We start from the raw sequence: 144179 nt of genomic DNA, 5'->3' as shown, positions 1-144179 counted from the left end.
CACGCAGCTGCTAAGCACCGCCGACATGTTTGTTTGCTGTTCATATGTCTGTCGCTGTCGAATGAGCCCAGCAGAAACCACAGCAGAAACCATGAACTGAGGTTCTTAAATGAAACCGTCGTGTGTCGTTCGTTTAGACTAAATACAACCCTCATGGCAGTTGTGTGTGGTTTCTGCATTTATGTTACTGAGATACTGTGTGTGTGTGCGTTTGTCTGAAATCAGTCCAAGGTTTACTTAATATTCATGTCTTCCAAAAACTGACAGGAAAACTGATAGGAATACTATATTTTAACTTCTAAAACACATTAATGATATACGCAGTGCAGAAAGTGAATGTATGGATGGATACATTTTGTATTTCTCTATGATTTTCATGTAAGCCTTCGCTTTGCTTGCTTTAGTTGAAAGCCAAACATGGCCTTAATCACACCGTGTCATAAAAGTCATGTGACAGTTTCTGTGCAAGGGGAATGAAACTGAAACGATCAAGTCACTTGTAGCCCTGTTTCCCACCACATTACTGGGCATAGACGTAAATGAAACCATATGGAAAACCCGTTCATACTCCTCTGTGGTGCCTGGAGCAGAGCAGGACCACACTGTTTAGGAACCAGTAAAATATTTAGATTTAACAAAAAAGGAGTGGCTCAGCACTGAGGAATTTTTGCCGTTAACATTTTAAACTCAATGTTAACTCCGTTGCCTCTGGGATTCTCTCAATACACTCATCACCATTTGGATTTGTGGTGAGACTGTATTTCTCTTTCACTGAGCTTTTCTGAAACAGCAGATCTGGTCCAGTAAAAAGTCACCCGGCCACTTCAAGCCACCTTTGCTTCCCTGATGACGACCTTTCTTTGTGTTATTTTACATTAATACCTAGGCAGGGATGTTTGTCTAAAGTATGTTAAGTTTAAAGTAATCTATATTAGTATTATGAAGTGACAAATTCAGCTGCAGATGTGCCTTATAGCGTAAACCCTGATGTTCAGCGAACTTTTGCATTACAGGAAGTCATTAAATCACCAGTTGCTGATGGTCTAAAATATATCACATATATATCAGATCAACATGTGGAAACGTTTTCTACACTGTAACAGGATTACTTTCCATGATGATTTGTGTATGTTGTATCCAGACTTTATATGAACACCACATTTTAGCTATTATTGTGTCTTCGTAATGATTGCTCAATATCCTACCTAACTAGAGGTTTGAGTCTGAGTCACACCAGAAGGAAGTCATGTCCATTTCTTTTCTAAAATAATGAGGTTTTCCATTTGTTGATGTAAAAAAAAAACCCTACATCCATCTTATTTAAGGGTGGATAAGGTTAACACTGTAACTCAGCCTGTGTCCTACCCTGCTCTAACCTTTCATACCATACTACCATTAAACTTGTGCCATTAAACAAAAACAACCTTACCTGGTGATGAAAACCGGCTTGAACACCTAAACCCGGGAGGTCCTCGTCAGCAGGAGATTAAAACACACAACAGTAACGCTAAACGTATTCAGAGAATCACTAGTTTCAACTATTCAACTCCTTTTTCTCTCTATGTTTGCCTCTGCTCGAGCCCTTCCCTCAGAAATCCTGCCAGACCAGATTCAGCAGCTGCTACGTCATCACACACACAGGCTTTGCATGCCGTGTCTTGTCAATTGCGGGATACAGGGAGACTCCACTCCCTGCAAGCCATGTAACTTAACACCTGACAATGCATTCATAAATAGGTAAGGAAAAAGACTCCTATGCTTTGTTAAAGACATAGACTGGACATCCATTCGCAGCGCCCCAAATGCCTGTGGTGTCTTTCCATGGAGAAAGTCAGTCAGACGTAGAAACAGATACCACACCCTTTGGGTTATTACAGAGTAAGGAAAATGTGTTTCCTCAGTGAGCAATGTGTTTGCAACGCAGACAGACAAAGAGAACACAGCACATCAGTCGTAACAACTTTCAGCAACAATTTTAAGTCAAGGAAACTACATTGTGTTTGTGTTTTGAGTCACAAGGTAGACAAAACCATAAAAACACAAAATAGATTTGTATGACAGCTCACCTCTATTGTGGGAGGTGTCAATGTATTAGATCTATGTGAATGAAATAAATGAAGACAAAACCACAATATAAATAAGGTCCTTTGAAACTCTGTAAGAAACAGAAGCCTTACAGTGATGTTGATTTATTGTTTTAAATGTAGAAAATGCTGCCATGCCTGCAGGACAAGTATTAAGTTCTGAATCACCCAACAGACTGGAGCTACGTATTCCAATTTTTACCTGAAAGACCAACACGTAGAAATATTCACTACGAATTAGTAAAAGTCTTGGAATGAGATTATCATCTGCAAATACAGGATTCTCACTCATACATATAACAGACTGAAATCATTTGCTTAACACATTTGTCATACGATATACTGTATTTCTTTGAAGATACTTACACCTGACAGGATCATTCCACAGGTTCCTTGGTGAGTAAAAAGGGTGACTCAGTCACATACAAAGATGAGAAGAGGTTCATGATCATGAAATAGATCACACGACATGATAAAAGTTCATATGGATCCGGCTAAGAAGCATATTGTAAAACTGATGTTGTTAGTTACAGGTTTTAGACGTTGTCCCTTTCTGGAGTTGAGGTTACAATTAAAATTACATAACTGATACCAAATATCAACTGTGTGTGTGTGTGTGTGTGTGTGTGTGTGTGTGTGTGTGTGTGTGTGTGTGTGTGTGTGTGTGTGTGTGTGTGTGTGTGTGTGTGTGTGTGTTTGTGTGTGTGTGTGTGTGTGTGTGTGTGTGTCCGTGTGCGCGTGTGTGTGTGCGTGTGCGTGTGCGTGCACATCTTTTTGTTAATACTGGTAGAAGTGGACCTAATTTCTAACTTTTTGCAAGGAGCTTCACTAAAGAACTTTTATGTCCTGAGATATTAGAGAAGGTTACGGTTACATTATAACCCACATTTTTTTGCTTTCTAATTTGTTTGTTTGTCATTTTGTGCTAGGTGGAAGAGCTTATTATTCTCACGGTACACCTGGGTACAATGGTTCTACAGAACTTTTTCTGCAACAAAACAAGATCAGATCTTTCCCCCAACATTTCTGCAACAACAACAAGAAGAACATTAACAACAAAATAAGACCAGTCAAAATAAATATACTGCAATAAATCACGATGGTTCACAACTATGCACAGCAAATTCCAGATCTGGATGATGATGTGGACCTGAGAGATTAAACTATAAATTAGGAGATGCTGGTATCTTAGGTTTCAATATGGTAAAGGACAGAGCTACTGCACATACATAGCATTATTACAAATGTGCAACAGAGATAACGTAGATTTAAAATCATAAAATATCTTTTTTAAACATTTGTACAGATATTCTTGAACTGATCAAATGCAGATGTTCAAAAAATTATTACAAGTAACAGAAGTAGTTGTAAGGAATCAGATGGCATTATTTATTTGAACGAGGTGAACCTATGTAAAAAAATGTCATACATATATGTGAGGAAGTTTAAAATTTAACAGACTTCAACATAGTTGAATAGATACATGTTATTTAAATTGATCAGTTGACACTATTTTTGTTTTAAAAACAATGGCACTGGGGAATATTTCCTTTCTCTATGTGGGTTCTAGCTTTTTTTTTTCCTAATTAATTTATAAAGGAATTACCAAGTCAAACTGTCAAATAAATATATTGAAGTACCTCAATCGAGTATAGTTCTTATAATTTACATTCCACTTCTGAAAAGTATACACCAAAAGGCCCCATGGCTGAACCAGGGGCCTATGACGTCAGCAAGCACATTTTAAAATGCCATTTTATTTATACTATTGGGTTTCTCTACGTGGAATTACAGAAAATTAATTCACTTTTAAAACCTGCTGCAGCTGCATCCAGAGCTGCTTTGTGTGAACAGTGGGTGACGGCAATGACTTTATTATCAGCTATGACTTCATAAAATTATGCTGATAATTTGACTACTTACACCTTCAGTCACAAATGATAATTTAATAAGTTAATTAAATTAATTATTAGTTCTAATTAGAAGTTTGCATAACCATGACACTAATGGCTTAATGTTCCAGCAACACCACTGAAATGATCTAAACAATGCGCCATACAGTAAATAAATAAAATACAACTCATGTAAAATTAACCAACGTAGCCTGAGGCAGGGAGAGACTCCTCATTACAGTCGGACGTATTGTTTTGTGTAATAAAATCTCCAGCAGTACAAAGATACAGGAAACCATAGCGGAAGTAGATATATTTTATTTACAAAATAAAATATTTTTTTTTGTCACAGTACAAAAATAATATTTTCAATTTTATTTTGAAACACGAAATCCGGAAACGATAACCCTAAATGTGGCTGCCTAGATATTTTCCCTTCAACATGTTTTCATCGCAGCCTCTTTGTCACTAAGTGTCGGGATTTTTCGCGAAACTACCACGTTTTGTAAGTAGCTTGCGTCAGACTTTAATGCACTACTACTATACTATTGTCCGGCTAACACCCGGGGCTAATGCCGCCTCTGTTTCCGCGGCTCTGACTCGCTGTCATTTGGGTGTTATTGAAAACCGGCGAATGCTCTAGCCTGGAAGTGTTAGCTTGTTGTTCATTCTGGTACTTTGTTGTTGACCTGGTTTTACATGACATGGCTGCTGCCGGAATATCTCACGACACACGGCGTTTTAATTAGTCCAGTAAGGTAGTTATTAAATTACATTGAGTTAGTTATTAACAATTTTTGTCTTAAATAAGTTGCGTGTAAATATATACACAGTAATAAATGCGTCACCAGTTGGTTTATATGTAATTTCGTGCTAGCATGGTTTTGTAAACGTTGCTAACACTGTGTGTCACCGGTATCAAATCATCACTTAATTATCTGGATAATGAGACACAATGACGGGATACTGATAGCTGTTGGTCAGTAATGCCACCGACACAGTGAAGCTAACGGAGCTGGATGGACGCTCTTATCTCTTCATGCATCCCTAACCCGTTAGCCTCCTCCTAGCATTACAGCCACTCCTCCGCTAATCGATAGTTTCTCATTTCAGCAGCTTTAATGGAAGGAACCAGAAAACTCGAGCAGTGTTTGCCTCTGAATATGTTTTCTCTCTACGTAGCAGGTTAGCATCCAGCTAGCGGGCCGTTGTCAGCCAGGACCCAGAGAAGAAGCATCATCATCAATGGTGTGTTTACATCCCGGAGCCGTCACATTCTCCTGTGTGCGCTCAATGAACCATCTCCTCAGCTCTCGTCACAGTAAGTATTGATCAGAGTCAAAGCCGTATTGATCATTCACTCTACACAGTTTTATTTTTAAAACGCACGATTCACTAGCAGTCGCTTGTGTCTCTCTCAGGCTGCTCATGTATGGAGTTTGCGAGGCTCGGAGGGGAGTTCTGCCAAGCCCAGCACCTGCTGCTCATCGTGGACAAGTGAACAGGAGACACCCGCTAGGCGAACACACACACTGCCACCCACACACAGGTGGGTGATCCGAGCGCTGGTGCAGGGGGCTTTATTATATAAGGACACTGGATTATTAAAGGAAGATATATCGGATATATAAATATCTAAATATATCTAATACAATAGAATAGAATGCTTTTTATTGTCATCATACACAAGTGCACAGTGAAATCTATAGACAACAGGATGTTAGACTAAATGATCATATTATTGATAAAGTAAGAGTTGGTTTATAGGATACATTCAGAAAGTCTTGCATTATGTTGTTACGTTGAAAAATCAATGATTGTCTCTCATCAGTGATCATCTCTTCGTAGGTCCTCACTGCCATCCTGTGAACCCATATGAAGAGAAGCCGACCTTCAGCCTGTCAGCTTTTGAGAGTTCCCTCACAACTCTCCTCTTCTGATTTTTTTTCTTCTTTGACTGTGATTTGTACAGATCTTTGCTGAATGGGCTGATCAATCAATTTGAAAGAAAGGAAGAGCAGATCAATTGTCTGTCTTCATTTTTTTTTTTCTAACTGGATTTTGGAAGTCACTCCTCTGGTCTTTGTGAAGCCACTTTTCTGATTTTCATTCAGAATTTTTAAGAAAACCATTTTTGTTAATTCTTGCCAAGAAAAGTTAATTTAGTGACCTGTGTTTTTTTTAGCAAATTGTCAAAGTACATCTTTAAAAAAAAAAATTTTTTTTTTAAATTTAAACCCACAGAGTTGGTCTGTAACTGTCTGGTACACCATTATTTGAAGCACAGTAATTTTCAGAGTCTTTAAAGATCAAAGATTGAAGACCCCTTTATTAGTCCCCGTAGGGGTTATTATCCTGTTTAAGAAATTTCTGCATTACGGAGGAGTTCAAATTTCTGAGTCCAAAAATGAATCGACCGGCTCCAGTGGAGATTTCTTATGACTGTCTGAGATTCCTCATTACACACAACCCCACCAATGCACAGCTGGGGAGGTTTGTAGAGGTAGATCTCATTCCAACGGCTCATATATAACTTTTTTTCATTCTTTACCAGAAGAATCCTCAGTAAAAAGTGTTTGCGTTTTGTAGGACCTGAAGGCCTATGGTGTAAACACCCTGGTGAGAGTGTGTGCTGCTACGTATGACAAGACACCGGTGGAGCAAGAAGGCATTCAAGTTCTGGTAAGTTGCATGGATACACACAAAATGAAGCCACGTAATTTACTTGTAAACAAGGAAGCCTTTAAACATAATATGATGTTAAATACCATCATGCAATGCTGAGTAGTAAACAGAGATTGTAAACCATTCTGGAACCTTGTGAATCCACGACCTCAGGCAGTCTAAACATAGTCAGTAAAATGGAAATGATTTGAAGTTTTATTTTAAAATAAAAAAATGTTCAACAATTTTTTGAGATCAGATCTCTCATCCCTTCTAGGATTGGCCCTTTGATGATGGCTCCGCCCCCCCGGACCAAGTGGTTGATGATTGGCTGAGCCTGCTGCAGAAGAAGTTCAGAGAGGAGCCTGGCTGCTGTGTGGCTGTGCACTGTGTGGCTGGACTGGGACGGTTAGTGTGTGCACCTGTCAGGATTTAAATACAGTAATCCCTCATTTATATGTACTTCAAGATGCACGGTGTCACTACATCAGGGATTTTTAGTAGGTAGTCACCTGATACCTTGCGTGCATTCTATTGACAGTATTTAGAAGTGCGCTGCATTCCTAGGAGTGCGGTGCATTGTATTAAAGAAATGCTTTTCTTTAATACAAGTGCTTTAACCATCAATAAGTGTGGGAAAATGTAATACAGATAGAATGTGGTTTAATATCAGTATGGGGAGGGTTCATAACGTTTAAATTATGGCAAAAAATAAAATAAATAGTTTGTCGCTATATCGATTTCGTTTTTTGCGAGTGATCCTGCAACGCATTAACCGCGAGTAACGAGGGATCACTGTATGAAGCTTTATTTAATATCAATTGTTTGCCAAGAGAAATTAATGTCCATCCAAGCCAGTTGTTATGTTTTTCAGATGCTGAGCTACAGAAATGTGTTGTTCAAATATGGTGTTCATTGTCAGTTGACAGTGAATTAGTGTTGCGTAGCGTTGAGAGTGTGGCACCAGATTTTCAGAATGATTTATTATGAGCCACTACCATTGAGTTCATAAAGAGAATATCCTGGAGCACAACTTTACTGGAAATTTTCATGAGACTGTTGCTCACAGACAGGCGCTCTTGTGTGTGTGCAGGGGCCCGTACCTATATTTATGTGTGAAAATAGCATTACAAAGAGTGGATCAATAATTTCCCTATAGGGATGAATAAAGTATGTTTCGTTTTTTCTTCTTCAAAGAGATGTTTGTACATTGATTCTATTACATTTGACTGTGTTGTTTGTCCTCAGAGCTCCTGTGTTGGTGGCCCTGGCTCTAATTGAGTGTGGGATGGCGTATGAAGACGCTGTGCATTTCATAAGACTGTGAGTTCCAACTCAGTAATACCATCCTCTATTTTACATGATTGTACTAACAACTCCTCTGTCTTTTCATTAACTGTGTTCGCTATCATCCCTCTGAAACGCTCACACACCAATTTTTCTGTTTGTATTGTTTCTTCTTTTGACTTTGATGTCTCTTATCTAACAGGAAGCGTCGAGGAGCATTCAACTCCAAGCAGCTGCTGTACCTGGAAAACTACAAAGCTAAATTGTGTCTGCGCTCCAAAGATTCCAACGGACAGAGTTGCTGTATACAGTAGGCAACATTCTCATAGAAGATTGTGATCTTTTGATGTTAACCAGAAATTTGACCTGTTTGGGCAAAATTTCAAAAATGAAATCTTTTGAAAGCATTTAATGTCATTCAAAAATTTGATGAGCTCACATCAAGGTCCAGAACAACTTCAGACACAGATCAACCTTTTCAAATTGGAGTTGCTAAAGGTTTTGTTTCTGCTTCTTGGTCTGCAACCTCACTTTGATATGTAGCAAATCTAAAAAGGAAACCACACCATCCAGAATCAATGTGTTCTGTCAGCAAAAAAAATATAAAAAATCACTGTGATGTCAGAAGTGAAAAAATGTATCCCAGAAGCTTTTTCTGCCAGTGTTTTTGAGATAGAGCTACAATAATGTTCTTAACGTGAACAGACGTGATCTGAGTTTTAACTTCAGTGTCTTCAGACATTGATGGACATTTTGTGTCAAGACGTACATTTGATTCATTCTAATAAAGTTATACAGCTCAGTGTTTGTTTTAAACCACAATCTAACAAGTGCTGAATAAATAGTTGATTATTACTAGTATATGCTTTCAAGCTTGCTGGTGTTCATCAGCCCAAACAGTGGTTCAGCATAATCTGATCAGAAATCAATTTACTTCAGCCAGAACACGAGAAAACATGCTATATATAAGTAATTATATACAATGAAATTAAAAGCTTAAAATGACTTGAAAAAAATGCTCGTTTGATGAAATGTGTCATCCGCTTTAGTAAGAATCAACCTGACTGCCTGTTGTATAAAGTCTGTCGTAACGGCGCAATCTGCTTCTGTAGAACAAATCTGTGTTGGCTGTGAATGTTTGACGCCGCCCTTCATTTGTGTCACAGAGAAGAGAGTCGGCACAATAAAAGATCAGCCGGTGAATGTATTCATCAATGAACACTTTGCACTTTTGGTAGATTGTCCCGTTAAGTGTGTTGAGCATTAATAAAAACATCGGTATGACCTTAGTGAGTCACTGGCCCTCGATGCTCCAACTCCAATGTGTGATGGGATGGTTTAATATGACTGAATAGCACATCACAATATCGACATTATGCTATAAACAGTAGCAGCAGAAAGTGATGTTTCTCCAGGATTGAGGATAAATATTTATAACAAGCACAATCATAATTAATAAAGAATAGAATAATAAATGAATCCTTGGCTACTGCAGCTCCCACTGTGACAGTAGAGTTGGTGTCTTCAAAGCACCACCCTTAAACTTCAGGTGGTCGTTATTTTATCTTTGATTTCTTCTTCAAAAGTGTCTATTCGCAGTTGTTTAACAAAAAGAAATAAAGTATTGTGTTTTGAAGGTAAATAGCCTATGATACTAACTACACGCAGATAGATATACTTTATTTATCCTGAAGGAAACCCTGTGCAGTAGTACCTTGAGATACGAGTGTCGTTTGTTTGGTGACTGAGCTCATAAGTCAAACAACTCATGAGTCAAACAAGTCTTCCCCATTTAAAATAACTAAAATCATTTTAACCCATTCCAACTGTGTAAAAAAGCCTCAGACCCCCTAAATTATACAGAAAATCTTTTTTTATCAACCAATAGACATACATACTTACCTGTGCATCATTAATTATATATAATTTACTTATAAAATATAAAAAGAAACAACAGTCACAAGGACGCATGAATGAGGTCCAGTCTCAGCTGATGTTGTATCCAGCTAGCAGTAGTGTGCCGAGGCACCGCTCGTGTCTCTTATTTTCACTCGTATGTCAAACAAAAATATGGACAGAGTGACGGCTGTATCTCAGAAAACTCACGCCGAGCTGCTATTATCTCGATGTACTACTGTACCTCATCTGCTCTCATACATTCAAACATTTCACAAGACAACACAGCAGTGAGGGAGCAAAGAAATACCGATAAACAAATACACAAAAGACACAAGATAAACTACAAAGAACACACAGATACACAGCTGAAGACATGTAAATACACAAATAGACAAACACATAAGTGCACATATAAACACACAAATGTACATCTAAATAAATATAAGTACAAAAATGAGGAAACATAATTCTTAACAGACATAACCTAAATAAGCAAATATATAATAGGCGGAACTGTACATGGAGCCAATTCCACCACAACTATAGCAGAAGTCCATCTACATACTCATTTATGTCAATAACATTTTAACATGATTACTGGTAGAAGATTTCTTGGTTTTTGAACATTCACCATCCTGAAAAAAAATATTACAAATCATCTAAAGGAAGGGGAAAAAAACTTGGTAACATGCACAACGTTCAGAGCAGCACCTGGTGGGACGGCGGGGTAAGACATCCTAACAGTTTTGCTGTTATTACATTGGATTATATAATGATTTGGCATCGATGACGCTCCAGTTCAACCTGCTGATGGGACAATCTGCTAAATGTTTTCTGTATTCCTTTAACAAACCCTCATGGAACAACATGACTGCTGCTGAAACCTCAGCGCCCACATTTCCTGTCCGTCTCCAGCTCTGTACTCTCCTCGCTGTCTGCTCAGCTGCCGTGTTTGTGAGAACTTCTGCTCTTTGTGACATTCTTGATTTTTTGTATAGGTTTCATTTTATTTCCTGGTACCTTTTTATCTATTTTATGTATTGATTATGCTGTATTGCTGTGTGAAATGTCTGTCTGCTTGAAAAACAATATCCACCAATCTTCTCAGATAATTAAAATCTTAAGTGTTGGAACTGCTGCGTGCTGCAGAATGTGTTTGTAGTTTAATGTGTTTAACAGTCTGCTTCTACAGCAGGACGTAGTTACCAGACTGCATGCAGAGCTGCAGCTGGAACGCGGCACTCATCCGATGTTAGGCCGAACCCGTATGTGTGTAGCGTGTGTGTGTGTGTGTGTGTGTGTGTGTGTCTGACATTGCCTCTGGCTATGGTGGTGCTGGCTGAATGTGAGTGCCATGCTGGAGCAACACTGAGCTAATGGTTAATTCAGGGTTGATTGCTTTTATTGACTGACCTGACTGACATCACATACACACACACACACACACACACACACACACACACACACACACACACACACACACAAACCTTGAACAGAGGATGAAGACATGAAATGTTCGTGAACTGGGTTCGAGACAGGCTTGTCTTTGATGATGTGTTTGAGGAAAGAATAGTGTTTTATGTCATAGTCCTTCATTAAATTTTGATTTTATATGCATAGTTAGTGTTCCACTATTAAAATAGACAGCATGTAAGGAGTACATACAAACTGGAAAAAATGACATCACAGTTTTATGTAAGTAGCCTGCTATTACAAATCATATCACAAATCTGTCAAGCATATAACACCCACCCCACCAAATCTGATTTTTACAAGAAGTTAAGGAAGAAACTTCAAGATCAGCAGACGAGGATCCGTCTCCCATCCTGATGAGATGAGTGTGTGTGTGTGTGTGTGTGTGTGCAGCATATATGGAATTATGATGACAGCAGTAGTTGAAAAACACAGGTGTAGGGGCTGCATCCATAACCCATGAAGCTCTTCATGTGCATTAAGCAGATGTTCCAAAAGCATGTGCTGCAGGTTGATTGGCCGGTCCCAAATTGCCCGTAGGAGTGAGAGTGTGTGTGTGGTTGTGTGTCTTCGTGTGTGGCTCGGCGATGCACTGGCGTCGTGCCCAGAGTGTCCAGCTCCCCGTGACCCGCTACGACGGATACAGCGGTAGAAAGTGAATGAATGAAAATGAAGTATTCATTCTGCCCATCAGTCCTGTGCAGAGGTCAAGTTCACGCGTTCCCTGATTAATGTGGGTTGCTCCTGTGGCCAGTAGATGGCGCTGAACTCCTGTCGGACAGCAACAGTTTCTGAATATTTAGTGTCGTTAAAATTTATATTGAAAAATAATAGAAAAACACTGAATCATTTTTTTGAATTTACAACTCAAGACATTAAAGCAACAATAATTATTCCCCAATAAATATTGAAACATCACCAGAGTTACCACCGTAATGATCCGTACTATTATAGTTTGTATGACGTGATTTCAAATGATCAGTCACATGCAGACACATCAGAGACTACAGCGTCCTCCAGCAGAGGACAGTTCCATGATAATCTGATAAATATATGACAGCTGAACATCTCTAAGCTCCAGCTGTAAGCCACTCCACCCTGTGTGTGTGTGTGTGTGTGTGTGTGTGTGTGTGTGTGTGTGTGTGTATTAACTGTCCAAGAGAGGGAAATCACTGCTATCATTTTTCTGTCTTTCGTAAAACATTTTCCACTTCAGATAAATCTGCAGGAATGAACATGATAGTGTTTGACTCGCCAGTGTTGGATGGAACTGGATGTAAAAAGGAGAAACTCACCCAACAGGCCTGATTAGTTGCTACTCCATAAATAAAGAGGATAAATATGGACTTGAGAGAAAAAAAAATTATCACTTTTGTGCAATATTAACAATCGACTGTATATTGTGTTCCGTAATAACTTTTATTGATTATTTGATTACAGCATTAACGGTCCTCATCATGGAGAGGTACAACAACTAGATGTCATCCTGTGAGAAAGTTAGAGCTGCTCTGTCACTGTCAGGTGCCTGAAAATGTGGCAACGGGAACGAATGGGAATCCTCGTGAACACCTCTAGGTGCTGCTGCCTGGCTAGACGTGTGTTTAGGCCTCTACAAAAAGTACTGGACACACTTGTCATTAAGAGGGTCGAATCACTGTGAAACTACAGTAGTGAGTAAAGAAGACAAAGTTGTGCAGGTGTTGTGACACACACACACACACACACACACACACACACACACACACACACACGGTGTCTGTAAGCATGCAGGTAGTGAGAGGTAGAGCGGTGTGCTCCTTGATGGTGCGCCCCAATGAGCAGCTTATAGAGGGAACAGTGCCTTGCTCAAGGGCACCTCAGCAGAGCTCAGGAGGTGAACCGGCACCTCTCTACTGCCCTCATGGTAGCATTTTGTATTATATTTGGGGAAATATTTGCAATACGTCATGTATACTGTTTTTAATTGATTTATTTTTGCTAAACATTTAATTTTTGTTCATACACATAATTTACCATGAAGGAAAAATGAACCCGAGGTGGGCTAAGGCTTCCAGGTGTGACTTACTGTTACTCACTCAGCCGCTAGGGGGCGCACACAGTCCAGACACGATCTAACATCTATGGAAAATCTATGGTGATTGTTCCACCAACTCTTTTGCCACGTATTGTACCGAACTTGTGGGCAATTTCATCGCGGAGGAGGAAGAGGAGGAGACCGGGCAGGCAGGTGGGAGGGATGAGCGGGGCGGTGACCCACTTCACCCCGGAGGAGCGCCCGCTGGTGACCGACAGGAGGGAACGAGTGAAGCGGTGATTTAATGAACCACCAGCTGATGCGTCCAGGTTCGCTTCCCGGGCAGAGGAGAGGGGCTCAGTGCGCACCGGGGACAGGAAGGGAGAGGGAGGGATCGGGAGAGGACAGCGGAGCTACACATTTAGTTTGGTGCGCATCTGGATGTCTGTCTGGACGCAGAGAGGAGCGGGGATCAACCTGAAGTCAAAGAAGCGGTGAAAGAGGAGAGGAAGCGGAGGAAGCTGTTTCTAACGGAGCTGCAGGACAGACCAGCAGGAATGTTACCGGTGAGTTTTCACTGATGCTTGAAGAAAATGTGTCGTCCTATCGAAGAATCAGTCATATATTCTATATATATATAAATGATAAAAGGAACATATGACTTTACTGAAACAATTTCTGAAGAAATCCAATTAATCCAGTTATGAATTAATGCTTTTTTTTACTCGCTTTTAGACAAACTTTATTATATAGAAGCCAGTCGTTGTCTCTATAAAAGCTGTCAAGCGTAGACATTTAAAGAGGGCAGAACAGGATGTTGTGGGTTCAGCTTTCAAAATAAAAGCTCAATAGTGTAGTTTAAAAGTGTGACGCTACATCCACACGGAACGCGAACAGAAATATTGACGCTGCGCCATTACACTGAAAGTCAACGCAATGGCAGCGAATTCCATGGCGCGAGCCGAGAATTTTTAAGTGAAACTACAAATTTTGGCAGCGCCGTATCTCCCAGCCAATCAGCGTTGAGATTCCTGCTGACGTCATCAGGTAACCGAAGGGAACGCTGGTAGTAGCAGTCAGTGTGACAACACCCAGAGCGATGGGACAGGAAGCAGTTGTGTTACTTCCACGGCAGATACGAGGAATCAGGTTTGATAACGGTGTTAATAGTCAAAAGAAATATTTTATTTATATTTTATATATATTATACAATTTTCTTCAAATCAGAGGTGATTTATACCAGTAACAGTATTTTTTATAGCTGGTTTACAGGTGGTTCAAAAGTCTGATTCTTTCCATACTTCTGGCATATAATGGGGAGGACATAGTTTAGAGCCCTGGTCCATAAATATGTTTCTAAATATTTTCGTTGGGTTAAAACTATTCATTATTCTTTCGTGTAACATGACTGACACATCAAACATGGACAGAAATGGTGCCGAATGGTATTTGGGGATTTTTAGTATATCATTTTTTTGTTCTAAGGACAAAACAGTCAACTGTATGTGTGAGTGCAGTGTAATATTATTTGTCTTATTGGTCTTAGAATAAATTGTCTTATTCTCAAGAAGATAGGAGGTATTGTGTACCGTATGTCTTCAAATACTCATAGTATTTAACAAGAACCAATGCAGTCACAGACTGCACCATCCTGTGACATGGCAAACACAATCCTGAAGTCTGTTTTCCCCTGAATTCAGAATTTTACCCTGACCTATTTGCATAGGTCAAAGATCAAAACTAGCGCTCTGATCAACTGTCAGTGATCAAAGCAGTACCTTTCATCTTTTAATCTGCAATGGTTGCGAAGACATTTGGTGGACTAACTAACGGACGGACACACAAACGCTGACGATTACAATACATCACCGCTTTGAAGCGGGTTGTAACTAGAACCAAGGCAGTCACAGACTGCAACATCCATACGGCATAGGGTTTTAACATTCACTCACTATACTATGTTCATGAGTGAGGCTTTTATTTTGAAGGTTCGATCAGATGTCATGCTGTACATTTGGGCGTCTTGATTATAAGTACTGCAGTTACTTATACAGTATTTGTTTGAATAAAGACACAATGCTCAGTCTGAATCTCATTTATATGTATATTAACATAATTACATATGGAGTTGTCGAATGCTTCAAGAAGACTCATTAATGTACACCAAGATCTTGGTGAGTAGAAAGTGAGTGAATGTTGGAAATATACATTCTTAAATGTTTTCAGATTGTGTGGAGTAAAGCAGATGCTTTTATTATTTTAGCAGACTGTAAACATTTTATAATCATATTAGAGTTTTTACATGCAAAGCAAAAAGAGAAAGGCAATAGTATTCCTCTTTGCATTTTGCCACCTCTCTTTCTTCCCTTCCTGCTCTATCTGGGCCGGGCTGCTGTCAGCTGCAGACAATACACCGAAGATATAGAGCTGTGTTTACTGCAGAGAAGCACTGGGAGTCCCTCTGCCTTGGCATCTGACCCCATCCTGAATATTCTTCCAGGTTCAGAGCTTTTCTTTTTTTTTTTTTTCAAGCACAGGGAGCTTAAGCCTCCTCTTCGTCTTTGGAGTGTTCACAGCATTGGTAATTTTAAGACAACACCTCCTTTTTGCCTCAAGTTGATATCAACAAGTCGACTTAGTTATTCAGACTGCAGGGAACGCTCTCTTCTCTGAGTCACTTCACACTCTGTTCTTCTGACAGCTCTGTCCTGACCTCTCACTTGATTCAGCCCAAACACAGCTGGAGAGCTACTGGAAATGACTTCGGAATATTTGAGCATCCCTGGAATGATGTTAACACGGCTGCCACCACGTTTGTTTCTTGTGGTTGACAAAAATGTTTCTTTAAATAACATAATGATGCATTCAATCTATTATTCTCATGGTCAAATGGCCTCTTTTTCAGAGAGCAGTTTGAAATATCTTCACATCTATATCAACGCATTTCCAGGAACTCTTGTACAGACGTTCATGCTCTCCAGATGATGAGCTCTACTTCTAGGGCGATACAAATGTATCCTGAAATAACATGTAAATATTTGGCACGTATTGGTATTGATTTGACTGAAGATGAGTTCTTAAATGTATTCTTGAAGATCATGACCCACCCGGAGACACACTCAGCAGGAGGTCCTGCAGAACACGGTTCAGACGTGTTCAGACCGCTGCTCCCCGAGCCGTGAGCTCCTGTTTCTCCGGTCACATGCAGTTCCTATAGAGACTGGTGTGTGTGTGTGTGTGTGTGTGTGTGTGTGTGTGTGTGTTTGGGCGCCGGCACTGGGAGGTGGGGCATCTGTAACGCAAATCACTTTCAGCTGTCACGGTGCTCATGCACGCACGCACACACACACACACGCATGCACGCACGCACGCGCATAACACACACACACACGCACGCACGCACGCACACACACACACACACACACACATCAACAACTTGAACTTATATCTTCCTCTCTTTCAGTAACATTGTTGGTTGGTTTAGTCTCTAGAAGTAAAAACTCACACAGTCTTTAAATGTATTGCTGGCAGCAAAATTCCTCAACTCATTCCTCAACTGATCTTTGCAAACAGCTGATAAATAAAATATTTAATGTACAGTAGTTGAGCAATTTTGCTTCCAACTGTATTTGTTTTCCGTGTCAGGACATAGACTGATCCGATCTCTCTGTGGTCAGACGTACTGATACATAAAACACACCTTCCCCAGAAAGAGAGTAAAGTTCATTCCTGTGTTCATTCATTCTTTAGATTAAAGTTAAACCCGGGAGCTAACGTGTAATTGTAATGTAATACAGACTCATGCATGTCGTCTGTGTTCAGTGCAACTTTATATCTGAGCTTGTAAATCTCTCCAGCTTATTAGCAAGTGTTACTTGAAACAGCCTCTGAACAGACGGTGAAGCAGATCTATTTTCTCCTCAGTGTAATTTTTTCCTAATTTGTCTTCCCATGTGGTATTTAAAAAATAAACCCTTGGTTCATTATTAACAACCGACCAAATCTTTGTTTGAAATGTCACAGAAATGAAATTAGAATCACGTGGGCTTCCACCAGCTGCTCTTTAGTAATCCCTGATTTCATCTAAGACCGGACAGAGTTGAGAAGCAGCCCGGTAAGAGGAATCTATTTTAAGAACTACAGAACACAGAGGAAGAGTCAGGACAATAGCTTGGATCTAAGGGGGTAAAAAAAGTAAAATGTCTCTGCAGATATTACTACAGAGAAACGCAGGGAACACACTGAAACTCCTCTCACTCCCAAGAGGAGTCCCCATATGTTTGGAACAGCAGGTGTGAGCTCACCGCACCCCAGATCCCAACGCAGCCCGTCGTTTAAAAAATGATTTGCTAATGCAGTCAAAAAAACACACAAGACACACACACATCTACACAACCCACAGTCACATTCTGTAAATACCCCAAAAGTCCCAAAACAGGGTTTTTCTGTGACAGAATAAGTGCAGCACCCACATAATAGACTAGACCATCCTGTATCTGTCCTGTTCCTCTAGTTCCGTCTGTGGATTCGTCTTATCTTTCCTGTTCCATCAGCGTCTGAAGTTTAATCCATTGTCTTGTTTCTCACATCTGTCATTCTGATAAAACGGTGTGTGTTCCTGAGACGTTCCGTCTGTCCTCTGAGATGAGAACCTTAACACTGATGAATAAACAACGTTCACTGTGTTTAAGAACTACAGCTCCCATGAAACTATACAGGGTTACACAATAATACTTTGGTTTCATTCAGATCCATAAAATCACCAATATCTTATTGTTGTCATTTCTTTTAGAGTACTGTTTGGCTTTAATGCACTCACTAGTGCGAGGTGCAATGCATTCTGGTTATTGAAGGTTTTAATTAAATTTAGAGCAAAAGGGGCTAAGACAGCAATTTCCTCTGATTTTATAGCAAAGCTTTTAGTAATATCTGCTTCACTTTTTCAGTGTAAAAGCCTAGTGTTATGATAAGATCATTTTCCCAGCGGTGAAATTCTTGAGCAGGGTGAGCTGAGGCTTGCGTGTTTGTCTCGGAGGAGAAGTGTAATTTGAACAATAACATCAGATCCTCCCTTTTCTGAACAGGGAAACCCAGGATGGGCTGTTCGGAGACGCTTTGTTCCAACGCTTTCTCTGGACGCGCTTGTGATGATAGGAATGTTTAAAGAGGTTTCAGCGAGGTTTTAGAGTTCTGCTTTGACTCCGGTTCATGTTGAATGTCTCTTGCTGTGTATTTTCTCATCTCGTCTGCAGTGTGTGGAAGTTCAACACTGCTTCTCTCCTTCTAATTAAACTTAGAACTACTTCCTTGATATTAATCTAACAGTAAATTTCTACCTTATTATAAAATACTTGATGCATCTAGTTGAGTGATTCTGGATCAGGGTGTGTGTGTGTATCTGGGACAGGGTAATAAGTTTAACGTGAAGTCCAGGTGGCAGCTTGGAACGCATAGAGGATGCATTTTGTGTGTGACACTTAAGGAGAGAGAAGTGAAAACAGAAAACAAACATGATCCAACTGTTTGCTGGTGGTGTGGGGTTGAATTTACTTTTCAGTTGGTACTTTAAAGTGATGTGATTAGTTACACGTCTCCTGGTCCTCCTCTCATGTCCATCTTGTTTTCCCTGTGGCGTCTATTGATTTCCTGTCATTTCCAATAGATGCCCCGTGTGTGTGACTACGTGCTCCCAGCATGTGACCTTGTGTGAGACAGAAAGCTCTTCTGTTCGCGTAGCTCCGTGTCCTTTCTCTGTCGGCGCAGTCATGCTGCCGTCTATCAGTGTGGCCTCTGTAATCTCACCCCCTCTGGCGTTTCCACCGCTGCTTCTGGACAGCTTCACTCCACACCCAGTGACCCGACCAAGCCTGTAATATACACACAAAGATACACATGTATACAGCTAAGATTCAGGCTGTTGTTGGGTAAGAGAAACTCATGTTTACGGGTCTCGTCTGCACGACTGTTGGTCCATGTTTCAGGATTCCTCTCATTTTTAATGACAAATGATCTTCATCCACCACTAGTTAATAATTGGCAGTCAGATTATCTTACTGTGTGTCAGTATTGTGCCATTAATGATTTTCTAAGTGGTCGGTCTTGACTCCCCCACCCCCCCGACCTGTCCGGCTCCAGTCCTTCTGGACTCACAGCTAAAAAAAAAAAAAAATCTGGCATCTCTTTTAAACTTACAGGCTTAAAAGACATGTAAGTTGTCACATGCTCACAATAATCTGGAAGTTAGCGGTGTGATCCTTCACACCACTAACTGATACTGGTTTGATTTTAGCTTCACGTAACAGTTACTATTCTATGACAATACTGCTGCAAAGTATTGTTTCAACACAATAGATTTATGTTGTTGGGCTGGAGACACATCACAAGAAAGTTTCCATCAGTAAACTTTAAAACAGACTCAGTGGCTCCACTTGATGGTAGATGAAGCCTTTCATCAAGGTGAAATCTTCCCACTCAAATGATTATGAATGAATGAATTCATTCTATTAATAAAAACAGAAGCAGATCTGTCATATTTGAGGCAGACAGTTTGAGTGAACCCCATCAGATTTGCTATGATTACGATCAATGAATTTATCTTTTTTTAAAAATTTTTACATACTGTTATAATCCCCGAAGGGAAATTAAGAATGCACACTTTGGTATGTTAATCAGTCACACACATGCATGTCAAAGTCAAAGTCAAAGTCAGCTTTATTGTCAAATGTACCAGATATGCATGACATACAGCATAGATGAAATTGCAGTCCTCTCTGACCCACGGTAGACAGTACAACAGGCAGTACAACACAGGTAGTACAACAGGCAGTACAACACAGACAGTACAACAGGCAGAACAACACAGACAGTACAACAGGTAGTACAACACAGACAGTACAACAGGCAGGACAACACAGGCAGTGCAAGAAGCAGTACAACACATGCAGTACAACACAGACAGTACATCAGATAGTACAGCACGAAGTATAAGACGAAACACAAGGGATGGTTAACCTTTATTAACTTCATGTAACCTTTATTGAAGATCTTTCTACTTAAACCACACACAAGGGGGCCTGTAAGCAATGCAATGGGAGGTAGAGTGGTGGGCAGTCTCTTTGTGGAGCGCTCAAATGAGCAGCTTGCGAAGGAGAAAGCGCCTTGCTCAAGGGTGCCTCGGCAGTGCTCCGGGGGTGAGCTGACACCTCCCAATGTCAGCTCAACACTTTAGGTGGTTTTTGGGCAGGAGCGGGAACCACCGACCTTGGAGCATTGGATTTGCTCTACCGCTGAGCCACTGCCGCCCCAAAAATCACAATCACAGCACCAGGGTCTAGTCCCAGAAAAAGGCATGGAAACTGTCCTGATTCTTTCCAGATCTCCCATCACCCTCTCCTCCTCACCCTCTGTCCCGCTCCTCAAATTCACTGAAAGCTGACACCTCCACCCCCACCCCCACCCCCGATACCCACCGTCATATCTGTGTTCCCCACTCTTACAGGCTCACACACTCTGACCCGCACTCATTTCACACTGTCCTGTAAAGCTGTAACTCATTCACTGTCAATCACACACATGAACGCACACACTCGTTCGCACACTTCCGTGTGTGTTTGTGGTCGGATGTTTTACCGATGAAACGTTTCTTTGGACTGCTGTTGGAGCGACTGGTGTTTCTGTCCAAGAACCTAAAACTAAGTAAATGCAGGAAACCGACGAAGAAGAAACTGAGAAAGAAAACCAAGCTAGGGGTGAGTGAGACTCAGCTGCTTGATTTTATCCCATTTTTTTATGCTAACACAAGAGAATGTTCAGAGGGCACGCTGTTTGCTGCTGCAGGCTCCAGACCAGTAAAGTTGGTTGAGGTTCCAGCCCAGAAGATGCACTCCATCTACTATCCTGTCATCCAGCTACATTTAACACATTGGGTTTAAATGCCCCACAGCTGCCACTAAAACCACCCCTGATGTTTCTTGTAATGAAGGGAAGAGTCTCATTGTGGTGCCTCACTGACTTTCCCTTCCTTCCTGAAGCCCAAAATAGCCATAGCCGCGCCATGAAGCACCAGAGCCGGCTGACTGCTGTTCACTAGTAGAGCACACTGGTGATAGGTCTGTAGAGGACAGTCATGTTACGTTACAGCAACAGTTGTTCACAACAACAAACAAAATACAACCAAGAGACCCAAAAGGTTTGGTCTCATCCTGTTGACAGTTCAGCCAACTAACAATCTAACGGACACAAGTGGAAATATGTCCCCCTTGGTGGAGGTATTGGTGCAGATGTTTCTGTATGTTAAAGCAAAGACAGAAAGTCTCTGCCACATTGAAACTGGACACAAAGAGACTAGCTGGTAATGAGAGAGAAAGAAAAATACTACATACTAAAACAGCAATACCAGATTTGGTGTTTGGTCAGTCTGGCCTACTTTTGATCTACTGTATGTGTCCTGTTCTGTGAAGGGTTATAACCTGCTGTGGAGCAGCCACTGTGGATTCCTTTACCTTGTATGACATGTCGAGATGTCTGCTGTGACGAACGACGTGAAAACAGCAATCTGATGAAAGTTTTTGTCCGGGAAGTAAATCCTTTACCAATGATCATAGAGAAATCATGTTGCCTGCTCAGTCCCGGAGCCTATCATCAGTGTAAGGGGATACTAAGTAGATTGGACTTTAACTCCTAAACGACTGCTACCAGCTGGAAACAGTCATGAAGTAGTGTTGGTCCCACAAGAAGACTTCTTTGTCTACACAAAAGTAAAGTGCAAAGGGAAAGCTGCCACCGTGGAAACTACAAATGGTCTCAGGTCTTGGGTTTTGGGTCTTTGATTATTGCTGGAACCCGTCCCAGCTGGTTGAGAGGTGGGGTACACCCTGGTTATGCCGCCGGCTCATCATAGGGCCAAACAGAGGTCTTGAGTGTTTGTAAATTCGCTTCCCTTTAAACCAAGTATAATAAAACTCTGGTCAAATGTAGCATCAAAAATGAGCATTTCCATTGAAGTAAGGAAAAATGTGCACTGCTGTGTGTGTGTGTGTGAGTGTGATTGTGTTGACTGTTTTGAACAGTGTTTTGGGGGATGTTTGTTGATGAGTAAACTACTCTGAATGATTTGATGATATGAAATGCTTCTTCATCTGCGCCGGCAGCCCTTCGCTGTGAGAAATCAGAGCCTTTGTTTGGCCATGATTAGCTTACTTTAAATGGTTTATGGACAAGCAAAACCCCTTTGTGTGTATGTGTGTATGTGTGTGTGTGTGTGTGTGTGTGTGTGTGTGTGTGTGTGTGTGTGTGTGTGTGTGTGTGTGTGTGTATAATCCAAGCTTTAGAGAATGTGTCCCTGCTCAGTCTGTCTGCATGCAACCAGAGATTACTTCACATGATCTGCGACAGGTGTATAGTATACTGTGGATTAGTGTACAGTGTATATTTTGAGTGTGTGCCTGTCTGTGTGTGTGTGTGTGTGTGTGTGTGTGTGTGTGTGTGTGTGTGTGTGTGTGTGTGTGTGTGTGTGTGTGTGTGTGTGTGTGTGTGTGCGTTGGTTGGCCTGTGTGCTCCTATCCCAGATTACCCTAAATTTATCTTTCGACTGCCGCCTGACTGACGTGACATCACCAGTGACATCACGGGCTGTAACACAGGATGTCCTTTTCAGATTGCTGTTTAATCTTCTGGCTGCAGAATTTAGAGGATTTGATAACAAAATCATTTCAGAGGGATCATTACTACCTAGATTATGCTGTTAAATCATGTATTTATTTTATAGACATGCTAGACCAGAATAAGGTACAATTATACTAAAATCAGAAATAACTATTGCAAATAAAATTAAGTCAAAATAAACTAGACAATAAGGAGAAGAAAATGTATTGATGGATTGATGTATGGATGGATCATCACTCTGTGTTATAACCTAGATTTTTTGTAATCTGAAAGTGATTGCTATGATCAAGCAGGCTGTTTTTTGTTTGTTTGGGGGATGTGTTGTGAACATTAAGACATTTAATGACATTTAAAATGTTTGTTTCTATGGTTACAGGTGATCCTGACAGTTTACCTAAACGACACCCAGCAAATGCTAACTGAGGTCCCGATCACTCCGGCGACCCGAGTGATTGACGTGGTGGAATACTGCAAAGAAGCTGGCGAGGGGGAGTGTCACTTAGCTGAAGTGTGGAACGGACATGGTGAGTAGGATCAGTAAAACTAGACCTCACACAAAAATAATCAGGGCAGGAGAGACAAAGATTAAAAGTTTCCATCTTTGTAGATAAAGTACGTATCTGTTGTTAACGAATAGTTCTGTTTAGCTGCATGGTGTCCTTTATATCCCAGATAATACACACCTACAAAGCAGTTCCAGTAAGTGTTCACTCTTAAATTGAACGCATTGACAACTCAAAATCACAAATATTTATTTGTTATTTATAAAGGTCAAATGAGTCCAACTGCTTTGGGTTTCACTGTTTTTAGGATGTTTATGCTGTAACCTGTAAGAATGAGGCATAAACAGGTGTTGAGTAACCCTCACCACCAGGTGGTGACAGTAACAGACAGGCATCAAATAGTCTACACAGTCCCTCTAAACAACACAATCACAGTCCTTTATTTATAACATTTATAGGTTAATAATCAATCATCTGTTCTCACATTGATACCCGGCATTGACAAGGCAGCGATGATTTTTTTATGTATTATATTTAAAAAAATAAAATGTATTTTTTTCTAAGCTTAAAATAGATTAATTGTATGTATATGTATCGCATTAGTGAAAAGGTAATTTCTCCGTTGGGGACAATAAAGTTGAAGTTTCTTTCTTTCTTCTTCTACTTCTTGTTATCTTGACGTTCCTCTTTACAGTATTGAATATATTTTACATACTAAAATTACCCGCGTACTGTTTACTGTGCTTCTTATCGTACTTCTTTTTAATTTTTACATTCCATTTTTTTGTTAGTTTAAATTTCCCAACACTTTTTACTTTCAATTTTTACTTTCATCAAGTTAAACTTGGAGTCAAATTCCAGGTTTATAAGCACAAACTTGTCCAATAAACTGATTTCTGTTCTGAGTGTGTTCCTCAGGATAACCTGAGTGTGATTCTGGCCTCGACTGTGTGTGTTGTAACTCATCGTACACACAGTCAGACCTACATTGCCGGCCAGCTCACTGCGTTAAGTGCCTGCTTTACTATAGGCTATTGTAAACTTGAATAGACCCGTCCATCACAAGCAGCCACTGCAAGCCACTGTGTCCATTACGGCTTGGCCTCCATTCATTCAGCCACAGAACAACAGGGTGTGTTTGTGTAGCGTTGTGGTGTGACTGAGTGGTCAGAGGGGCTAAAAATGACCTTAGCACCACTCTGTTTGTTGGAGGGTGACATTTTAAAAGTAGCACATAATAAATGGAGTGTTGCTCTGTGATGAGAGGTCACGCCTCAAGGCCACAACCGGCCTCACAACGGCTGAGTGTGTCGGATCCATTGTCTGCATTTGTGTAATATCAGGTTGGTTTGATTTATTCTGCATGAGAATATTACTACCAAAATCTACAATACTTCACTTATCTTCTTATTTACTTATTTTCAGTTTTTCTTCACATGAATACACAAACATAGATACTCAGACATACTCATGATGCATAATTCACCTCTGTCATGTTGTTTATGAGCAGGTCTTCCATATTTGCACACTGTAATCATGCTTCACAGGACTTTTGGAGCAATGCACCAACCAGGCTTTTACATGCAATGTTAGATGACACTGATTTAAACCATGTTATGACCAAAGTGTTGCATCTGGATTTGCACATCTGCATTAGGGGGCTGCAAACGCCCTCAAAGGATTTTCACAATGGATTTTATACCGTGGTCTTTAGATTGGACAAATCGGAATTGATGTCACAAACTCAGCTTGGTATATTAAATGTCAACATGGTTTATTAAATTTATAAAAGTAGCAGGATCAACATTTTAATTGGTTTAAATGACAAAACCCTAATGTAAGAATGTCTCCACCCGTCCTCTAATGGCTAACGTTTCCTCTCCATGTGTCCCTCCTCAGAGCGAGTTCTCCCTCTAGAGTTATTGCTGTTGGATCTCCTCCAGCAGTGGGGGGCCCGGAGGCCGGAGGTCAGCTTCTACCTGAGACACTGCCCCTCCTGGACGCAAGGTAAAGCAAAACAAACATCCTGATTCATCTTAGGTCTCTTTATGTGAATTGTCTGATTTCTTTCTTAGAGTTTTCCTTAGAGATTGGGCCTCATTCTCCAGTACACACACACACACACACACATACACACACACAAACACACACACACAGTCAGACAGCCAGTGTTATGTTTAAGGTTTAGAGGTCAGGGACTCGGCCAGTAATTAGCCAGATAAGATGATTAGAGTTACGTAACACTGAGGGTAAACATGAAGGGGAGGGGGGGGGCAGAAAAATGACTGGTCTGCCGGTTGTGTAATATTTGTGCCCGACACACGCAGCAGCGGGGTGTCTGAAGCGTCCCTGTTCCTAGTGTGTGTGTGCGCCTGCAGGGACAGGACGCCCGCTGGTGCGTTCCCTGTTCTCCCACATCCATTAAACGCATCATTATCATTCATTAGAATCTCATTATCACATTTTCTCATAGTGTGACTCTATTCTGCTTTTTTTATCTCAACTTTTTTCAACCTCTAAGGTTCATTTTTCCTTTAGTTGTTTTAATTTTTGTTTTTTTTGTGATCCAGTGTCCATATCTAAACTTTTCCCTCAGTTTAATCTACAGACTTAAATTCTCTGCAGTTTTACGTGGAGGTGAAGAACTGCATTAACTGCTCTATTGACTGGAGGTGAAACTAGATTAGCCCAGACTGAGCCTGTCTGGTCTTAGTGGAATTAAAGCCAACGCGACTGTTCATACCATAGACTGGACACAGAGACACAGACAGAGCTGGTTAGAGAGAACATCAGTGTTTTTAATGTTTTTTATCTTTCATTAGAACATTTTTGATCTTCTTTTCACCGCACCGTATCGTCTACATTTCAGTGCTGCTATAGCATCAACAGCGTCTCCTTGCATCCTTAATAGGAATAAAAAAAACAAATATAAATAAGCTTACTGCTAACAGGGAAGCACAAGCAGAATCAGAAGAATGAAACTGATATGAAAACATGTAAAATCAGGACATAAGACTCAACTAACTCCCCACCTGACAACATCTCCTGCCTGTTTCTCTTTTTATTTCACATATTTATAATCAGATTTATATCTGTTCTTCCTTTATGTGCAGGAGGCCAACAGCCTCTGCAGCTGGGCTGGACCACAGAGGCAACAGAGAGCGGTAATGAAAGAGTAGGTGGACACACACACACACACACACACACACACACACACACACACACACACACACACACACACACACACACACACACACACACACCGGACCTGGGATGGGCTGAGGATGCACTGCAGGCTAAATCATGCAGCTATAATAAGCTCCATCTCAACATTATTCACTGTGCGCATTAAAATCTCACCTGCATTAGAAGCTGCATGTGAAGACGCTCCCATTATGCTTCAAATTGTGCTACATGACCGTGAATACCAACAGTTAGTAAATAGTTTGGGGGAATAATATCACTGAAGTTCTCTGCAGGAGTCAGATGAGAAGGTCAGAAAGAACAAGTTCACACAAGCTGTCTTCAGTACGGCTGAATTAAAGATATAACACGTTTATTACTGAGCTGCAGGTGCATGAATTTCATTGTTTACTTGTAGATAAAGCAAAGCTGTTTTATCATTTTATCATTTTTTCCACCCTATATTTGTAATTTGTAATTTTTTTGAGAACAGAAGGTTCATGTTGGAGAAACATATCCTCCGCTAGAAACTCATTCAGTCTGAATAGACATCATGTTTTGGGATATTTACTGTTTACCTACGGATGAGCTCATCAAATTTGTCCCAAGCAGAATGACAACACAAATGGAACGTTGTTTATTATATTTCTAATGACATACAGCCGAAAGTAAAATGGGGATTTAATGTTTGGCACCAATTTTAATGTTTGGGTTTTCTTGTTAGTTTGCTTTAAATTGTTGTCCACTGTACAAAATGACTTAGTCATTTGGTAAAAAGAGCACCTGACCTCATGTTAGCAGCATCTTATTTATCACTAACAGCTATTTTCATCCGTGTCGGTCGTTGTTTTTGAGCCCAGACGAGACGCTGGCTTTGTTCGCGCTGGTTTGGCCTCGGTTAGCCAGTCACCACCTCTGTGTGTGTGTCTGAATGTCCAAGTCTGTGTTGGTCAGTCTGCTGGCAAGTGTGTGTGTGTGTGTGTGTGTGTGTGTGTGTGTGTGTGTGTGTGTGTGTGTGTGTGTGTGTGTGTGTGTGTGTGTGTGTGTGTGTGTGCTGGTCAGTTAGTGAAGGCAGGATTAGCTTGGTCTCATGACATAACCAGGCTAAGAGGATTGTTAGTGGCCAAACGGCTCCTCCTCTCCTTTTCCCTCCTTCACCTCACGTCCTCCTTCCTTCACAGCCGTCTTCAGTCCTCGTCTCTCACGTTCTCTGGCTTTGGGGTTTGGGTTCGAGCGAAAACAGGGAATTTCAGACAAGAACGTGGGGGTGAGTTTAGGAAGAGTGTGTGTGAGTGTGTGTGTGTGTGTGTGTGTGTGTTTCATTGTTTCACCCACTTCACTCGTCTCATTACGTCAGTTTGTCATGTATTAGAAGAATCGAGAAAGATGTGACCGTAGAGGAGACTGAGATGTGTTTTAGGTCTGTATGTTGTGTGTAAGTCTGTTCATAAGGCAAGACACACACACACATGCACATACATACATGTGTGTGTCTGTGTGTGTGTGTGTGTGTGTATGTGTGTGTGTGTGTGTGTGTGTGTGTGCGGTTGACATCTTGTGAAATCTAAATGTGATGTTCCAGTTAGGTGTGGCTCTTTTGGCCATTTGTGTTTTGGCCTTGACTGCGATTTTTTTTTGTGTGTGTGCGTGTGTGTGTGTGTGTGTGTGTGTGTGTGTGTGTGTGTGTGTGTGTGTGTGTGTGTGTGTGTGTGTGTGTGCATTACTTAGGGATGTGGATATTTGACTGTAAGTCGGGGTGTGACTCTGGTCTCTATAATCATTTCTCATAGCCGTGACTCACAGATGACGTTTCTCTAACTGCTGCCCGTCTGCGACACAAAGACACAGAATGAGATCTTTATTCGTGTGCAGACATCTTCAATCTGTTGCTCATCACTCATTAATATCTGCAGCAAAGTTTTTAAATCCACATGTCAAACTGGATCTCCCTCACAGGAAACAAGATCGTATGAAGGTCTTTCTTTTATTAAATACAATTTATCAGCTGTTTGTAGTCACCAAACCAACAACATTTTGTGTTATTTAAAGGAAGACACATTTAATCGCTTCTTGTTTGATCTGCTTATTAACAGCTGCGTATTAATCTGTGGAAGGTTTTTGACTTGCAAGGTGTAAACCTCAGTGTCTGCTCAGATTATTCTCTATCAACCTGCTTAGATTTTAATGAGGCGCTGGAGGAAGAAGTTTGTGAGGAACAAAAGCTTGTTTCAGATGAGCCAGTTCAATGTGTGTTCATATGTTTCTAGTGAAAAGCAGATGTTGCAGAGGTTTAACAGACGGGCGGATCGATGTTTTGTTCAGTGCTTAGAGTTCAAGTCTGACGGCTCATAAACTTTATCGTGTTATTTTACAGTTTGTGCGTAATTTGTCTGTGTTTTGCACTCATGTAACACCATGTATGTGCTGATCCCTCTATGCTGTTAACCTCTGCTACCCATTCATTGTGTCCAGCACCTATTTCTGACTCTTGGTTAGCGATATTGTTACCAGTTGTTGCGTCACTTCCACGTGATGAGGAGAATCGCTTCGCTTCACCCCGACATCTAACCTGCAAAAAGAATAACCCCTTTACTGAACGCTCAGCCATCCGGCCCGTTATGGACGGCTCTCCTCTGTGATCTCGTCTCTTGGAATGAAGGAGACACCAGCTGCTGTCTTGTCAGGACTGACAGGAGGGATTTTATTTTTAGCTTCACAATGAATTATGAGGACATCTGATGGATAATCTGTTGGTTTGGCTGAGTGTGACGATCGAACCGGCGGTGTAGAAGCTTCCGTACTTCCGTGTGCTACACATTTTCCATTGTCCGTTATTATACTTCCACATTTGCGGGAAGAGAGGGAGATAGGAACTATTGGAATAAGATTAAAAATGTGACTCTGCGTGATCTCTCTTTGAAGAAGTGTGACGTTTCCTCCAGTAGTTTGTGTTTCATACGTTCGTATTTCTTCTGCTCTTGGCAATAAATCACAAGGATCTTCAAATTTCTTTTATCAGAACCTTCAAAACACTTTATTATTGCGAACCCAAAATGAAATTCGGGTAAAAATACAAAAGATATCAAGTTTCAATGCCCGCATTTTTACTTTAACTGCAATTTAGGTATATTTATTAAGCGTTATAACAGGGGACAAACAGCTCAGCATCTATAGATCACCAAGTGTCCACGGTGATGAAGTTTGTGTTTTGCTAAATCTGTAAAATCTTAAATACATGAATGAACATGCTGACCCCTTCAGCTGTGAGTGGAAGAAACGCTAGAGGATATATTCACAAGTCAGGTGTGTCACACACACACACACGCACGCACACACACACACACACACACACACACACACACACACACACACACACACACACACATGTCAGGGGTTGTGTTGATGGAGATTAAGATGAATATTTTTGCTGCCTGTAATCTTTAGAAATGCCTCTGTGGGTTATTTGACACGTCTGGTTTCAGGGGCATCAGCAGACTTCAGTCACCAGATGTGACGGATGTTCATTCCAGGAGGGTGGAGGGTTTTTTTTTAATATCTCCTATTTATGTATTTATACATCCACAATATGGAAAAAGAAAACATTACAGTAATGGTTTTTATGTTCCTCCAAAGTTAAAAAAAGAAGAACCCTAGTTGTAAAATACACGTCTATTTTACAGATTGACTGATATAACACACTGTAGACCTATAAAGTTGTGCTTCACCATTGCATTGACCTGCCTGCAGGTCAATGCATTAAATTGTGCTGCAGGAATTCGCTGCCTTGCCCGAGGGCGCTGTCAGGACACACGGATGTTGAGGGACAGGCTGTTTGTGGTGGGCTTCAAAGCTGAAACCTTCCAGCGACAGGATGCTCTTTGTAGCCAGCAGGCCACCCTGCTGTGTGAATGTTAGACATTGGAGCGGCTCTGATAACAGAGCCCCCTCCACCCCCACACCACACACACCCCCACCCCCCTCAGGCTGAGTGGGCCTGCAGGAATGTCTGAAGGCTGTTATTGTAGATCAGGAGAAATATTATTACTGAAGGCGTACAGCAGATTGGTAGGGATGGGATTCATTCGTGATCGGAACAACACGTCTTTGTGTGTGTGTGTGTGTGTGTGTGTGTGTGTGTGTGTGTGTGTGTGTGTGTGTGTGTGTGTGTGTGTGTGTGTGTGTGTGTGTGTGTGTGTGAGTGTGTGTGTGTGTGTGTGTGTGTGTGTGTGTGTGTGTGTGAACTCTGAGACCATACACAATGTTTTGCGGGCTGACATACTCAGGTCAAACAGCCCCATGTGCTTCAGATTATGACTGTTATAGCAACGTGTGTGAAGCTGCTAGAAAGACCAGTGAGCTGAGCGGAGCTGGATGTGGTCGATGTCAGCACAGGACACTTAGTTTTTATGGGTCTGTGGTAGAATTATGTCAGAAATGCCTTAAAATTGATCATAAACCTCTGACAGTCAAATTTAACTGTTAGTAAAAGCACTGAAGTGAAGCTAATATGCTGATGATGATGTTCTGCATGTGACTTCATCTTCATCCTAAATGGACCCAAATTTCACTAATTTCCCTGTGGGGATTAAAATCAGTATATATCAGAAAATAAAAAATAAAAAAAACACTGGATGAATGGCATCAGCCTTAATAATACGTCAATATAATTTTAAAATTGCAATATTGCCAAGTCAGTATCCGCCGCTGTAAACAAAGCGTTGTGGGGCTGCAGCGATGTCTTGGCCAGCAAATGGTGTGCAAACAGATCCCAGCAAAAACTACACGGTTATCATATTTATGATATTACAGTAAAAATTCTACGCAAAACTTACTATTGCTGTTGAAAAGATTCAGTTTATTTTCTCAAATTAGTGAACCATAAATCAGCCCCACTAAGATAGAGAATAGGAGTTGTCAATATATTGTTCAATCAGAGCCGTCAACATATCTCAGTTTAAAAAAAAAAAAAAAAGCACACATCCACATTTGGTCACGACTGTTTCTGCATCTGGGCAGCAGACTGTGCTTCTGGCTCCTGGCTCAGTCCTCTGGATCTTGGAAAGAGTCTGAATTGTGAGAACTGCTCTTAAAAATTATGTTCCGTGGCCGCTGGAAAAAAAAGACAATGTTCAGAACAGTTTTATTAGGCTTTAATGTCGTGCCAAATTCACCGTTACTGTATAGAAAAAAATGCCAGTCAAAGGATTCTCACTTTTAAATTTTTTTTTTTTAAATTTTATATACTGGTTTGATCCCCGAAGGGAAATTAAGAACGCACACTCTAGCTACTGATTACAAACGCATGCATACATATATATATTTGTGAGTACAGGCCCCTGTATCACACACACACACAAGGGGGCCTGTAGGCATGCAGGGGAGGTAGAGTGGCAGGCAGCTCCTTCTTGGTGCGCCTCAAATGAGCAATTTGTAAAGGGGACAGCACCTTGCTCAAGGGTGCCTCGGCAGTGCTCCAGGGATGAGCTGACACCTCCCACTGTCAGCTCACCTCCGGGTATTTTTGGGGGGGCGGGAGCGGGAATCGAACCGCCGATCTTAAATCATAGGACGACCCGCTCTACCGCCCGCTTTACCACTGAGCCACTGCCGCCCCACTTAAGCACAAGTTTTCGTTTAAGAGAAAATGGAAGCTTTGCAGGTTTCATCCATTGGAACTGAATAGAGCCCAGTTCTAATAGAACTAAGTGACATGAGGTTGGTCCGTCATCATTCCTCTGTCATTATAATCAGTATCACCTCCTATTCCTGGTGTTTTTTTTACAACATTGGACACTTTAAAGCAGGCTAGGGTTAGGATTAGAATAAAGCCTGATCACACTGACAATCTTTTTTTAAAATCTGCCCAATCAAGTAATTCCAGATTAATTGGGCAGAAAATTATAAAATCATTTGATCCGTTGTTTTGATGGTATGAGACACGTTTACCTGCTGTTGTGAAGTGTTTGTCATGAAGGACCTAAAAACGTGATCTCAGCCACAGGCTACTGGAATCTACTGAATATCAATGAAAACGTCCTCCATTATAATATCTCCACATCTGATTCTGCCGTATATAATAGGCTGTGATTAATCTGGATTAAACACAAATTCAAAATGCAATTTACTGGTAGCGTATTTGGTCAGGGTTAGAAAGATGATTTGTTTTGCATACAGCATGTGTAATACATTTAGATTGAATTATCTGACAACTACAGAAAAAAATGGAAAAAGAAGTAATGTCTCCTCCAAAGGCAGCTTAAACAGCATGTCTGTAAATGGTTTGAATGTTCATTGGGTTGGTTGGGACACATGGCTTGGTCCTCTGTTAGCATTGTTGCTAATGGCAACAAAGACACTATTTGAAGAGGTTACTTTTGTTTTCATTGGTGGAACAGGAGATTAACAACACATCTTATCTCGACATCTATCATGACAACTTCAAAATTTAGAGGAGCAGAAATGGATTCGACCTGGATGACTGAGAACCTACAGACACGTTAACATTATTTACTTATACACACACATCAACACACACACCAGGTGAAAAGCCCTACTGTTGATCTGATTGGCTTGGGTTAAATAAAAATTAACCCATAAAGGCTTCTGGAGTAATTTATGTACATAAATGTAAAACGGTAACAAACTATAAACACAGTTGAACCATTTCAGTTACTTTGACATGTTTTGACAACACACACACAAAACACACAGATAACTGAAATGCGTGTGTGTGTGTGTGTGTGGTTTTACATGCAGAAACGTGTTGCACAAAATCGCAGTACCATTAAAATGCCATCATCATCATCATCATCATCATCATCATCGCTGCCATTACCTTCCTTATAACACAGATCTGGAGACGGACGCACATGTTGATTGAGAGCAGCTATTTTCCCATCAGGCCATGGTGCAGCGATTTTCCCCTTCTGAGGGCAAGTGAGAGAAGAAAAGAGGGGGGTGTGAGAGAGGAAAAAAGACTCGCTGCAGCAAAAAACCAGCTGCAGAGGGATGACAAGTATTGAGGGAGAGATAGATGAAGGAATGCAGGAAGAGAAAGGGATGAGGGTTGGAACGAACAAGCAAAAAAAGATGGATGGAGGCAAAGAGATGTGTGAGAGAGGAAAAGAAGGAATCTGTGTAGAAAAGGATGGAGGTGATGATGCCTCGTGGATCATTTAATGGGTGTGTTTGATAACAGTAGTTGTTGAATGTAGTGTCACACGTCATATGAGAACGCACCAATGCAGAGAGAGTGTGTGTGTTTGAGAAAGAAGGGGTAGGGAGGACAAGCGAGAGAGAGAGAGAGAGAGAGAGAGAGTGAAAGAGAAAGGGGGAGAGAGTGCTGTAAATCACAGCACATCACGAGCCGGAGGAGAGGGAAAGTTGCGATAAGGATCGCTCTCGTTTCCTCCCTTCCAGCTTTTTACTCTTTCAAGCTTCTGGCGACGATTTTTTTTCCCAGCTCAAACCGTTAACGTCCACTTGTTTCTCTGAGGGACTCGGAGGATGGAGTGGAATGAGGTGGATTTGGTGCAGGAATTTACTGTTGAAGGACAATGCAGCAAAATTAAAGTGCGCTCCTGCAGGATCACATGGGACAGCCTGCAGGTAAATACGACACAGTGGGAGGCTGATAGAAACTGCATTCTAACAGCAGGACGGTGTGTACCGAGTGTTAGCAGCAGGAGCACCCGTGTTGTCATGAAGTGTCAGGTCAGCTGCTAACTTTTCACTGCGGTGCGTCCTGTAGTGGATTCTGTAGGATGCTTTTTATCATTAGAAGCAGACGAAGCAGCTCCTCAGTGGTCAGAAGTACAGTCAGCCACAGGACAGCAGCGTCACACCACCAGCACCACGTCCTGAGTGGGAACTGGTGGGTCCAGCCAATCAGCAACTTCAGCAGGATTGTCAAAGGTGTAAGGAATTAGGGCTGCAGTAATCAGTTACTTTTGTAATTGATTATTCTATTGATTATTTTAGAGATTAATCAGGTAATCGAATAATAACAAATATTGCTGGCTCAGCAATAGTAATATAAAGAGAAAATCAGACTGTCACAAATGAACAACAAATTATTTCCTTGTTATTTTAAATGAAAATTATAATAATAATAATTATTATTACTACATTAATTTCATTATTATTATATATATATATTTTTATTATTTGTATTTTTATTATCCGTCCATCCATTTTCTGCCGCTGTATCCGCCGCAGCGGGTCACTGGGAGCTGGAGCCTATCCCAGCTGGCATAGGAAGTGAGGCAGGGGACACTCCAAGCACAACGCCAGTGCACCGCGGTATTATTATTATTATTATTATTATTATTATTATTATTATTATTAATAAATACACATTTCATCAATAAACAAAACTCCTCTGTTGCATTAGAGTGTTACATTATAACTAGTTCTGAAGAAGTTTCAATTGGTTCATTTGCAAAGTAAATAAAAATATAAAACACAATTTTATTCCCTTTACAAAGAAGGTGGACAAACAATTTAAAGGGAGATTTAATAATCTGTGTGAGTGTCTGTAAGACTTTAAAGGGACATTTTTCCAATTATTTTATTTCCTTTGCTCGTTTTCTTTTTTTATGCTGACCTCAATTATTAGATTGAGTTTTTCATTACTGTTGTATCTATGCAAATGTCCTAGCTGTGGGGCTAAGAAAGGATTGTTTTGTCTTATTACTAGACTGAAAGAAATATACTGCTCTGAGTCTAGACATTATTAATGTACATTTATTAACTGTGTTTAAGGGAAGTCCTACACTTGCTGACCCTACTCACTGTAACACCCTATGTGTGTGTGTTTGTGTGTGTGTGTGTGTGTGTGTGTGTGTGTGTGTGTGTGTGTGTGTGTGTGTGTGTGTGTGTGTGTGTGTTTGTTTACCATTACTGGATTGAATGATTTATGTCTTGACCTCTTGGACAATGCCAACTTTTCTTCGACAAACATTCCACAGTAACATCCCATCAGGTCATCGTAGTTTGATCCGCATCCAAGTAACATTCCAGATTGGATAATCTGATGATGTTAGATTTATAGGACTCACTGAACATTTACTACAGTGAGGTAACAAATAATAAACATGCATTGAATGATGATAAAATTGTGGCTGAACTTTTGTTGCAGTCAGCGAAACTTAAATCCCATAAAGAAAAAAAACCCAAAACAAATTCTGTTGAAGCTGATTTACATTTTTGAAGGTTGTTTAAAGGTTTACTGATCTATTCATTAAAGGCCACATCACGGCTTCCATACATACTGACAGTATCAGATCTGCCTCTCCACATTAAGATGACAGAACTGGACCGGAGTGCATTAGCTGGAGATCAGTGTGTGTCTGCAGACCGAAAATGAGGATCCGCAGAACCACACGAGTCAGCAGTTTGCTAATGACATGTGTGTGTGACTGACTGGAAAACCAGTGCGAATGTGTCATCACATGACATTGCGTGTAATCTCATGTTTAGGATTATGTGTGTCTGCATTTGTGTTCACAAGAATTATGTAAGTCGGCCTGAAGGCTGAGATGCTGGTTATCGGTGTCATCAATCACTGATGCGGATATTGTAGCAGAGACTTAATGGTGCGAGACTTAAAGCTTCCCCTCCCTGAGTCGCTAAATGGATGGTGAGTTTAATTTATATCACGGATTTCATATCTAAGAATTGCTATAACCCTCGGGGCTCAGTTCAGGGTAATGGAGTTTGCTCAGCTCCTCCCTCAGTCACAGCAGTGAAGTCTCCTCTGAGACATGAACATAAAATATCACAAAGTTCAGCAAAAGCCTGACGTTCCTCCAGAAACATCTAAACCCAAAGGTTTGGAGACTTATGGAATTTAATGTTTGTGTTAATCTGGGTAAAGCCACTCTTTCAGCAGCCATTTGTAACACAAAACACTTAAAATTAATTATGTATTATGGGCTTTTACAGCTTGTATTCTCCCATCACCGACAGAAACAACAATCCCGGGTTCCTGTGGGTCTCATCTGATGCGTGTTCCCTCTCTGAGCCGTGTGTGTTTTGTCTCTACGTGCTTTATTTTAAACGCTGTACGCATCTCTCTGTTCTGTTCACACATAAAGAGGTGCGGAAATATTTCCACACCCTGCAGAATCACCATAATAATTAGTCTCTTAATGACTCACAAAGTGATATATACTGTTACTGTGGGCGGCAGCCATTAATCTTTGTCATTCTGCGCTGAAACAGTGAAGATAAAAGCTACTTGGTGTTTTTAAATGTCCTGTTTTCATACCAAACTACATTTTCACTGTTTAAGTAGAGCTGGAATGTGATAAATGAACACGACAAGCAGTAAGCTGTACCGGTAATGTTAGATCACTCCGTTTCTGCTGAGTCAAAGGCATCAGGTTCTGTGTTACAGATGTGTTTGACGCAGCGTTAGCGTGTCGTCGTCTCAGAACGACGTGCAGGAACAGTTTGAACGTTCAAACGTGAGCCGATGTTCTGTTTACGTGTGACTCATGTCCAGGAAACCTTTTGTTCACATTGTTTGACTGAAAATCATTCTACCAAAGCAGGTACAGTGTGTGTGTGTGTGTGTGTGTGTGTGTGTGTGTGTGTGTGTGTGTGTGTGTGTGTGTGTGTGTCCATGAATGAATATAAACAATAGCAGGATGTGGCTGGGCAGAAACCTTCCGCTGCTGTCTGATAAAGGCATGTTACCCCCCTCCAGCCCCCAGCGCTCCACCCCCCACCCCCCCAGTCCCAGAAGTGTTTTTTCTGAAGAACATCCTCACATGCAGACACACCGCTTCTCCCCTGATGATAAATTAAGTGTGGGACAAACGATCAGCAGGAGTACAGGTTCCCAGCCCGTGTCGACAACGGGTGTCGGTGTCCGGATAGGATTCTGTCTGCTCCCCCCTTGAACTGACGCTATGATTCTGTCACACACACCCCCCCCCCCCGCCAAGGTCACCAGCTGCTATTCTAATAACATTTCTGTCACACACTGAATGTTGGCTCTGACCCAGAGGGTGAGGAGAAATGTGTGCAGCCGAGCGTTTATCTCCTGACATCCAGTCCATAACGTCTCAGAGTCGTGGATGTGATGGAGAGACGCACACATGCTGCTGTCATACGTGTAACACTTCTCATTTATGTGTGTGTGTGTGTGTGTGTGTGTGTGTAGGTTCCCCGGGTGGAGCTCACCCTGTCTGAGCTCCAGGAAATGGCCACAAGACAACAACAACAAATAGAAGCTCAGCAACAGATGTTGATCGCCAAGGTAACGCTGCTTGTACCGCTTACGGATCGCCTCGCCACCGTGAGGTTTATCGACATCCGTCTGTCGGAGGCGTTTGTGTGTGAGCAGCAGGTCATGTGATCAGGGTCTGGGGGTGGGGGTGAGGACAGGAAGGAAAGAATATGTCAGTGGTTCAACTCCAGGTTTTTCACATTCCCACGTTAGGAAGTGACCTTTTTAGTTGACAGGAAATGAGGTCATCAGGGAGTCACAGCTGCTGGAAAGTTGAGTCAGAATTGTTTTTCATGAAAGAGTTCGGAATGGAAGTTAAACAAAACATGAAACTCTTCGATTTATTCTGATAAGAACGCTTTGAACGATTCACTAACGTCAACTTTGAGTTGACCCAGGCAAATTTTTAAAAACACCAACAATTTATTCTTCTGAAACGTCATGTTTATTTTCGCCTAATATAAAAGCAGCAGTTTTCTTGGTAATTGGCAGCTGCTGAGTGTTTCCCTCCAGTGTGTCGTGTCCTGAAGTGTGTGTCCCTTCAACATTAACATTAACTGTGGATTGATGACTTCCAGGAAAGGAAGAGACCTGCGATGTTCGCTTTAACTCCCACACTGTCCATGAGAAACAAGCTACTGTTATGTAACTTGTTATTGACGTGTGTGTGTGTGTGTGTGTGTGTGTGTGTGTGTGTGTGTGTGTGTGTGTGTGTGCGTGCGTGCGTGTGTGTGTGTGTGTGCGTGTGTGTGCATGTGTGTGTGTCTGTGTGTGTGGATAGAGACACAAAGGTCAGCTGTACCGTGTGCCAACACAATTCAGAGAGCTGTGTAAACTGCTTCATCAGCATCACACACACACACACACACCTACACACACACACACACACACACACACACACACACACACACACACACACACACACACACACACACACACACACACACACACACACACACACACACACCAGCCCTCTCCTCTCTGTCTTCCTTTCCATGTTATCAGCTTTACAACACGTTTAGAAAATTGCATGAAAAACACATGAAGTTGAACACATGAGTCCCCAGATTTATAATTCTAGCGATGAAACGCCACAGAGAGGGATCGGCAGGACGCTGCTGTCGCTCATAAGGAATGGATTTTTTTAGTCTTTAACGTAACTCCAGCTGCTGGGGGCTTATTAAAATATTGCAATTCTGTACATAAAAAAAATTCTGTACTGTACTCATGATCTATTCTGCCATCACTGCAGTGCTTTAAATGTCGCTGCTTCAGCACGAGGAAGGAATTTACTGCTTAGCAGGAATGTACAGTACTTTCCACACTATAAGGCGCACCTAAAAGGCTTTAATAATCAAAAACCGACAGTGTGACTTATCATCCAATGCGCCTTGTATATGAAAAAGGATTTAAAACAGGCCACTCGCTGAAGGTGCGCCTTATAATCCAATAGTACTTATAAACTAGTGCGCCTAATATATGGAAAAAAACATTGAGATAGGTTTTTGGCATGTAGTCCAAATGATGACTCGTGGCGTTTTTGATTTATTTAGCAGTTAATATCTAGAGAATTACATGTGCACTTTCAGTATTTGATAACTGGGAAGTCGATTAGACACAAAAAATGTTCAAATGGACGATTTATGTTCATGCATCAGCCTTATCAGTAGTTGACTGTGAAAATAATTTGTCATTGCCCTTACGTTGTCTAATCCAGTTATCGTTAAAAGATTAGCTATAAGTTTTTATAGGTAGTAAAAATATTCACAAAAAAAAAGTGTGTGATGAGATAAATCTGGACGCAGTCACTGAATTCACTTTTGCAACTAAAAATTATTTAAAATTTAGATGCATTCATTTGTTCGCATGTTTGTTTCTTCCATCCAGGAGCAGAGACTGAGGTATCTCCACCAGGGAGGAAGAGCTAACACAGCGCAGACCCAGGTGGGGTTGTGTTCCATCCCATAGGGGAGATCCAACACAGAGCTTAGCTTGTGGGTCAGCACACGCTAGACGTTCTGCTTCTGCTTTGTTTCAGTCTGAAACTGAGAAGCTGCAGCGTCTGAAGGAGCGGGTGGAGACTCAGGAAGCCAAGCTGAAGAAGATCCGAGCCATGAGGGGACAAGTCGACTACAGCAAACTGATCAACGGGAACCTCTGTAAGCCGGAACACACATGAGGACCAACATGACAAAAACCGCATTAACATTACATTAGTGAAGTTCTGCTACTGCATGAGTAAAGCCAGTGTGAACATGTGATTGAAAATACACCTAAAGGTGGGCGATTGATGCGACGTCACTGTTTTTGCGTCTCCAGCTGCAGAGATCGACCATGTCAGCAACCTGTTTCAGGAGAAGCAGGCGGAGCTGCAGTCGGCCGTGGTCAGAGTCGACCAGGTAACGCCGCCGGGAGACTGCGATGCTCAGGAGGAAGTCTACATTATATTAAATGACTTGTTAAATCCTCGTCAGCTGACCCAGCAGTTGGAGGATTTGCGGAAAGGACGTCTCCAGCTGCACTCCGCAGCGCCGGCTCAGGGGCTCCCCAACGGGTCTCCTGGACAGAAAGGATCCCCCCTGTCTGGACCGGCTGCCCTGGAGCTGAGGAAGCTCTACCAAGAGCTGCAGGTAGGGGGGGGGACACCAATTCACAGTCTGCTCATGTAAATCATGATAAAGGTTGAGTCAGAAGCAACTATCCAGTAACTATCTTCAACAAATGGAGATGTTGGAAGTAGTTTTCACGAATCGGAGCGTTGTTAAGGATTGTAATGTTGTGGGTCTCAGGCTCGTAACCGTCACAACCTGGAGCAGAGCAGCAAGCTGGCCCAGAACAAGGAGCTGCTGAACAAGAGGAACGCCCAGGTGACGGTGATGGATCAACGCATCGGGGACCTGAGAGAACGGCTGCATAAGAAGAGAACAGAAGTACACGGCTCTCAGCGTCAAGTCCTTTTTGCGCACGCAGCGTTTTTCCTTTTGTGGCTGGAGCGTGGCTTTTGTTCTGATTCTGTCCCTCTGCGTGCTTTTTTCAGCTGAGCCGTATGAATGGGGGAGGCCTGCCCCCCTCCCCTCAGACCTCTCCCCATCCCGGTGGTGGAGTTTCAGGTCGAGTCGCGGCCGTCTGCCCCTACATACAGGTTCCTGCAGAGGGACGGCAGGAGGCGGGGTTTCCCCTGCATGCCGACCCCCCACCCAAACCCACCCCACTCAGCCACACCCGCTCCCTCTCAGGTTAGTTTTACAGCCCCCACACATCACCTGCACTTCACAGTTCATAGCTGCTTTTTGATTGGACTCTAACTTTCTTGGTCTATTTCCTTTTTCCTGTCTGTTGGCTCTTTCTCCTTCCCTTTATCTGTTGTCGTTGTCGTTGTCGTTGTCGTTGTTGTTGTTATTGTTGTTGTTGTCGTCGTCGTTGCCTTAAATGTGTTGTGTTAATGTTACTGGTGGCTTTGTGATTATGGTTTGTGTCACGTGTTAATGTGGTGGTGGTCGCTCCGTTGTGATGCCGTCACGCTGATGTTGGTGTTGATGTTTTCGGTGACCGTCGCCGTCATGGCTGCCGTCTTGTTGTTGTCTTTAATTGTGGGTGTGTTACCATGCAGAAGAGGACAGGAGTGGCGTCAGGAAGCAACCCGGCCAATGGAAGGTGTCAGATTTAGACATCGTCCTGTCGGACCCCACGGAGGTGTGGGGGGGACGTCAGGCCTCTCAGGAGGGCGACAGTAACGAGTGTGAGTCCCTGGAAGGTGCTGCAGCTCCACTGCTGATAGATTAGCATCACCTTCTCCTTCACCGCCTCACCGGCACCCAAAGGTGTAGCGGATCTGTTAGCATGTCCAACATGCATGGACGTGTTTCAATGTGAAACGTGAAGAGGGCTTTCAAACAGAGAGCGCTGCGGAGCATTAGTGTCTAATTCTACAGAACAGATGTCCAGCAGAACGTAATTGAATCAGCTCAAGATAATGACCTCAGAATGTAAGGGTTGTATATATAAGGGTAGAGACACGACACCTGATAGCCAGCAGCTGCTCCGGGTTAGAAAACACCAGCATAAGAAAATAAACTGAGGGCGAAGCACCTTCTGCACTCAGACTCACATTCATTTATTCCTTTCTACCTGATGTGAGAAGGTCAAATGTAGGTAACAATAAGTCACGATGTTCGGATCAATAGAATGATACTCGTTTAAACTGCGTTTCTCATCTCTGGCTAAAAATAAATATTTTCTAATTCAGAAATGTGGCAAAAATGAGAGAATTTTGATTGTAACCAAAGACAAAATGAAGCAAAGGCACCAACGCAGAAAAAAAAAAATACAGACAAACCTCGGTTTCTGACCACAGTTCACTCCGTTCCAAGACACTTGAAAACTAACTTTTTTCAACATAATATGTTATTTCATAATGTCATTTATTTATCAAATTGTATAGGAAAGAAACATATCAAAGAAATGTAACAGAAAGAAGCAAACACGAGAAAGAAAGAAAGAAAAAGAAACATCAACGTAATCAGGCTAGCCTGAGGTACGAGTTAGCGTCGTCCTTTGGACAGAAGTTTACGGAACCGTAACTCGTACTATAGGTAATGGAACGCAAATTAAGTAAAAAATGATTGAATACACTAAACTAAAATAAAAAGCACATTACAGTTAAAGCATAAGAACAATAAATGTGAGAATTTTTGCCTTTGTGGTGGTGAGCAGTTGGCATACGTGAATGTTAGAGAGGGAGAGGAGGATGGATGGATGTTACTGCGTTTGTTTTGCGTTCGACTTCCAAATTTTGTTTTCGACTTCTAAGACAAAAAAATTCAGAATGTTTTTGGTCGAATTCCAATTTGTTCGATGTCTAAAGCGTTCGAAAACCAAGGTTTGCTCGTATCAACATACAGAAGATATATTGTCTCCTTATTTCCTTTACTGTGCCTTCCTTTACTTAAAACAATGTCTATGCTCTAATTCTATGCAATCTTTCACCAAAGAGGAGTGAAGAGTCAAACGATGGAGGAGGTTGTAAAAATGTCGCGACACACAATAAGCAACAGAGGCTGTGACGTCCTCAGCGGTCATCTGCTAGTCTTCATTACATTAAACACGTAGAGTCTTTCACTTGTACACTTCTCTCCTTCTTTGTCATGTCCACAGGTCATTTCAGTTCCTTCCTTGAAATATGGGTAAACATTTTCCAGTTATGATATTATTCTTGTTTTCTAATGGCTTCATGTTGGTCTGTAGGTTTTATCAGGTTACCAGAGGGGAAGTAGAGAAAATTCAGTTGAATCTGTGGGTAAATGTAAGGCATCTTGAACCAACGCTAAGACAAATCCCATTGTGTTGTTGAATGCCAAAGCAAATGCCACAGCTCTATTTATTGTCACAGCTGATGTAATGTGGAAAATAGCAAGTTATAAATCATGTCAACAGTCGCTGGGCAGGCAGACAGATGAATGAGAGGAAGTCTGGGCTTTGCTTACTTGTAGATACAGTGTGTGTGTGTGTGTGTGTGTGTGTGTGTGTGTGTGTGTGTATGTGTGTGTTGTTGCTGTCATCAGAGGTTAAAGCTACGCAACAAATGTTATTCCTGACTACCTAGATGAATGGTAGCGGAAAAGTAAAGCACTCCAGTAGTGTGAGAGAGGCGAAACATTTACACATGAAACAGATTGAGGGAATTTCTAATTAAAGTTATGTTTTACTGAAAGATTGCAAAAGCTATGATGTCTGAAAAAAAACCTGTTTTTGATTGTCCCATATGTTCTAACTTGTTTGAACCTGACACCACACTTAATGGAAATGTCCTGACTGAAAATCAGACATACGTTCTTGTTCTGGTAATGTTAATGTTGTTTACCAGTGGTCTGGATGCAGCTTGATATATAACAACACATTAAATATAGTATTGACTGAACTGGCTTGTATATTACACTGTAAGAATGATAACTTAAATATTCAGCTACAGTAAAAATCTGATGAGCACCGTTTACCACAGGATAAAAGAGGAAACAGGACGTAACAGCTGCCCTTTGTTGTGCCTGAAGGTAACGTAACTCCACATCTAATGGATCACATGAAAACAAAGTGTAACTTTAACAATTTGTGATTCATTTCTAAACCAGCAGTTTCCTGGAGTCCATTAGTAAGTTCTATAGGTGGTTGACAGATTATTTTACTTTACCTTCAGACAAAGCCCAGGGCCTAGTGACAGTCTTTATGCTAAGCTAAACTAAGCTAAACAGCCACTGGAAGTAGCTTTACAGCAAGCAAATAATTGTAAATATATTTCCAAAAATGTTGACCTCTTGTTTTTACTAAATTCAATTAATTTTTATTTTTTTTAATTCTTTTTATCATTAATAAATTGTGAAACACAGCAAACCATTCATTTGCGTTGGCGGCGTATTGTAAAGGTGAACTGTTGTGAACTGAACTCCTTTTTTCTGGATTGATTTCTAATCTGACCTCGCAGGTTGATGACCAAGTTTCCGCCTCACATTGAGCTGACTGTTTCAATCCTGTTGTGACTGTTTACTTCCTGAGGGCAGCAGCATGACTGACTGAATGACTGACTGACTGACTGACTGACTGACTGACTGACTGACTGACTGCAGGAATCCCAGATAAAGAAGTTAACTACTTCATGTCTGATTTGTGCCAAAAGCTGCAACTTGTTTGTACCACTACTAGTTAGAACCATGTGGTTCAAGGTGACTGCTTGAAAAAACTCCACAATTACGAAAAAACTCCACAATTACGGCATCGTCATTGTCGTAGAAATGGCTGAGCACCTACATATAGATTTTGTGACCTCACTAATCCATATAAATATGAGTTTTCATTTCATCATTACTGGTTATGGAGGTGAGAAGTGCACGGCACCTGGATTAGTCAGTAAGATCGCGATTAGAGATAACTCTGCAGCTCCACTATTTACAGGACGATAAACATGTGTTTGTGGAGGAGAGGACGCTGTCATCACTAACAGGAGTGTGTGGAGTCAATGTGAACTTATTCATCACCCTTGTTTCCATGGGGTATTTACAAAAACAATTCAAAGCCATACTTGTCAGGTCAGATTACAAATAATTTTCCGTGTCATGTAGTGTTTAATAATGGATAATATTCTACTTTCGACCACAGGCTGATCATGTGTTTGGTCTGAGCTGAGCTGATGTTGTTCTGCTGTGGAGTAGAGTACACTGATGAGCTATTTGTACCTCTGGCCGGACTTGATGTGAATAATTGGTAGTAAATATTCAGCTGACTATTTATCATCCAGATCTCTGAAGAGAACAAACGGTATTTATCTTCATCCCAACGTCTGTCCGACTGTGAAGCTTCTTTCCTTCTTTATCATCCATGCTGGTTTTTCACACCTTCTCCCTTGTCTTCGTTGGCTTTGCTACTTCCTTTTTAATAAATGTATTTCCTGACGTAACCCCCATCCTGCCTCTCTCTCCGTTTAGCTAATGAAGCGCCGTGGCCTAGCATCAGTAAGAGTGTCCCAGACTGGAAGACCAGCGGTCCAGAGCAGGTAGTGTGCTTTTTTATTATGAATGGAACAACTTAATTTAATTGGATTTTTTTTTAAATTAAGTTAAATTGTTCCATATATAATAATATTCATAAATGTTTATTTATGTATAAAAAATATATATAATAAATATATTAAATATATTCATAATTATATATATATAATATATAATTATATAATATATATTATATATATATTATATAATTATAAATATATATATAATTATTAATGGAACAATTAAAGTAGTCATTTTCATTCTTTCATGAATATTTATTTCTTCTAAATGATATCTCAGTATTCTTCATTTTTCTAAAGACCCCTTTCTAACCATTCACAGTTTAACTAAATGTTCTGTCTTGGTTTAGAATTTATTTTTATTTTTCTCTTATTTCATCGTCTCTCCTGCGCCCAGCACCCGTCTGGTTATGGAACTTACCCCAGTGCCACCCACCAGGCAGCGGGGCATCACTGTGCCACCAGCTCCCTGCCCCGTTCTGCCCCCGGCACGCTGGGCTGGCCCCGATCCAGTGCTGCAAATGCCACCTCATCCTCTTCTTCATCATCTTCCTCCTCACAGCAAATACAGCTACGAATCTCTGTCCCTCCAAATTCAAATCAAGGTAATCAGAAGTGTTGCTCAACATGTGCTTGAAGGTTTTGGAGCTTGTTTGACCTCTGACCTTTCCTGTTGTCCTTGGTGGTTGTTCAGCGTTTGATCAGAGATGTGGGTACAGCCTTGGAAAAAACAATTAACTCCATATTGTCCCCACTATGTCCAAACCGTTAGGCCCTACTGCCTCCTCCTCCCAACCCTCTCCCTTGTCCCCCCAAACAGAGCGAACAGACCCCCCACCTGCAGTGGCAGTTCGTCCATACGTCCCAGACCACCCCTCCAGGCCCCAGTCCCCCAGGAAGGGCCCCGCCACCATGAACAGCAGCTCCATCTACAGCATGTACCTCCAGCATCCGCAGGCCAAAGGCTACGGATCTCTGAGCAACAGAGCTGCTGTCAAAGCAGGTGTTTAAAGATCACATTAAGACGATTGTTTAGAGACACGACAACAAAAGATCAGTCTAAGCTGTATCTGTTCTGTTTCCTTCCTCTTCTTAGTCTACGGCAAACCCATCCTCCCTACCTCCTCCGCCTCTCCATCCCCTGTCCCGTTTCTCCAGGGAGGAGGAGGAGGAGGAGGAGGGATGAAAGCGGAGGATGTTACGGATAAAGATGGAGGGAAAGGAGAGAGTGACGCCAGTGACGGCCGAAGCCTTCCTCCGCCGAGCGTAGACAACATCCCTCGTCCCCTCAGTCCCACTAAGCTCACTCCGGTTGGTGGGTACCACAGAAACATCGATAATGTACAGTACTTTCCGCACTGTAAGGCGCACCTAATAGCCTTTAATTTTCTCAAAACCTGACAGTATGTCTTATAATCCAGTGCGCCTTATATAGGAATGTTATTATTATTATTATTATTATTATTATTATTATTGTTATTATTGTTATTATTGTTGTTGTTGTTATTATTGCTATTATTATTATTATTATTATTATTATTATTATTTAATGGGCCATTCATTGAAGGTGCGTCTTATAGTCCAGTGCGCCTTATAGTGCGGAAAATACAGTACACATTTCAGATTCACGTCTGCTGCACATGTGGTAACCACGGCTACGTGACGATCTCCCTCCACAGCCCATTCCCAGCTACGATACCAAAGTGACAACGATCTGGAGGTTCTTCGCCGACGCCTTAGCAACGCTCCAAGACCGCTGAAGAAACGAAGCTCCATCACAGAACCAGAGGGCCCACAGGGGCCAAACATCCAAAAACTACTGTACCAGAGGTCTGTGCTGCTGGACAGTGTACCTTAAACCCGTTTTTTTGCTTGGATCTAATCTATAATGGAAACTAAATAATGAGTTTGAGCTGCAGCGGCTTTGTTAAAAGTGATTTCTGTTGTGGTTGTGCAGGTTCAACACGTTAGCGGGAGGCATGGAGGGGAGCCCAGGTGAGCGCCGTCGAACGATGATACGGCTCGCTTCGTGACTCACGTGTCTGTTAAGGTTTTTGGTGACATTCCAATCTGCTGATTCACTCTTCATTTCAGGAAATACCTTCTACCAACCCGACTGCATTCTGGGGGACATGGACAACATCCATCCAGCAAACGGGAACGTAGAACCTGGTGACAAGAACGTCAGTATGGCACCCCCGGTTGGTGAAGGTCAAAACCTGAACTCAGGCTCCCGCCGCTTGTCCCCTCCGTCTGTTGCCATGGAAACACCCAAAGAATTGACGGCAAAAGCAGAAATGACCAAACACGTGCCTCCTTCACCTCAACCCAGTCCAACCCCTTCGCTCGATCGCCCCGAGGACCAAAACAATAACAACCACAGAGGATATAGTCCCGCCCACAAACCCGTAGGCCACGCCTCCCCCTCTCCATCACCTCCCGCCCCACCTTCACTACCAAAGGTGGGTAGAGTCTCTAAAATGTTGATGTCAACTAAAATTGCTCTCCATAAAATAAATTCATATCAAACAGCACTTTGCAGCTCCTGTTCTGCACCGACATCACTTCCTGTTTTCCTCCCTCTGGGCTGCAGGAGAAGCGAACCAACCTGAAGAAGCCGTCGTCAGAGCGAACGGGTCACGGCCTGAGAGTCAAGTTCAACCCTCTGGCTCTGCTGCTGGACGCATCCCTGGAGGGAGAATTCGATCTGGTGCAGAGGATCATTTATGAGGTGAATAACACAAACCTGTGTTGTTCGAGGACATACCTGTCTGGATTTCAGACCAAATCTCAACAAGGTTTACTTTTAGAGCTTGACTGAACGATCAGCAGTGGGAGAATCTCACCAGAGAATCTCAGGTTGAGCCTTTAATTTTTTGAGTCCGTGTCGACACCACCTGACGCCGATTTGTTTCATTTCTGCAGTTTTGCGCTTTTAGAAAAATTTCTCTTCTGAGTGAAAAGAAAACTCATTATCTTATGCAACAGAAGAACGTTTGCCAACAAGTGCCGCACGCCCTCTCACAGATTGTCTCGACGGAGCTTGCCAGTACGTGGAAGATTTCAAAGCTTTCTAATGCCTGCATGACAAAAAAAGCCTTCTAAGAATCATGTCTCCGATCCTCAGCAGCTCTGTCACGGGAGATGTGGAAGCGCTGACATCATATATCACAGTGTTTTACAGCAGCTCAGAGCTCCTCAGACAAACACAGCCCCCCCCCCTGCCCCCTCAATCTATAACTCACATCTTTTACATGGCTGCTGGACAGAAACACACACTGACTCTCCAGACTGAGGGTTGTAGCTGCTGCTGTCAAGGAAACATTCAGATGCAGCGTAACATCATAACCCGAAGCAATCCGTTCAGAAAGATGCTGCACTATCCTGAGTTTCACTGTGAATTAAGACTCTTCAGCTTTGCTGTCCACCTAAATTAATGATGTGATGCATATAAGAGTAATTTGATACTCTTTAATGAATTAATATCTGTACGTGTATCTTCTCCTTGTTCCTGTATTTAAGGTGGAAAATCCCAGTATGCCTAACGACGAAGGCATAACTCCTCTTCACAATGCCGTCTGTGCCGGCCATCACCATATTGTTAAGTTCCTGCTGGACTTTGGAGTGAACGTGAACGCGGCCGACAGTGATGGATGGTCAGTACCTGCTCCCAGTCACTCCGTCATGCAGTCGACTAACAGCAGAGCAGCTGCTGGATCACCAGAGGCTGTTTGGGAAATAAATCTGCCCCGAGGCGGCGATGCTGCAGCTCAGCTCGGAGGCAACAATGACAATAAGATAATTGTGTTTCCAAACTCAGTGGCTCAGCAGTATTGAAGGATGAGATTACCAAGTCTAATCAGGGGGGGGGGTTGATTCAATTTACTTGTGTTTGGTTAATGTCAGCCCATTTTTGACAACGTTATCGATTTGATTTTTTTAATAAAAGTTTTACATTACTGGGATATCTTCATCCTTCTGTAACAGAGGTGAATGAACCTTATTTAATAGGTTTAAAGTATTGCATTTATTTCCATTCCCAGGACTCCTCTGCACTGCGCCGCTTCATGCAACAGCGTCCATCTCTGTAAAATGCTGGTGGAGTCTGGGGCTGCCATTTTTGCCACCACAATTAGCGATGTGGAAACAGCGGCAGACAAATGTGAAGAAATGGAGGAAGGGTACACGCAGTGTTCTCAGTTCCTCTACGGTAGGTAGATACAGATTTAAAGTCTCCTCCAGTGGCTCAGACACTGTTCTAACGCCGAACAACGTATCCTTCAGGCGTACAGGAAAAGCTGGGTGTGATGAACAAAGGCTTGGTCTACGCTCTCTGGGACTACACCGCCCAGCAGGCAGACGAGCTGTCCTTCAGCGAGGGCGACGCCCTCACAGTGCTGCGTCGGCGTGACGACAACGAGACGGAGTGGTGGTGGGCACGCCTGAATGATCGAGAGGGATACATACCCAGAAACCTGCTAGGGGTGAGAGCAGAACACGTCACCTCAGACATCTTTCCAAGAAAGTTAAATGTAGTTTGTCAGCAGCTTGAAAAATAACAGAGGAAATCTCACTTCATATCACCAAACCCTACACCATAGAGCTAAGACTCCCTGACCAAAAAAATAAATAAATAAATAAATAAATAAATATATATATATATATATATATATATATATATATATATATATATATAATATGTATATATATATATATATTATATTACATATTATATTGTACAGTATATATATATATATTTTTTTAAACATTGGAACCTTGATGTCACACAAGTTGCATCCTGAGACTTCTGAATAACACCTCCACTGTCAGGAGTTGTATTTACTGGTATTAGATAATTACTAAGTGGTGAAACTATTTTTGAAATTTAAGAAGAACAGCTTGTGTGCTTATTAATGTTCTCAAGGCAGAACTCCATTTTCTGTGTTGTTAACATGACTATCCATGAGTGACCTTTGGCATTCCAGCCTCTCATTGTGATAGTAACACAACGTTGTATCTGTGCGCAGTTTAAACTCTGATACTGATTCTGTATTTATTAAATGCATCAGCTGTGATGCAGCAGAGGAAACAGCTTCTGGAGTGTTTGATTTATTCCTATGATCCCAGCTGATGATGTTGAGGCACCTCGGGAACAATGTTAACATGATGCAGTGACGCCGCTCTTCCTCCCTCCTCCTCCCTCCGTCCCCCTCCCTGTCGATCTGTCTCCAGCTGTACCCGAGGATCAAACCCAGACAACGCTCGCTGGCGTGAAGCCCAGATCAAGAGCCACGTGCACGCAGGCAGAGGATGAGATGGAGAGGAGCATCAATACGAAGGCAGAAACTGTGGTTGAGACAGAAAGTGTGGAGGCTGACTGGAAGATGAAAGCAAGGAAGAGCGAAGGAAACAAAGATGGAGCAACTTCTAAGTCCAGTAGTTTGGGTATAATGCTGGAATCACGGCCCACTTTTGTAGAATATGGCTTCACTGGTTTCAGATAAAAGAAATCATCTGAATCTTTTCATCACCAGTAGCTCGGCAACTTCACACGGGTTCAGCTGCATGAAAGAAGCTGAATCTAAAAAAAAAAAAAAAAAAGAGGAATCGTTAAGATGTGGCTTTGAGCTCTTACAGCTCAGAACATCACAGCATGAGTTTGGAATCTTTTAGTTCTATCTGGAACTATCCAACGTAATTGGAATTTTTGAATGACTCGTTTACTGTTTTATGTTGTTTCAAATTAAAACAACCAGACGGACCTACGTAACAGAAGGTGATCATCAACAAATAGATGTGCACGTTCAATGACAATGAACTTTGTATGTTGTCTGAAAACTCCTTCACACTGTTTGGTGTGAAGATTTAAATGCAGTACATTTACAGGAGGGGTTAAGTGAAAGTTTGTGAGAGGCATGAAGTTGGATGCAGGGAAGTGAGAAGAAAGACAAGAGAGTGTAACCGAGAAGTTGTGTTCAAGACAGATTTGTTTTGTGTTGTTAGTCCGAAGTGCAACCAAGAGTAAGAAGCAGAATCCAGAGAGGTTTTGATGCGTGATCCGATCATGTGAGGAACAGATGCTCACAATGTGACTTCATGGCAAAGGAAAGAAAATGAAAATAAAAAACTAATCTGATATTAGAAGATTTTCTGAAGTCTGATATCACAAAATGATTTAGGAAGCATCTCTGAGTCCTCACAGATGTCCAAAGCTCTTCTCTGTATTTCTGTTGACTCAGCATTGAGCTGTCATTTAAACATCTGGTCGGATGCTGAACGGTTGCTGCTGTTTGGAAGACAAGAGGAAAACAAGAATGTGATAAATGGTTTTGTGAAAATGAAGCATCTAGAAATGGATTTAGACGTGAGCAAAGAGGAGGAAATAGAGTGACAACATTTTCTTCATTGGAAATAAAAGCTGCCTGTGTTAATGCGCTGACACATATGAAGTAGGGCCCATACATGTTAATCCTCATCCTGGTCAAAGCTGGAGCAGGAACGATAACGTGAAAACAGTCTCCCACAAGCACAGAACTTAATATGGGTCACATAAAAGTTCTTGTTGCTGTTTTCAAAAATCCTCATAACCGTCCCAGCCTTACTCTGCCACACAGTTTAGAGAGTTTCACCACAGAATTTACGGGTTAACTGTATGAATGGACTCGATGAAGAAGTGTGAGAAAAAACTTTTTTTTGCTATCTTGGCAGACTTTTTTTTCCTCCCCTTAAAGTATTTCTGTAGTTGTAGCAGATGCTTTGTTCCCCATGGTTCATTGTTTTATTTAAAATTGATTTTTTTTTAATCATATTGTTATTTGACACACTGCTGTTACTTCTGCGTTTGCGACACGACTCACTGCTGCCACCCAGTGTACAGGAAGATCGTTACACACAGAGTCATGTGGAAAATATGAAGCAATAAGATGACTGATGTTTGATGTGTGAATGGAACAATGTTCTGAGGAGTGCTAACTATTATATTGTGCAGATTCAACATGTAACTACATAGCTTATGTACAATAAAAATAAAGAAGTTATGAAGTATTAAGTATCCATCTCATAATTCCAACTATACAGAAAAAACTAATGTAGAATACAAATACTTAATAAAAACAAGAAATATATGAAAATTAAATTAATGGTATATATTATCTTTGGGAGTCTGTTGCAGTCTGTCTTTTGCTGTCTCTTTCCAACACACACACGCACGCACACACACACACACACACCCACACACACACACACACACACACACTGTACCTTTTGTTCACGTTGGTAATAAAACTGGACTTTATAAGGGATAAAGTTCAGTTCAGTTCACCAACACAAGACTGTAAGTTGATCTCTCCTTCTATCTCTTTATAAGTTAAGAACAAATAATGGTGTTTGTTGATTTCATAACAAAACCTAAAATTTGGAAAACGTTCAAATTTGGCCTATACAGTAAGATTATTGGGGTCAAAATGCCAGTCCAAAATTGGTAGAGTGGACCATATCATAAAGAAGGAAATTTGAAGTGGACGTGAATATTATCTTGTAAGAACTGGTAAAGGTCAGCCAATTATTACATAATGAACTTTAAATGTGATTAGATTACTTTATTTTACTAAACAAGGCATGTTTAACCATGAGAAGTCTATTTTTTTGTTATTGTTGTTTTTGTTTTTGTTCTTCTTCTGTAATTGTAATTATTATTATTATTATTATTATTATTATTATCAATAATGATAACAACAACAACAACAATAATAATAATAGTGATAATAATAATAATGATGATAATAATATGATAATAATAATGACGATTATTATTAATAATAATAATAGTAGTAATAATAATAGTAATACGTCAGCAAAGATTTATAATGTATTTTGTTAGTACAGTATGTCACCACTAATTTAATTATTTTGAAATATTATTTTGAAATACAAACCGGAAGTTACTGGTCGGTGTTTCCGCTCGCTCTGCTCTGCTAAAGGTTAGCTCGTTTAGAATCCTGAGCGGCCACTGAAGCAGCGACACGTTCAATGAAACGACCCAACTTCTCATTTAACGATCAGAGGCTCGTTCAGGGATTTGTTTCACAAAACCGTAAGTCGACATTTTCTTAACACGTCGTTAACAGATGACGTGAGGTCCACGTTTACAGTGTTGATTACTCCGGCATTACGTCGTAGCGTTCGTTACGTCACGGGACGTGTATTATTTTTGGACTTGTTGCGTCAGACAACAAATAAGAAAGTTTACATAACTTTAAAAAAAGATCGAATCAAATTAACTGAATGGATGAGAAAATATTTTTTAGATAATACTCTGGTCTAATAATACTCTAATAATAATACTCTAATAATAATACTCTAATAATAATACTCTCATAATAATACTCTCATAATAATACTCTAATAATCTGATTCTGATTCTGGTCACATCACGGTTTGAACAGCTTCTGCTAATTGTGCTGCTGAGATTTGTACAACAATCGTAAATAAAAATAAAATAAATAAACTAATGATCGGTAAAACGTGTTTAAATGAATACACTCAGCTCACTGCTTCTACTTGTTGTATGCATGGTTACTGCAAATATTACTTTCTAATTCTAATTCTAATTCTAATTGTTCAGCTGCACATGAAGGCCACACTGACCACCCATTGACACATGTGTTAGGATTATGTAATCCTAGTCTGACATTCAGATTACCATCTCAGTGACCTCAACTGCACCATGGCGAAGCATTTCCACCTGAACACGCCGCTGCTGGAGAGCGTCAGCATGTCCAAGCATGTCGGGACCACTGTGTACCTGAAGATGGAGAATTCACAACCTTCTGGTTCCTTCAAGATCCGCGGCATCGGACACCTCTGCCAGACGGTAGAACTCTCTGACACGCCATTCGTAGTAAAAAAAAAAAAAAAAATCACAATAAACACACAAGATTTCTGTTTTTCATCTCATGGCTCTTCCCTGCAGCTCGCCAGACAGTCTACGGGAGTGGTCTGCTCCTCAGGTGACATCTCCACTCTGACAGACCATCTGACTACAGTCTGTACTCAACAACGACAATCGGTGACTGTAGTATAACTAACACACTGTCTCTAGGTGGTAATGCAGGTATGGCAGCCGCATATGTAGCCAGAAAAATGGGTGTTCCAGCCACCATCGTGGTTCCGTCTTCCTCTCCTCAGCTGGTCGTTCAGAGGCTTCAGGATCAGGGTGCGACTGTCAAGATTGTTGGCAAGGTGAAGTAAAATGTTAGACACGTTGAAAGATATGTTTTTGTTTTATCCTTTAAGATTGAAAAATGAATTCAAATGTGATTTTCTTAGGTTTGGGATGATGCCAACGCAGAGGCCCTGAGACTAGCAGAAACAGAAGGACTCACCTACGTCCCCCCCTTCGATCACCCCCTGCTTTGGTACAAATACTCAGTTCCATTTGTCAGTTTTTTTGAAGCACAATTCAAATTAAACCCAACTATTTCTCTTCCCAACACACCCCCCAGGCGCGGCCACGCCAGCATGATCGACGAGGTGGCGGCATCTCTGGGCAGCCACGTGAAGCCTGGAGCCGTGCTGGTGTCGGTGGGTGGTGGGGGTCTCCTCTGTGGAGTCATCCAGGGCCTGAAGGATGTAGGCTGGACTGACGTCCCCGTCATCGCCATGGAGACAATAGGGGCAGACTGTTTCAATGCCGCGGTCAAAGCAGGGAGGCTGGTCACCCTGGATGACATCACAAGGTTAGAGTTCACACTGGCTCAAGTTCACACTGCGGTTTCGGAGAGCCACCTCACCGACCCCTCCCCCCGTTTGTCGTCACGCAGCGAAGCGAAATGTCTGGGGGCGAAGACGGTTTGTGAGAAAGCCTTTGAATACAGCCAGAACAGCGACCTCACCATCATCTCTGAGCTGGTGACCGACCAGCAGGCTCTGCAGGCCGTGGAAACGTTCCTCAGTCGGTGTCTTTGACCTGAGTGGGTAACGGGAACTACGTGATGACTCTCGTGTTGTTTTACTTAAACCTGTGTGTGTGCACATTCCTTAGATGAAGAGCGCGTGTTGGTGGAGATGGCGTGTGGCGCAGCGCTAGCAGCAGTCTACAGTGGACTCATAGGCAGACTGCAGGATGAAGGTAATTATTCTGGCTTTTAAACCGTAGCAAAACAAATTTTCAACTCTTATTTTTTTAATTTTAATCGCTTAACTCACAGCAGTATAAAATTTAACCGTTATTTTTTGAGTGATTGGTGCTGGTGAAGCGCCCTCCATCAGGTTCTAACATGTCTAATCTGGGCTGGTATGCATACAGTAGCAGGACAGCGCTATGTGACGACCACCTGCAGCTGCAGTATGTCTGTCTGCGCATCAATGCCTGCCGTCTGGATCAGAATTCACACAAACTGAAATCTTTCAACTCGTGCAGAGTTGAAATTCCATTCATGTTTGCTTCACACTGCAGGAATTCAATGTACTAGCATCTTCTTATCTGTGCGAATGAAAACACATCAGATGAGTTCCGACAAATGAAAATATGATAATGAAAATTATTTTCCTAAAACACACTGGACCTTCATAATCTTTGTTTGCAAGTGATTTTCATTGTCATTTTAAGACTGTTTACGACTACAGCCATGCCTCTAGTTATAGTTAGTAATAAATGTAGTAAATATTATGAAAATTCTACGTATCTATAAATGTCACTCCGGGGTTTTGATTCTGATGGGTTTTGTTCCACCGTCACCCTTCAGGTCAGCTGCCTGCAGCTCTAGGGCCCCTCCTGGTCATCGTGTGTGGAGGCAGCAGCATCGACACGAACCAACTGGTCAACCTCAAACACAAACTGGCCACATGAAGTGGAATAAAAACATGTACATATGGAGCTGGATCCTAAATGTGCTGCTGTGTGATTGGTCAGTTTTTCTGATTGACTGGTGAATGGATCAATAGGAGAGAAGGACTCCTGCCATCATTTTAGACGTGTCTAACGTAGAAGCTAACATGGTTCAATTGCTGTGAATAAAGTCCTTCAAACAAAATATTTATAAATGTTTCTGTTATTTAAAATGATCCCAAAGTCACGTAAAATATGAAAAAGCTGTTCAGTTAAAGTTAAACTATTACCGGGTTTCACCACATGGTGGCGTCATAGTTTTGTCACAGAAAACACCTCAACTTCTGGGTTTTGAGTCAGGTGCAGAAACCTGAATGGAAAAGAAAGCTTTTTAATTATTGAAATTTAAATGTGCATTTTATGGTTTAGATAAATAAAAGTAATATTCTGCTCCAGCGTACCTGAGGTAGAAGAAAATTTAACAAATGTTTATTTTCAACTTTCATTTGAACAATGAAACAGTTTTGCTCTCTGGATGTTTGTTAATATTTACATCATTGGATTTGTTTCTCCAGTTCTGTCATATTTCAGATAAAAATCTTCAGATTCTTTAACGTCATTTCAAATGTAGCAGGCCATCAGTTTGTGTTATTCATAGGAGGTGTTACCATGGAAACAGCTCCCCACCTTTCCGCCTATGTCACTAAAAAGTGTTGCATTTAACAGTCTGTTGCTGGTTCTTGCCTTAATTAGTCATAAATATGTAATACATATCTTATGACTGAATAAAATATTAGGTTCAAGAGACCACAAGCAGAAAGTATCCGTATTATTAAAAGCACTTCATAATCATTTATTAAATTTATTTTTAAATTTATCAAATAAACAGTAATGAAAAACACGTATGTAATATTTAAATGTAGACTTTACTATAGGTCTTTGTTTCTAGTTTAATTATAGCTAATTACGGTAAGTATTATAGTTGGATCGGCTCGTTTTTCTGCACTTAACTTGAACAAACTTCATCCTACCAATCCTGCATATTTACAGTCTTGATGAGAATATTAATGCAAACAAGTCTTTGTGGTGGTTCTGGGAGATTTAATTTCTTCTTCATGCAGTTAAAACTGAGATGAACACATACTGTTTGCTTCAGTTCTGTCCAGGAGTGAGAACCCTGATTGATGTTTGGATGAAAAGTTGGTTGTGTTTGTCTTTTTGCTCCTGAGATGTTTGTGAGCATCTCATGTAAAATTCTGCAGGATGCACGTCTCTTGCTTATGCATGTTGAACGCACAACTTTCTGACCCCGGTGCTCGCATTGATCGTCTATCTCTGCAGTGAGGTGTTTGCCTCGAGCCAACAAACTAATACACACTCAAACGCTGGAGAGTATAAACAACCTAAAGCCCATTTGGTGCTTTTGGATATAAAATCAAATTCAAAATCAAAGAGATAATGCATAGGAAAATGTGTCAGATTTGTCGATGGTTTCTACAGCTTTGTATTCTGTGAATATGCATTTGAAACAAACTGATGTAAGTCAGTATATTTCCAGTTATTCTCATTCATTCAGCGTTTGTGGCTGAATGCATTTTACACCTGCTCCTCTGAATAACTAATTTTTCCTGCAGTAACAGCAGCAGGCTGGTGCGCTGAATGAATCCCAGGAGCATCACTGGCGTCTGCAGTCCAAGGTCATACATGTGCTGAACATGATGCTGTAGATGCTGCTCACCAATGTCAGCCTGAGTCACAGTCCATGCGAAGAAACCTCAGACATCTGAAGAGAGTCACACACTGATGATGAAATACTGAATACACATGAATGGTTGCTTCATGTTCGAGCTCTCCTCGTTTGAAACCTGTTGAGAAGGATACCTGACCACGGCTCTAATGCGATCAGAGCAGCCGGTGGAGAGAGGCACTAATGGATGAGGTAGCTCATTTCTATGACAACAGGAAGGAGCTGCTTTGATGAGCCCAGCAGAGGGCATCTGAGAAGAGCCGCAGCTAAAAATAGAACCAAGTAAACAGCAGTGAATGAAGTAGAGATAGGAGGTGAATCCGCCAGTTTTTGACAAACTGGCTTAAAATTAAAATTATAAAAGGTTTTTGTTTTTAAAAATGAACAATATTCCAGCAGTTTCAACAACGAGATGTAAGAATGGTGTATTTTTATATACAGCCACAGACATTCTGAAGACACAATTCTGTGTTCTGTAACTTGTGTTACTGTTTGAGATGTGAGTTTGATTTTGTGTGATTTTGGTTGTATTAAATGTGACTGAATGAATGAATGAATGTGACTGTCGGGCCCTGCACAAGTCTACTCTCCAGTGAGGGTCACACCTTTCGAGCTCATTCGAGGCATTTATTTACGGCCCCACCACCACCCCAGCATCCACCTAAAAGTTTTATTCAGGGGGTTTAAGATTTTTTGTTGTTGTTACACCTCAGTCATAATCATCAGCTTCAATGCTAAACACACAAAAAAATGTGTTAAACATGGTAAGGCTGACTGAATTTTTCTTCAGTGGAGCTGGAGTTTTGCCCTTCAGCTGACTTACAGTATATTCTATGTTGGGCTAAACTTGCCACATCTCCATTAGGATCAGTTATTAATTTAACATTTATCCAAATGAATCTGTTTTTAAAAAAAAAAAACTCTGTTGGAAGTTCAAATTAGCTGATTTTTGACAAATAGCAGCGATAACAAATAACTCTAAACTCTTGCACTGGGTAACATTTTCTCGTATTTTTGACAGGGACTCACAGGATAGGGCCCAGATGCTGTTTATCTGCTGTGCGCACCACAAATAGAATATCAAAACAAAAATAAATGGGTTTATATTTCCATCGTTCCATCAGCTGCATGATGTCAGGAGACTGAATGAATGTAGTGAATTACAATGGACTACATTTTTATTTTTGAGACATTTGGCTGGTGGATAAGAAGGGGTCAGTATTTTCCTCCCACACCAACATAACAATAACAGAACAATTGCAATTTGATTTCACAAAAAGGGATTAGGTTTCAATGAACTCAGGAATTTAAATGACTGCAGCTGGACAGAGGACAATTTTGAATAAAATAAATATTGTGCACTGAAAGCAAAAGAGGAATTATAATCCATGCACTTTATAAATTTAATTTGTGTTGTATTATTAATTATAGAAGCAGGTTCAGACAGGACAACAGTAGAAATCATTAGATAGAGACCTTGCTCCAACTAATAATTAACTGAAATCTTATTTAATCATATTCTCTAAGGCCTCCGCGTCCTTCCTGTTTTAGGTAGAAGCACAGGAGCTTTGGAAAACAACAGAGAAGACTGAACAGATATTCCGCTACCTCTTGTATGAATATTTAATTAGAGCTTTAATTAATAACCTTTAAGACCTTTAAGACTCACAGCAGGGATGCAGACAAGTAGCTCATGCTTTTGCAGGTAGATGTATTTTCCCATTAATCGGAAAAATTCAGAATAGATGTTGGTTTCTTCACTTGAAACTGATCAGAAGTTCTTGTTTATTGCTGCTGTTTTTATGAAAAATAAAGATTAACTTGTTTTAAGCATCTTACTTACAACATAATCATGGATTTTGTGTCAGATGTATTTAATATAATAGAAGCTGACTGAGTAAAAATAAGGCATTGGTATCCATACTGTGGGTTTTATCTACTATAGAAAAACACATTCAACATTTGGACTCATCAGACCAATGGGGACTTTTTTAATAGTCAACCAAGTTTAATGAATATAAAAATATCAGATACAGTAGATTGTACAGTATCTAAACGTACATGTACATATCCCTGATCAGGTACTTCAAATACAGTTTATAGTCTTTGTATTGTTTTTAAATTGAGTTGTCAAAAAGGAACAGATATAACCCAATTCTTTTTTTATAACAGTGGTTTTTAGTGAATAAAATGATGCACAGACATTTTATTCACTAAAAACGCTTTACTAATATAACTAAAACAATCAGATGATGGAACTACGTCATACATTATCAGTTATTTATGTATTTACATTGAATTAAATGTTGAATTCGCTAAAATACATAAACAAGCTTTTATCAATATGTTTTGCGTAATAAAAAAAAACAATCATTTAGCGATCAATGTTCTGCCTGCTCCGGATAATCTATCATTTAACCCGTAAATGACAGATCAACAATAGACTGTTCCGCGATGACGTCACCTCCAGGTTATTTTTGGACTGTACCACTTGGTGAACACCCCTCCTGCTTTCCCCGCCCCTCTCACGCGCAGCCACCCCCCCCCCCCTCCTTCACTGCCCGCTTTGGTTGAAGCCAAACAGAACATCATGGCGATTGATGGTAAGTAGGCCAATAACGGCTCTCCCTCTGCTGCTTAACTTCCACCGGTAATAACACGCGTTACTAACACGGGTTATAAAGTCCAAAGTAGAAACGGTTTGAGGAAACGGAGGCTTGTTGTTGCTGCTTTCAGGGAAAGTTTTTAATTCCTGTGAATTCGTCAGAGCGGGAGTGAAGCGGACAGATTAGTGACGGGGTGCTGAGCGGACAGCTCCGCTGAGAGAGCCGCACATGTGACCATTTAAACCGAGGACAACAATCAACTGTGGCTGTTTTATATATTTTTAATTTTTTTTATTTATTTTATTATATTTTTTAGAAATGTGCGTCTGTCTCTCGTTGAAGTGGTCTGTCCCTTCTGTCGCCCGTCTACTTCACACTTTCCTCGCTCTGCGGGGAGCGAACCTCTCAGGTCGGGTCAGAGTTGTGAGGACACAACGTCAAATCCTCCAGATTGAACGTCAACACAGAAAACTTTGTAAAGCTTCTGGAATCTCTCTGTACGTCTGACGTCCCTGTGGCGGTGTTCTGGGCTGCATGTGAACACATGTTCATCTTAATATTCCCCGGGATCACCTGCTGCTTCTTCTGAAATCCCACCTTGGAGGTCCTTTTTGGATGATTGTCCTTTTTAAAAATTACCCCCTGATGCCCAAGCTTCATCTTCTTCACAAATGTTGAGACATTTTCTTCTAGTATTTCCTGATCCTTGATGGAATCCATCTCACCCTCTATGTGCTGCAGGTTTTCAGAACCACAGCAGCTCTAGAGTATCACCAAACCACCACCATGCTTCATTGTGGACAGCTTTTATTAAACATCAGCTTCATGTTTAATCACTCTACAGAACAGCATCTGAAGACTTCAATCCATTCTTGTGTGTTTTGGTTTTTGCAGACATCTGATAAATGGTATATACGTCTATAAATCTGATATGAAGAGTGTTTGCAGCCTTTCAGCAGCTTACGTTCTGCTTTTTGTGAGTTTAATGCTAGTGGTGGAATTATATATTGCTCCATTTTCACACAAATGTGTCGTCAATTACTTGGTATAAAATATAAATAATAAACTACATGATGAACAAGACGGGATCATGGGATTATGGCAGTCGACACACAGATGTAATCCTGTTGTCAGTGCTTTAGTAAGTCTGTTCCACATTTTTTAATTATCCAAATAAATTCACTGCAAGATTTGATATTGCTGTAATTTAACAATATGGTACCTTTGAACCACAATGCCAGCAGGACGTCTCAAACCTGTGAAACATTGTGGTTTTCACCAGTCTTCGAAGGAAGAGGAAAAATAAGGAAGGGCCATAAGGAATACAGGACAGAAGGGTTCACCTTTATAAACCAGCACAGTGAGCCATCAATTCTGTAAACTAGGTAAATAGACCAACCAGCAGCCCGGGGCTGCAGGGCTTCTCAAATAAGAGCTAGTGTTAGTGTTATGGAATATAACATGAAAATCTTCATGTTAGTAAGAATGAGTCAAATCCTGAGGCCTGTTCCATAAAGCTTGATGAACCTAGCTGGGCTTCCTCTTACTTATCTGTCTTCACTTACCGAGACGTCCGCCCTCCGGATTTTCTGTACCATAAAGCCGGCTATCAACTCACTAATTCAATTCAGGCTTGTCCAGTCTAGATCTGTGCGCGCTCACATAAAAAGGGTGGAGGTTGCTGCATGCGACCAATCGCAAACATGCAACAAACCGGCCCGAGCCGCATATTTCACAACGGAGGAGCAAACAATAATAATTAATAAATACGAGCGATACAAATCAATAATCCAGGCAAAAAGTAACACAGTTGCAGCTGCCAAACGGCGCAAGGGTCGCTGGGAAAACATCGCCGACTGTGTCAATGCGGAAGTTAGTGCCATTATAATATTACTTCCCCACTATGACTGCACTTATATATCTGACTACAGTAACATTTGTGTGTTCCATAAATGTATGTATGTACGACATTTTTCGTTATGGCGTGTGATTGTAGCCCCCGCGACTTTATATACAGCTCTACATACTGTGTTCTTCCCGAGGTTTTCGGCATCGCCAACAAAATACATAAAAGTACCTATGAATGAATCAATCCATGATTTACTTAAACAAATAATTGATTAATGGCATTTTATCTGTGGCTTTCTTGTAACCCATCCAACAAGGGATTTAAGGACATCATAATAATTACGAACATCACTAAGAAATATGTTAACTGTGGCAAAGAACCTCAGTGCAATGCATACTGTCTGCGGGACTGTCAGTGTGTGGTTGTGGTGCGTTACATTACTGATGTAAGGCTCCAGCAGCTGACAGATGTAATGTAACCCCTCTCCCCAAAACCTCTACCTTTCGTACAGTGATTGTTCAGGCAATTTGAACGGATTACAGCGATCTCTAAATATTCTCTCGCGCCTGAGCGCTCTTCGCAGGCGCTCTGTCCGTTTTATGAGAACCCAAGATCCACCGGGTTCTCATAAAACGGACAGCCCATTTTCCAAGAGAACTGATTGGTCAGTAGGTGGGGCTGTTATACCCGCTGAGCTCTGATTGGTCAGTAGGTGGGGCTGTCATACCTGCTGAGCTCTTATCCTGAACTTATCCTGCTCCGGAGCAGGTTAGGTTTTCAGTATAGGTTACCACGACAGCGTAGCCCGATAGAAAGTCAGCCACCTTTATGGTACTGAAAAGCCAGGGTTAAGCCTGAAGTTATCTCGCTAAGCCGTAATCCAGCTTTATGGTACAGGCCTCTGGTCTAATTTTTTTCCAACATGTTTAGGATGCATACAGCAAGTAATAATTCATATGCCCACAAAATAGCTAATAAAATTCAGAGACAGACCATTACCCCTGCAGGACTTCATCTCCACCTGCCTCTCCTCTGCTCCTGTCACCACCACCCATTCGCCACTCCTTCATTTAACAGTCACACCTTCCCCAAGTCAGATAGTTTTTCTACCTCTCCCACTGACCTCAACTTCCTGCCACATTAGTCAGCAAAGTGCCATTTCCTGAAAGGCCCATGATCACATCAGGCCCTGTCAGCAGTATTTCACCCAAGCCAGCGGCTCCTGTGAGATTTATGCAGCAGCTGTGGGGGGGTGACTGTCACCTGCAGCACCCAGAGGCCTGGCTGCACCACCTAAAACACCCGTGGGAGGCTGTGTTTCTGTGTGTTTCTGTCTCTGCATGTGATGTTTGGTTGGGTGAACATCATGAGGTGTCACAAAAACAAGAATTTGCGTCTATCTGTCAATGTGGAGCAACATATTCACGTCCACACGAAGCAGCATTTAGTGCAGCTGCAAACAGAAATCATTTGGTAGACGATGACTGCTTCCGAGTTGGTGGATGAAATGTTAAAGATCTGAATGAGTTTACGTAACATCTTCAAAAATGAATATGAGATGGACGTAAACTACAAGTGCTGCTTTAGATTTAAGAGTTCTATTACCTATTTTGTCTGCTCCATTAATTTATTGTAACAATGACTTGGAATCTGTCCTTCAAGCTTCAGGCTAGTCTGTTTATTTAGCTGATTTCATATCTGAGTCATCGTCTGAAAAGTTACTTAAATACTTTAAAAAGAGGCTTACATGGATGTTCACAGAGACTATCATGCTCTGATTTAGCATATCTGAAAGTTTTGGCTGAAAAAAAAATTAACAGCGTAGAAAGGCAAAGGTTAAAGGGAAAGTGAAGTTAATTTTAAGTGACATACATGTTATTCATCTGTATGAAAAATAGAAGAAAAAATACATTTTATATGTGTAGCATCATCCCTTTGGTCAGAAAACCTTAAAATCTGCACCGCAGCAGCTTCCATCAAGAAAACACATGTTCTATTGACACAACCATTCACCGCGGAGGTAACCATGATATTTTTGGAGTTAATTGTGACGTGGATTGCATTGTTTCTTATGGCTGCCAAGCTACGTTGGGCAACAGTGATGTATGACGCCCACGTGACCACTGAATAGGGAAGCTGCTGCGGCACAGACTTTAAACTTTTCTGACCAAAGGGATGATGCTACACATATAAAATTTATTTTTTCTTCTATTTTTCATAATGATGAATAACATATATGTCACTTAAAATTAATTTACTGTCCCTCCCTTTAACTTGTTGATGATGGACTGTGTTGTATGTGTGCACCTCGACAGACTGATCTCTCATCAGCTGCACACAGATCCACTGCAGCCCAAACAGATTCACGTATCCTGGTTCCCAATTGGGAAAGTCATTCTTCATGTTGACAGCATGTTTCAAATCTAAATCCAATAAGAAATATCAGCTTTTTTGTTAGTTACCTTCCATATTACAGACAGAAACACAAACCATAGAAGGTTTTTCGGAGCAGGTCTGTGTCGTCTGCGAACCATGATGCTTCCTATCTCAGGTTTATCATCGTCTCTTGGCTCCTCCTCCTTGGCGAGGTTCTGAAGGGAAGAAAGTGGATATGAGGAAATAATAGCCGATATGTCTTCAAACCGTTTGAGCTAACGTTTGCTGGGAGACGCTGTGAGCGGAACAGAGCAATATATTATACTGTAAGTGAATCTGTGGTGGGCCGTGAATCAAAGCAGGAAATCTGAATGTCACAGCGTCTCCACGGCACTGAAGAGGCTGCCGGGGATAGACCTGATTATTTATGATTCATAGAATTAAATCTGCCATCATCAATATTTTTTATTAACACTTGATGTAATCACTATGTGTAATATAAACGCTGCTGCTTGTCTTGTCAAACCCACTGACAATTATCACTTGTCTCTGCAGCTCCCCTTCAGCTCTCTAGAGCATTTTGGCGTCTTTCAGCTCATTGTTTTGTTTCTGTGGCTTTGGTAGACCCACTATACACAACCTTCTCAGGAACAGTCATTACACACACACAAACACACACAAGTTAGCGTCAGTGTGTGAAAAGGCAACTCTTTGCCAACAGGCTGGTTATCTGAACTATATAATGGAATATTATGTCATCAGTATATTATCATCAGCCTGTTGTGGAGCTGATCCATGTGGCCAAGAGAAACACAAATCTTTGATGAGGTGATAAAGTGTTGACTTTGTGTTCTTCAGGTGTTCAGTAAAGGGCCTTGCTGGTGTGTGAATGTTTATGAAAAATATAAAGCTGATAAACCTGAAGGGATGACTTTATATGTAGATTGTATCTCATTCTGTAGCTCGAGTTTTCAACTGTTCCCTTTAACGGTGCATTTTGTTGACAACCCAAATGCGTTTTACCAAATCTTCTCATCCCTATGAAATACCTACAGACTCTTTAACATGCATACATTTATGTTTCCTCCAGATGCATAAAGCAGCTTTCATGCAAAGTCTTCCTTCAAACTGTTATAGCACACAATTTGCATGGAATCCATATTTGGTTAAATTTAGGTTCAGTTGAAGTTTGGGGTTTTTCACACAGAAATTCCGGTCTCCAGGGTGATATGTTGTGTAGTTGTTCTGACTATCTCATGACTCAATTGTGTTTTCACTGGAGGTACTTGAGAGCCTGGTGTGTCTCCAGATACGTTATGGTACCATCTACTTCTGGTTGATAACACAGAGGATTGTGTTAAACCTGCAGTATTTGACACCCTGGGATTGAAAACAGACTGGGTTTTGATGAGCCACTGGGTTCACACACACACACACACACGCACACACGCACGCACGCACGCACGCACGCACACACACACACACACACACACACACACACACACACACACACACCATGTTGTTGAGCTGTGTGTGCAGCAGACACACTGAGATTGAATATTGACTGCACTGATTCATCATCAACAACTTTTTGTTGTGTTAGACTTCCTGTCACCTCGATGCTGGTTTTCTGCTTGAGGAACAAAGAGGGATGTTTTACTAGAGCATTTTAGGGAGTTTACTTTCTGCTCAACTTCAACCTTACATAGTGAGGGAGTCGAGAAACAGAAGACAAAGTCCTGTCACTCCTCTGGTGACTTGTTTGCAGGTTCAGGTAATATTTAGACTCTAAGCTGGTTAAATTTTCTCAGTTCTGAAACCCCAACAAACATACAGCAGCTTTGACTTCCCAGGATTTGTCATCATTAGAAATGCTATTGTCCAGATCCAGAGACCGGTGCTGCCTCTTAAACTTCTGTATCCGCCGCCAACTAATTGGCTTAACTGGAGCTTAGCCTGGAGTCACTTCCTTGTTCCCTTCACTTTGACAACACAGAGTCTTTTCTTGAACAAGCTGATGAGACACAAATCCACCCTCTGTCAGTTTCAATAAAGACACGCAGGGATTTTTCTTTTAAATACCTGCTGAGATGAAACATGTTTCATAAATTGATTACCGCTGTCATTGAGAAGATAAAGTAATAGAAACTCATCTCCTGATCCTTTTCCCTCAGCTGGATCAGACTCACTCAGTTTAAAATAATTCCTTCATGTTTATCACTAATATTTTTTTTTTAATATTCTTTCCCCATCCATTCCTGATTCTAATTTCAGTACTCTTTATAGGTTTTGTGCCTTCATCTTCCTCTGCCTTTTGTTTTTATCGCTGTACTTTGGGTGACTGTCTCACAAGAATGTGATCATTGGAAGAACCGCTCTACCGCTGAGCCACTGGCGCCCCAACAATCTCTGATAGTCAAGGCTAAACCAGCTTTTGTTAATAAGACTAGGAATACAATATGGTGAAAAACTACTGTTGCTCTTTATTTGAGTTGCTGAAACACCTTCATAAGGTGATAAAATGTGACTTTCGTTCTTCTGTACACAAACGTTCTGCTGAGTTTGAGGCCAAATGAGTTCTTCTTTGTCTTTTGAGTGCCTTTCTACCTCAGCATGTCCTGGTCCCTGACCTCAAACCGTCCAAACATCTGTCAGCTTGATTTCTTCATCCCATCTTTCTGCCTCTGTCCTCCCCTGAACTCAGATGAAACCTTGTCAGCTTGTGTGTTGGGCAAACAGACGAGCGTCCTTAAAGAAACTGGGACAGATCCTAAAAATGCTCCCAGCCGGGCCCCTGATGTCTGCATGAGGGACGACTGAAGGGCCTCAGATTTCACCAGATTTCGACTGGCTCCCCGCCAAAGTCAAGGTTGAGAAACAGGAACTCTCTAACTGTATTGATCACAGCTGGGGCATCAGATCGATTTCTGTCGGACCCCAGAGGAAACCGTGTCACACTCTCCATGCAGTGATAAGACGTTAGTTATCAGTACTACCAGTACTACAAATAGTACCAGTGCAATCCCCAAAGTCTTGCAAGTACAAATAAATCATACAGGATTCATTATCACTGTTTTCAGTATCTGATAACCCTAATAACACTCATGCATCAATCTACAGATCTTTTTAATCAAAATGTTCTAAAGAATAGATGATTATATTTCAATTATGTAATTAATAGCAGAGCTGCAGCTTGTCGCTGTCTATGATGCAGTAAAGGTTAAAGGAGTGTTTATGTGATTACTGGCATACGTATGAAATGTTGAAAGGTCACATATAATGCAGGTATTCAGTTTAAAGCCCCATATGATCAATAGCCTGCCGCTGGATTTATTAACTGATGATCAAGATTTTAGAAATCAGGCAGAAATCTGAGCCAAATATGATAGATAAGAACAATATAATTGATTTTTCATTGATTATAAAAAGAGCTGGGTTGTTTATATTGTTATTAGTAAACACAATGGGCCCGTTTCACAAAGCTGGTTTAGTGGAAAACATGGGTAAGTTTACCCTGAAATCAGGGAAAACCAGGGCTTTCGGTTTCACAAAGGCAGGTAAATTAATCCAGAGTCAGAGGAGTAAACCTAGCCTGTGTCACGAGGCGAGGTAAAGTAAACCTCTAGGTTTGTTACCATAGTAACAGACTCTGAAGCTAGCCTCACGAAGCAGGTTCAGTGGAAACTGTGGGTAAGTTAACCCTGAAATCAGGGAAAACCAGGGTTTTCGGTTTCACAAAGGGAGGTAACTTAACCCAGGGTTAGAGCTGTAACCCTGGCCTGTTTCACGTAGCGAGGTAAACTGAACCTCTGAGTTTGTTACCGCAGTAACAGACTCCTGGTCGGGAGCAGGTTTTATTCCACAAACCCAGGGTTTCTTTTGACTCCGCCCCCTTTCACCGCCGCTCGCGTGGCTTCATTTCCTGGTTCTGTTGGGCGGAGAGTTTGATCGAAGTAAGGTTTAATAAATAACTCCGTATTTTAGAGGTGTTTTAGAGGCGAACATAGCATGTTCGTTTGACTTGGAGCCCCTTGATGGAGTTTCAGCATTAATTCACAGAGATTTTAAAAAAATGTGATTCGTGTTCAGTTGTCCAGTCATAGCCCGGCCAGTTGTCTTTATGATCGGTACCAATTGATTCATGTCCATCCATCACATACATCCACGACCTGATCCATCCTCACATCTGTAGCAGTGCTGTGTGTAGGTAGTGGTCCGGTCAGTTTTTTATCTTATATTTGCAAACGGTATTTTTTCTATACAATGTGAGAGATGCTCAGTGCGCCTCGCCTTGAAACGTTTACCCCAATTTTTCTATTTCCCCGGAGATAAACCCGACAGAGTCAGGAGGAGTTCCACAGGATTGCAGGTGAATAATGTAGAAATCTGATAAATGAATTGCAAACGATATTTTCTTAATAACATTGTGCTCCAACCTCAAAATTGGATTATTAACTTCAATTTCTTTTAGGATTTCCCAATGTAATTGGCTGCACAGATGGTACCACATCCCCATCAAGGTACTTGTAGACTGAACATTGCTTCAACATGTTCAAGACTGCATTATAGATAAACATCTGTCCAGATCATGTGATGCTGCAGACTACATTTCTGATGTGGAGCTCTTGGATATATGGTCTTACCTGAGCAGCAGACTGTATTGTGGTCAGTAACCTAAAGATTTGCACAATAATTCACTTGTCTTCATTGTGTAATCCACTCTAATGAATCCACTATACATTACAGGAGAGAGCCTGTGACACCTCAGGATGATTCCTGCTACCCAGGACGGCAGAGCAGTGACTCCATCTGTCAGAATCATTTCAGAGTCACCATCACCACCATCACAGCGGGCAATAAAAACTTACAATACACATTTCCTGTGGGCATATTTATTTCTGAAAAATACAAAGTAATTTTTGTATCGTTACAATACTTAACATTCTAATAGTTAACATGAATCACCTGTGACCATCACCCACCTCTAAGTTGTGGTCCAGTATTTCTATGTCCAGATCTGTCCTCCTAATGGAGGTTCTAGTAAACCATTTCTATTTTCTGTACTTTTTTAGAAAGTAAATTCTATAAACTTCTTCAGCAGATGGCAATACATGAGTAGGATATGCATTCCATATGCATTCCACAGAATGAACCGCTGGTGGTCACTGAGCGTCTATTTCACTGTGATAGTCTGCAGTTGGGACCCTTCTGCTACTGTCCATTCATGATCTGTTAAAAAAGGATGAGAATTTGTTAATACTTCAGTAGAGGATAAATGTCACACTCTGTATTCCACCAGAATGTGAAGCAATGGGAAGAGAACAATCAGTAACATAAAATATTAGACCACCTATGTTTTCTTCTATTTCTTGTTAATTTCCTTTTGTTTTTATTGATTATTAACTCCTGTGTGTATCATTTGACTAAAACAGACATAAAATAAAACTTGGAATACCTTAAAGCGGTTCTAAAATGAGATGATGAAGAATTTCAACTTTTGCAATTTTTTTTTGCACAAATCTCAGGAACCGGATAAGATAGAAAGATGAAAAAAAAAGGCATTGTATTCAAGGAGGCAAGGGGATGAAAATTATATCACAACCTTGACCTTGAAAAAGTAGGGTCATGAAGCCAGAGGCACAAAATTGTGTAGGTCAGGGTAAAATTTTGAATTCTGGGGTGTCGCAGGATGTTGCAGTCTCTGACTACCTTGTTAGCATTGCAAACATGTTTGATATGCTCACACACTGTACTTGGTATCTGTGGTGATGGAGGTTACATAGAAGCACAGATTTGAGTGCTGGTTAGACAATGAAAAATGACTGTTGGCGGCGTGCAAACGAGCAGCCAGCCCTCTGCTGTACTCGAGGTGACATACAAATGTTATTTTTGAAAAGTATGGTGTGTGGTGAGTGGAAGAGGAGTGAAAGAGCACAGGAGTCTTCCTCCCACACACAGCTGCCGTATCGATCTGTTGGGCAGCAACTTGGTTTTCGGTATGGAGAATTTTCAGTCTCGTCATGTAGCAGCTCAGCTTCTTCCAACGGCTCTGTTCATATGCAGTAAGATTAGTATTTGTGTTTTATCCCTTGTTAGAATAGAATAGAATGTCTTTAATGTCATACACATGTGTACAACAAAATTTTTAAGACTACTCTCAGTGCAAAAAAAGAAACCTCATTTGCAAGGAACAATGAATTAAAGAAATATACTTACAATATAGAGCAGTTACTATATGAACCTCAGATATCTGAGGTAAGTTTTAGTAAACTAGATTATTGAGTATTTAGAGAGTTGCACATGATTTAATCCTGACAATCTTTGAATGGACTTTTTAATTTCATCCAGATAACACATTTTTAGCTTCCAGTATAAATTAAGTAGAACAATAATTAAAAGTAAAGAACCTCCTGTTGAGGTTAAAAACCTTTGTTTCATTCAGATCTGAAGGTGGTGCCTTTAACTAAAATGGTAGTAAAAACTCTGCACAATCGTTCCATCGGTTGCTGGTTCTAGGATCATGTGTAGCATTAAGTCTTGTAGCATAATTTCTTTCATATTCTGTTCAGTAGAAACTTTGCTGTAGTGTGTCTGTGGGCTTTTGTGCTGTTGATGGAGTCTGTTTTCATAAAGGTTCCTTTCATTTGTGACTATTTAATGTGTGAAAAGGTCATGTGTTGTTCCCATCGCTCCTTTAGACTCAGTGCTTTCAGACATTCGCACCAGAGCTGTACGAATATTACCGATGTTAGCTGACAGCACACTGACCCATTTGAAACCTCAACCTGTAGCAAGTCCCAGAGGCAGCCTCACAGCTTCATAAGGATGGGGAGGCCTTCACAAGTGTGAGTAACATTTCTGAGGTAGTCACCGTCCTGAAGACTGTCTGCTGTGGAAACCAGACTGACATCTTTCTCGTTGTGTCTCAATAACCTCTTCTTGATGTGCTGGCTCTGGTGGATACTCAAACATCTGTAGACTACAATGCAAGAATCACACAGACCTCAGTAAACCATCACCAGAAGTATTTCATTCTGAAATTCAGGGTTTTTTTGGTAACCATTCAAGAAAGAATAATACCCTCCTTATTAAAAGCCTTCTTGGAAGTTAAAATATTCTAAGTTCAATGTGCTGAAAGCTTCCACAGAAAAAGGACCTGAGAGCTTTTTGTGCTGACTGCCACATATGCTCTGTCCTCAACGGGTACAGCTACAAAAGATGCTGACTCCGAGTAGAAAATGCTCTGTATGTATATTCTGTACGGACAGAAGTCTTGGCTGAGACTTGGATCCCTTCTTGTAGCGTTGATTGTGCATGACCAGTAAATAGACAGTTTGACAGTACATGTATGCTCAGATGCCACAGATGTATACAGTAGTTAGTTTACTTCCAGGCCCTGTAGTCACGCTAACAGGTCATAGATTAAGAGTAAGATGTTCTGACATCCCAAGACTGTACCAAGAGTAAAATCGAAGATTACTGAGCCTAGTGTTCAGGAAGGATAGGATCAGGAATGAGTACATCAGAGGGACAGCCTAGAGGAAAACCAAAGAGGAGGCTTATGGATGTAATGAAAGAGGACATGAAGGTAGTTGCTGTGACTTCTGAAGGGAAAAGCTGAAAGGAAAGGAAGAAGAGATTGAGCCAAGCGTTCACCTGAAGAGCTCACTGATGTTATTTGATGATTTAATTTACCTGAAACCCAGGATGCACCTCCTTACAGTGAAAACTCAAGTCGTCACACAATATACACAATAGAGGACATGAGATCTTAATCAGGCTAGGATTTCCTTAGGGTTTTACCCAGGGTGGGGGGCCATGTGTCATTGGTTGGCTAAGCTAAGACTAGGATGTATTCAAACTCATTGTTCTACAACTTATTGCAGCTTGATTCAAAAGGGAAACTCGTCTCTTTGTCCCATGACTGATTTACAGGAGAGGTCTGACAGTGTGACAGAACATAAGTCACTGTCCTGTAAGGGTTCTTGGATTCACTGACGTTGCTGTTAGTGATATATAAGCGTAGCGTCTCCCAGAGCTCCTTTGTTCAGTTTGAGCTCGTTCATGTTTTATTGTGTCAGATGTAACACCACTCATCATTTAAAAGTGTCACAAGTCCTGGAATAATTCACTCCATTCAAATGGAGTTTTTTAAAAGACAGTTTTGAAAACAATACAGAATTACACTGCCAGTTTTTCCCAGTATTATGTAGTGGTAGTTGTGTTCCTAATTAGCTTTGTATTACTGAAATGACTGTTAGCGTTGGTATATTTATGCTACCAGATAACGTATCCATCATTCCAGTTTAAAGCCACGCTGACTCTTCTCATCCCATCCTGTCCCCGTCCATGTCTTCTATCTGTGCTGTCTCCTTCCTTTTCTAAATGTTTGTTTAAATGTTCTCACATATTTTTTATCTGTGTCCTTGCTGTGTGCTTTGTCTTTCGCTTCCCTCCATCGCGGTGTGTCTCATTCAAACTGCGTTGTCTTTCCAGGTGGCGATCGTAACTGTGGAGTACATGAACTCATCTGCGTCAGGAAAGGTAGGGCGGATCAGATCAGAGCCCCACATGTCATACGTTTATATACATACTGAATATAGAAGATATATGACAGCAACAGAAATGATAATAAAAAATGTTATTGCTAGGATTTCAGAATCTTAAAAAATGTCAATTAAATTAAATTTGTATTTAAATGGATTTTAAAACTGTGTAAGAAACAAAGTCTTTTATTTGTTAAATTGCAAAATTGGGATATTGGTCCCATTGAGTCATTCTACCTACTTTCCCTGTCCTACCCAGTAACTATTACTGTAATTGTTGAGCTGACTCTACACTGTAATTTGTCATGTCTCTTCATCTCCCATAGTAGGGATTTATTCATTTCCTGCTAGATAATTACACAGTAATCTGCATGCTCTGATCTGTAGTGTTACTGTTATTGTGGATTTACATGAACTGATTCAACCTAAAGGGAGAAGGCTCCATCCGTATGGGGGACAGTAAAGTTATTTGAATCCGCTGCTAACGCCAACCTCAACCAGACAGAACCTGTTTTTCTGTGAATGCATGCGTTCAAGCTGGTGATGAGTCTGTGAATGTGAAGGTCTTTAACGCACCGGGGTGTTTACAATAATGCTAGCGTTGAGTCAGAGCTCTGCGTGTCTCTATTGTCATGGCAGCACTCATATGCTGGATGGAGATGACCTTTATGTCCACACACCTAAAGCAGATCCACAGGGTGCTGATTATCACATCGGATGATTGGCTGAAGGGGCTGCTTGTGTACTTGTGTTTCATAACGACTGAATGACGATAATAGAGGTTATTGTTGTGTGTGTGGACGTTTGGGAATGTGGACAGACCCACGGCTATGCGGTAGAGGCTTCATAGCTTCGTCTGAATGTGTGTGTGGGTGTGTATGAGAGTGCTCCTGGTCCACCTGTGCAGTGGGTGGGTGTCTTTGTGGTTTTGAGATGGTGGATTGTAATTTTTATATTTAACATGGTAACTGTTACCATGTGGACAGGAAGTAGCAAACACGAAAATATTTGCCAACAGTGACAATAAAGCACTTGAAGTAAGAAACTTTATTAGTTTTCCATCTATGTGAATGAATCCTGATTATTTTAAAGATAACACAATGACAACATCATCAGACGTCAATCCATTTTTCCCCTTCTGCGTTACCATGGAAACAGGGTCAGCCGAGCACCCCTATGTCCTTTTCCCTAGCAACATGCCTTTACCCCTCCTGGAGGATCTCCAGGTGCCCCCACCCCCCCCAGTATTTCTTTATTTAAACCCACCCCTTCTCAAATTCTTAATTAACAATCAATTTATCTCAATCTTTTATAGTTGGACATAAATATTTACAAACACAGAAAAATAATAAATTAAGCAAACATACTAATACAATTAATTTAATAGATTAAAATCATTAAACTGAGTAGATAGGTCAGATCATTATCAATCCATTTAAATTCATGGAGGACGATTGACTTCCTTTAGGGTCGACATTAAACTCTTTATTCGGTCTGGTTCTAATCTCACCTTCAAACCTGTTCACATTAACATAAAGTGAACATCCCATAAAGCAGTGGCTACATTTCATGATCACTATAAGGGCCTCTTATTATTGTCCTCTGAGCTTCTTGTGTAACTGTTGTCGTTATTGCATAATGCTCCTGTGAGTCATCACTCAGACCCACACACATTATCTGAGGATCATTCACATTAATGGAAACAATACATTGGATTAAATATGTGGTGATAAACACATTGTAAGCTGCTTAATTTATTATTCAAAGAAGCATCATCTTTTCATTGTTATTATTTATTTAAGCTATGTATTTATTTTTAGTCTATACTTTTTATTCTTAAATCTTAGACTAATAATGATGATATTAATTTAAAAGGTTATTTTGTTGGACAAAAATCTAGAATCTCAGTTTTCCAACTGAAAAGCTAATGCTTAATCTTCTTTTCCACCATAACATCCTCTATACTGTTCTTTGTACAACAATCACTCAAATAAAGTGGAAGTAAAAGTAATGAATGAAACCTGAGTACATGAGTCAAAAGTAAAGAGAGAAACTGCAGATTCTTCTCCCTTGTTTGAGCAGCCGTGAGATCCGCTTCATCTGCTCGGTAAACAATTCAGTCAACAGTGAGAAGCCGGTACAGTGTGAGCAGACAGACATCCCCACGGGACAACGCCTCCTGCTACCACCTCCCCATGTGATCAAACATCGACAGCTAGCAGCGAGCTCAGGCATATTTAGCTCATCACTGACATTTACCCTCATCATCACCACCTTAATTCATTTCCTCCTTCTAACTCTGTCAACAGAAGATTCTTCCACCTAGCAAACCCTGCCAGCCCACCATGGTCTGTTTTGTAAAGACTTTTGTTATTCATGGTTAAAGTACAAGATTAATTATAAAAATTGGACCAGATGCCAGCTTTTTTCAGACACACTTTTTTTTTCAGGAGTTCGTCATCTTCCTGTACCTCATCAATTCCAGTTATTTTCAGAGCATGATTGACATCATCATTGTCATCATTGATTGGGGAAAAAGATCATTTGAACACATTTTCTCACCCATAGCTCATAATGTTCCATCAGTGTAATTGAACTTAATGGTCTCCGCTTATTTCCTTTTTCCAGACCTGGTCTGTTACTATAAATGAGCCCAGCAGGATTCTGAGCAGTGAATAATTTATTCTCTCTAGTTGAACTATGAAGCTGCTGTAAGTTCCGCTTGTCATACTGTGTGCTCTGATTAACTGTTTGGCCCTTCAGACATTAATGCATTTAAATAGTGATTGTTGCTTATTTAATTAAGATAATCTAATTCTGTATATCATCTTTTAAATGTTTACTCATGATTGAGCACACAATTAGCAGAGGATCATGAGAGGCATGACTGACAGTTAAATCTGTTATCTAATAGACTATAAGAAACTCTCCGTGGTGCACTGGCGTCGTGCCCGGAGTGTCCCCTGCCTCACGCCCTATGCCGCCGAGATAGGCTCAGGCTCCCCATGACCCGCTGCGACGGATACAGCGGTGGTCATCTGAAGATGACTGACTGACTGACTATAAAAAGCTAAAACAATTCCAGATACAGCTGATTTGGTTTAATCTGGCACCCTTTTATAGAACTACCATAAACACAAAAACACTACAATATGTTCACTTTTCATTACACAATTATTCCTCCTTAAATGTGCCTGATCTGCAGTCAGCAGCATTTGGATTGCATCGCACGTCCTCCCATTCCGACCCGATGCATCCCACCACATAAATCGTGCGTCTCTCAGCCCGTGGATGGTGGGCTGATTATTCACGAACATTTTGTATGCAGTGTTCGCTGCTGTGTAGTGTTACTTACATAAATCCTTGGTGCATCCTGCGTATTGGAATAGCCTCTGCAAGAAAGGAAGGTTGTCCCATTAAACATACAGGTACAACGTTTTGATCCGTATTCTCCCTCCTGATCACATGACCTCTCATCATGTTCATCCATCTGAGACAAAATCATAGTATGTGTGCAACGAGTCACATCAAGACCCAAACTTCCTGATTTAACGGGGCCGATCGCTGCCTCTGCACAGAATGGGGATGACCTCATACACTTAGGTAGCGTCTGAATAGCTTCTGAATCCTGGAGTTAATCCTACAGCCTACACACACCCTCATCAGCGTTACGGAAGTCCGTTCACTCGTTGTTCTGTGTCTCAGTCTCTCCAGAGGTGTTGGGGTTTCTGACAGCCATCGGACTCTTCATCATCCTGATGACCCTCTTGTTCTGGTACCTCAACAACAAGCTGGCCCTACAGAACCCAGGGAGCCTTCAGTGCCTTGACGACTTCAGGAAAAAAGCTGAGCTTCAAGGTGAGCCGGCGTCAACATACTGCTGCTTCTGGGATCCGGGTTTCAACACACATGTCCCCATAGTCCAGTCCTTCTGCAAATATGATTTTATTGGTACACGAAATAACACAGAAAATGCCTGCTATTATGTTTACTTTGTGTTGACTCTGTTTTGTGTGCATCCAGGCCCCTGGTAATATTATAAATGTTATTCCCAATAACGTTTGTTTAGAATTATAACATAAAAAGTAACCTTTACAGCTTTTTGTTAGATATGTTTTGGTATCCTCTGTGTACTGACAGCACAATTGTCATGATGACAGAACCTAAAAATGTAATAATACATAAAATAAAAGCTTTATTTACTGTTACTGCTTATGGGGCTGCACCCAAACAGGAGGTATTTGGGTTGTCCAGCCATCCCATTAAATTATGGACCTATGCCATCAACTGCAGGCTGTGGCTTGACCTCAGCATGTGGGGCATTTTCCACCATCACTGGCCTTTCTCAACTTATGTGCGGATTACTGTTGCTGTCAGATGTAGGCCTGTTTACCCACCATCCGTCCACAGGGCCTCAAAATATAAAAGGTTGGTGTCAGCAGGGGTCCAGCACAGAGAGTCAGGGAGTAAACCGTACACTGACAGTCACCTGATCAACAGTCAGTTAAAGACAATGGAGGAAGTGTAATGTGGACTGGAAACTTTTCACAACACGACTGTCTTAAAAAGAATACAGGACACAATTCAGTATGGAAAATTATGAAAACTTATTGTTAAACAAGAAAAAACAAATAATTTTCAGAATAAATAGAAGAGAAGGCCAGGCTTTTGTAGATGAAATGCATTTGATTCTTCATGTTCTGAAATGAAACATGCTCATCATGTAGTGTGTTGGTTTGGACAGACTGAACCAGTTAAGCTCTAGTTGGAGTTGTTTTAAAGCTCTTCTGCCCCCTGGTGGACGAAAGGTGAAACTACAACTGATGGACACAATCAGCTGATTTCCTGTCGTTCAATAGATCATACTGTATGTAGAAACCAAGTGTGTGTGTGTGTGTGTGTGTGTGTGTGTGTGTGTGTGTGTGTGTGTACTGTACTATTTAGATATCTTCATTGTTTTTCTCTTTTGCTATTTAATGGGCAAAAATTACAGATACCTCAGCATTCCAAACAAAGTTCAGTATTTCATATGAATTTAGCCTCAAAATAATCACAGAGAAACTAGTCGACATTTTTCTATTGGACATTTATACGAGATGTATCAAATAAACTAAACTAAAGCCATACACTTTGACATATTGCTCATTTCTATGTTTCCGTTGCATAGTAAGGCGCATTGTCACAAAATACGTTATGAACAGAGCTCCACGACAACAACAATGTTCTAAAAACTCATCTATATCTACATATATCTCCATTTTTTGAGGCTATTGCTTTGTCATTTTACATCATCAGTGTTGTAGCCACCAAAGATTCTGTTCGTAAAAGTCAAACAAATTATTTTTCTCTCTTCACACAAAATGTCTTTAATGTAGAATTTGTAGACAGTGGAGAAAGTCATTCCATCGCAGATCCAATAAAAAGTTGGAAATAGGGATAATCATGTTAGCGTGTTCAGAGAATCTGAAATTTGCAAGTAGCGTATTTATTAAGAGTTTGAGAATTCCCAGAAGGATGAAAAAGTCAGACACCTTTGAGAATGAATGACGTTGTTTGCGACAAGTGAAAAGCATTCAGCAGAATGAAACGCTTCAGTCATTCAGAACAAATCACATGAGCCGAGTGAAACGATGCAGGAGAAATTAAATAAAACAAGCTAACGGCATCGTGGGGTGAGTGTGCAGGTATTTCTTTATGATTTAAAGCTTCTTAGTCTTTGACTGAGTGATCTGTAACTGTACATTCAAAATGTTGGACACATGTTAGAACAGTGACGGTATAACAAATGAATACACCTGTGCTCTTCTTATTCATACAGACACGTAAATAATATTTCTCTACTTACACTTAATATGTAATTTCCACCTTAATCATGGAGACATCTTTCAATTAAAATAATTAATAGTCTATAAACAAGGCAGAATATTTGTCTAGCACCATTAATACAAAACATAGAGTTGCCCCTGGTGTTTATCCTGTGAAGTTTGATGTACTGAACAATTAAAATGTTTTGAAAAATATTTACTGGACATTTACTAAAATCTGTTTCAACTTACTGCAAATTCAACAGCACTGTTGACATACAGTGTGTGTAGTCATGCACACACCGGCGTTGTACCCTAAGTTTCTCATTGGCTTTAATGGAGCCGGCGTTGGGGCCGTCAGAGACGACCATCCTGCATGACCTTTTCCACCTCAGTCTGTTTTCATGCTCTCTTTCCCCCAAACAGACAAGGCCTACTCCAATGCTGACCTTCAGGGCTCGTCATCAGACAGTGAGGATGAGCTGATGGGTCAGTATCAGGAAGCGGTCAGCCGCTCCCAAGGTCTCCGAGGGGGGGCCAAGGCGGCTGCTAATACCAAACTTGCAGGGGGCTTCAGCTGGGAGAGCCGGCAGAAGTACAGCCCTCTGACTGCTGATTATGACGGCTACAGCAGCGAAGCCTCGGCTGACATTGGTAGGTCCTGTGTGCGTGTGCGTGTGCGTGTGCGTGTGCGTGTGTGTGTGTGTGTGTGTGTGTGTGTGTGTGTGTGTGTGTGTGTAACGGGAGTACCGTCCCCTTCTAGGATTCCCATGTACAACACCGGAGCAGCATTTTACTGTTTACATCATTCATGTTTTCCCAAGAAAGCCCTCAAATGATAACTATATAATATATAGTTCTACCTCTTCAATGGATTATTAGAGATACCGCCACTCCCTGCAGTTAGTTTGAGTGAGATGCACATTCTGCTCTTCACCTAACAAACAGAAATGCAGCACACACACACACACACACACACCGTTACACACCGTCAGTTAATCCTGAGAGGTGATCAAAGAAAAGCTCTCGTTCAGCACAGTCTCCGTGGGAGGATTGTGAAACAGTCAACTGTCTGCATAATTTGCACAGCCTCACACTTTTTTTTTTTGATGCCTCTGTGTTTCCCATCTGCCAGACGCTCAATCACAAGGTGTTTACGGTGGTGGATGGATTGCAGGAAGAGTTTTTCTATTTCATCATGAACCAAGTCACAGGAGAACACCGGCACTGACCTATTTGGATCAGTGTGTTATTCATCAGTAATGACACACTACTAAAAAGTATCTGCTTTTGATTTATGTTACATTATGAAAGCATCATGCATAATTCATCAGCTTAAATACTTTAGGGTGTGTAGTGTCACTGTCATCTAATGTACTGCACTGCATATTATGTGTGTCCGTTGAGGTGGACGAATGAGAGTGAAATGAGAAAGTTTTTAAAGTACAATCATAAAATTCTTATGATCACTATCGTTCATGTGGTTTAAACCCCTATAACTAATCTACGGTGGCTGGTTAGGTTAGAATAAACAGTGTGAAGCTGAGTAACACAAATCTGAGTAAGAAAAACTCTGGGAAATAACGTCAACAGATTGATCACTAACAGGATCTCACAAACTAAATACTCTGAGTTACTTAGAGACAATAACAAGCAGGTGGGATGGAGGATAAAACACAGTCAGACCCAGATGGAAATTATCAGAGATTCAAGTTGGAGGGAAAAATGGAGACAGAAGACATGAGAAAGATGAACAAAGGTAGAGTAGACAGTGAATACAGAGAAACAGAGGAGAAGAAAACTAACAAAGCTGAACACACAGACCGAAGAAGAGACAGAGTAACAACAGGGACAAAGAAGATGACAAGAAAAGAATAGGGAAAGTAAAAAATGCAAAGAAAAACATGGAAAAATGTGCTTGTAAAAGTAAAGCAGGAAATTTTTAGAAGTTACTGTAAATACAGAATCATGACACATTGTTGGTAAAAAACAACAACCTCAAAACACTCCGGTGACAGTGTCCTGTCCTTCAGATAATAATTTCTTTCACTAGTTTGAACCCACACTAAGGTACAAATCTGAAATACTTGTGATTCACAGCATCAGGGAGAAATAGAAGTTTTTTTAAAAGCAGCGTCTTTCAGTCTTTACCTCGGCCTTCAGCAGATGAATCATGTGTGAACTAGCTTTGTGTTACATAAGACTGTCTGGCACACTGTTTCAAGAGCTGTTAGAATTTGTAGCTGTGGAAAAAAATAGTGCATGTTTTTGATTCCATTATTAAAGAAGAAACACAGTCGTTATGCAAGAGCTGCAGTCGCTGCATGTCTCATCACCACTAGATGGTCCCTGTAACAAACAAGAAACAAGAGCTGCTGAGGAGACTTTATTTAAAAATTTTCAGATCAGTCTGGTGACATACTCAGAAACAGAAATGTGGCTGACTGGTGTGAGGACATTGATTCTTGAACACGTTAGTGGTTTGTGTGTGGTCTACTTGCAGGCACGTTTTCCTACGATTGATCACCACGTCATAGCCAACAATGTGGTCAGAGAGGCTCATCACAGACAACGTTATTTGTGTTTGTCTTATGATAGATAGATAGATAGATAGATAGATAGATAGATAGATAGATAGATAGATAGATAGATAGATAGATAGATAGATAGATAGATAGATAGATAGATAGATAGATAGATAGATAGATAGATAGATAGATAGATAGATAGATAGATACTTTATTAATCCCGGAGGAAATTGCATATATCCACTGCTCAGGCATTACATAACAAATAATACTGGATAAACACCAGGAGAAAAGGAAACACTGACATCACAGGACATACCACAAGACATACATTACACTAACAGACAGGCACATGCAGCACTAACAGGACTTATATACTAAACTATAACTAAAATATAAACAGTATAAAATTTTAAAATATTACAGTATTAAAATATAAACAGTATAAAATTGAATTAAAATATAAAACAGTATATAAAAAAAATTATATATATATATATATATATATATATATATATATATATATATATATACATATACAACAGTATAAAATTAAATTTAAATTAAATTAAATTAAATCCATTTTCAACCCCGTGCTGACATCGCCACCTCCCCCCCGCTCCTCCTGAGAGAGTCATTGAACCCCCTGATGGCACGGGGCACGAAGGAGGACCTCAGCCTCTCTGTGGAGGCGCTGTGTGACAGCAGTCTGCCGCTGAAGGTGCTTCTCTGCTGGAAGAAGGTGGTGTGTAGGGGGTGCCTGGTGTTGTTCATGATAGCCTTAACTTTAGACATGGTCCTGCTCTCCAGAAGCATATCCACAGAGTCCAGGCTCAGCCCGACCACTGAGCCCGCTCTGCGGATGAGTCTGTTCAGACGGTCCATATCTCTTTTCCTGGCCCCCCCACCCCAACACACAATGGCGTATGACAGCACACTGGAGACTACGGACTGATAGAACATGAAAAGGAGCTTAGGACAGATGTTGAAGGAGGCCAGCCTCCTTAGGAAGTACATCCTGCTCTGCCCCTTCTTGTGCACACAGTTGGAGTTGAGTGACCAGTCCAGTCTGCTGTCTAGCTGCAGTCCCAGGTACTTATAGTTTTCTACCACCTCCACCTCACTGCCTTTGATGATCACCGGCTGTGGAGAGGGAGGTGCCCGCCGGAAATCCAGAACCATCTCCTTTGTCTTGGAGACGTTGAGCTGGAGCTGGTTCTGTTGGCACCACTCCACGAAGTCAGCCACCAATGCCCTGTACCCCCCCTCATCACCCTCCCGGATACATGCCACTATCGCGGTGTCATCGGAGTACTTCTGTATGTGGCATGTATCCGAGTTGTGCTTGAAGTCTGATGTGTAGAGGGTGAAGAGAATGGGGGATAGAACGGTCCCCTGTGGCGCCCCCGTGCTGCTGGTTACCATAGAAGACAAACAGTCCCCCATACGGACGTACTGGGGTCTGTCCGTTAGGTAGTCCGTAATCCAGCTCACGAGGTAGGGGTCCACAGCCATGGAGGTCAGTTTATCCTGCAGGAGCTGGGGCTGGATGGTGTTGAAGGCACTCGAAAAGTCGAAGAAGAGCACTCTGACGGCACAGCCCCCGGCGTCCAGGTAGGAGAGTGTGCGGTGGAGGAGGTACATGACAGCATCGTCAACCCCAACCTTGGCGCGATAGGCAAACTGGAGAGGGTCCATAGCACCCTGCACCTGTGGACGCATGAGCTCCAGGACCAGTCGCTCTAGGGTCTTCATTACGTGGGAGGTAAGAGCGACCGGTCGGTGGTCGTTGAGCTCAGTAGGGCGTCCTTTCTTGGGTACAGGGACAATGCAGGAGGTCTTCCACAGTGACGGGACCCTCCCCAGCCGCAGACTGAGGTTGAACAATTGTTGCAGGGGGTCCGAAGCATAAATCCAGGATTCATGCTTCGGAATCCTGCAGATAGATGTGGATCCTGCATAAATAAAATGTTGTTGACTTGTAAGAAGACTGTCAAGAAATATTTACTTGTTTTTTTGATTAAAATGATTAAAAACAGTGAAATTGGCGATTGAATTTCATTTTAAATTGTTCTGAGGTAGGCCCTCTGACTATTTTGATGAACTACGTGGATAAATACTTATCCACGTAATATTATTATGATGTTCAAAGAAGAAAAATTATGTTCCAAAGACTTTATTGACATTTTTTAAGGACTCATTTGTTGTAACATAAGGAATAGACGTACCTTGTTGGAGTGAGGTGCATGAGTTCTACCTGGCAGCATTTATTAAAGATGTGCTCTTTTTAATTATATAAATTCTATTTATTTTGTGCTCACATTCAGTTAGCTATGAACTGTCTCGTGTTTGTGATATTGTGTAATTGAGATGCCCTCAAAGGTTTTGGAAAGGGTTGTCGGAAAATTCAAGATTAGAAGTAGATTACAGTATTTTCCGCACTATAAGGCGCACCTAAAAGCCTTTAATTTTCTCAAAAACCGACAGTGCGCCTTATAATCCAGTGCACCTTAAATATGAAAAAAAGTTTTAAAATAGGCCATTCATTGAAGATGAGTTCTCAGCTGTAACCTCAACCCCCACGTTGTTGTCCATCAGGTCAGCAGCTCAGACAAAATACACATGTCTAAGCTGCGACCCACAGTTACTGCCCCCCCACAGTTACCTGCTTTTTCAGGTGAATTTGTGTATTAATTGTAGCATGCCAGGCATTTTTGGCTAGCAGTGACTTGGCTCTTGAAATTTGAGAAAAGGCTGCAGAGACGTGAATGTAATCCCTTTAGTGCAGCTCAATCTAGTGGATGCATAACACAACCACAGCCATGACAGTAGTTTCTATTTTATGCGCCTTATAATGCTGTGTGCCCTGTTCTGGTGAAAACAGTTTTAAAATAGGCCTTTCATTGAAGGTGCGCCTTATAATCCAGGGTGCCTTATATAATTTTTTAAAATAGTTATTTTAATTTTTTTTTAAAATATTTGTCTATTTATTTATTTTAAATGGGCCATTCGTTTAGGGTGCGCCTTATAGTCCAGTGCGCCTTAGAGTGCGGAAAATAATGTATGTCTTTCTAGGAAATAACAAGAAGGCACAAACAAACATATCTGTAGAGTAAATGTCTTATACTTTTCCTCTACATTTTGAACACTTACTTATAATTTACAGCACAATGTTAGGCTAACCCTAACCCTAAAAGGTACAGCTTGGGTCTGTACATACATGGCTGAGCTTTTGCTGAAAGCGTCTCGTTGTGGAAGAGCTTTAACGACTGGCCTCTTCTTTGTAGGCAGTGATCTCACACCAGTCCTGACATGGAGTCCCTCCAAAATAAAAACATTACTAGAAACGTAGACATGGATCTTTTTCCATCATATTGCTGAAAGACGACACATCATTTCATTAATTTTGGAACATGCTGTTGAAAACATCTGAGGCATCTGTGTTTTTTTTTTTCTTGACTCCCACTGCTGCTTGTGTTTGTCTGAGTATGAAGAGCTTTATCCCCAGGACATATGTATTATACATGAGCAGGATTGTGCCGAGGTTGCAGAATCAGGCGGAGCGGCTGCCCCGGCGGCACCACAAAGCAATCCCAAAATAGGAAGTAAGCAGCAAGGAAGAAATAATTGGGGTTTGTCTGGACAGACTTTCTTTCTCTCCTCTAATGTTAGCATGTTGTCATTGCTACCTAATGAGGACACTGTTGCATGGGGGTGTGTTACAATACTGTCTTCATTAATCATTTTAGTATCAGTAACATTATTGTAGAAAGTCATAGAAATTAATAAATCCTGAGTATAATATGAAACTCTTGTGGAGGGATGGTTGAAATGTTGACTATGATTTATAATATTTTTGCTTCACCAGCTAACAATCAGCTCAGTAACTTTGCAAATGTCAGTAGATGTGGTCATGGAGACAGGGCAGACATGACCAAAAACATCAGTGGCACTCATAATGATGGGAGATTGGTCTTATAGGTACCGCTGAACATGTTGGAAAACACAAACCTCTGTATTTCACACCTTGCAACTATGAAGTCGGACCCAGGAGGGTTGTCGGAGCTAAATGAGAGGACAGGACGATGGGGGAAACTGTTAGCATCTGATTACAGTATTTTCTGCACTATAAGGCGCACTGGACTATAAGGCGCACCTTCAATTAAAGGCCTATTTTAAGACCTTTTCTTATATAAGGTGCACTGGATTATAAGGCACATGTGATAATATGGTGAACTTTCAATGAATGGCCTATTTTAAAACCGTTTTCATATATAAACCACACTGGATTATAAGGTGCACGGTCAGTTTTTGAGAAAATTAAAAGCTTTTGGGGGCGCCTTAAAATACTGTAATAGTCCTGGTTGGGTAGGTTAGGTTCAAGCAAGCTGACTTTTTAAACCTGTATAATCCCAGTGTGTAACAATATGGACAACAAGACAACAGGAAGTCCTGGCCAAGACGGATTCCTAAAGAACTACTTTTGTTGTTTTTTTGTGCTTTTACTTTGGACAGAGCCGGGATTCCCAGCAGGTAGTAGTTGTGGAGTAACCAATTACCTGATACTAGCCTTTTGTCCTGATCTATTGAGCATTCACTGCTTGCATTTTTGATAGCTGATGGTTGATGGACGTGAAGTTGTAAGATCCTCCCTTCTTATTTTCATAGAAAGAATAAATTGTGTCTACACTCACTTGCCAGCTAAAATATTTGTACCTGCAGGTTTCACAGCCAATATTCATGAAGCACAAACTGTTTTCTTACCTAAACAGCTACAAGCAGGCGAAACAAGGTGACTGCCAGTAGAGACGGGATGAAACTCTGTGAAGGAAGGGTGTGTTAGACGAGAGCAGGAAGGGTAACCATCCCAATTAGTGGGCTGGAGAGGCGGAGTGTTTTTACTCATAGCAACTTCCATCAAATCAACCGCCCCCAGCTCAGCCGGAAAAGACTGCCAAAAATGGATTTGCTCCTTTTATCAAGCCCTCCATGACACTTATTAAGACTGCTTTGCCTCCATCCTGCCACTGTTATCTGTCACTTTGAGGTGGCGTCTCACTGATAAAATGAAGAGTGAAAGTTTCAAGAACTTGGGAGAAAGCTGAAATTGCATCATCATAGCGCTGGCTTTTTCCAAAAGTTGGGAGCCAGAAAAAAGAAAGAGCATTTAATGTTCATCTTCATGCTTTGTTTTCTTTCTTTCATTCTGTCTTTCTTTCCTTCATTCTTACTTTCTGTCTTTCTTTGCGAGAGACCGGGGTTTAAAGCTTTGCCTCTGTCCCTCTGGGAGTATTAGCATCGGCTGCTCAATTTTTGTGAATCCAATTTGGACAAGGGAGGCAGATTTTAGAATGCAGCTGACAACACCATTCAAGGTTCTTTAGAAAGTGCCACCAAGCCTCATTCTTTGCCTTCTAGGCAACTGAATCATTTAGAAAGGTGAGAGGCATGAAATCTGTGGAAGATTAAGCAGTATTCAGTCGAGTCTTACCTCATGTTTTATTTAGGTTGTGCATTAAAAAAAAAGTCTCCTACAGGCCACATTCTGTTTGTTAGGATGGACAAACAATTAATTTTATTACAGACAAGAATCATTATTGAAGCTGTAGATTAAACGTCTGCTCTCATTTAGAGTCACAGTAAAACACAATCACATACAAGCTACGATATGTTTGACAAAGATTTTACTTAATTTATGGTTTCTTTAAACTGGTGCAGGGAATATGGTGTTGTTCCTTTGTTTGCTTTGCTCATTGTCAGATTTATGTCCTGGCACTTTCTTTTTTATGTCCATAACTCACGGTAGATGCTTTAAGTTATCCTGTGTATAAAATACAATATATAAATAAGTTGTTTTTGCCATGGCTAATGGTGGAGGTGCCAGGGGCCTGCAGTCATTAAGCATCTCTTTAAGGCACAGGGAGCTTTGAACTTAATGTCATTGCCAGTATGACATTACCCTGATAAAACAGAATGGGAGAGCTGTACATTCATAGGTTGATGCATTTATTTATTACATATTTTATACAGTTTTGTATAAATGTCCTTATGTGGAGCAAATGTGTGATGCAACTGTTGATATTTATAGATTCTTTAAAAATCTGATTTACAATTGTGTGTTTTTGACAATCTCCAACTACAACACTCTTTATAATTTTCATAATCCTTCCAAAATTGTTAAGATATGGCAAAAATGAACTAAAGTGTAATTCGTCAAACGTTTAGCGAAGTTCGTGTAATAAACTGGACTTTGAGTGTTTAAAATGCCAACATTTTGGCTTGTGGTGACTGCAGAAGAAACGTCAAGTTATCAGCAGACATGATGACACATCTTCATTGTCTGATGTCTGAATCACTTTGTACCAAACCTCATGGTAATCCATCCAATGACAAATCTGACACAACATAATCAACCTCACGTGACCAGTCAAGTGATCCACATCCGCCTTTGCTTGGACGCTGCTCTGTGCATGACTTTCTGGTTATATTTATAATGATTATATGATATGCAATAATGTGTTTATTATTCGGATCCTTTGTGTCTATGTTAATTTACTGTCAACCAGCCAACTGTATTCAAAGAATGAGGCGAACACCTCCACTGGATGAGCTGCAACCGCCTCCTTATCAAGATGAGAACGGTTCTCCGAGGATGTCCTGTACGCTGTCAGACCTGGGAGATGCCAAGTGTGACCTTTCCCACACCAGCGGTAGTCCCCATTTGTCCTTTGACAAATGCCCCAGTGAGGGTAGCGATGGCCCCGAGACTGAGAGTTACCTCAACAAAGGCTATGAGGAGGATGTACCCAGTGACAGCACCGCTGTCCTCAGCCCAGAGGTGAATGCTTGAGATGCCAGATATGACTAAGTGCATGTAAACTGTTTTATTGCAAACTAAACATTTCACTGGTTCCTTTAGGACATGTCAGCACAAGGATCAGCAGCGCGGCTACCCAAAGGTTACGAACCAGATTCAGTTTCAAAATATGGCACCCTGGATGTGACGTTTGACTTTGACTCTGAAGACCAGCAACTTGCTATCACCATCATGGCAGTGACGGACCTTCCTGCCCTAAAACGCACCGGCAACATCTCCTGGCAGGTCCACATGGTGTTATTGCCCAGCAAGAAGCAGAGGGCAAAAACAGGCATCCAGAAGGGCCCCTGCCCAGTTTTCACGGAGACCTTCCACTTCAGTCACGTGGAGTCAGAAATGATTGGCAATTACGCCGTCCGATTCCGCCTTTATAGTATGCGACGTATGAAAAAGGAGAAGGTGCTCGGAGAGAAGGTGTTCTACCTCACCAAGCTAAACCTTCAGGACAAATTATCTGTGCCGGTCACGCTGGACCCCTGCTGTGCCCTCCCGGTAAGGATGATCAACAGTTGACCACTTGAAACACGTCAAACTTGGGGTTCACCAAGGACGCCGTTTGCAGATTTTACAAGAAAAATGATAGTCGTTTTACTTGACTTTGTCTTGCCTTTTGTAGCCTTTACAAAGAAGAATAAGAGCAAAACTCCAAGTAATGCTTTGTCTTTATTGGCCCCAATGAAATGTGCAGTCGTTAGTGAGCCCAGCTAACCAGCTCCAGGGATAACTGTGCTTTCCCTCCAAAGCCAAGGGACACATCATTAGCTCTGAATAGGTTTGTGGGGTTACTGGTAACCTAAAAATAGTCCCCACAACTAGCACATCCTCTGTAGTGCTTCTCCTCTGACTGGAAGCAGGTCTTGTTTTAAACTCTGTCTCTCCTTGCATTAATATTTTATACAGCGTTGCCCTCTGCAAGTGTTGTGAGGCTTAGGCTATGTTCCACTAGGTTATGTGAGGTGAGGGTGATTCAAACGAGGAGAAACAGGGGAGGAAAAGTCTCATTTCAACCAACTCATGCTACTCAGTAGTGTGTGAGTGTGTGTGTACCTAGCTGGTTATTGCTAATTCAATTTTTCATCATGGGTTTAATAGAGGAGTGCAGAAGCATTTTGCCAACATCTGTTTGAAATCATGGATCTATTGTTTTTAAGATTATATCCAACTAATTTATAGACCCTATTTGTTATGTTAAGCTACATTTCTACATGTTTTGCAAACAATAATGAACAGATTTGACACTAAACTGAAAGAAATATTGAACATAAATCTTCATGACTGTAATGTTTGATGTACCAGTGAGGGATTTTCTAAACATTTATTTTCAGGGTGGTGAATCCCTCTCAGATATGACCTGCAGTGAAAGCGCCTCATCATTCCAGTCAGTCAGTCAGATTTCCACCCCAGAGATCCTCGTGGGTCTGGTGTACAACGCCACAACGGGACGTCTCTCTGTGGAGATCATCAAAGGCATCCATTTCAAAAACCTGGCTGCCAACAAGCCACCCAGTAAGTACTCTGAAACACGTTTGAGTCATATTCCTAAAGAGTGTGAACAGAAGCAGTGAAGAGTGTGAGCAATCGTATGACCCGTGTCACAGGAAGAAAGAACATCTTGAACCCGAATGGATTTATACGTAGGGAGCCTAACAGAGTTAGTATTTTTCTATACTAAACTCCAATCACAAATTTGTATTGTATACATATATAGATGCAATCTTAAATTTATAGTACCAGTTAAGAATTCCTTTATTTCCCTTAAATAATGAATGAAATATAGAATTTTGTAATGGTACTTACAAGAATTAAAGTTGGAATCTTGAATCCGTGCAGTCTAAAAAATAAATCTGCTGTAAGTTATCCACTTCACCTTTCCCAGAGAGAAACTATGCACAGCTTGCATGCTCTTCTAAAAAAGAGATAGTTCAATCAATTTCAGCTTTACCACCAGCTTTACAGTTTTCCTCCTGTTTGATCTCTGCTTTCCTTCATTTCCTGGTCAACCTCCTGGTCAGTTTCCACAGATCCCACTAGCATGTTCAAATAAAGAAGTGCCTCTTGTTGAACTTTGAGCAATGTTGTTGGACGTCTGACCAAGTTTCTCTTTCCTTACATCTTCTTTAATGTCTGCACCTGAAACTCTCACACCCTACTACCTTTTTGACATCTTGGTCCGTTGTTTTTCTTACTGCTGTCCAACCCTTGTTGTCAGATGGACTGTTCTGTTGCCTAAAACATTTAATAGGTGGACAGGTTTATATAATCAGAGGTGAGTCTCTGTCCCTGCTGAAAAATGAGGTGCTATCAACCTTTTTCACACTATCTTCATGGATGAACCCAATCAAACAAAAATCCGTTGAATTGATCAGCGTTTAGATTATTCATTCTTTACTTATTAATAGTTTTTACTATTTTTATCTATTAACTTGTCTCCATAATCAATATCTGTCCACTTTACATTTCATAAAAAAAAGTTGTAAAAAAAAAAAAAAAGAGGTCAAAAAATGTTTCCACTCCATCTCCAGTGATTGTCTAGCTGTCAGTTCACCCACCCAACACATAATGCAGTGTGACCTTGTAAAACAATTTAATCTTTACTGCATTAAACCCACGAGGGATAAAATGTGAACTGCTGACCTCTGATGTTGATTATAATTATAGATTTTTAATCAGTTGACATAGCCAGACTTGTTTTAAGTCCTAATGCTAAGCTAAGCTAAACGTCTTATTTCTTATTTCAAAGATGAATATGAGTTATATATTATATCATTAATCTTCATCTAACTCAGCAAAAACAAATGACATTGTTTTCCAAATGTAAAATCTTTTTCTCAGAGATAAACCAAAATTACTTGACATTTGCAATTTTCACACTGTAAAATTCAAACCTGCATCCATGAAGATAGCGACTTGTCGTAAACATTCATTATGTTGTTCTGCATGCAGCGCTGAACCCCTCCCCCACCCCCACCACCTCCCCCCAGCTGCCTGTGTCATGTGTTTGTGCCTGGAAGTCCTTCACGCTTTCACTCAGAAATGACACTTCTCATGCTAACTCACTCCACTTTGCTTGTGTTCAGCTGAAAGGAAACACCGTACATCACCGACTGCTTCATTCCAACAGCACACTTTAGCATGCTGTAGTTGTAATCCTACATCTTCTAGTTCTGCTTAAAGCCCCTCGAACAAATATGGGACTTCTGTGCTAGAGAACATAATAAATACTCTAAAAACATTCTGTCCTTCCATTAATTGCTGCGTTCCTCTACCTAAGAAAATCTATAACTAATTGCTAGCTTCCAAATGTTGACATTGTTTCGCTTTTCTGAATAGGGTATCCACATAATATGTAGTCTCCAGATTGCTTTAGAAAATAGTCACATCTGGTAATGCTGGAAAAAAAAATCTTTGTGCAAAATGCTTATGAAGGCCTTGATTGACTTTGTGTCTTACAAAAGTGGAAGGAACATGGTGAGATGCAGAGCGATTTCAAAGCTCCTTTTCTATCACTTCCAAACAGTACCGAGCCGACAAGTCAAGTTAATCATCAGTCACAGCCCCTCTCATTCAGGAACAATACCAAAGAGCCATGCATCACCGCTACTGACCACTTAAGACACCCACAGCTCCACGGAGCCCATTCAGCAGCAGTCAGAAAAGAAATCAAGGCTATTTTTTTTACTGTGCTTTTATGTCAAAGAGAGCAAGTGAAATGTGTGATGTGAGGCGGTGAACTAGGCGTTGGAAGGCAGCTGGCACTCGACAGCATGAAAGCATCAGCAATTCATTCCTTATACTCCCTCTTAGACAGGGACATAATACGCCGCATTATTACGGAGTACGGTTGTAGACGAGGGGCAAAACACTCTCAAAGATCCATTGTGATTGCCAGTCTTATCTCATTTACTTTCAGCTGGATTTGTGGCTCCAGTTTACATCATGATTTCTGCATCAGAATGAGGAGTGAATAAGGAAACCGTGAATGCTGAAACACTCCGTAATGGCAGTGTTTCGTTTTGTTGTTTTTTCCCCGTTTTTTCCATTTCCTCTTCAGTGTTAAATGTATGAATTATAATTTTTTTGGAATAGGATATGTGCTCATTCACAATAAAACCAATGGGGAATAATGCTGGGAAAATGTCATATAGACCAAGTATGAGCAGAAATTGAACTACGTTCTGCTTTTCTAAAAGCTCAAATGCTGACAACATAATTATATTTCCTTCTTAATTATACAGCTCTTGAGCTGGATTTCGTTTTCTATCTATTGCTTAATATCACCATTGTAGCAGTGTGTGATAATAGTGCACCAGTCACTTAGTGTATGTTTTTGAACACGGGTCATTTGTTTGCAGCCAGCATGCAACTCCTCCTAAACACAAAATGTGATTCATGTTGTGGACAGCAAAATCTGGGACACTGCTTTGGGCTGCAAATTTCTGGGCATGTGTCACGACATGACATTATGTCAAAGTCACAGAAAATAATAGTAACTCCTGGAGGGTTCTCTTAACAAGAAGCATTCATTTTAGCACATATTTTAGCAAGGGTTCTTCATCTCAGCACAGACAGATGAATTACTAACTTCTTCTCGTCCATTTTTATCCTCGACATTATCCCCTATTTTAGGTTTTTGATATGCAGTAGTTGCATAGCAACAGGACTGAGGTAATGCTCTTTGCGCCCTTTGATTTCTCGCTCTGCTATCAGAAACAGCTGCGCTTTGTGTTTGATCAGGAGAGAAACACGTCACATGTGGTCGTGATCCTATAAATCAAGTATAGTTTCATTGTTCTGAGAACAGATGCCTTGTGGAGGGAATGTGTCAGACTTTAAATCAGGTGAAGGAGGTGAAAACAAAGGACAAACAAGGATTTTGCACAAATGATCCAGCATTGCTTTTATGTGTAATGTATACCTAGGCAGTTTAAATGATTTCCTCGCTATCTGTCCTCACCACCTCTGTCCTGCTCAGATACATACGTTAAACTGACCCTGCTGAACTCCATGGGCCACGAGATGTCCAAGTGTAAGACGTCCATCCGCCGAGGTCAGCCCAACCCCACCTACAAAGAGACGTTTGTCTTCCAGGTAGCTCTTTTCCAGCTGTCGGATGTCACTCTCATCCTGTCGGTCTACAACAAGCGCAGCATGAAACGGAAGGAGATGATTGGTTGGATTTCACTCGGCCTCAACAGTTCTGGAGAGGAGGAGCTTTCCCACTGGACTCAGATGAAAGAGTCTAAAGGACAGCAGGTTTGCCACTGGCACAGTTTGCTGGAGTCCTAACAGCACAACACGGGTAGTGTGTGTGTGTGTGTGTGTGTGTGTGTGTGTGTGTGTGTGTGTGTGTGTGTGTGTGTGTGTGTGTTTGGATCATCTTCCCAGATGGGAAAGAAGAGGATAAAGTGGGATAGGGGAATGTGACGGACACCCAGATCAATGTTTGGCTGCCCTGCATTAAGCTGGGCAGCGTTTTCACGTCGCATCCGTAAACTTACTCCCTACCGCTGATCAGTTCTGTGGCTAATACTGTGATGTCAATTTTTCATGGATTGCCTTAAGTACCTGTAGATGGCACTCACTATTTTTGATTGTTAAAGTGTTGAACTGAGTAACATAACACGATGCAACACAATGACTTACTGTCAAATCAGGCTAAACGTACATGCAGACACCAGAGTTACACAAACTGGGGCAAGAGGACATCAACCGAAAAGCAGGAGGGACTTAGACATGGACGCCTAAACCTAAATGCCGACACTGAACCGTGTAGTATTGTCCCACCGATGTTACGCTCAGACTCTGGTTGATGGATTATATAGATATCAGAGAATACCAATGAACGTGACACCAATGCCAAAAATCCAATGCTAACGAAATCTTTAAAAAAAAGTCCTGTTGCATGATGGTTCATCTCATCCTCCGCTCTAGGGAGGGAACTCTGGGTCGTCAGACCATCTCACCGACTTGAAGTCATGGGTCTCTGCTAGCTTATTTACTCAGTAGTTATTTACTTTTGGAGACCTGTTGACGTGGATACTGAAGGTCACTTCTTTTGTGTGTTTCAAACATCTAAAGAATTCGCGTGCAGTTTTAAGCTGAAGTTGTAGACACTCATGAACCACTCGCTTTCAACACTGCTAATGAAAAACATTTCAATATGTTCTTCAAAGCCGTTACGTAATCATTTCAGACACATTTGTCAGACAAAAGGAATTGTGTGACACGTGAACTCGACATCATGCAAAGTGGAAGTGAAGAAGTGAAGAAATGAAATGAAATGAAATGTCACACCCTGAGATATTTCTGGAAAACGCCAGATTGTGATATATATATATTTATATATATATTTATATATATATTTATATATATATGTGTGTATATATATATATATATATATATATATATATATATATATATATATATATATATATATATATATATATAATGATGTTACTTATTATCTTATTATCCTGAGTTTCCATCTGCTATTCCAAAGCCACACAAAAACTTTCAAGTCATATTTAAATTAATCTCTTGATTAACATAGCAGCAGTAAAGCAAACAGGTGAGAACACCGTAGCTCATAGTCTTTCTCCTGCTCTGGTGCTAATAACTGGCTGCTGGCACAGAAAACTTGCCTTACGGTTGAGTCTGTTTCATTAATTTCTTGGACTGAGAACCCAAGCAGACAGCGACACACCCTCAGAGCACACGGATCTGAATCCATAATTACAGAAAGTACACACAGCACAGCGGCTCTCAGCCTCACAGAAGGGAATTCAAACTTTGTGAAGTGTTCTCACAGAAGCCATGCTGCATCGACAAACATGCAGAATGTCTATAGGCTAATGGCTTGTATTTTTAGCTGTGGGCACCGTCTGGCTTCTGTTCGTATACACCAGAAAACAAACGTTATAGTCTTTACTGTGCCTGTGGTATGAGGTAAATCTAGCTTTGAGTCTTTGAGCTGCTTGCCCAGAAGAAGGGTGTTGAATGGGAAGCTACCGGTGGGGGGGTTATAGATATTTATTCCTTTTCTTGTTGGATGTGACAGTTTCTACATTGAATTACTGTACTTGTATTTAAAACAAAGTAACCCTGATTGTCTGCCATACACTTTATATACAGTAAATGTTTTCTTATCTATTTTTGTATCAGTAGTGGGGAGGACATCGTGTCACAACAGTTAAATCCAACCTAGTGAGCAATACTATTTTGATAGCTACTATTAATTATCCTGTTTTTTGTTGTGTTTCAGACGATAAGGTCACAAAGTTGTGTCGTGTAGATATGGTCCTGTTGGTTAAACCAGAAAGGGATGACACTCACCCCTACAGAGCTCACCCCAAAGCAATCTGTCCACGCTTTTCAACAGTGTGAAACAGAAGCACAGACTTTACAGCACAACATGTGAGGCACAGGGACATCTTAAGTAGTAGATTCATTACAGAAGTAAAGAGACTTCGTAAATGCCAACACAAATACCTGCATTCAACATACTGAATTGTTTTGTGTTGTCTTTTAAACACCTACACAACAATTTTGTGTGTGCCTGTTTAATCAGTTTTCAAGTCAACTTTATTTTCAAAGCGCTGAATCACACTCGAGGTGCCTCGAAGCGTTTTACAGAATCAGAAAATCATATATTACTGCAATTCACAGGAAAATTAATTAGCAGCTGAAATTTGACAAGAGATAAATAACAATTAAAAATACAGTTGTGTTTTCCCGACTGCGCCTCATATACTGCTAGAACTGAAATTGATGTACCACTTGAATGTTACAATCGGTTCCCATTACTGAAATGGCCTGTTGTATTCGACTCTTGTGTCAAATCAATTCCTGGAACTAAGATTTCTGCTTAAGTTTGATTGCACTGAATCTGTTGCTTTGAAAGATTTTATTTTGGTAATATATGAAAGAAGGCATGTGCTTTAAATCCCCAGGAGATATGCACAATTCATGCAACAATTCAGAAACTGAAGATTTGTGTTGATAATTAATGATAAATTAAATCCAAGTTGCTCAAGTTCACAGGTTAATTTCAAGTTAAGCTGTTATTTATGCTTCGCAGAAAGGTTTATTTTGATTTTCTTCTGGTTTATTGTTCTGGTTTTAACCGGTGGGTGTTTATTTTTTTTAATTTTTGAAACTACCTATGCCATATGCGGCATTGGTGCCTTACTATTTTTAATCATCAAACTTGTGTCACAGTGTCTTACTGTACTTTTCTTCTGTACTGAGTTTGATTTGTAAAAAAATTATTGTAGAGATAATTTATATGTGATGATATTATTGTTTAAAACAATAACACAAAGTAAAGCGGTCCTTGTTGGGCATTTTTTCCTACATGTCATTGCACCTCTGTGTGAGTGTTGTAACATGACTTGTTTTCCATGAAGCACACAACACAGGTGTTGATCTTAACAGAACACACGGCGTTGAACCGGCTCATTCTGCAGGTTTGTGCAGCTAAACTCCAACACCTCTGTCTGCAAAATTCCCGCATCTCCACAAGACAACCAACAGGTGGAGCAAATATTGCATTTTGCTGCTTATTTGCTTGTGTTTGGTGTGTTTGAAGCTGTAATAAACCATTATTTCCTTGGTGACATCTCAAACACTTGTGAATTCTACAAAGTTTGCATTGGAAAGCAAGATTCCCTGGAGCTCTTATGGAGAGTGGATGTTCACGATGGTGGCTCTTTTGAAACAATATTTGATCTGTGCAAAAGTGCAACTGTTGGGTGTAAGGATATATTAAAGATGAACAAATAGTGGGTTTGTAAAATAGTGGCACACTAAAGAAACAAGGAAAACAGAAACAGTTCATTTGAAGGTGCAGAAACCACAAAAAGATTGATGTCATTTGGAGTATGTTCATTATACCCATTATACCTTCCTCACTTGAGTCCATATTAGATCATGTTTGTTTTCCAAAAAGTAGTGGAAAAAAACCCAATATATTCCTCATAACTGGCTGTTCGTGAGCGAGTTTTACTTTTGATGACAGACAGGTAGTAACTTTCAAGCAATGGATTTTTGTAAGAACATTTTGTGAAGTAGGTTTGTCTGGCCTGACAACCTTGCTGGGTCTGCAGCTGGCACAAACCTTAATCTTTCCTTGTCTTATTATGATCAATTTTTTTTTATTTTTTGCAGATGGAGGGGTGGCGGGGTTAAAGTGAAAGAAAACAAGATCAGAGATATAAAGGTTTTGATAATTAACTGTTCTCAGGAACATTCCTAAGCTGAACATAGAACAAAGCGCTCAGGGGGAAAAATGCTGGAAAATAAGATTCAGTGGCTGCTGCTGAATCAAAGGGGAAATGCATGACAGATGAGAGGGGTTTGCCCCCTCCCCTCTCTTTGTCGGTCACATCCCAGCAGAGCAGATCTCCAACACATGAAAAAAAAAAAGTGTTAGATTGCCTTCAAGTCAAGTTGGAATTATGGCTACTGTAAAGTCATGGCTCAGGCACAATCAAAGTGGAGTCAAAAAGTCTGCATAGCTGAGTATAAATAAATGACCATACAAATTTATAGGAAATATGAATTATTTTTCATGAAATTACCAGCAATCATTTTGATCTAGCTGCAATAAGTTTAGTTTTTCAGCAGAAAACAAAGTAGAAACAATTTTATACGTGTTCTACGACGTTCAAGAAACAATTACATTCTCAAATGTGTTTAAAAAAGCCCCAGCAAATATTCAGCCATCACCATACAATTTTACTATTTTTAAGATTGTTATGTAACAAAACCCCTTTAATAGTCACATCAATAATAGTGAAATTGTAACGGTGAAATGGTGAAAAGTCTAACAACAATGGTTCAGTAAAAAAAAGGCTCATTTCTCATTCTTTATACCTGATTCACAAATCTCATGATCAGTGTCGATTTTTTGCTGTCACTGTTTGGGTTTGTGAGTTGAAACATCGGCTATAGTTATTAGCTGATTACATCCAATAGGATGGTGACATTCATTTGTTGTTAGCATGCTAACATGCTAGCATCTCACCGCTTCTCTTTGTAACCATAACTCATTCATGGTGCTGCTATGCAGATCCTCCACCTCACCATCCTCACCCAGTCTTCACAGATTCAGCAACTTCATACTTTCAATAGCATGCACAGCCTCATCATTCTCAGCAGAGTCATCAGCCACCACCGCCATCAGTGTCTGGGTACAATGCTGATTTATCTTGCTGATGCTCAGGACAGATCACTTCAATCCCATTCCCTCTGAAGACTCTAAAGACTCTCAGACTAATCATCGCACATCACCTGCTGCAGTAAATAAGCATCATTGCGTCATACTGTACATCTAACTTTAGCTTATCTAGTTTTTCAAGACATTTTTGACTTTTTCAGCAGCTAAAATTGTTTGGACTTATGATGGACTTGAAAATATTTGGCAAATCAAATGCTACTACAAAGCACTAGCTGTAACCTATTCATCCATCCATCTATTCATCCATCCATCTATTCATCCATTTTCTTGTAGACAAGATGAGTGCAACATCTCGTCTAAAGCCACGAATCCGCATTGCGGGACACAGCTTGGCTGGAACCAATCTCAGCTGGCTACAGGCGAGAGGTGATCACATTCACACTTAGGAACAACTTGACGAGACCAGTTCACCTAAGCTGCATGTTTTTGGAGGTGTGAGGAAGGGTGAGAGAACACATACAGAGAGAACAGACACACTGTACACAGAAAGGAATCGAATCTGAAGCGTTTTGCTTTGAGGCAACACTGTGCCACCACGCAACCATGCAACCAATTCAGTCAAGTCTAATTATTATTATTATTATTATTATTATTATTATTATTATTATTATTACCCATCCATCCATTTTCTATACCTGCTTCTTCCGCCGTTACGGGTCGCGGAGTGCTGGAGCCTAACCCAGCTGACTGGGGGTGTGAGGCGGGGTACACTCTGGGCGCGATGCCAGTGCACCGCAGAGATTATTATTATTATGATGATGATTATTATTGTCGTTATTACTACTACTACTACTACTACTACTACTACTACTACTACTACTACTACTACTACTACTACTACTACTACTGTTATATTAGTGACATACTATTCAGTTCCATTAAATGACACTGCTTGTTCTCCATTATAAACCTCTCACCCCTTCCCCATTATACCATCTTGTCTAGTTGTTCATTCCAGACAGCTATTTGTTCAATTATCATATTATTATTTTTATCTTTTACATTTCGGTCTCTGTTATATTCCTTTCTGTTTTGCAAACACTTTTTTTTTTTTTTTTTTTAAATTTGTGAGGATTTCAAGCTCATTGTGGTCTGGAGTGATTGTAAATTTAATACCACAAACTTTTGACAGTAGTTCATATGATACCAAATCAAATGTAGTCGATCTATTGGAGATAATAATCTAGACATCCTGATGGATTCCCTCGTGTCCTGACGATTGCTCATTAGTGTAAAAACTAATAAATGTTGGCCCTAAACAAATTGAGCAATCAGTCCCAAATCGGACAGAACAAAACGCTCCTGAGGATGAAGAGGGTGTCCACATTTCCGAGCAGCACGTGAACTCCTCAGCAGTAGTTGGCTGGAGGGGATGGAGCTGCGTCGCTGGTGTCGTTTTCTCCGCCACACATTCACGTTAACTGTCAGCCAGCCGTAACGGCGTGAGCTCCTCCGGACGGTCTGCTTGGGAGAACTCCCTGGATGGACTACCGCTCCACCAGAACCAGCCGCTTGACCCGCTGAGATCCAGGAAGACCTCCATCCGTCCGCGTTGGTCACTTCGGAAAGCGCGCGGGGATGCTTCGCGCGGGTGCAGCGGGAGAAACGCGCGCGCTCAGTGATAAGTGTTGAGACAAGTCGCCGATGAAGTAGTGATCACAGCAGCGGCGCTCAGACCGCCCGTCTGCGCTACTCGGATCAAACTAGACGCGGTCAGCCGAAGGCGCGGTGGTATTTATTCCATAATTTCCATTCCATCTTTCGTCAACCCCTGGATTTCTAGTTGTTGTTACAAAGCAAGTGTGGAGCCGAGGACGAGGTCAAAACAATTCGAGACAGGTAAGCTAGCATTGTTTGGGCTAAACGTGTCAGAATGTTGAAGCTGCGTGTGTGTGTGTGTGTGTGTGTGTGTGTGTGGCGTTCAGGGTCACCGTTTACAAAGTCAAGCAACTTCAACCATATTACAATGTTTACAATGTCTTACAAGACGTATTAATGCATTTAAGGTTTTCTTGTCAAGTAAAATTAAGATTGCAGTATGTGTTACCGCCAAAACGGGTAGTAAAACTTGATGTACTGGGATATATTGTAATAATATACATTCGGATTATTAATATTGATCAATTCTGCTCATCAGTTTAATGTTAGGTTTAAGGAACCTAACATTGTTAGCTTGTGAATTTCCCATAGAGATACAACACATTTTGCCAAGTAATTTCATAATTTATGTCTTTGTTGTGTTTTGTATGAACTCATAAAGTAACTAAAGTTATGTAATAAAGGTAAGGGAACAACACATTTTGTATTTGCTTGTTGTTTTGTAGACGCATAAGCAGAAAATGAAAAGTGAAATTTAATGTACACGTTCCGACTTGTCTTCACAACACAGTAATGAATAAAATATTAAAGAATTTACACCCAAGGAATTATACTACCAGTACATCCAGATAACATTACATTTAGAGGCATGCCAAACACCTTACACCTCTGACATTGACATTTTTTTTAGAATACAATTTAGTACTGTAGTAAATTATCAATTAAAGAATTTTTAAAATGGCAATTCACAAGTGGCAGTAATAAGACAGATACATTAGCTTAAAAAGCATTTTGCTTTAGGTAATTTTGTCGATTTATTAAAATGCCATTAGTGAAGCCAAAGGAGATCGTGTACTTTGACATTCACCAAACATAGTATAATATAGGATTAAAGGTTCAGTAGTATAATTTGATATGATAGTGCAGGATTAACGACTCAGGGCAGTTAATGGCTCACTAGTAAATGACAGAGACCTGATCTTACACATAATGCAGGCTGACATAATCAGCCACCCTCCTGGCATCCATCCAGCCTGACTTCATTATTTGGTGGGGACCGCTTTTGGCGGCAGTGGCTGTTGCCTGTATTATTGCTGCCGTCTGAAAGGAAAGGGCTCAGATGATTTATTCTGAGCTTCTGCTGTAATTCCCCCCTTGATGTAATTTCTGTGCTCTCTAAGACTCACCACCACAGACATTGATATGCTCAGAGCGGACCATTAACACCCTGTTGGTCCCAGAGAGGATTAAACGAAATTAAAACACAGGCCTATGCAGTGTAGGCAGAAACATATAATACATCTCTCCTCTTTTTTAGTCGCATTGGTGAAAGGTTCGCAGTGGGTTTTTAATAGGTTTTGGATGCACTTCACTCCCTGCCAACAATATCCGGAGTAACTTGCCAGAAATTCCACCTTTGCTATTTGTTTCCCTTGGAGGGAAAAGTGTGTTCTGTGTAATATTGTGAGGCACGCAACAAGAAGGAACATCCAGTTCAGATTAAAGTAACAAACCAGAGAAGTGGGTCTGTAACAAGAAGAAAGCACTCTAGCTTTGCAGCCTGGTGGACGGGTTCCTGGCATTTAGCTCGGGCAAATGCGGTGCCAGATTCCCTCTCTTTGGCACCTGCCAAGCCCTCGACTCCCTCGTCTTTATCAAAAGCCCTTGCTGCATTTCCCCTCTTCCAGTTCTGTCATGGTGTTATCAATCATATCTTGCTCTCAGCAGACTCTTCTGCTCGTTAATGATGTGAACCTGTAGGTAGCCTGCAGCCCCCCTAGCCATTCATCGAACTCAGCAGGGTGCAGGGACTCACATCTGGAGAAGCGTTTCAAAGCGTGGCTCTTAGCGGATATGTAGCGTACGCCACGGGATGTGGTGCCAAGCAAAAAATGAACAGCACTCGAGTTGTGTTGTTTATACACAAACATGTATGGTTTGTAATTTGCCTTAGACCTAGAAAAAACGGGTATGATAGACAACGTAGCGTAATGTTTGACCCTGTAAAGGAACGTTGAAATTTCCATCGAAATGTTTGAATAGAACGTCACCGGCGACGATAGCTGGCAAGAAATAGGCTGGTTTCACATCTCATTCCCTTTGTCCCTCGTTTTCTCTGCTGTTTTGTGCAAGCGACCTCAGCCAACACAAGTGTGTCTGTGTCTGTGCGTGTGCGTGTGTGAGAGGATGACAGGGTGTAGCCCCAGACTTCTTTTTTCCCCTCAGGCACCGCTTCTCCATCATGAATACGCCTTTGTGCTCCAGAAAGACACACATCGAAGGTGAACAACTTGAAAGAAAAGGGAAAGAGGAGAGTAGAAGGTAGAGGTTGAATGATAGCTTATTTTTAAGGCCAGTATAATAATAGTTTGCAGACAAAAATAAAAAGTTTACCCATTAATCAACCAATATATTTAGCCAATTATTTGGTTCTTTAATACTTAATTTAGATCAGAACTACATAAAATGGAACACAGTAGTTTCAATGGGAGCGACATTCATTTGTCCTGCTGTTGAAGCAGACAATAAATAAGAGCAAGTGACAAGAACCTTTTATGTCCTCTTGCTTTACCCACAGCCCAGAGGTAGTTTTAATTCAGTAAGGATTAGGTTTATAGTTAGAGCTAACGCTGATGTCACACCAAACGTAACATGGTTGTGTACAAAGTTGACATAAAAGTTCAAGATGCAGGTAGATGCAAGTGGTGTGATGTGAATCGTACTGCTTGTTAATGAACCCAGGCACTGTGGCATTTGGTGTTGGAAAGCACACAACAACACATCTGGAGCAATAGTGTTGATTTTGGTTATGGATGCTGAGAGTAGGAAGTGGTGGAAATAAATGTTACTGCGTTGACCTTCATACTCACGCCAGTACAAATCGTGTGAGTAACATAAAATTGAGCAGAATGACGCAAGAAATTTCATTGTTGCTTTATAGCCGGACGTTATTGAGCAAACTGTACCACAGAATTACCTGTAGTGTCTTTTTCTCATTTTGCCTTGGATTGCTCCTATTTCAAGGTAAAGTAAAACTGGAGATGAAATCAGTGTGAGTGACGGACATATAAGCATCAACATAACAGCAGAGTTACAGTACATGTGGGAATAACAGCATCTGGCGTAGAATACACAACTTTATGTTCTCTCTTAATTGAACATAGTGTCAAGCGGGAAAGCCGTTGCCGTGTTACCTTATTTACAACAAATCAAAGTGGAACAATTTCAGCCAGGGACAGTAGTTTATAGGGTACTCCACTGATTAATCAACCAGTTCTGGTAATCTTGAGGGCTGTAGTTGATGATGTGACGTGGCAGCTAATTAGAGCTAAATTTGGGACTTTATAACAAGGACAGCGACTTTGCAGCATTCAGTGGAAGAGGGATTATTCACACAAATACATGGGTTAAAACATCCAGTTTTCTGGGCATGCACTAGCCATTCGCCACTTCGCCCTAGGCGAAGTGAATTCCAGATTGGCTACAAGGTTTTTATACTGTTTAGCCACAGTGGCGTTCTTATTTTTACGGAAAAACTTTGTCGCTCGCTAGCGGCATTCGCTATTTCTGCTAGCGAGCGGCGCTCTCTATTTCCGCTAGCGAGCGGCGTTCGCTATTTCCGCTAGCGAGCGGCGCTCGCTATATCTGCTAGCGAGTGGCGCTAGCGCCGCTATTTCCTCATGCCGACGGAATTTAGCCAAAGCATGCCGACGGAAATGGCTCCAGATCATTAAATATACACTCGAGTCATGACCTCCTCTCGTCCAATCAAGAAAAAAATATTGTTTTTTTAGTAGAGTTTGTGTTAAAGTCCTCATTAATAAACAAATGGTGAATGCTGAGAGGGGGTAGGAGTGGTGACAGACCGATCAGAAGGTAAATGAAAGATATTATCAATACTTGTTTGTAGTCTTAGACTTTTGATACCTATGACCGACAGGAATAACCAGCGATGCATGTAAATATGTATTCACCTCGCTTCCGCTAGAGAGCGGCGCTAGCGCTGCTACTGCTGCTAGTGAGCGGCGCTGGCGCCGCTACTGCCTCTAGCGAGTGGCGCTAGCGGAAATAGCGCCGCTATTTTGATTTTAAGTTCGATTTTACAAGCTGAACCCACGAATTGGTGTACGACAAGGCGAGGACGATCGATCAAAAGAATCCAGTGTTTTAAAGTAGAGTTTGTGTTAAAAATGGTGAAGCACTCACCACAGACTGATCAGAAGGTAAATGAAAGATATTATCAATACTTGTCTTAGACTTTTGTTCCCTATGACCGCAGGTATAACCAGCGATGCATGTAAATATGTATTCACCTCGCTAGATATTTTTCATGCCTTTTTAAATTGAAATGAAAAATCATGTTGTTGAATTAAAATAAATAAATAAAATAAACTATGGCATACCAATGGTAATGGTGGATGGTCAAGGTTAAAATGTCTTCTCGTCTAAGTAAAACTTACAAGTAAACATTGAGTAATATTTTGTATGACTGTATCTTCACATAGTGAATGGAAGTTTTCAATTGTTGAATCTCACATTCATACCTGCATAAAGTAGGACAGAAATAAAGATAGTTAAGCTTGAACTGTTGACTTTAGTGTATTTTTGTAGGTAAACTGCACAGAAGATTTTGTCCTCAGAATGCACCACAATGCAGGAAAACAACCCCATTTTCTAAAACATTTCCTGGGGGAGGCCCCCCAGACTCCCCCAGGGTGGGGGTGTCCCTCCCCACGCCCCCCGCAACGAGCGTCGGTCGTCCGTGCACTGTGCCACTGTCTTGGACACAGAATGTGGCTTTTTGCGGCTTGCTCAATTATTTTACACTGAGCCACAGTGGCTTAGTCATACTACCTCCTAGTGCAAGCCCAGAGTTTTCTTTTGGAAATACAGTGATCCCTCATTACTTGTTTGATGAACCACCCGCATATCAAAATTCCGCAATATAGCGATCATTTATCTTATATTACATAAACGTTCAGAAACGTTTATGTAATTTAAACGTTTATGAACCCTTCCCATACTGATATTAAACCACCTTCTATCTGTATTACCTTTTTCCACACTCTTATGGACTGTTCAAAGATCTTTTTTGTCTCTCGGAAGTGCCCTGCGTTCCGAGACTCATGGAATGCACACTTCCGGATGCCATCAACCAATAGAACGCACGTACAATATTACATGACTACCTACTAAAAAGCCGCGATGAGCTGAAGCGGCACGTCTTGATGCACGAATGCGCAAGGGATTACTGTAACCCCTAGTTTCATATTGAACTACAGGAGACATGCTATTGGCTGCTTACCTTAATATGGTAAACAGGTGTTTTGTTACAGAAACCCATCCCAGTGTCTTTCCATGTCTTTAATATGCTGCAACCACCTCTGGGAGTGTAGTGGAGATGTACCCACAGACCCCTGGCCTGTTACCCTCGCAGCCACAACAAGAAGCACATAATCCATAATAGAGCGCTGAACAGCGGTCCTGTCACAACGTGTGTGTCACCACTCAGCAAGAGAAGTGCAGGGGCCAAATCTCATGGGCCCTCAAACCAGCTTAGTCACGCCACCAAGGCCAAACGGCCCTCCACCCTCTGTGAGATCATCTGATCCCCGCTGACAGGCTGCAAGCTGCAACCAGTGGACAAAGAGAAAGAAAGGAACAACCACGCAGCTGAGAATCAGGGTGTCTTCAAGAAGTCTGAAATGATCATATTTTTTTTCTCTTGTCGCTTCATGAAATGGTTTGTTTAATAGGAAAAGAACATGTTATCAAAACGTTCCAATACATTTACTTACACTGTAAGCAGTATTGATTGCACGTAAACATTTCAGATACTGTTTACAGTACAAGCAGGATAAGAGTGCAGTGAAAAGATTTATAAATTTAAAGTTTGTGTCTACAGTGCTTTAGATTGTTCATTATTATAATCATACATGAAACAGACTTGCTGTTTGATTCTAGATTCTAATTTAATCAATGGAAAATTCATAAACAGTTCACTAACTTTGATGAAAAGCCACATTTTTTTTTATTTTTGTTGAGAAGTGACAGTTTAGTTTAGATCAATAATCTTTGCTTGAAGTGGTCATCAGTTAAGTTGTATTAGCAAGTTTGATTAGCTTTGAGTCTGTTCAATAGCCAAGACTATTTACATATTTTTACCACAACTTACCAACACTACATGTTTTAATGTCACTCAGCATCTTCAAGTTTATGACAAAGCAGATGCTATAGTTCTGAGATTGTGATTCAAGGTTTCTGTGTTTACCTGCATGTCCTGGATTTAATCCTACAACTGAGAGACGTGTACATGTAAAATGTGAAGGCTGTGAACTGTTGAGAATCATTCTGAGGTATTTAGATGTGGGTTTCGTTCCAGTTATCACTATCCAAAATCACCTCCTCATAGTGAAGCAACAGAACAATTATGTCAGCTTTGAGTCCTTTGGCTAGCATATAGCTTGTTATACACTTAGCTTAAATGAGACATGTGATTGTCTAATTGTGTGATTTTCATATATATCATATAGGTCAAGGTTACTCTACTTGTCATTGGCTAGTTTTGTTGGTGGGTTGCATTGATAGGTATAAGCAAGGGGACTGGTCTATGTCATGTGTTCACCATGCTGGGGAAAATATATTGCCTTTGTTGATGCTGACTTAAATTCTGATCGGTTAATGTATTGATGTTAAGTCTTTTTAATCTGAGTGAAAGTACAACTACTGAAGGTAATCACAGAATTGTAGCTCAGATTGGTTTGTGTGTGAGGGCCTCTGATTGGCATCCATTAAGATAATCTGAACTGAACTTCAATGTAGTCATGAAAAATGACTTTATTTTTGCCGATAGAGACAACCTACGAAATTGATCGGTTGTTGTTAATAGCTGAATTGAATAACTAATTATAATAATTATAAATAATTGAATCATCAGAGCATAGATGTAACACTGAAAAAGGCTGGACTGTCCCCTCACAAAGTACTTTGCTGGAAGACCTGCTGGTGACAAGAATCAGGGTTTTGTCTGTTATCAAAAGGCATAGATTTTTTTAATCACACCTGCTTTTGAACATGTCTCTTCATGATTTCCGGTTTAATTTGCTCGACGTAGCTTTCCACAGTTTTTCTGAGTGATTGTGGTCCACTCTGCTAGCGGGGGGCTAATTGCCTGCTATCTGAGTGTCTCAGGTTTGACTCATGGCATACAGTGTCGTGTTGTTGCTACGCTGAAGGATAACTTGATGGCAGGACACCAATTATCTCCTCTCAATCTGTTCTCTCTCACTGTGCTCCCTCTAATGCCAGCTCTCACACACTCTCCACCCACATGCCAGCAGCCATATTGATGGGATGTATTTTTGTCATATTGAGAATCAGCAGGCTGTATTTTGGCTTTGAGTTCCTAGTTATGATGAGAAACATCTGATTGTGTTTTGAAAGGCTGGGTAATTAACTGGAACACTATGGGAACCAACATTTAGAACCTCTCAGCGACTCCATCTTGCTCATGTTGGTTAACACCTATATTTGTGCGCTCATGGATTGTCCTTAAAAAATGAGGTAAAGCTGCACTGATAAAATAAGCACAAATACAAGGTCAGCAGATAAGTGTCAACCACAGGCTGTTTTTCATCTAGATACATGTTGCCTCAGGTTTTTTAATGTGGCTGAGGAGAGTTGACTGATATTAATGAGGAAGGCAGTACATGAAAGTCAGTGAACACAGCAATGTTTCTCAGGTGCTGCTGATATTTTTCTGCACAAGACCATCCTCTATGCTGAAATGTGGATGGAAACATTAGAAACAACGGTCTAATGTAAGAACACCCTTACTGACCTGATAACAGCTTCATCAGAGGCCTATAATGTGATGCTGTCATTTCATATTAACTCTCTGATGCCTGTTTGGTTAGTCTGTATGGCTGTGTCACATGGAGCTCTGGAGACCAGAAATATGTTGATCTACACATTCAGGACTGAAGTCCATGGGACCTATAGGATGGTGCATTCGTGCATCAACACGTGCGGCTTCAGCTCATCGCGGCTTTTTAGTAGGTAGTCACGTGATACCGTACACGCGTTCTACTTTTTGAGAATGTCCACAACAACAAATCATCTTTGTTTCTCTGTTTTCAGGAAGAGTCTGATGTTGAGTAATCTCCATGGTGATTACAAGGTGATGCATACATGAATTTGTCTTTATAAAGTTTTGAATGACTTGTTTTCCAAGTTACCTTATGAGTTACCTCATAACTTCTTGTAACTGAAGAATCCTTTTTATCAGCATGTGATTTCTTCTAGTGACATGAAGTGTGGTAGTTAGTAATAAATGTAGTTTCTTGATCCACCCTCTCCTTGTGATCACTTTAAATGTTCCCCATGGAAATAACTATAAATGTGTTGTGTACCCATATTGTTTATCAGCTCTTGCCACCAGGTCGAGGTCACCATAGATTTCTAGGAGAAGCTATAGATACTGAGAACTTGTAATATTTGAAAAGGTAAAATATTGATTAATTTTAGTGTTTTTGTCTTAATTTTTGTAAGCTATATATATAAAAAATAATATCCATGATCATGGTTTTGTCATAAAATGTTATTCCCTTGTTTTCACACCTGTTAGTAACACAGTAGTACAATGGAGAGTGACGGTTATACAGCTGTGGGCTGTATACAAACAAAAATTATATTTCTTAATCGGCTGTCTGCTATTATTCAGTACCCTTACTTAACCTTCTAAATATAACATGTAGTAATTTGGGAATATGCATATCTTCACTTGTATGGGATGCAATTTTATTTTATAATACATGCTTGTTTCTGAGCAGAAGAAAAAATATATGGTTTCCCAGACACCAGTGGGTTGTAGCAGCCTGCCACAGTGTCAGAAACAAAGACCCATCTCTACATTGCCTTTGTTTCTTCACACCCAAGGTCCAAAACTCCAAACTCCAAACGGTCAAGCATATATTTTACTGGACAAAATAATAAATTGCCTTTTTGTGTTCTATATACATTAATTTCCATACATTTCATTGAGATAAAGTTATTATGTTGAATTCAAATATAAAGAAGAGTCCAATGGAAGAGTCCAATGCAAATATATATTTTAGTGTTTAATATATTGATGAATGAGTAACTCAAGACTGAGTACAATTCAGACGTTCAACTCAACAAATGAATGAATGAATGAATGCATAAACAAATAAATAAATAAATAGGGAATTTAAAGACAATGTAGGGTTGTAGTAGTCTGGACCCCTGCTCCTGATAGACTCCTGGTGCCACAACAAAACAGCTTTTGTTGGATCATACTCTCTGATCTCTGGAAAGGCTCCAACATGCAGGAGTTGTTACAATAGCTACACTTGCAGTATGATACGGATGTTTTCAGTTTAATGGTTTTATTTCCAATCATAAACAAGTTACGTCAGTGTTTCTTCTTGTAATGCTGGCAGCACACCGAGCATGACTCCTCATACTCTAACCGGTCTCTTGGGACTCCTTTATCATCAAACCTCCATTACTTGCTAAACTTCCTTCTTGAAGGTGTGTCTCCTCCTCCGTATTCTTTTTTATCTCATCATTTTCATTTTTCAGATCTCTTCACACCACATACTTCTTAAAAAAGGGTTTTAACGTTGTGTTGCTAGCATCGGCTCAGCATTGTGATGATATTCCTTCTCTACCTCTGATTGGCTGATGGTTGATGTCATCCAAATGTGTCAGGGTGTGTATGTGTGTGTGTCAAGGACACAAGCATCCTGAGACACAGTTTAGAAGGAGAAGAAGAAGAAAAAATGTTTACCTGCCAGTGTGGCTGATAAACTCTGATTTACTCACCAAACATAACTTTTACCATCCATTGGTCCTGGGCTGGTGTCAGTTTTGGACCCTGTTCACACCTATTGTATGATTGTATATATAATGCTGATGTTCTGTAAACAAGAAACATATGGCATGTTAGACAGCAGCATTCAATGTGATATACACTTTTAGCAGCACATGGTAAACAATGGAATGCCATTGAAACATTATTCACTGTCTCCGGTGCAGCAAGTAGGAAGTCAGAGACTGGACCAACTTTCTCTCTTCCAGCTAGATTTAAAGTGCCTGCTGTGAGATCAGAGAGGAAGGAGCTGATGAAGGTCCTGTCAAGGCAACCAAAAGCATCATTTGAGTCACTGGGGATACGTCGTCACTCTGGAGATGTTATTACTTCTATTATATCACTGTACACACAAAGAGACACATACCCCTGTCTGTATGTCCAGAGAAACAAGCCTGACTCTGACATTAACATTGTCATATGGCTCACTTTGTTCATACGCACTGGTCACTGCCCATTGCTTTATCAGCATCAGTCCAGGTTGCATCCTGGACTAGCCATTGTAAACGTAAGTGACAAAAAACACATTTTTTTCTCTGCGCTCATGGGAAACATTAACTGCACTAGGTGAAGTGAACAGCATGCAAAATTCCAAGGTCACATTCTCACATCACATGGAAAGGATGGATTGCTTCACTGGAAATGTAACAGTTAATCACATTCATGTAATGCTACCGTGGTATTATTTTTCTGTATGCTAAACTTTTACTAACTTGTCATGTTGAACAGTTTTCTGGTGTTCAGCTGCTGTTATATAAGGGAAGAATTATTGTGAACATAAACTCATCATTGTCAGTGTAGACATTTTCAAAGAATATTCAATGTGTGCATTTGGTTCATTTGTGTTCATAACACACTGCGTGTGTGTTCAATTCAATTGAGGTAATGGAAAAAATCTCACAAGTCCCTGTCCCACAGTTTATCTGGTGGAGTTGTGCTGTTGTTAAATTATGACACATTCATGCTATAGTGTGTTTTGAACACCCTCTCTGGCGGTCTGGGATCTATTTTGATGTGAAAACCACAGTCATGAACTCTTTTCTGCTATCACTTCCCCTAAGGCTCGGAAACACAGTCAAAAGCTGTCCAAAAGAACAGGGAGTAAACACACACACACACACACACACACACACACACACACACACACACACACACACACACACACACACACACACACACACACACACACACACACACACACACACACACACACACACACACACACTTGTACATAGACACAGAGTGATACAGCATTCACTGTCAAACACATGCTGGATCGATTAACATTTTTGAGGCCACAGTGAAATGAGAGGGAACACAGAGTTTATTAGAGGCATGTTTCATACTCTCCTATAATCATTGAACAAATGAAATCTTCCCAGTCTTTTGGCTCGAATATCAGCTTTTCTTTGACTGTTTTTATTAAAGCTATGGTGAGGGTAAGGAAGTGGAACTTTCCAACACTCTCAAGAAGCCAGAATGGACAGACAATAAAAGTTTTCTTGTATTTTCTTGCAGTGGTGATGATGAGGTTGTTAATTTCAGAATGATTTTTCATATGTAGAACTTTAAAAAGTGAAAGCTTGAGAAGCTTTGATTTAGAAAAAAATTGGGTCTATGAAGTATTAACACCTGATTAAATACTGAGACTAAATTTAAAGCCTCCAAGCTAAAGCTGACAAACGTGATTTTTAAAGTTTGCAGTTTTTGTTTTGTTATATTTATACATCTAGTCACCTCTGTGACATTAAAGAGAGAAAATGACTGAAAATCCAGGATTTAGCCGTTAGTGTTGGGGTTTTGTCTTCATGTTCTGGTTACCACTGACAAGGCAGAAATGTACGTTTACATTGTGACATGGCCACCAGTGTGGAGGTGTATCTTCAAATGGTAATGAACCCCTGCGCTAAAATCTAGCTTTGGCTCTTAGTTCATGTACTCAGTGTCCTGAGGTAAAATTATCCTTTACCCTGAAAGACCAGAAGAAGGGAATGTAGGAATGGATTCCATCCATCATATATATCATATATGTATTGGGAGTCAGTGGCTGTTTTTTTCTTCATGAAAGTTTCTACATATTAATTTATTTATTCATTTTTTCATTTCCATGGTTGCAAGTAGAGACATAATTAAACACTTGTTCAATGTTTCACAGTAACAAATAGATAAACCCCATTACTAAAGAAATGTTTTCTGATGTTTTGGGAAACATTAAATTGACTTTGTTTTTAACTTTGAAAAAGTAACTTTTTCTGAAACATTCCAACCATATGGAAAACTTGATTAATATCATTGTAACTGAAATACAAACAACTAAAATGAAATCTGCCTGTATTTTGGGATCTACATGAGTGTAAAAATATTTTTGCTTTGTTACACTATGGTGTGTTATGATGCAGCACAGCAGCTAAAACATAAGGAACTTAAATCAGCTCCTAAGCCAACACATTGAAACGGTAACTAATGTAGAACTGAAAATTAAAATGAAGTTAGAGAGAGAAAGGAAACTTCAGACCACAGAAGCTTCTCGTGCAGCCCTAAGTTAGATTCTTAAAGCGTGCAGAGAGCTACACATGCATCAAAAAACCCCAGCGTCGTGGTGCAGGAGAAGCTTTCCTTCCAAAATGTTTTAGGAAACTGTAAGCTGTGCATGTCTGAGTGTGTCTGGATCAGCACTAGAAGGAGGGAGTCAATCCCAGCAGCAGAAATCATCCCTGGGGGTGATCTGTCTCCACTCATGACAAGGCTCCTGAGGCAGTTATGTTTCCTTCCCTGACTCATTCCATCCATCTCTCACCCCCACCCTCCCTTCTACCCATTCTGTCTTCTCATTCCCCATCACTCTCTGTCTCCCTCCCACAGTTTGTCTCGTGCCCCGGCACTGCAATTAACTTCTCATCATAAAAGGGTGTAATAAAAAAGACGGCAAGATAGAGTCAGACAGAGGTTAGGAAACTGTGAGAGTGGGAAGATAAGAGGCATGACGCTGAAGGAGACTGAACACAGGTGAAGCAGCGTCTCTCTCTCTCTCTCTCTCTCTCTCTCTCTCTCTCTCTCTCTCTCTCTCTCTGTCACACACACAGACACTCTCTCATACACACCCGGTTGTAGGTTGTTGTTGAAGAAAATCAGACATGTGCAGCCAGTATTCGTTCTCAATCACTCTCACATTCCTGCAAGACGCAGACAGAAACAGAATGATATCCCCCAAGGAGGTTTTTCTCCCCTCGTTCCTTGTTTTTATACCTCAACCCGCTATTTCTCCCCTCCTTTTTTACAGACACACAGATACTTGTTCACACTGTCTTCTTCTCCTGCTTCTCCTCCTCCACCACCTCCTCCTCCTTTTATTTGAAGAAAAAGAAGTATTGCTGTACATGCAGGGAATCTTCTTAGTCTGTATTTTCATTGTTTTTTCCTCACCCCTCCAGTTCAGAGAGCTGTCAACTGTGACCACCGTTGAAAGGATGTCAGCAAGAAGGAGAGAGGGAGAAATACTGAGACTGAGGGGGATGAAAGCAGGATAACGCGGGGAGGGGGGATGTTGAGATGGAGGTCCCTACGGAGGGCAGCGGGACTGATGGCATGCCTGTTCCTTTGTGCTCGAGCAAATGTGGCAACAACAGCAGTGAGGGGAGGTGACAGAGGAAAATAGCTAAGGGTGGAAAAGCTCGTCGGTGAAATGTGAAGGGCCAAATCTGCTAATTAACCATGACACTAGTGCTCAATAACAGTGATATAATTGGTCATAGTGGCCCTTGGTGGTGAGAGTGCTCAGCAGTGGAATCTATGTCACACAGCTGTGGTTTGCTGCTTGACAACACATTCTAAAATGTGGATAATAGTTAATGTAACACAATGCATCATGACCAAAACTGGAAGAGCAGAGTTCCATACAGGCTGTCAGAGAGAAGAATGAAGTCATCTGGATTGTCTTTTCAGTCTCTCTCTGTATTAATAATACAATCATTTGGTAAATAGTGGAAGCTCCACAATAAGGACAGCACACAATATACATGGGTAGGAACATCCTTTGCGTCATTGTTGGGGCATATTATAATATCATGGTTAAACTAAGGGTTATTAACCATGATAGGTAGTTGTTACGGTTACAACATGAATTATTTAGAGAACATACTTTTTGTTATTTCCATGGAAACATCAGGACAGTGTAAATTTGTGATTTTGTCCAGAGCAACAAACATATATCACCTATATTATGCCGTTGTGCCTTTAAATTTCCATTATTTCATCATGATTTTAGTCTGCATGTCCATGCGCATATGGCCAAAGTATTTTTCGGGTCATTTTGAAGGCTGCTCATCTTCTCCATACAACAATATACGCTTTTGCCCGTCTTTAAAAATGTGGAGGTGATATGTCATCTCCAGATGACTACTTGTCCTATTAAGTTAAGGCAGGTGTTGACAAGTGAGTCACCAGCCAACCAAATTAGAACTATTGTATGAATAGAGTTATAAATGGAGATGAGCCCACACCAACCTCTCCTCTGTTCACGATAATCTGTAAGGAAGTTTATCATACATTTATTGTGAAGGACAGGAATGTGGTCTTTAACCAGTGGGCCATCTGCACTCATCTCCACAGCATCTGCCCCATCAGCAACCCCATTTGATTGCATCTGAGCAACTGAGAGGGGGGCTGCTGCTCATCCCCACGTGTCTAGCAGGCATTCTGATTGAAGCATTACTATTCAAAGATTAGGTTGTTCAGATTCTAAAACTGTTCACTGAAGGGATGAGTGTTGGTCAAATAACATGTGGAAAGTATTAACTACATTGACTGCACTGTGCAGCAGCTAAAACGATAAGTGCATTTATACTGTCACTGCCACTTACACGCAAAGTACAGCTGTAGGTATTATTGAATCTCCAGTGTGGGATATGATGTTAATAATGTTCTATATTACTCCAGACATCTAAAGTGTCATTCACAAAATCCAATTTGAGACAGAAAATTTTTTTGGAGTAAATAAATCCACTGCACTAGATTCCAGACTATAAAAATCTGTGTGTCCCTACTGAGAATGGGAAACTCGACACAAAGTGAACTCGAAACATGTAAAATCAAATGAATTGAGCTTTTATAATCAATTACAACATTATGAAATTCAACTGCATTATACAACACCAGCAATTGTGACAATGACTACAATCTTGGTTTTATTTCCAATGATAAACAAGTGGTGCCAATGTTTTTCCTGCTGACAGCACAACAAACTGGGACTCCTTTTCACCAAACCCCCAAAACTTGCTAAACTTCCTCTTTGAAGGTGTGTCTTCATTCATTGCTTTGTTTTCATTCATCAGATCTCTACTCCATTCAGATACCACCACATTTTTCTTAAAAAAGTTGGTAACACTGGGCTACTAGGAACAGACCAGTGTTACTCAATATTCCCTCTTTACTCCTGATTGGCTGATGGTTAATGCGTTCCAAATGTGTCAGGATCAGAGCCAATTAGAGGCAGAGAGGAAAGAGAGGGCCGTTGTCACATGAGTCCGGTCTGCTGTTGTATGTTTGTGTGTGTCTCAGTACGCAAGCATCCCAAGACACAGGTTCATGTACCATTGGTGGTCTGCTGGTGTGGCGGATCACTGATGTAATTTACTTGTCGAACAGCAATTCTACCCTCCATTGGTGCTTGGCGGGTGTCAGTTTCAGACATTTCTTGTATGTGATGTTGCTGTTAGTTGTGTAATGCATGTTTCTTAATGTCTGTCTTTTTTGAACATATGTGAAACTGCTTTCGAGTTTCCTTCTCTGTTTTTAACCATTCATTGGTCGTCACCTGGGACTTACCATCTATTGCACCTCACCCAGTAGCTTAGTGATAGACTTGCAAACCCTCGACCAGGATAAAGTGACAGGATCTTTGACACGGGGTGTCAGTGTTGGTGCATCCTTTACAATGATGCAACAGTAAAGTTTGACTGTAGCTATTGAAGCAATTCCACTCCAATATAGAATGCATTGCTGCTCTAATCCATTACTGCCTGGGGAGTGATTAGATGTGTTTGGTCAGAGCACGACTGCCTAAGGTGTTATTTCATTGGCTGAGCCAGTTAAAAGTAAACAGCAGAAAAGAAGCACACAGAAATAAAACTGTTCATCCAAAGAGAGCAGGGAGCTTATTAAAGCGGACATTTTAATCAGCCACCCAACAGGGGTGAGGCTGAGATGGTGTTGTCTCAGTTTGGTTTGTTAAAATGGTTGGGGGCAACAATATCTGTTTATGTGGGGTGGAAAGGGAGGGGCAGGAGGAGCTTTGAGGAGGAAAGGTGGGAACAAAGAGGCCTGAAACAGCTGGCTTTGCTTTCTACACGAAGGTGAGGAATCAACAGCGTACCGGATGACAACTATTCAGTGTGATCAAACGGACCATATAGTTTATCTCCCAGGACTCAGACTGTCAGGCAGCCCTTTATAGCAGTGGTCTGTTTCTAGACAGGCTAGCGCTACTTGCTAGTCTTTATACCTTCATGAAACAAATGTTGATATTGCTTTTTCAATTGGAAATTAGCAAAAATAACAGTTTGTGTACGTTTTTTGCCCTGCGGATCACACTTCCTTTATTGTCTTGCTTATCATGTTGTTGACATGCAATTCAATCCATTCCTGCAAACAAAATGGTGTCAAACCACATGCTAGCTCTCCTACGAACTAATCAACTGGGAATTCATAGTGTGAGTGGGTGTCATGTCGCCATCTGTGGCCTACTCGTTTCACTACCACACACATCAGAGTCGCCAGCCATCTGCCAGTTCTTTAGCGCTCACCATCCTTGTGCATCAGATTTATCGTACAGCTTGGAGAGAAGCTGGTTACTCCTCCACACAACGTCGACTGATTTTCCAGTATCATAGATAAACACCTTGTTAACAATCACCACATCAGTAGCAGAGCGTGTGCTGACTCTTCATTAGATTTACTGACATAGTGTTTGTAGATGGGATCATTTGAAAACTGGAACTAAGATAAATATTGATATTAATTATTATTTTCTTTACCTCAGTGTATCAGTATTTTCAATTTTCCATTTATCCACATGTTACAATGTGGAGTCTTACAATGAAATAGATGTATTATTGTAGAATTGGAGCCTATTTATCTATATTATTTACTTAAGCATATGTATCTTTATATCACATTTATATTTATTCTGTTATATACATAGAACATACATTTAAAAAAAATATTTTATGTGTATCCTGTCTTGTGCGGTATAGGAATGGGGAAACCGATTTTTTTTATATTATATAAAGCACTGTGCAATGTTTCATATATGAATAAAGATTGGTTGGTTGGTTGGTTGATTGAATAAGCGATTGATTGATTGATTGATTTCCATTCTGTTTTTTTCTAGACCAGAATCAGAGAGAGAGATGACCCTAGTTTTGTCGATGAATCCTTTCCTAGACCCAGAGGGAGACCCACCACTCTCCACCTACCAGGCCATATGGGAATCAGGGCGTTGCACAAAAACCTGCCTGTCAAACCCTGCCCGACCATGTAACTCTGAAGAACAGTTTACACAAGGTACAACATCATTGATTTACTGTAGGTTTGATCATCGAGTTCTGTTGTAGAAGTTTTATGGGTTTTGGTGCCATACTAGATGTTCAAGATTTTTGCACTTCCTGAGTGAACATGAAAGGTTTGACTGATGTCAAGCATTCAACATTACAGCCTTAGAATGTTTCCTAGCAACAAACCATTGAACTTGGTAGCAGGTTGACTGCATTCGCTTTTGTTGTTATGAAGGTAAGGTACCTCCTTTCCCTGGCGTTTGACACCATTTAGAATGTTTTGTATATTGTTTTCACATTATTTTTTTGTTTATTGTTTTAACTGATTATATTTCCGCTTTTAACTTATTTTAAGTTATTTTTTGGGATTTTTATTTGATACTTTATTTAACTGCATTATGTTCATGGTTTTATGGTGCTTCTGTTGTATTTTTATTTATTGACTGTGCAGCACTTCAGAAACCTTTTGTTTACTTAAATTGTGCTATATAAATAAAGTGGATTGGATTGTCCTTATGGGGAACTTGTGCCTGGGAAATTCATACATGGTCAAACTTAATATGTACGCAGGGTAACAAGAAAAAAAACATCAGGAAAAAAAAAAAAAACATCGTCGAAGAAGGAGAAGAGGAGAGTGTGGTAGTAGGAAGAGAGAGAAGAGGAGCGCCAAGAGTATAGGACTGAGAGTAGGGACATTGAATGTTGGAACTATGACAGGAAAAGATAGAGAGTTGGTTGACATGAAAGGTAGCAATGCTAGAAGTTTAGGAGCAGGGTTCAAGTTGTTCTACCATGGTGTAGATGAAGTTATGGGAAAGAGTAGTGGAAGCTAGACTAAGGGCAGAAGTGAGCATTTGTGGGCAGCAGTATGGTTTCATGCCAAAAAGAGTACTGCCAGATGCAGTATTTGCGTTGAGGATGTTGATAGAGAAGTACAGAGAAGGCCAAACGGAGCTGCATTGTGTTTTTGTAGATCTGGAGAAAGCTTATGACAGGGTGCCCAGAGAGGAACTGTGGTATTGTATGAGGAAGTCTGGAGTGGCAGGGAAGTATGTGAGAGCGGTGAAGGACATGTAAAGTATGAGGACTGTAAGATAGTGGTGAGGTGTGCTGTTGGTATGACAGAGGAGTTCAAGGTGGAGGTGGGACTGCATCAGCTCTGGTATCAGCTCTGAGCCCCTTCTTGTTTGCTATGGTGATGGACAGGCTGACAGATGAGGTTAGACAGGAATCTCCATGGACTATGATGTTTGCAGATGACATTGTGATCTGCAGTGAGAGCAGGGCAGAGGTGGAGGAGAAGATAGAGAGGTGGAGGTTTGCACTGGAAAGGAGAGGAATGAAGGTTAGCCGCAGTAAGACAGAATACATGTGTGTGAATGAGAGGGACCCAAGTGGAAGAGTGAGGTTACAGGGAGAAGAGATCAAGAAGGTGGAGGATTCTAAGTACTTAGGGTCAACAGTCCAGAGCAATGGAGAGTGTGGAAAAGAGGTGAAGAAGCGTGTACAGGCAGGATGGAACGGGTGGAGGAAAGTGTCAGGTGTGATGTGTGATAGAAGAGTTTCAGCTAAAATGAAAGGAAAGGTGTACAAAACTGGTGAGACCAGCGATGTTGTTTGGTCTCCTCTCTTTTCCTCAGTGACACTGTCTTTGGACTAGTGGTTCTTAACCTTGTTGGAGGTACCGAACCCTGCCGGTTTCATATGATCACTCACCGAACCCTTCTTTATTAAAAAAATAAAAAAAAAATTTTTTTCAAATTTAAGACAAAGTATATGATTTACTGGTATATTTCATGAATTGTGCATTAATATCACCTTTTTCAAAGAAGAAAACCAAGACATGTGCATGAACTCCAATGAAATGATGTACCTGCAAATCAGTGTGACTTCTGCTGTTGTTATTGAGAGACCAGTTCACTTTGGCAAGAGCTACTACAGTATTATGTCGTTTTCACAGCAAAGTCTGTTTCTTTTGTTTTCTATGCAGCTTAAGGAAGTGTTCCTGTATTTTTGCCAGTGCGAGACTAGAATTGCTCAACTTGACATTAAAAATCATGCCGAACGCTGACTCCCATCACACCGGTATAGAATACATGTAAATTCACGTTGCACATATTCGTCCGACCACTTTCTTTTTTTGCTCAACATAGTTACTATGAATTAAAATATTAAGAAAGCAATCAGATGACGTACCATCATGACAGGCATAAATCGACTACTGAGTGCACAAAATCCCATGTAGCACAGGTAGGCTAATCGATGTAGCGTGATCACCTGCAACCAGTGATGGCTAAGGGGGGCGTGTCATCACGAAACGTAAACAGTGATCCATGTATATTCGGCAAAACCACCCGACACGATGTGTCAGGTGTTTTGTCTTGACCTCTGTCTCCGCCAAACCCCTGAGACCAACTCACCAAACCCCTAGGGTTCGATCGAACCCAGGTTAAGAACCACTGCTTTCACATTTCCTTTCATTTTAGCTGAAACTCTTCTATCACACATCACACCTGACACTTTTCTCCACCCGTTCCATCCTTCCTGTACATGCTTCTTCACCTCTTTTCCACACTCTCCATTGCTCTGGACTATTGACCCTTAGTACCTAAAATCCTCCACCTTCTTGATCTCTCTCTGTAACCTCACTCTTCCATTTGGGTCCCTCTCATTCACACACACTCTGGATATAGTATTGTATAATTCTTTGCAGACCATTGCACATATCTCAGGAGTGCACGATTTCTGAGGGAATAGGAGTCTATCCACACTCCTATCAACGCTACTTTAAAAAATAGGAAAAAAGAGATCAAATGACATAATGTCTTAATATGTTTTATTAAAACAAAAAAATATCTTCAAATCTCATCAAATGAATGTCGAGCTGTTTGCTGGCATTAAATACAATCACAACATTCATCCTCCTCATGGGGTTCTTCTGTGCGACTGTTACAAAACCAACAACTGAGACTGAAGATCAAAAGGACGAGATGAGAATTAGTCCTCATAACACTGGCCAGTGTTTTATCATCAGCTAACCAGATATTTTCCATGAAAGGAACTGATACAGCTGTTACTTTAATTTCCAAAGGAAACCAGTAGAAAGGATTGCTTTATGAATAAAGTCCTTAATCAGACCACCATCTAAGGACAGTTTTACCAGTCTTGGAGCAGAATCATGTTAAAGACAGAAAAAACAAACAAAAAATCTACAAATAAACTGTGCTTTTGACATCTCAGGATGTGATTGGACAAAAAAACAGCAGGGGTAAGATAGGGGCAGGATAGCATCCTCTACCCTCCTGCTGGGCTGATAATTCCTTCACAACATCAATGTCAGTCGCTGACTCACAGGCTTTTGGGTCTTAGGGATGAAAGTTTTTTACTTGGAAGTGACACCGTGGCTGATCCAAAGACAACTGCACAATGGAAATAAAAATAGGAGACAGTGTTTCAACACATTACCACAGACGACTGGCTCTGGTGAGTGTGCTGCCGATGCACATCTCCAGAGTTTTGTTTTTCCTTGTTTGACACTTTTCATATTGATAATAATTCTTAAGGAGCAGCTAATGACATCACTTAAAATGAATATTAGAACATCTGGAGTTGTGATTCTTGCAGATTACATGTTGGCTGCATTTGTTTAGCATCCTTTTTTTGTGTCGAATATAAACTCTGAAGGAGGTAAAATGGTTGGAGTGACAGAACCGTTCAATGTTAGGGGGACCTTACCACAACTGATCCAACTCATGTAGGTCCCCAGTGAGAAAACACACACCGTGTGACACTGTAGTCCAGGCTGACATTTCCAGTTTAATAGAAAGGTTGATTAAATTAATAAAGAACAAAAGACTTAAAAGTTAAAACGCCATTTCACTCATAACAGATTAATTTACTGAACTGACTTACATGGCTTCAAGTGTTCGGTGATTTCTTTATGCATGGGGCGGGGGGGGGGGGCATACACACACTCACCTACAATAGATAGATTTGTGGCCTGTCTGCATCAGCAGTTGCTGGAGTATCGCTGTCTTTAGACATACAGTAATTCCTTGTTACTCACGGTTAATGCATTCTAGGACCACCCTCAAAAAATGAAATTCCGCAATATAGCGATGAACTATTTATTTTATTATTTACTATCATTTAAACGTTTATGAACCCTCCCCATACTGATATTAATCCACCTTGTATCTGTATTACCTATTCCCACACTCTTAAAGACTGTTTAAAACACTTTTGTATTAATGAAAAGTTGCAGGAGGAAACATGAGTCTCGGAATGGAGTGCACACACAGATGCTGTATCGTATATCAAGGTGGCTACTTACTAAAAATCTGTGATGTAGTGAAGCTGTGCATCTTGGCTGCGTTCAGACTGCAGACATATCAGATACCGATCAGGTTTTCTTTCATATCTAATTTTTAGGGCTGTCTATTCATACTGTTTTTAGCAAGTGTTCAAATGCGTCCTGGCTCTGTTCAGACTGGGCTACATTATTGGCTGATCTGACAGGTTACCCTAGCAACGATGTCGGGGCAAAGGCGTCGGTCAGTGCGTGTTTAGTGTGAGGTCATATAATTTGCGTTGGTAGCAACAACAACGACGAACATTAAGTTTTGATATCTTAGCTTATTGGCGATATCACTGTCTGGTAGAGGTGGAGAAAATCACACACACACACACCAGATATTGTCCACTTCTTCCATTTTTTTACCGCTCCGTAATGTGTGATGCTCTTCCTTCTGGTGCCTTGCTCTCGCGTCGCGGATATGACTTCACAGTCCATCATATCCGATCGGATTGTTTAGAGCTTTTCAGATTGAGACGCATCTGTCCATATCCCATATGAAACTACCTCCCAAATGTGGTTTCGATCCGTCCGGCTAGAATCGGATTTCATGTGGTGTGTGACTGTTCAGACTACAAACGAGACATCCGATATCAATCTGGATGGGATGACAATTGGATATAGATAACCAGTCTGAACAAGCCCCTTGAAGATTGAATAAGGGATGGATTACTGCACTCCACTGTACTTTACCTTTTCTAGCTTATTAATGGAGAAAATTGTTTCTGGCAATCTGCAACTCAGCTCTGTTGAAATCTTTACCATTAGAGTCCATTTAAATAACCATCACCAGATTAGAAAAAACAGTAGTTACGATTACAGTACAAATGCCCGTTATCTCCCTGATGGGATAACATAAAGTTGTCTTTTTGTCTGCAGGAACCTCCTGCAGACAAGTTCCCGATCATGTCTCAGTATCAAGGATCACATACTTCAAGAGAAAGTTTGTCGATGATGAAGATGACCCTCCCTTCAGTTTCAGGACGTACTGCCAGACAGTAAGTAAACGCTAACATTCAGAGAACATCATCTATCAAGACAATATTTAATTCACCCGGTAACCTTCTGGAAAGAGCTGCTGTGTCATTATGTAGTCTCTTCAAGTCTATTTCATTTTGAGTTGTATAAAAGTACTTGGAAGGATTGGTGGCAGACGGCTATATTTTATGTGTTTTTTCATTTTGTTTCATTATAGAAATTCAATACAGAGGAAAAACAACTCTTATACTTTGAAACGTGACATTTGGAATAAAAACTCAACCATGATAATGGAAAAGCATAGACTAGATCCTTCATTATTACTGTTCAGGGGCTCATGTTTGGCAGCTCTGATGACAACAGAAGTCACAATCTAGAAAAGGCATTTTAAACTTTTAAACTGTATCAAGTGTCCTGGGAAAATGAACAGGAATTGTGATTGCATTAATATATTAAAAAATAAATGGTTTTGTAGTTCTAACAGCTGAATGTCCTTCAGGTTGCACCCGTTTTGGAGGAGCGTGCTCATGTGCTGCGCCTCTCCCTGGAGAAGATGCGGTTTATTGAGGACCCAGAGACTTTCCTTCGACGCTCTGTCCTCGTGAACAACCTCCTGCGACGCCTCCGAGCCGAGATCCTGCTCCAGAGCACCGACTGGTGCTTTCCCCCCAACCCAGCATCTACTTCTACCCCATGCATCCTACCATCAGGCGCTAACCCGGCTCACCAGGCACTCCATGGAACGGTACCCACGCGGATCTGCTTGGCCCCCCAAGTGGGACCGCCATTCCGTAAGCGTTTCCGGATGGTGCGTGGAGGACAGGGAGATCTTCGTCCTGACTGCACCCAGACGTGCTGCTGCATCTACGCAGCTGCTGCTGCTGCGGGACACTACTTCCACCTCCCTTTCTCCATGTATGATGGGGCGTTCTCAACCTGCCCTGCCACACCGCACTCCTCCTCCTTCTTTCAGCTAGCTAGTCAGAGTAAACTAGGGCTGACAGTCGCCATAGAGGAGCACGATGACGAGGATGAGGATGAGGAGAATGAAGAAGAAGATGAAGAAGACGAGGAAGAGGAGGAGGAGGAAGAAGATAATGAACGAAGACAAGGCAGACCTTCCCTTTATGTTGTTAAGGACAAGTCAAGACAGAAAGGTAGGACTAGGACCATGATGGGTCATGCACACACAGCGACAGGAGAGAATAGTTGCATGACAGGTAGGGTAGGAGAGGAGGAGGTAGACCAGGAGGAGGAAGATGAGGAGGAAGAAGAAGATGAGCAGGTAGTGAGACCATGTCAGTGGGACACTAAAGCATCAGAGAGGCAGCTGTATAAGGTGGGCTTCTGGCACCACAGGGCTCATAAACAGTAGAAATTACATTAAAATCTTTTGGAAGGAAAATGTACTGATGACGATAACCGCCATCAATTTAGAATTACTGCTCCTCATCGAGAAGAAAGTGTGATTTGCCCTTACTATAGAAGTGTCGAATCAGCTTAATTTTAATGGTCTAAAATACTCCCGAGGTGGCACACAGACACATTTAATTCAACTCTGCAACTAGTGTTACCGTATGATGCAGCAATTAGACAATTCATGGCAACTGTTGGCCTCGGAAACACAATTCTAAAGATTACTAGCATATGGTGGCATCTCTCACCGAAAGGTGAAGTAACGTTTGCTATTGCACTGTCTCTAAGACCATGTTCATGCCCAACAGCACAAAAATAAAAGTCTCCAGTGGGGCTTTAAATTGGTGCAAAGGTCTCTTTTCAGGACCCTAAACTAACCTATGAAATGAAGGGTTGTGGGTTTGGGTGTGTGTGTGTGTGTGTGTGTGTCAGTGTGTACATGTATGTGTGTTGGTAAGATTTGATGTAGCATTTTAAAACTTGATTTTAAGGTCATCTTTTTTATTAAACAGAGGTTGCACGTAATTATGTGTGCCTGTCGATCTTGATGCTGACGTCTCAGGCAATGGCGAGCGACTGTGTTGCAGCGATGGCACAATGCGTATTATTCAGATTATTTTAAAGAACAATCCTAAACAGTGGAAATGTTAAATCACAAGTTCAAGTGCCTTAGTGTTTTTATAGATGCATCTTATATTGTGTGTTAAATGTTCTTGTTCCTTTTTTTGCGTTTCAAACGGTTGTGACTAAAACAGGACAGTTAAATGACGAGATTCTTTCAGATGTCTATTAAATTTTGAAGTAAACTCCCCTCCCCCCATCCGTTTTAGTTCAAAATGCATGTTATATAGCGCCACCTACCTGAGAGGGCTCAAACGTAAAGCTGCCTGTCATTGACGCTTAAAACACAAGGCTTGAAAAGCTTCAAGTGTTCACTGCCTCCTTTCTGTCACTCTTAACCAGTATTGGTGTGTTATGGTTTATTTGGCTTAAATTTGAAGGGTTAAACATATTTTTAACAGAAAAAAAAAATTGTTGAATCACACAGCTGACTCCGTTTCTAGCCTCGTCACAGATCTATATGTTCCGTTAACCCAACAAGGCAGGGAAGACCTGGATAACTATTTGACGATGATGTCAGTATTCTTTCACCTGGCTCTTGACATGAAAGTGAAGTTTCCCCCAAAGAAGTGAACTGAAACAAAAAAAGTTCAGTGAACCATTGAAGTATTCCGATATGATCTGCCTCTGTAGGTTTGTTACAAACCAAAATCATGTGTTTATGTAAGAACTGAAGAATAAGTATATCATTTTAAAATATGTGGTTGAAACATGCATTTTCTGACTGAATAAAGGAAACCAGTGGAGGATGGAATCAAAGTTCCATATATGATCCCCTCATGGTGGCATGAACAGTGGTGTCTAGTTTGTTTGTACATCTCATCCTGTTCCTCTGGAGAGGATCCAAAGGTGTCAAAATGGAAAGATTCTATCAGTCGCTCATCGTCTCTTCTCTGTGATGCACCATAAGGTGCAAGAATTAGAGGGTGGAATTACTCCCACCTTATGTGTCCTGTTTTTATTTCTCTGATGTACGAAATAACAGTTTATATCGTTTTGACTGTTTAGGCATCAGTGACAACTCTACGACTAGATAGGTACAAGAACTAATGAGTACCAGCCTACTTAAATTATAAAAACCCTACGCTATAATTGGTGTTATTTTTTACAAATCAAAAAAATTTGACAAAGCAATATTTGTTTCTGGAATGAAAACGTGTATTGCATTGTCTATAATTAAACACAAAAGAGCAAGTTAGCGCTTTTATTATTATTATTATTATTATTATTAATATTATTTCATGTGATGTTCTGTGACAAGTGTAAACATCAGTAAACGAAACGTTACAACAAACCTGGCTTCCATTTTATTCCTTTACATTTGCATTACAACCCTGTAGCTTGCAGCACAGTGTGTATGTGTGCGTGTGTGTGCGTTCGTTCGTGCGTGCATGTGTGTGTGTTCCTCCATCCCATGCGCTGTGCACTGGAGCGCAGCACCTCAGCTTATTGCTCTTGTCAAACGTCTCTCAGGTGTCACCCTGCTGCTCAGGTCTGGTTAATCTTTCTGACATTACACTCGGAGCAGTCACCCCCACACTCCTCCCTGCCCTCCTCTTCTATCTGTTGCACCTTCAGTATTCAGTTCAGATACACACAACACACAAACAGAAGGAGCTTCCACTGCTAAAACAATTAGCCAATTAAAGACTACAGTGTATTAATCATCAAAGTTTTTTTTGTGTGAAGGGATGCAGCGTGTCGTCCAAACGTCAGTCTGCTTGAAATCAGACGTTACCTTGATCCAGTCTTAGATCTCACTGTGTGTCTAATTACTAGATTATTATTGTATAATTTTGTATATTTTGCACAACATTAATTGTGATTACTTGAAAGCGCCTCAGCTCTTGCAGCACAGGCTGCAGGAGTGTGTAGGTGTGTGTGTGTTTCCGGAGGACGGATCATTGTGAAATGAGGTTAAATCATGGATCTGAACATCCTGACAGCTCCGTCGCGAGGTGAGGACGGAAGATCTGCTTGTGACACTTCTGCTGCAGGGGTGTATGTGTGTGTGTGTGTGTGTGTCTCCTGCTGCTGAGCCGCCCTGCTGCTTCAGATTCCTCCGGATCTCTTTTTTCACGACACCCATTGTTATTAACCGACTGCAGTACGCCTGCACAAACAACACACAGCAGTATATTTTAAAGCGTTAATGTTGAGATGCACATTGAACAAGAGTTTTTCAAATGTAATCATCATCTTGAGAAGTTAATGGTATCACAATAAAAACAGGCAGAATTTTGTCAACAGCAATTTGTCAACCAGGTAACCATTGGATCAACAGTTTAACCAGTCCTTTAATAGGTCTGTTACCTGTTAATTTGTATTTTAGTATGTTATTGATTTCAGTCCTGTATTATAGTCATGTATTTCTTACCTTCAGTTATTTTAAACATCTATCTGGCCATTTGTCCATAACAATCACACAACGGAACTTTTTATCAAATTTTAAAATTTCAGTCATTTTCTCCATTTGTTTTCATACAAATTCCAACAATTGCAATCCACCGATTGTGATCATTCATACACAGTCGCTTATGTACCTTGCGGGTCACGGGTCTGCTGGAGCCTACCAAGCTGGCCATGGGCAAAAGGCAGGGTATACCCCAGATAAGACGCCAGCTCATTGCGGTGTCACCGGAAAGACTAATAAGCACTCACACCTATGGACAATTTGGTGTGAGCAGATCACCTTAGCTGCATGTTATGGGAGGTGCGAGGAAGCCAGAGAACCTGGAGAGAACCCACACAGACACGGGGAGAACATACACACTCCACACAGAAAGGAATTGAACCCGGAACCTTCTTGTTGTGAGGCGACAGCGCTACCCACTGCACCCTTCGTACAAATTCTCTGCTCTATATTTTTAAATAATAAACATGTTTTACCAGACTCAATGTATTTTTTTTTGTTTTGTTTCCAAAGCATAATTCTAGTCATCTAATTAATTATTCCAGTTGCTGCATGAAACCCAGTACCAGTACACCTGGTGGGAAATCACTATTACACAGACCATAGGTGCTATTACCTCTGGCATTGTAATTATGTAATGTACATAATGTAGTGTAAAAGATAAATCTACTATTCCATTACACAACACTATCGGTAATGACATGCCAGCACTGTTACCATTGTTGTTCTGTGACCGTCCAGATGTGTATCTTAATACCACATGAATGTCTGCATATATAACACAATGTTCCTTCTTCCCCTTCACCCCTCATCCCCTTGGGCCAAAAACTGGAGATTTGCCAAAACACACACACACACACACACATATATCGTAGGGCGAGTAGTGAGGAGAGGGGAGCTGTCATTTGTCAACAAGGAACTTTGGCAGCTCGCCGTTGCCATGGGAACTGTCTGTTGCTGAGGACTGGTTTTGCATCACAAGGTCCTCAAATTGGCTCCAAAGCCTCTGAGGTCCCACCCCTCCTCCACTCGACTCACCTCCGTCTGTCACAGCTTCAAACATATTGTCAGGATTTTCCTTTTTCCTTCTTGTTCTGCTGTCGCCCAACTCAGAGACAGAATTCCTCTGCTTCAGCCCTCCGTCTGTTTTTAGCATTAACAGACAGACAGACAGATAGACAGACAGCCAGGCAGCTAGATAGACAGATAGATGAACAGGCAGATAGATGGATAGGTCAGAGTTGATTCATCTTACATAACAGTCGGCTCTCTGACTTTCTGCTGATGTTTCTGGGTCTTCATGCATAATTTGCCTGTATTTTCAGTGCAGGAGAGACGCTGTTGGAAACCAGATGATTCCTTGACAGTGAGGCACACTGCTGTTCTCCACCAGTAAATCTTTCACTGTAGCTTGTGTACAATAACTACACACTCATTTTACTGGGTAAGTGTCTTGAAGTAAAAATAGCACTAACAATGCATTTTGTTGAACCATATCTAAAAGAAGACTTAAGGAGATTTAATTCCTTAGAAATAAACCTTTGAATGCATTAGTTTAAAAAAAAAAGAAGCACATTTAATCTCATCTTACTGTGGTATCTTGTTGTCCACATGCTCAAACAGATGAGACCCTGCTGATATCAGGTTAATAATGTGTGTGTAAAATAGATGATATGGATATTATAATGAATTATACACTGTTAACTGAGAAGGTCAAGGGCTGAAAACAACTTTTCTCTAATGGTAAGAAGAGCAAGACTGTGTGGATGTGTGTGTGTGTGTGTGTGTGTGTGTGTAGTCATGAGCAACAAAGTTTGATAGAATTACCATCCTGCTCTAGTCCTCAATGTCAATTTCCCTGACGGAACCTCCTTAAGGGATCAATAAAGTTCTACTACTACTGCTCAGCTCAGCTGGGCATTTTAGCACTTTTCAGCATCTTATTTGGTTTTCAGTATTCTATTCTATTGTTTTGTCACACCTTTACTGCTTTTACTAACCCAGATCAAGTAAATATGTTCAGCCAAGAACTGAAGCAACTTTTCCACCACTTGGAATCCATTTGTTTGATTATTTTTGGATTTCAGCCTAATTTAGCAAGTGGATAGAAAGTGGACTGAATGCTGAATGAATGCTAACTATCAATGTGTCTGCTGGTTGTATAACAAGATCAATATCAGCTAAATGACGAGCTGTATCTACTTTTAAAGGTGATATGCCTGTGTTGTATTTGTATTTACAGTGTTTTTCACAAATTCATGCAAGTTGATAACACACAGAACATGACTTTAAACTCTTGCTTTAGGAAACTAGTAATCGAGTGTGACATTAATTAAACTTTGAAATAGAGAATCAGCAGTAGTCTCTGCGATGTGATGATAAGCGTTTAAGAAAATAGAGACAGACTTCATTCAATAAACAGACTCTGTGACATTGATTTTTGCCTGCTATGAGTGTTTAATCTCCGTAAAAGCGACCAGTGTGAATGTTGGCGCTACTCTGAAGCTACGTTCTGAGAGAGGAGAAGCAGAGTGAGCCGTAAAGGACGCAGGTCGAAGAGCAGTAGTATAAGGAGGAAAGTGGACAGCCACACCCTGTCTCAAGATTGCTATCTTTGGCATCAGGACAGTTTCCTTTTTCAGGCTCTGACTCACTTTCCTTGTTCAAGTGTGTAGCAGCAACAAGGCCTGACAGACCTGGCAGAAAGAATGAGGCTAAACGTTGGAGGAGGGGAGAGAATGGCCTGAGAGCATCCACAACATGTCCTTCTTTAACCTTGTTCTATATCTGTCCTGCTGTATTTTTCCCTGCACAGAAACTGTACTGTACTGGGATCAGCTGATAAAGCCACACATGTCTCCTCCTGGGGAGTCAGTCCTGTTACCTCAGAAGTCCTCTGCTGCTCTGCAACAAGGTCTTTTCTAGCTGATTGTGAAAGATGGTAAATACAAGAAACAGAGGATGTTAGGGCAGTACCTTCATCCAACCCTTCTACCATCCAACTAGTCTTCTTTTAACTGCTTTCAATCGCGAATTTAGGATCAGCTCTTTAAATTTTTGGATACTTTCATCAGAGGGGGCATGCTAGGCCAACGTCTTGATAATGCCACTCTCCTGCCTGCCGTCTCTGACTCAAAGCGCAGGTTAACTTAAAACGCGACAATGTGTTTTGAAGCCCATGTGAGCGGCGCACCCGAGCTGAAAGACTGAAGGAATTCAGGAGGGTAATATACCAACATGGAACACTGGAAACATCACTCGCTGATGATATGCCTGCTGTCCGGTCATCCATGTCTCCGCTACTTGACAAAATAAAGATGAATCAAGTTTCATTAAATGGAATGAAAAGAAGCAGAAGTATTTAGATGGCATCTTAATCAGAATCATGTTCCATAACTTTTGGACTATGAAAGACTGCCTTAGAAAGAACAGAGTAATGATGTCAACCAATGGGATGTGACCAAAATCCAACTCTGTGGCTACAAGATGACAACCGAGCAAGTCCCAACATTATCAGCTGATGAAGACAATGACGTCCAGAAGATGTTGCTGAAAGGGCCTTTTGTTTTTGTTTTTTGCAGACCACAGGTCAAAGTTATTCATTGCCTTTTAGTGACGTACAGATCCTGAAGCTTATCATTTGTTTCCTAGAGATAGATGAAAACATAGCATGTGTGTGTGTAGCATTACCAACTTAATGCCATAGCTACTCAACTGGAGTTTTATTTTACTAATGATGATTTTCTTCAGGATCTTTATCATCAGCTTCTGAAGGTGTGTCAAGCTTGGCGTAGCTCTCGTAGTTTGACCTTCGTTAAAATCTTTGTTAAAATCTTTATTAATCATATTTGTTATCCCGATGTCCTGACTTCTCTGTGAGCCGTACAATTTGAAAGGTTTTGCATCATCACATCACCTGAATCCATGTAACACTGTTTGTGAACATGTGTGGTAGATCTCACGGGGATACCATTAGATGTTTTAGGTAGAACTTTGTAGGCAACATTTAGACGCACTGGCTTATTCGGCAATGACAAAGAATCCTAAGATCCAGATGATGTTCTGGAATGCAACCAAAATGTGATGCAATGTTTCTTGGGACAAACCTGACTTACTCCAAAACATCTCAATCTATGTTTCATAGCAGACAAAAAACAAACCAAAGCAGGTAAAACACCATCTCCTTAGTGGGATGAACAGGGGCAAACTAGTATCTGCCCCCATTGCTGCCCCTGTGGTTTGATCACAGAAAACGGTGCTGTTGAAATATCTCATTTTGTTTCTTCAGATTTTTTTTCACCTGAAATGTGGGTTTGTTTTTATTAAAGTGTTCATCCATCAGTCCAAACGCTACTGATTGCACCTCAATGATTGTGTCTCCAAGGGTAAACTCAGGTTATCCAGGATTCACATTAAAGCCATGACTCAGACGCTCCTCTGAATCATTACTAGTGCTCCTCAACCTCAAATAACCTGAAACTACAGACTAGAATTTGCATGCAAGTTGAATTGTTGTTGTGTGGTATTGTTCTCTCTGTGCTTTTGTGGTTCCTTATGAATTACAGTTTCCAATATAACTGATTCCAATCATGTGAACAAGATTGGTCAACTACCTTTTTAAACAATATATGATAATATCATTATAGTTAATCAATAATGTTTCAGTGCTGTAATTGTGCCGTTGACTTTAGCAATGGGAAACCATAACTTTAACCATGTTGACACTGTCTCTATCTGGCCTATCTGCTACTCTCTCTCTTGTCTCTCTTTCTCTTTCCCTGTTCTTATCTTCCTTTGATTTCTTTTCCACCCAACCGGTCAAGGCGGATGGGCGCCCAAAAGAGTCTGGGTCCTGCCCGGAGTTTCTTCCTCATCGAGGGAGTTTTTCCCCGCCACTGTCGCTTAATGTTTGCTCTTGAGGGTTCAGTTGGGTTTCTCTGTCTGTTAAAGCGTTTGAAATGTCTGTTGCCATGATTAAGCGCTATATAAATAAAACTTGATTGATTGATTGGTTGATTCTTGTGAATGAACCTTTTTTCTTTGATCAAAATAAATAATGTCTAGAACTAGGAGAACAAAAGTGAACTTGTTACAAGTACTTGCACAGAATATCTACTTTTAAATAAATTTAACCCAAAGCAGGAGAAATAAATGCCATAATGATGTTAAGGGTATCACACCAGGTTTTGAAACATAGAGAATATGTCATCCATATATTATATGACTGGAAATACATAAAAAACAAGCAAGAGGAGACAAATGAAAAACAGCTCTGATTTGATTTTCCAGTGGTATCCTGAAATGCTTTGTTGACATCTTCTCAAAATATAGGAATTCAGTTCAGTTAAATCAAAACCAAATTCCTAGCCTTTCTGGGAACACAAAACCATGCTTTCAATTTGCTATAAAAGCAGAACGTCTCATCTTGGCAAGGTGACTCACACAGAATAACTTCACAAACAAGCCCAAATTATGACAAAAGAAGACTGGGTTAAACCACAATTCAAAGTTTCTGGAAGATGGTTGCACAAACAATAGTGAGAATCCTGTTGGTGGAGCATCTCACTGGGCAGAATATATTGATTTTGGTCGATCTGGATAACAGAGGAACCATAAAGGCAGTGCTCCTATACAAACAGATTAGGTACTGTATATAGACATATTTATGAAACATTTATCGATTGATACAGTAAATGAGAGAAGCTGAATAAAGCTGCTCATCCTTGATGAACCCCTTGATAGTGTTTTCTTTACTGTATTTGTGTAGGTCTTAATCCACCTCAGTGAATCCTTCTGTCTTGCACCGAGCATGGCTTTATTACAGGTATGGAGCTATATGTGGCACTAAAGATGTTATCACACTTTGTCCCTAACATAAGGCACACCTCCAACTCAGAGACAAAACAAATCTCCACTGAATCAGCTCAGTTCTGATCTGATTCAATACCAAATCCAAATGAAATGCTCTATCTGTTGACCCGACTTCTTCGATCCAAGGCCAGTCATGATATTTGAAGAATCCTAACAAACGCCAGCGAAAACATCACCTTCTTGATGGTGGAAATAAAAGCAATCCGTAGGATAAAACCCTTAACATAATGAATTTTGGTGTTCCCAAAGGTCCATTCATTTGTATTTTGGATCCGTACTGAGAATAACCTAGTCAAGTTACCATCATGCATGTGGAGTATTCTGATAGAAAGTTGTTGAATGTGAACAGGAGTGTTACTTTTCTTCACTCACTTGACTCTCTAATGTTTAATGCCTTGAATTCTATCCTTCACCTAAATCCTTAGTCTTGAAACCTGTGGGAACCGTGAGGAGTGATCTGCCAGGTGAAGACATGTCTCTTGGAAATTTTGGACCTCACCATGTGGCAGCAGTTAGGAGTATGCTTTCACTGCTGCGTAGAAATGGATATCCATCCTCCACCCTCTCCCCTCCATCTCTTTGGGAGAACACTTCAATGCTCTCTTTGGGACCCACAAAGCCTCTGAACAATAGACACAGTGTACTCAGGACTGTCACGGAAATCACCGCTGTGAGAGCTTCGCCTACGTGTGTGTCTCCTTTGTGCACATTTGGGTTTGCACCTTGCACATGCGTGTTTACGTGTGAAAGTGACATCTGTGTGTTCGTTTTGATATGTACGAAGGTTTGTTTGGTTGTGTGTGCAAACTGGGCCATTTCTCAGAGAACTGAGGGCACATTCTTTGAGTGGTGGGCGGCCCAGAGGAAGCAGAGGGGCATTCAGATGGTATGACAAGGTCGCTGTTTGACTTGGAGAGCCTGACTGTTTATTTCTGTCTAACCTGCGGTAAGCTGGAAACACTCTGAAATGAACCTGGTGGACCACTGAGAGGAAAACCAAGCCCGAGGCATGAATTGGAAGTTTGACGGAGAGGTAGACACAGACGGAGTGACAGGAAGAGAGAGAGTGCTCACACAACAAAAAATTTAGAGCCTAACTGAAGAAAAACAAATCCCACTAAGAGGCCCGAGAGTCATAACTCCATGAAAGGATGTCTGTAAAGAATAGCCTCATTGACATGCCTCTGGATTACACACCTTCACCATATGCTGGGTTTGTATACATGTGTATTAATGAGCTATAAGCTGCTGTAGCTTCAGCCACCCAGTAGCTTCAGATACCGGTCACATGTGACCACACAAACAAATGTTTCATCTGTCATCTGCATTTTTGCGTACTGACCTCAAACAAAACTCTCTAACCCACAGGGCAAAATTTAACTTAATTTTAGTTGTTATTGCAGGATATGATATGTGATGATTATCACAGTCTCTTTAGACAGACTGAGGTCATTTGCAGCTGTATAACAAGGCGGTGGTGGCTGATGAATCTGCTGAGACTGAAGAGGTGAAGGGTACTCACGAGGACATCATTTAAAGGAGAGAGAAACAAGACGCCAGGAGTAGCAGTTCTGTTTACTCACCTCCAGCTCCTTCAGACTGGAGCTGCACAGGATTTGGAAAAAAAAAATATTTTGGTGCAAACGCTAGGTGATCATTTTCCTTATAAACCATCAATTTGTGTCCTCAGGATACGACCTCATCATATAAATCAACATACTGACTTACATACAATATACAGTCACTTTTACTTCTCTATTCATTTCACAAAACCAAAATAGATCTCAAAATGTCACTGTCCCGGCATTCATTGTTAATTATCTCTTGTCCTTCTTTTGTCTGACAGCATACGAGATAAATACCGGGTTCCCCTCGCGTTTTCCAAGTCTGTCTGTACAAAACTCCTTCACACATACAGTATGTAGGCCTACACTGAAAGTATCGCAATTCACTGTCATGATTTATTCTCTTCACACCGGCTGAAGGAGAAGATCTTATTTCAAATGTGGTTGGAATGTAAACGATAGGGGACAAAGTCCAAAGTCATCAATCTGTGCAAAAATGCAACTTGAGGTTAATATGAGAACTATTTCAATATGAAATCCCCGCTTTGAGTAGCTACACCGCCACTGTGGCTCAGGAAGGAAACGCTAGTAGCTCAGACTGCAGAAGCCTTATATGAGGGCAGAGGTTTTCTTGGCAGCTTCTTCGCTGTGTGTGGATGACTGCGTTCCGTTTACCGCTGTACGTTATGGACAGGAGAAATGATCGCTCTGACAGAAAACTCACACAAATAGTTGGGTGAATTATAGTCTGCTACTCTAGGAGGAATTCTTTTCCCATAGGGTGTGTTTTTCCTTTACTGATTTCTCATCTGTTTTGATTATTTATGTTGAACAAAATATGTTGATGTGATTTTTGCTATTAATCATTATTTAGTAACGCTTATTTGAATCAGCAGCTTGGAGAAATACACAGCCCTGTTGTGCATGAAGGTTTTACTGTCATTGTTCTTGAAGGTTTTTGCTCTTTTGTTCATTTTTTTTCTTCTTCATATCATTGTTTTACTAGATTTGCTAGTGAATATCGGGCCTGTCTCTGCTTGTATTCAAAATACGATCTACAAATTCATCACAGATTGGATTTTTGTTTTTGTTTTGATGAAATCATTTTGTCAAAACAAAATATTTTAATTTTCATATCTTTTCACATAGAGGAAGTCTGATATTTCTTTCTTTCGACACCCAGTGTTTCCTCTATGTGTAGTGATTTGGGGGCAGGTGGACTGCTTGTTTGATTTTCTTTTATATAGTTCAGCAGTAGGGGAGTCAATGCCGAAGGCATCAGGTAGCAGAAAAACACATAAACTATGTTCTGGTTTACACTTTGAATTCAACACTTGTCCATGTTTGGTCTTAGGGAAGTTAATAACATACTGACTGCATCTTCCATTCAGGTCACTCGTCCTTCTCCTCTACCTCTCTCTGCATGTCTGTGTGAGAAGCATGGATTAGTCATGCCGTGAGTAGCAATGCAATAGCAGAACAGAGGAAAGATTCACAGACGTTTCACCGAGGTAACAAGAAAATGAACGAATGCTCTGCTGAAACTAAACAAGCGCACAAAAAATTCAAATAAAACAATATTTTGCACCTGTCTTGTGTGTGTGCGTGTAAGTGTGTGTGTGTGGAGATCACATTGCCCCTTCCAAGTGAATGGTAGGGCAAACACTGAAGATCGAAAACAAGTTGAGCGTTGACCAGCCGCGGGCCTCCAGCCAGAGAGCTTCCTTCACTCTCCCCGCTATATTGTTCTCTACCCAGCAGGAGGATGTTGTCTGTTTCTTCGCTCTCTTACCGACACACACACACACACACACACACACAGACACACACACACACAGATTCATCCACACAAAGACACGCACAGATCAGACGAACACACATCGTTCATGTGGGAAAGAACGGTCCAAGTCTGGATTAGGCTATTCCCCTGCGTAACACTAGACAAGGCATTCAATATCTCCAGCCTCCTCTGTCCAAACAGTGTCTTGGCACAGCCTGAGTGGAGGGCTGGAAAATCCCAAAGCTGCTGTTGAGTTTTTGGTGTGACCCACTCTTTTATTATAACGACTTTATAAATGCTTGCAGACCCTCAGCTTGGCTCGTCCCAAAGAAGGATCTGAAAAAAGTCCTGTTACACAAACACACAGACATTATGTGTACATGACGCCAGTGGTGGAAGAAAGTAGTCCCTGTGTTTCACTATTACATATGACTTTTAAGATTAATACTGTTATCTTCCTGTACGTCCTGCCTTGTAGGTGTTAAACAGTGACTATACCTATGTTTTAGTTTAGGATACAATAAGTTTATCTCATATTTCGTCTGTTTATTAGGAAAGTAAAATCAAAAACACCCAAATTTACCAAAAATGGTTGTAACTGAACATATGTAGTAGAGTAACACAAAGAGTTTGCCTCTGGGAAGGACTTCAGCATAAAGTGGCATAAGTACTACTATTTGTTTGTAGTTGAAGTACTTGATTAACTGTACTTTTACATTCTACCACTGTGGGACGCATCAGGGGAAGTGTCCTTAATATTTTTTCACTGTGTCCAGAAGAAGTGGCAGCTGGGAAACAGACAGCTGGGACTTCTTAGTCACACACACACACACACACACACACACACACACACACACACACACACACACACATACACACACACACGCACGCACGCACGCACGCACGCACGCACGCACGCACGCACGCACGCACGCACATACACACAGGGGAATAGAAAAAATGAAAACCAGAGTTTTAGAGCTAAGGCATCACATGACGAACACACACAAGAAACCGCAAACCCTCACACACACACACACACACACACACACACACACACACACACACACACACACACACACACACACACACGTAAAAACATAATTTCTCATGTGCGCTGGAAAGAAAACGATCATTGATGCTGGAGGAAGAAAAACGACGGGAGAGGTGGAGGAGCAAGAAAGCAGTTCAGTGAGTTTATAGTGAGTCATAAAGCTTGACAGTTTTTTTTGGCGTCTATTGTTTCTGTGAGCGCTGTGAGGCTAATAGAGGCTATCAAAGCTCTCAGTGGCCTTCAACTCGTTGAAGTGTGCGCAGCCACCGGCTAGCCTTGCAACTTCAGAGGAAGACAAATATGAGAGAAGTAAAGCATTTGAGTTTTTCCTTCTCTTCACACCCCTCCCTTTTCTTCTTCTTCTACCTCTAACATCTGGAAAATCGTCGTCTGGCAGCTCAGAGCTGAAGCAACTGAAGCCAGTTTGATGCTGTCTGACTTTTCCTTCCCTCCCCTATCTAGGCCTTCTCCCTTTCAGCACCTCTGGATTTCTCCTGTCTGTTTTCCACTCCACACATTTTAACAGTTTCAGCTCTTCACATCATGTCCCCTTTGCTCTTCTGTAGGTTTTGTTAAATGGTTTTGTTGATGTAAATATTAAATACTGCTTCTCATCCTCCACTCTCCCCCTTAAATTCATAATTTAAGAAAGACACCAAAGACATCTATCTATTCCATCTATACCTTAAGGTTCTTTAGCACAATGAAGAACGTTCCCATAATAATTTTAAACAGGACAACAACATGTTCAGCATTGAACTAGATTCAAATACCAAAATTGTACTACTTAAAAATAGAAAACATCTTGAAGAAAATCTATCATAATAGTACATATTATGTATTATTATGTACTATTATGTACTATCATAATAATACATAATAGATTACAGCATGGAATCGTTACAAACACATCAAGTCAAATATGTTGTCATGGAAATGCATATAAAAATAACAAAATCTCTATTAAAGCCCATTAAATCTATGCGTCCTGCCCAGCATACACAGCCATAGATGTCTCACCATTCCTGGTTTGAATGTACAACTTGTCAAAGAAATAAAACACAGTCTACTAGATGTGCTTCAAAAGCCAATCACACTCGTTTCTTAAGAGATGTTACTATGGAAACACAAAAAAATACTGTAAAAAAAAAACAACCCTGCAAACATGACTAGATATGAAAAGGCTCCATTTCATCATGTATTTTGATTTGTTGTTGTCAATTTTCTGAAAATCAATTTTTTTTCTGTTACACTCCAGACACACAAAAAATAGACAGTTTAGAAGGAAAAATAAATATGTTAAAAAAATACCCAAATACCAAAGGACAGCACTCATGTATATGTTTAAAAATAAATGTTTTGAAAATGTTTAACAGCCTGCCTGTTTTAAACTGTTTACAGACTGGCAGACCTTTATGTGCCCTTGTTTGGTCGTAGTGGAATAAAGAACAGTCTGAGAATGAGGATTTGATAATATCATTATTACTCATGTCTACAACTAGTCCCCAGTCAGCAACATGTTGTTGGTTTAGTATAGCTTAGCCCAGAAACCTGTCCGCAAATAAGACTCAATCTACTACCTCACAATGACCTTTACCCATTGATATATTTTATATATTTTTCATATAATAACTGATTTATCAACACTATGCATTCACATTTCCTAAGGCTACATTCAAGGAAATAAATGTAACACTGTGTGACTGTTCTAAATTTTTTTGTTCCAATATATAGATGTAAGGGGACAGTTTAGACAGAAATGGAATAAAATATTAATAATCAGGGTTTCACTGAAGTCCAATCTCTTGGAAAAAAAATCCTGTGTCCTTTAGTTAGAATTAACCCTTTAGATCCACAGAGTTAGCAGAATGGACAATCACAGCCTGTCTCCAGAGAGGTACTTTCACATTCTTAAAACTGCTTGGAAAAGGCTGGATGGACAAAGGACATTTATTGGACTTGAAAATTTATCTCACTTTCCACAAACAGCTTTGATGAGAAATAGTCTTGAAACTGTAACTGCATTTATACCACCAGCAGACAGGGAAATGCCGGCATATGCTTTAGAATTGTGGTTGTCTTAACTGACAACAAGTATAAATAATACATCCATCCATCCATCCGTCCACTCCTTATCCAGTGACGTGTCATTGAACATTTCCAGTCAAGCCAAGGAATGTACAGTAGTCTCTGGAATATTGTCTCCACCTAGGCCTCCCTCTGGCAGGACATGCTTGGAACACCTCCCCAGGATTGTGTCCAGGAAGGATCTGAAACAGATGCCCAAGCCACCTCATCGGGCTCCTGTTGATATGGAGTTTCCCCTGGTGACTGAGCTCCACACCTTATATCTAAGGGTGTGCCCAGCCACCATATGGAAGAAACTCATTTTGACCGCTTGTATCTGGGATCTTGTCCTTTTGGTCATGACACAAAGCTCATGACCGTTGGTGAGAATAAGAACATAGGTGGACCTATACATCAAGAGCTATGTCTTTCGAATCCACTGTTTTCTCACCATGACAGACCTATACAATGACTGCAACACAATGTTGCTCCAATCTTTCTATTAATCTCACACTCACTTGTGAACAAGACCTCAAGATACTTGAACTCCTCCACTTGGGGCAGAGACTTTCCATTGACCAGATGTCAGACCACCTTTTTCTAGTTGAGAACCTTAGCCTTGGATTTGGAGGTGATCCCCATTCCCTTTGCTTCACACCCGGCTGCAAACTGCCCCAATACATGTTGAAGGTCCAGGCTCGATGAGGCCAACCGGACATTGTGTACAAAAAGCAGAGATGATCCCCTCTGGCCTCTTGCTGGGCCTAGAAATTCTGTCCTTAAAAGATTTTGAACATAATTGTTGATAAAGGAAAGATTTCTGAAGTTCTACATGCACCTGAAACAGGTCTGACTTACTGCTGACAATGCAAGCCAAGCCCCTGCTTCGGTCATACAAGGACTGGACAGCACTTAGCGTAGGTCTCTGGATCCCATACTCCAAAAGTACTTCCCACAAGCCACAAGGGAGGCCATCGAATGCCTTCAAAAAAACCATATGTGGGCCGTGGTACGACTGGTCTGCTGGTATCTGTTGGCTGCCTCCGAAGTCCCATGGACAACAAGGCTTGAAAAAACTCCTTCTGCAACTTAACAACATCCCTTATTTCTGGGGTCACTGTTTTTGGGGATTGTCCCTGCACCAGGCGATAGCTCCGAAGGTGTTTTGACAATAGAGACAGAGAACCTGGTCCACTCATACTCAATGTCTCCTGCCTCCCTTGGGATTGTGGAGAAGTGCTCCCGGAAGTGGAAATTGAAGATTGCCTTGACAGAGGACTCCACCAGATGTTCCCAACAGTCCCATCACAACAACACTTGTACATGCCGAGTCTGTCCGGTCTCTTATTCCACCAGCGATTCAAACTCACCACCAGGTGGGGATCGGTTGACAGCTCTGCCCCTCTGTTTACATGAGTGTCCAAGACACACAGCCAGAGATCCAAAGATACAACAAAGTTGAACATTGACTTCTGGATTAAGGTGTCACTTACGGACATCCCTGTGCTCGAATAAGGAGTTCATTATAGATAAACTGTGACTAGCACAGAACACCACTCACGTTCAGATTGGGGAGGCCATTTATCCCAACCGCCCCCTTCCAGGTCTCAATGTTACTACCCACATGAGCATTGAAGTCTCCCAGAGGAACAATGAAGTCGTCAGTCAAAGTGCTATCCCTCGCCCTTCCCAGGGACTCCAAGAAGGCTGCCAAACAGCACTGCTATAACAGAAATAACAGTGAGACACCTGTCCCCGACCTGAAGGAGCAGGGGAGTGATCCTCTCGTTCACTGGGGTAAACTCCACCATGTGGCTGCTGAGCTGTAGGGCTATAACCAAGCCTACACCAGCCCGCCGACTCTCACCACCAAAAAAGCTAGAGTTTAGCTCCTCCCAAGAGTATAAACAGTAACAATAATCATAATAAAGACATACCAACTTGATTTGCTGCAAATTGCTCCATTATTTGTACCACCTACTGATGGACTTGATTCTCTATTGCGTGGAATTATTATTTTTCAAAACAATATCCTGTTGTGTTTGGAAACAATGAAATATATAACATCAGTTAACAAATATAACTGATGAGTTATTCAAAGGCAGCACACATTTGTTTCTCTCGATTGGTGGGACTACAGTCTTGCATTTTCAAACCAAAATAACTTGCTGAAAAGAAGCTACAGTCTGCAGAGCTGAGATGAACTGCAGAGTGGAGTCACAATGTTGATGTGGGGAGAGAGAGAGAGAGAGAGAGAGAGAGAGAGAGAGAGAGAGAGAGAGAGAGAGAGAGAGAGAGAGAGAGAGAGAGAGAGAGAGAGAGTAAACAGTAGGTTTTTGAAGAGATGCATTGAAGACGGAATCACTTCCTAGTTAAATGTCAAGGAAACAAAATCCAAACTGAATTCTGAGACACACAAAAAATTGATTTTCTCTTCAAATACAATCTTGATACATACTTCCATAATAAAAACTAATGAAGTATAAAAAATCAATTTCACGTTTTCTCTCTTAAAGATTGTTGGATAAAATCATTATTAGTCATGATTACTAATCTCCTTCTTGCCAGCCAATCCGTCTCTCACAACCCTCTCTGTTTTTGTTTGATTTGGCCAATGACGTGTTGTGAAAGCGATCCTCCCCAGTAAAGCCAGTCATGGTTGACCACTTTGACTCTAACTGGAGCAAAGCAAAGCAGAGCAGGCACATCTGGCAAATGGTTCCCACATCTGGTTTGTGTATTAGCTCCCTGCATGGTCGTCTACCACAGAGTCCGATAGCATACTTCAGAGACATGAGGCGAAATGAGCTCCAGACACTCCGCTCCAGGGAAGCCATTGTAGACGATGGTGAGCAAGTCTTTGTTCAGAGGCCAGACACGCAAGACAGGAAATGTCACTCAATGTTAAGAAGCTATATGGTGTATAGGGATGAGAACTTCCTGATGTTCTCCAAATTTTAATTGCTGCTGCAGAGTGTAGAAAGAACTAAAAGTTAAAAACACATTCTTATGTTTGAAGAAAGACAAAATAAATACAAAGGATCAATGCAAGGTATCAACAGTTTGGCAATCACATTGAAAAATCAAACCAGTTCGGTTTTTATTAACGTTAAATGAGACAATCAAAACTTGCTTAGACCAAGACAAGGAATCACTACTATGTAAAAACACAAAATACATAAGTTTATTAATGGAGTCTGACCCTCAGATGTGGGGACCGACCGGACTTAGGAACTACATGTGGTAGAATACTTCCCTCTAGTGTCAGACCGGCTTTCATGCAGGGAGAGGACCGTGAGGTCGGTCTATGCAACAGGAGTAACATTTCCATTACACCACATAATGTGCAAACAAATCCAACAGCTGACATACTATAAATGGCTTGAGTGCCCAATAACCATATAAAAAATAATGATTCCTAAAAGAGTGAAGGAAGTCTTCAGTGCTGCAACGATGATCAATCAATGTGGATATAAATAATGTACTGCCCAGTTATTTATCTGGCACACATGCAGGAGATCAGTCCTCACCCGGGACAAGGTGTTTGCTTTACTGTGTAGAGTACATGTGTCAGTTCTCCAATGCTGAGGTTGTCAAACCCCAGTGATTTCTGAGGTGTTTTTCCAATAACTTAAAAAAGCAGTTATAATTAATAAGATTTACATAAAATAAAAAAATATATAAATTATCCATACAGAAAAACAGTGGTGCAATCTGAACAGTTATTAAATTTATAATCATTTCAATAATTTCATTTTCAACAATTCTCTAAATTAAGCATAAAATAATAGAATGCAGCTGATGTGACTTAAGTGAGGTTAATCATCTCTTTTATGCGTCTATTCTGGTCTCCTGGATTCAGATCCAACTCCACACCAAAGCATTCAGCATACGTGATCATACTTTCATACATAATCCTACAAAAATATGAATGATTTTTTAAAGTGAG

At 40.8% G+C, this 144179-nt stretch overlaps 6 protein-coding genes and 1 long non-coding RNA gene across 19 annotated transcripts in view; 6 read left to right on the top strand and 1 right to left on the bottom strand.

The window, feature by feature from the left end:
* The window catches only part of gjb9a (gap junction protein beta 9a), a 7695-nt gene extending 5953 nt beyond the window's left edge, over positions 1-1742 (bottom strand). The window contains exon 1 of the mRNA XM_068338677.1: positions 1430-1742. The gene's annotated coding sequence lies outside the window, so the exon portion shown is untranslated. The remainder of the gene's footprint in view (positions 1-1429) is intronic.
* A 2656-nt stretch (positions 1743-4398) lies between these two features.
* Positions 4399-10959, top strand: LOC137611305 (protein tyrosine phosphatase type IVA 2-like). Of its 4 annotated transcripts, none has more exons than XM_068339429.1 (8): positions 4399-4481; positions 5159-5297; positions 5398-5525; positions 5825-6479; positions 6566-6658; positions 6918-7048; positions 7889-7963; positions 8130-10959. In XM_068339429.1, the coding sequence occupies exons 4-8, from the start codon at positions 6384-6386 to the stop codon at positions 8239-8241; spliced, it is 507 nt and encodes a 168-aa protein (XP_068195530.1). In that variant the 5' UTR covers positions 4399-4481; positions 5159-5297; positions 5398-5525; positions 5825-6383; the 3' UTR covers positions 8242-10959. The 4 variants fall into 4 exon arrangements, with proteins under 4 accessions (XP_068195530.1, XP_068195529.1, XP_068195532.1 ...); XM_068339428.1 differs by having other exon boundaries at positions 4412-4481; positions 5162-5297; XM_068339431.1 differs by lacking the exon at positions 4399-4481 and adding an exon at positions 4552-4729.
* A 2554-nt stretch (positions 10960-13513) lies between these two features.
* On the top strand, positions 13514-52497 carry LOC137610485 (apoptosis-stimulating of p53 protein 1-like). 5 transcript variants are annotated; one of them, XM_068338049.1, is made up of 23 exons: positions 13514-13879; positions 23353-23500; positions 25379-25486; positions 26593-26654; positions 37833-37928; positions 39786-39842; positions 39937-40057; positions 40218-40297; positions 40373-40528; positions 40688-40828; positions 40936-41134; positions 45371-45438; positions 45851-46058; positions 46226-46456; positions 46550-46768; positions 47133-47283; positions 47411-47448; positions 47548-47915; positions 48047-48184; positions 48976-49109; positions 49497-49663; positions 49738-49937; positions 50686-52497. In XM_068338049.1, exons 1-23 carry the CDS (start codon positions 13871-13873, stop codon positions 50725-50727), a joined length of 3141 nt encoding a protein of 1046 aa, XP_068194150.1. In that variant the 5' UTR covers positions 13514-13870; the 3' UTR covers positions 50728-52497. The 5 variants fall into 5 exon arrangements, with proteins under 5 accessions (XP_068194150.1, XP_068194148.1, XP_068194149.1 ...); XM_068338047.1 differs by lacking the exon at positions 13514-13879 and adding an exon at positions 20857-21061; XM_068338048.1 differs by lacking the exon at positions 13514-13879 and adding an exon at positions 20860-21061 and having other exon boundaries at positions 46274-46456.
* Positions 52498-53405: 908 nt separating this feature from the next.
* Positions 53406-56486, top strand: sdsl (serine dehydratase-like). Of its 5 annotated transcripts, XM_068338850.1 has the most exons (9): positions 53406-53545; positions 54163-54325; positions 54425-54461; positions 54554-54693; positions 54781-54869; positions 54957-55190; positions 55275-55405; positions 55496-55582; positions 56199-56486. In XM_068338850.1, exons 2-9 carry the CDS (start codon positions 54179-54181, stop codon positions 56300-56302), a joined length of 969 nt encoding a protein of 322 aa, XP_068194951.1. In that variant the 5' UTR covers positions 53406-53545; positions 54163-54178; the 3' UTR covers positions 56303-56486. The 5 variants fall into 5 exon arrangements, 4 of the variants coding, with proteins under 4 accessions (XP_068194951.1, XP_068194948.1, XP_068194950.1 ...); XR_011038558.1 differs by having other exon boundaries at positions 54781-55190; positions 55275-55424; positions 56199-56235; XM_068338847.1 differs by having other exon boundaries at positions 54781-55190.
* An 11557-nt stretch (positions 56487-68043) lies between these two features.
* Positions 68044-69723, top strand: LOC137611370 (uncharacterized). The gene is made up of 3 exons (XR_011038616.1): positions 68044-69228; positions 69331-69524; positions 69606-69723. It is a non-coding gene; the product is annotated as an uncharacterized lncRNA (long non-coding RNA).
* Positions 69724-73348: 3625 nt separating this feature from the next.
* Positions 73349-94900, top strand: syt14a (synaptotagmin XIVa; the record flags this gene model as incomplete). Its single annotated transcript, XM_068339091.1, has 8 exons — positions 73349-73403; positions 77111-77263; positions 79636-79863; positions 88304-88575; positions 88657-89106; positions 89940-90120; positions 90824-90880; positions 93587-94900. Coding segments are annotated over 8 exons (1710 nt in total), but the record flags the coding sequence as incomplete, so codon positions are not given.
* Positions 94901-99941: 5041 nt separating this feature from the next.
* Positions 99942-127107, top strand: sertad4 (SERTA domain containing 4). 2 transcript variants are annotated; one of them, XM_068339482.1, is made up of 5 exons: positions 99942-100690; positions 108809-108848; positions 117949-118121; positions 123345-123463; positions 123943-127107. In XM_068339482.1, exons 2-5 carry the CDS (start codon positions 108835-108837, stop codon positions 124816-124818), a joined length of 1182 nt encoding a protein of 393 aa, XP_068195583.1. In that variant the 5' UTR covers positions 99942-100690; positions 108809-108834; the 3' UTR covers positions 124819-127107. The 2 variants fall into 2 exon arrangements, with proteins under 2 accessions (XP_068195583.1, XP_068195584.1); XM_068339483.1 differs by lacking the exon at positions 108809-108848 and having other exon boundaries at positions 99945-100690; positions 123943-127106.
* The last annotated feature ends 17072 nt before the right edge of the window (positions 127108-144179 follow it).

This window comes from Antennarius striatus, chromosome 17 (genome assembly GCF_040054535.1).
Source record: "Antennarius striatus isolate MH-2024 chromosome 17, ASM4005453v1, whole genome shotgun sequence".
In the NCBI taxonomy this organism is placed as follows: domain Eukaryota; kingdom Metazoa; phylum Chordata; class Actinopteri; order Lophiiformes; family Antennariidae; genus Antennarius; species Antennarius striatus.
This window is presented reverse-complemented; position numbering and strand designations above follow the sequence as displayed.

Excerpts from the sequence above, each read along its gene's own strand:
- LOC137610485 (XM_068338047.1), top strand. The coding sequence starts at position 20,945 with ATGAAACGTTTCTTTGGACTGCTGTTGGAGCGACTGGTGTTTCTGTCC. Across the intron at positions 46,457-46,549 it reads CAGAGCTGCTGTCAAAGCAG|TCTACGGCAAACCCATCCTC; the intron begins GTGTTTAAAGAT and ends TCCTCTTCTTAG. Across the intron at positions 46,769-47,132 it reads CACTAAGCTCACTCCGGTTG|CCCATTCCCAGCTACGATAC; the intron begins GTGGGTACCACA and ends CTCCCTCCACAG.
- sertad4 (XM_068339482.1), top strand. Across the intron at positions 118,122-123,344 it reads TGAAGAACAGTTTACACAAG|GAACCTCCTGCAGACAAGTT; the intron begins GTACAACATCAT and ends TTTTGTCTGCAG. Across the intron at positions 123,464-123,942 it reads TCAGGACGTACTGCCAGACA|GTTGCACCCGTTTTGGAGGA; the intron begins GTAAGTAAACGC and ends AATGTCCTTCAG.
- sdsl (XM_068338847.1), top strand. The coding sequence starts at position 54,179 with ATGGCGAAGCATTTCCACCTGAACACGCCGCTGCTGGAGAGCGTCAGC. Across the intron at positions 54,326-54,424 it reads TCGGACACCTCTGCCAGACG|CTCGCCAGACAGTCTACGGG; the intron begins GTAGAACTCTCT and ends TCTTCCCTGCAG. Across the intron at positions 55,191-55,274 it reads ACCCTGGATGACATCACAAG|CGAAGCGAAATGTCTGGGGG; the intron begins GTTAGAGTTCAC and ends GTCGTCACGCAG.
- LOC137611305 (XM_068339429.1), top strand. The coding sequence starts at position 6,384 with ATGAATCGACCGGCTCCAGTGGAGATTTCTTATGACTGTCTGAGATTC. Across the intron at positions 6,659-6,917 it reads AAGAAGGCATTCAAGTTCTG|GATTGGCCCTTTGATGATGG; the intron begins GTAAGTTGCATG and ends CATCCCTTCTAG. Across the intron at positions 7,964-8,129 it reads GCTGTGCATTTCATAAGACT|GAAGCGTCGAGGAGCATTCA; the intron begins GTGAGTTCCAAC and ends CTTATCTAACAG.